A 144,179-nucleotide genomic window follows, 5' to 3' on the forward strand; every position below is an offset into this window, starting at 1 on the left:
CTTGGAGAAGGGCTGTTCATGATTGCAATTTAAACAGCAGAGAAGCTCCATCATTTTCAAAGTGAAAAAGTTTTGACCATGCCTCTCTTCACTTTCTGTGTCTGACAGTGGGATCCACTTGCCACTCTGATGTGAGAAACTGGGTCAGGGCATACTGGCAGCTGGTGAGAGTGCAAGAAACCACAAACCCAGTGTGCTGTGGCTGTTTGCAGTACTGCAGACAGACTCTGCACCTCTGCTTACACACACAGGCATGGATGCTTGTTCTAACAAAAAGTATCTAATAAAAAATGCTGCTTGGCTTGGCAGAGCAGACAGAAGAGGCGGTACAGTGTGGTGAGCAGAGCTCTGTTTGTCAAGCCTGAAGGTCCAGTTCTTCCAGGGCTGGGCAGAGCGACAGGGATTAAGTCAGTGCAGTGCTGTGCACTCCTGGTGCCCCCACATAATTAGATCACCATCACTTCAGAGCAGAGTCTGCTTCTGTACAGCTTTGAACAATGAGGTTTTGATCTTGTTGGGGTTCCTTGGCACCACATTAATACTATTTTATTAAACATAAGATTTACTGCCACATCAGCAGGACAGTTCTTAAGAAAGAACTGTGATCACATCATCACATCATCCCTGTGATGAAGGGACAGAGCTGAGGATGGGAAATTGAACCTTAACCTGGTTTTCTGTTATAATTTTGAGTTGGACATTTATTCCTTCAGCTGGCATAAACCCCTGGCTTGCACAGGTCAACTGCCAGTGAACAAAGATTTTCAGAAATTCTCTTGAGATTGCTCTGGTACTATTGTGATGTATTTTGTCTCTGTGAGAGAGATAATTGAATTAAATTCATATTATCAGGTTCAAAAGGTGGCTCCATAACAAAGGGAATGTAGATGACAGTCCATAACCAAATGGTACTGTCACAAGGGCTTGAAGCTAAGAATGAACTGGCTGTCTGGCTGTGCTGGGGAAGAGGAAGGAGTTGCAGACAGGACCCATCTGGCAGCTTGTGACACATGAGAGCAGAGGTGTCACTGCCCCTGCAGTTTTGGGTTTACACATGCAGCTCAGCTTTGTACTGTCACTTCCTCTGTTATCTACAATGGCACCTGTGCTAAGAGAGCAGGGAGAGCAAACACCCACCACCCTGTGAGTCCTGGCACAGGTGTCTGTGCTTTCCTAGCAGCCCCGAGTATAGCAAGCCCATAAACACTAGTCTGAACAAGCAAGATAGATTAACTGTGGGTGTGTGGTATTTGCAGCAGGCTCAGCCTGTTGGCTGAGGTTCTGGTCTGTAACTCTACAGTATCTGGAGGCAAGCATATTCTTCAGCACAGAGGGAGGGGGAAGGAGAGTTTTGGCCTTGGAGATACAATTCCTGACACATCCTTTTTGGTAGTAGAGGTGATGCTGTTGTGGAGGAGATTCTCCATTAGCCAAGGACTCTGGGTAAAAGCTGAAAAGGAAAATTGATTTTCAGAAGTTACTTACTCAGCTCTGAGTTGGGGTATTGGAAGAACCTTCCCGGGTCATCCTCACTTGCACCTTGTTTGCTTCAGGTATAATTCCTGCAGCAGTTTGAAAAAGCCCATTTGTGAAAGGGAAAGTGAAGAGGAAAGCCATGCAAATAGATGGCTTCTGAGAGCTTGGCTTTGCCTCTGCCTGGAGTCTTGCCTTGTGCTGGCTGCAAAGTGGCACAGAAATGTGAACAGGCAGGTAAAAACTCTGCTTTTTCTTTCCAGATTTGAGTTTGAAAGCACTCTCTTTTTTGCTGTACCCAGCTGTCTCCTCCTTTTCTTGTCCTTCTCTCACACAATTCCTGCATCCTTTTCCTTCTCACATTTCAGCTCAAGCCTCATGTTTGCTGTTCAAGAAATCTGAAATGTGCTTTGTTTCAGTTTCCCAGTAGCGGCAGGGCTTTATCCTGATTATAGCAAAGCTGGACAAGAATGCTGTCAGTGTTTTGACCTCCAGCAAAACACTGACAGCTTCTTCACTTACTGTAATGAGACATGCTGAAAATGAAATATGAAATACATACTGATACCTCTCTCCATTCAAAGTTTTATGGGTAGCACTGTTTCTTAGCAAAACAATAATTACTTTTCTTCAATGACCAGATATAGCACTGACCATTCAATGACCAAAATAGCATTATTTGGTGTATCTTAATTCATGTGCAGACTGATGTCACAAACTAGAGCTGCAGCTTTCTTCCCTTCAATTGGAAACACTGATAATGAGAGTGACAGCTTGCCGTATAGTCCCCCTGCATTATCTCCCATACATAAAGATGATTGAAATTATTTTATCAGTGATTTATGATACTGGTTCTGATGAATTTGTTAATGACAGGATAACAGACTATCCTGTAAACAGAGCACTGCTTTGCAAAGCATATTGTTGGGAACAAAAACCCAGGCACCAAAGTATTGCACTCTGTGCTTTGCCAGATCTGCATGGAGCAAGCATCTTGAAAACACAGGAGTTACCTGCTGAGAGTTCAAGATTCATTAAAACAGAAACAGAAAAATTCTAGCTTTATATGCTGGTGGTGAGAAGAAAGCATCTCCTTCCTAAAAAAGTGTAAATGTGTTTGAAATCCCCAATAAGAGTTCCAGATCTGTCCCAGACCTGTTTTAGGGCACAGGCCCTGTTCTGTCTGTTTCCTTACTGTCTTCATTTTTCTTGTGTCTTTTTCTATATAGGAGATACCCTAAACTCTCAATATGCTCTTCTTTGGATGTTGAGGATTTGGGTTTGAACCCCTTCAGGCAGAGCTGAATGAAGGAATGGCACGTCTGGGATAGGGACTCAGTGTGTGACAAGTTTCAAGCAAGTTTCAAGAGGAGTAAGACAGTACCCCTACAGTTTAGGTACTTCAGGGCCAGGCTGCAGCTGGTTGCAGAATTCCCACCTGTAAATCCAGGATGATACAAGTTAATGTACCTTATGAGGAAATGGAGATTTGTTGTTTGATGGTAGTTTCCAGTCAGAGCTTGAAAGTCTTGTTCTGTGGAAAAAGTCTGACACTTAAAACAACCAAAACTAACTTGCCATTGGAACGTAAAGCCCAAACATTCTGAAATAATTCTTATTTCCACCCTGTGAACAATCTCAGAAAAATCTTTGGCAGGAAAAGATACAAATAGCTTGACCTGCTGATGCTGAGGAGGTAGTCAGAAAGGAGAAACTTGATTAAGTGGATGTACAATCAGTTCAGGGATTCTCTGTTCAAAGATATAAAATGGTTTTAAAATCCTAAATAAATAAATATTTCTCCTAAATAAACTCTGTGTTTGATCTCTTTGTGCTGTTAATATGATCTGAAGATGTTTAGACTCCACCTGATCCCTCTTCTGACACCACCTGTCCTCATGTGAGGAGCAGAACTCAGAATACTTACGTGTGATCTCATTTCCCATAGCTGAATGGAGTGTTTATGAAGAAATGTTATAGTATGATTATTAAATCTCAGTTGGCAATGGCTTATTGGAAAGGTATGCTTAGCAATTCAACCCATTTTGACATTTCAGTGAGTGCACCAACAAAAGGTGTCTTTCATTCAAAGCTGTTCCAGTGTGCAGGCTGACATCTTTGCAGATACTGAGGGACAGAGATTTCACATCCTTATGTGCCTGAGTCCCAGTAAAGGAAAAACACAGAAATTTTCCTTTTATTGCCAATGTGCTTTAGACAGGTTACAGTCTGTCCCTGAAGCATGCAATTGGAAAATCACACATCAAACATGATTAGATTGTCATTCTGCATCTAAGCTCCTGCAGACTATTAAGTTAACCTATGTTGATGTGGCCATACACACTCAGTGTAGAAGGGTAAGTTCTGAGTGTTTAAAAAATGAAGAGTCATGCTTCAAAAATGCAATAAAATCAATCAAAGTCTGGTTTAAAAGCCACCTTCTTCTTGTGATGGATAGCAAAAGGTGTTCTAAGTGTCAGCCCCAAACTGGCATGCAGTGAACATACTTTCTTCTAATTTAGTGATATAAACCTTTCACAGAGTGGGATGTTCTGACTCCAAGTAGCTTAATTATACTTTGCATCTGCATGTCAACAGGGAGAGCACAGAATGTCTTTGTTCCATACTTTCTTGTCTCATTTCTGCCTCTTTCCAGTTTCTCCTTGTCTCTGTGGGGATCTCAGAGAGGCAGTTCTAAAGGCTCTGGGGAAAACAAGGCTGTCTCATGACACATCTCTGTCATGATTAACTGGCATATAGAGATAGATAGATAGACAGACAGACAGATAGATAGTTTTATTGGTGTTTGTTTGTTTGTTTCTGCTTTGGGTTTTTTTGGGGGGTGTTTGTTTTTTAAATTATTTTTTCCTTTTGGAATGCTGAAAATTTTGGGTTTGGTTGGTGGTATTTTTCCTAGTTTTCACAGCTACCCTTTGTGCAACTCAGAGCATTTTTTTGTTTGTGGAAGAGCTTTGTGATCCAGTTTGAAGGCTGTAGTTTTCGAGGTATACAGATACCTGATGTATTGAAACTAAACATGTAGTCCAGATGATTTACTCTCAATGTCTAAGAACACTACAAAATGTCCCTGGCTGCCCCAGTTTATCTGAGCACATGTTCTTGTAGTGATTTATCAGAAGCTGTTAATGCATGCCTTGCTCCAGAGGCTACATGAAAAAAAAAATTAAACAAAAAACTTTTGGTGGAAGTCCAAAAGTGTCTCATTCTGTATGAGCATGCTCAATCACAATGGCTAACAAGGCATCAGCCACATCCAGACAACTTTGAAAGAATATTCCTGTCCAAGACAGACAGAAAACACTAATGTGTAGAAAGGCTGAATGATTTTTTAAATTCTCTTTAAGCACCAATCAGTAAATTCTGTCTTTTTTAAAAATAAGTGTAGCCTTTAGCAATTCTTAATTTCATCACATCACTTCATCATTGTCAGATTTGAGGGCCGGTTGCTTAGATTTTTGCCAGAGATGACTGCAATTCAGAAATGATGGAGAAGGCAGTAATGAAATTACACAGGACAGGAGCTGAAGGCCTCAAATGAGTTTTCAAAGACACTTAATCTTGGTCTAGTCTTACAAGGGAAAAGTCAGACTTAGTGAAACAATTCCCTTTTATCAAGGAGCATGTATGGACTGGGTTTGGATGCAGTGGGAAAAAATGTAGTCAGGCAAAACTGACTGAGTAAAGGTGCCTACAGCAACTAACAGTTTATCTCACAGCTGGGTTCTCCCCAAAGGTGATGTTGCACTGCTTCTAGAGGAATTGACACGTGACTGAATCTAAATACTGCAACTGCATCAGACTGACCCAGTGGTGCAATGGAGTAAGTGTTATCATCCCAAGATATGACAGGGAGCACCTTAGGGGAATTACCCTTCATAGTAGCAGCATCCAGGGAAATGGAGCATCCTGCTCCAGAGGAAACTTTTTGCAGGGAAGTTTGCAGTACTGAGGAGCTACACAGAACACTGAATCCTGGCACAGTGATTCCTGACAGATACAGAAATTACTGCCGTACATTATTTGTATATAGTTGGATGATCTATCAATAAGGTATCTTCCTTCCCTGTCATTCCATGTGCCTTCTCACATTTTGCATTTCGGCACAGCTTTTGATACTGTCTCTCACAGGATCCATCTGGACAAAATGTCCAGCCCACAGCTGGATAAACACATCCTGTGAGGTGTGAGCAGCTGGCTCATGGGTGGGGCACAAAGGGTTACAGTGACTGGGGTGACATCAGGCTGGTGACTTGTCACTAGTGGGGTTCCACAGGGCTCCATCCTTGGCCCTGTGTTTTTCAACATCTTCACAAACTTGGATGCAGGACTGGAACGGATGCTAAGCTATCATAGCAGGGCGTTCCTGTGGCAGTAATAATTAGCATTGACTCCATGATTCCAGAAGGCTGATCAATTGCTTTATTATACTATATACTATACTATACTATACTATACTATACTATACTATACTATACTATACTATACTATACTATACTATACTATACTATACTATACTATACTATACTAAAGAAAAACCCATCACCCTTGCCAACAGTCCCATACAGCTTTTACCAGATTGGTCAATTGAATCCAAACACCATCACCACTGGCCAATTAAGAAATCACCCTTTGGTAAACAAATCTCCATAACACATTCCACATGTGCACAACAACAGGTGCAGCAAGTGAAGATAAGAATTGTTTCTCATTCTTTTCTCTGATCTTCTCACAGCCTTCTCCAGGACAATGCCTGGGAAAGTTGGTTGTGCCTGCTGCTCTCTGCAGCCACACTAAGCAAGTTCACAGATGATACAAAACTGGGAGGAGCTGTTGGCACCCTTGAGGGCAGGGAGGCCCTGGACAAATGAGAGGACTGGGCAATCACCAACTGCATGAAGCTCAACAAGGGGAAGTGCTGGACCCTGCAGCTGAGCCAGGACAACTCTGGATGAAAATAGAGACTGGGGAAGGAAATGCTGGGAAAGCAGTGCCATGGAAAGGGACCTGGGGCTCCTGGTCAATGGTGAGTTGAACACGAGTCAGCAGTGCCCTGGCAGCCAGGAGGGCCAACCCTGTCCTGGGGGCATCAGGCACAGCATCAACAGCCAGGCAAGGGAGGGGATTGTCCTGCTCTGGTCTGCACTGGGGCGACCTCATCTCGAATGCTGGGGGCAGTTTTGGGTGCCACAGTGTAAGAAAGACATGAAACTATTTGAGTGTCCAAAGGAGAGCAACGAGGATGGTGAAGGGTCTGGATAGAAAGCCACACAAGAAGCGGTCAAGGTCACTTGCTTTGCTCAGCCTGGACAAGAGGAGACGGAGGGGAGACCTCACTGCAGTTACAATTCCCTCATGAGGGAAAGAGGGACATGAAAGACATGTAAGAAAGACATGAAACTATTTGAGTGTCCAAAGGAGAGCAACGAGGATGGTGAAGGGTCTGGATAGAAAGCCACACAAGAAGCGGTCAAGGTCACTTGCTTTGTTCAGCCTGGACAAGAGGAGACGGAGGGGAGACCTCACTGCAGTTACAATTCCCTCATGAGGGAAAGAGGGGCAGGCACTGACCTCTGCTCTGTGGTGACAGTGACAGGATGAAGTTGTGTCAGGGGAGGTTTAGGCTGGGTATTAGGGTCTTCATCCAAAGGGTGGCTGGGCACTGCAACAGGCTCCCCAGAGAAATGGTCACAGCAGCATGCCTGACAGAGGTCAAGAAGCATTTAGCAATGCTCTCAGGTGTGCTTTTAGGGAATGGTCCTGTGCAGGGCCAGGAGTTGGGACTTCTTGGATTTTTGTGGGTCCCTTTCAATTCAGCATATTCAGTGATTCTGTGAAACTAAAATTGCTGTGAAGTAAAGCTAAGTTGGAGACATACCTTACCAAATACTCCACAGGAAATCCCCATGAAAACTTTCCTAGGGATACACAGAGTGAAAAGCAAATTGCAAACTACTTGAATTTCTCTTACCTAATGCTAGTAAACAGAGCAGGCTCTGCCAAACTGGAGAGATGGGTTTCAGCCTTCTCCATCCCCAAAATGAATTACGCAAGAGCTTCTTTCCTGCTTGACAAGTGGTCCCACCGTAAACCTATGACAGCCAAGCTGCATCATCCTGCCTTAGGAGACACACAGTACTTTGCTGGGAGCTTATGCTATGAAGGATGGTAAGCAATGACCAAAGCCACTGTTCAGAGGAATTCTTGTTGAACCAAGGGAGAATGTGCTACTTGTGCAGCACAGTGCTAGTGCTATAGATAAAGTACTGCACTTCACTTGTAACCAAGAAATAGCAATATGTTTATCAATGTAAAATGGTGATTTAATGAAGTTTATCATAAATGCAACAGTGTTTTAACAAGATTCAGGGACAACGTACACTTGATTTTCACTGCATAGAGAATAGGATCAGGCAAAGTTGTTGTCGGGAAACCCTATTGTCGTTGAGTCATGAAGTTCAGGGAGGAGTCCCAGGCATTCAACATTCCTTTCTGAGGGGAGTCTAGGCAGCTGGATTCAGGCTTAGTGCCAGACTCAGTCAACAGCTTCTGCCTGAAGGATTACATGTGCACAATCCATCTTTTTTTACCATGTAGCCAATATTTCAAAGTTTAGCATGCTGTTAATCACTTGCTGAGAATCAGTTGTGGCAAGGATTCTCCCAGCCTCAAGGATTAACCTTGAGCAGAGTCCTTACTCAAGGGAACATGCTGGCACACAGCCCACTGCTATAAAGGAGAGCCCATCAGGCCCTCAGCTCTCAACTATTTATGGAGTAAGACAATTGACTCACAGTAATATTTGTATACTAGATGTATCTCGGGTTGGTACATGCTCAACTAGCCCTTAGCTGCTGAGGAAGATTTACAGCCCTTAACTTCTGTGGTGCTGTCTGTAAGCCACCTGCAGCCATCAAGAGCACTACTGAAGGCTGCTGCTCCAGCAGGGAAAGGGCTGGGGGAGCACAACCTCAGAGCCAGCTTTATTTCTGTGCACATCCACAGCTGAACTGCACTGACCTGATTTGGAGCCAGACACCTCAGTCCTGTCACCACCCTGCAGGGGCTCTGTGCTGTGCTAAGCCGTACCTTGACCAGTGTTTCTAGAAATGTAGGCACACAGTACGTATCCATTGTTCTACTGGTATTTAAGAGCACAATCTCAGCAAATGAGGTTGCTGTAGAGGGACAGCCTCTCCAAAACTGGCACCAGCTGTGCCATAAAAAGCTGCTTTACAGTACCAGCTTTTCATTACACCACCTGGTCAGTTTCTGGGCAGTTTAATGCTGGTGTGTCCAGGGATCCCCACAAAAGGAAAGGAGAGCTCTCTGCAAATCAACAAATATACCAGTGGAAAGGCAATATGAAGCACAATTTCTAGAGAGAAACAGAGCTAGTGGCTCCATTACCCTGGGCCACTGGTATCTACAGTGGGTTTGTTTCACCAGTTGATCAAGTCTTGCTGCCCCAGGGGCAGCTGATGTCTGCTTCCACCACAGTGACTGCATGGGCAACAGTCACTTCTCAGCAAAGAAGAGCAGGTGCTAAATACAGAAAATAACCCTCGCAAAAGTAACTCTGGAAGCAGCAAGACAGGGAAAAATAAATTTCCCCCTCTTCTCCCTACAGCAGTTAGATGGAACCTTTAATCTCCATGAATGAAAGCAGGATGAAATAGATTTTGCAGAAAATTGCTGGGGTTAGAGTCTGCTGAGTCTGAATTCACTAAGGGTTCAAATGCTGATTAGATGTGACCATCACCCCTGAGTGAAACAGGTGAGAAAAGGCAGGATGAAATACTTCTGCCCAGACAATGATGGAAATAGCAAGACATGGAGGCTTTCAAAAGGTGAGCGAGCTCAAACCTGTCCTCAGACTTGTCTGATCTTAGCTTAGGCTGTAGCAATAGCTTTTTTTTCCCTTTTTGAATGAACTGTTATCAACCACCTTTTGAAACTGTTCAAGTTAGTTAAGATTAATGAAATAAAAAAGCTGCAAAAAAAACCTCATACCAAGATTTTATTTTTTGTTAGTGACAGACATTTGCCTCTTGTTAGCCAGATGTAGAGAAAAACCCCAAACCAAACCCAGAATCAATAGATGAGAGCCCTCAGCAGTAAGATAGGAAGGGCTGCTAATTAAGTGATACCTTGGACTAGAGGGTTGGGAAGGAAGCCTGGATGGGACTGTACCTATTAAAGTGAAAAGTAGCATTTGTCTTAAAAGAAATAATCACTACCTTAGTACATTCTTGTTTCTGTGTGACAGATGCCCTTACTGTAATGACAGCTCACAGACATGAACAGAAACTGTATTTAGCACCTTTGCTCCTAATACTACTGGTTTCCTCAGTAAACTTTGGCCCTACTTTGCCCTGCTTTTTCCAGCTAGTGTTATCCCCTTTCTACAGCTCTGAGGACCTTACCTGCAGAGCCAGCACATTTCAGAGCTGCCTTTGGAAAGGGGCACAGTAGGCTTTGGTTAGCAGCCCTGTGCTCTGTGGCACAGGGCCCCACTGTGGAGTCAGGAATGCCTCACTTTGGGTGCTGAGACACTGCCAGAGGTAACAACCACTATGGAAGCAGGAGGCCTCTGTTCAGATCCCTGTTTGTGTGACTGGGAGTTCTGGAGAGAAACTGACAGTTGGTAAGAGACCATGAGACGGGATGGCAAGGTATCACCTTCTTTACTCATGGAGACACTCCAGAAGCTGATGCTGCAGCACATGGTTACTATGTGGGTTCTTAAGCCTGAGGTCTATTGTTAAACTGGCATGAAAAATATGTTATCAAAATGTATGTTATTCTTAATAGGGCAGGTAGAATGCCAGATACCCCTGATTAACGTTTCAATCTTCCCTTGCAGTCACAGAAAGTCATTTCATCTTGCTTCGTATGTCACTGGTTAAAAGCCAGGAAACTTCAACATTTTTTGAAAAACCTGATTTTTTTTTATACAAAAAGAGGCATTTTTGACTAAAGAAAGATCCCCGTAAAAATGAGCAAGAAGTCCAAATGTGAAATGTACTTCAAATCTGGCTCAGAACAAAAACTCTGGTTAACTAAATTAGGAAAACTACAAATACTTTATATAACAGGTAGAGCAGGTGTTGTTAAAATTCTTCTTCAGCTTGTCTGGAACGAGAGCATTTCAGCTGCAGCAGCCTCTCCACAGTGTCTGCAATGGTTTTCTCCCCATGGACCTTGTTGTCTCGGGTGCGGATGTTCACTGTTCCACTTGCCTTCTCCTTTTCACCAACAACTAGAAAAACCAAGAGGTAAAGGAATCAACTGCTTCTTCACAATTCTGTCAGTTACTTGGAGGGTAGAGTTTCTCTGTCAAAGGCTCCTTCTAATCTTAATGGATCCCAGATAGTTTTAAGGCCAATGCTAGATCCCAAATTCACGTAACAGGACTAACAGGCTCCTTCAAATCGTGTACTTTAGGATGAGTTTCTGGTATTCCCTGCATCACTCTCTCTGAAAGAGACTCCTCTTATGCATGCATGCCTAGTTCAGAAGTGTACCACAGCTGTATGCAATGGAAACATACTTCTTTTGCTGAAGTAGAAGCACGAGCATGAATTTTTGGGAGGATGGAAAATCACTTAAAATCTGACTGATAAAGGACAAGAGACTTCATATATCTATCCCCACACTGCTGACCAGAAGACAGCAAAAAGTATCAATAATTCCTTGGGTCACAGTGATCTCCCTTCAGGGACAGCTATCCAGTCCAGGAATGCTTATGATGTCAGCAGGAGAGGTTCTCTGTAGGGGAGACTCTCAAGAACAAATTGACCTAAAATACTGATTACAACTCTCTGCCCTGCTCACAGAACGATCAAATCCTGTAACAAAAGGGTCAGCCAGTACAAGGTAACTAATACATTACCCAGAATGAAGTTATACTGTGCAAGCTGAGCATTTCTGATCTTCTTGTTCAGTGTGCACCCAGGATCTACATCAACATCTGCCATAAATCCAGCATCATGAAAGTGCTGCCTAACCTAAAGAAAAAATATCAGAATTGTCACTACTGGATATTCATGGCCATGACTATTAATGACTTGTAGATTTAAACCGTTTCAGATTATCTGAATCCTAAAAAAAAGGCACTGTCATGTGTGAAGGCTTCGGAGATAAGCCCAGTTCAAGAAATTAAAATACACCAGCTATCATGCAACTATATACACAATAAATAATTAAGCAGTGATGTGAACCTCTAATGTTTGTGCTGAGTACTCCATTGAGTAAATGTTTGTGTTGTGTTGATTTGAGTTTGATATTGTAAAAGGCAACAGGATAATGGAGCTTACTGATTAGAGGATTTTTTTTTAATTTTGCGAACTATTGTATTTACATATAATGTGATTAAAAGAACTACAGGCAAAGGTGTGCTGGATGCTAAATAGGCAAAGACTCATTTTCATCTTTCTTACTGCTCTGCAAGAGGCACATGGCCACAGGGGACTAGAACCTGAAGGGTAAGACAGATTTGAGCAAGAGAAAAACGACGTTTTCCAAAAATAAAAGTCTCACAAAGATCAACATTTGTTATTCATATACCCAAACTCTAACTCATGTTATCTTTAAGAGATCTACAACTTCAGCAGCTAATTGTCACTGTGATATACAAAATCACAGCAATGTAATATGCAAAGACTTGGAATGCATCTCTGAAATAAATACTATTAATCATTAATAACTGAGTATTTCAGATCAATACAATATACTGAAATCAAAGCCCTGAAACCATATACGTCACCTTTTGAGCGTACTCATCACATGCTGGTCCCACTGGTACCACCATTATTTGCTGTGGGGACAGCCAGAGTGGCCTTCAATAAACAAACAAAACAAGTTTATATAGCTTTCATTGTTTTTTTCAGTACAAAAAATACTATTTACAGAGAGGAATAAAATCTTCACAAGAGACTTTTAAAGCCAGCTGCACAGATTGGGTTCAGAGGTGATGAGAGCCCTATATTCATTACAATTATTTCCCCAAGAGAATTGAGTGTCTAAAAGGATTGAAGCGTGGGCACGAGCACTTGCTGATTGGAAGTTGCTGTTGTGTTTTATGGCAGATAATAAAGCCTGACTGATTGAGCTCATTACTAACTAAGCAAAGGAAAGCCTTTACTTTTGAGTCTTGTCATAATCAGAGGGGTCACTCCTACTGGGTATTAACACAGGTAAAGCAGATCACCTACATAAATGACTCTTTACAAATTGGTCCTGCTGCAAAAGCAGCTGGAATGCAAATGCTGTGGGCAGACTAGCTCTATGCTGAACCAGCATTGTCAGTATCATGTAAAATCTACCATATCTTGAATAATTTCATGTCTAAGGAAGGTGGTTCAGAAGAAACTACCCTGTGGTATTCCTAGGAATGTTGCCCTAGCAAGTAAGTGGAACAAACAGACCCTCTTGAATCTCCAATACTTGGGGCTAATTTCTCTCCTACATGAAGAGTTTGCTTGAACTGGAATAATATTTTTTTCAACGTTACCATTTGCCTCCATAGTTCTCAGTTAGAATGGCAATCATTCTCTCCACTGATCCCAAGATAGCCCGGTGAATGATAACTGGTCTTGTCTTGTCATTGCCATCATGGCTGTAAAGAAATGCTTTTGTAAGGTTTTTTTCCTTGATGCAACCTTATGTCTGTAAGTGTCACTGAAGTTAGATTACACAGAAACTAAAACCACCTGCCCCTGTGCTTACCTGACAAAGGTGAGGTTAAATCTGACTGGCAACTGGAAGTCAAGCTGAATTGTAGCACATTGGTGGTAGCGGCCAATGGCATCCTTAATCTGAATGTCGATCTGAAGAACAAAAAGAAATAAACTTTTACAGTTAAGAGACAAGCATTCCCCTCTGAAAGCAAATCCATTGTTTTGAGATGGAAAATTTCACTCAATGCAGAGAAATTCTATGCAGTTTTAAACAGCATAGTTTTACTTCAGCCTTCATTAGGCTTTAAGTGATTTGCAGGTTCTGATGCAAAAAATGTTAAGAGCTAAAAAACAGGGTGAGTAATTAGAGAGATAATGTATCAGGTGGAAACTATATTTAATGTCTCAGACATTTTATGAGTTTCAGTCTGGAACTTTCATGGGCCTTTTCACTGAGTGAGCACAGCAGAACATAAATGCAGAACTGAACATGTCTCCCTACAAATGAGATTTCTTCAGCCTCTAAGTGGCAAATTTGCACTTCTTTATAATACAGTACTTGAAGACTTTGTAGCTTGTGTTACAAATTCAGGGCATGAACAAGGGACAAGAATTTGTTAAATAGGCCACTTACCAGCAGGAGGTCCTATCAATCAGTAACATTTGTTCTGACCTACAAGTCAAGCCCGTTCTTTCTTTTGTATCTAACACTTAAATTCTGAGTACACTTATGATACAACTTAGACAGAGAAAAGAGTAGGCTTATAGTGTCCTGACCTTATTTATTTATTACATTGCTCACTTAGTCATAATTTTACCAGTATATATCAGACTATATATTAAGGCAGTATGCCTTTTTTTAATTTGTGTAATAAATGAACACATCAGTATTTTAACAACTCAAGATCTAAATGTCTTTCAATTTTACATCTAGAATTCAGTTTATCAGAATTCAGCTAGTCACCGGAGAGCTTCTAATCAAAATAAATTATTTACAACCTAATTTAATTTCAAATCCAGACTGTACGAAGAGCAAGTGTAAGATTAATTATTGTTAACAAAGGTTCCTGTATATTTGTCTTCCTTCAAATACAGAAATTACTGAATATGAGCTGCTATAACACATTTTACCTAAAAAAAAGACATGAACCAAAACTGATTCAACTGGCATACAAATACAAAAATCAGAACCAGCTTACTAGGTGAGAACACAAATATAAATGTAGTGTAGGCATATTAGGGAAAGATTTAAAAGCCATTTCATAATACTCTGTGTCCTTATGTGCAAGGATAATAAGGAAGTTTCTAAAAAGCCCTATTTAATCTGTCTAAGCTGAGGAGACTGTTCTTAAGAAACCAAATTCACATGATCATGCGTGGGGATTTTTAAACTAACAAAACCCACCAGTAACTCAACGCAACTTCAAAACTGTGAAGTTAAAGGAAAAAAAAAAAATTAACCAGTAAGTTTACTTTTGATTTTCTCCTGACTTAGGATTCAGTTACTGCTGAAAGGATTATTTCCAGTGCAGAAGTTGCTCTGCTAAAACAGATCATACAGTGCCACCTTGTGTTTGTGTCACCCACCAGTCAGCTGTTTAAGCAGGAGACAAATAGTTTATTCACATTAAATTAATTAATTGAGTGTTAAAGCAGTTAAAATTATGCGAAAACCAGGATCACAGAAGACTATTTCTCTCTCAAGTATGTTAAGAGTTTATTTATCTGGAAAAACAGCAAATTTCTATCAGACAGCATCTTAAAATGGGATAACATAAAAAAAACTCCATTCCTCCTCATCCCAGCTTTTTGCCTTACCCAAACAGAACTAAAAACCAAATCCCCAAATAGGGGTTAGCAACACACTAACCTTAGGTCCATAAAAAGCTCCATCACCAGGGTTTAACTCCCATTTCTCACCAAAGGCATTGAGGCTGTTTTCAAGTTGCTGGAGATAAAGCACACACACTCAGTGTTTCCTTACACATCACAGTTTCAGGTCAGCCTGCTCCTACAAATAGGTGACCCTATCAAACTCTTACTACTTCTCAGTAACAGCTGAAACACATTTATTTTCTGAAAAAGGGAAGTTTTGGAAGAGCACCAGCTAAAAAAAAAAAAAATCTGAATTTAAACACAAAATAATGCAGTCATTTTGGAAGAGGCCAAACAAGCATTAGCTAAGATACAAGAACTTTTTATACTAAATTCAAAGTTTGTAGTTAATTTGAGATGAAATCTGCCCTGCTACACCAAATATCTATTCCTGCAGTATCTTCTCCCCAGTACTGCACCTGCAGTAGCCAACCCCATCCCTTTCAGCCTCACTTTTGGGAGATGGCTTTAAGTCTTATTACAGGGGCTGCCAGAACTGATTCTCTTCCTCCTTTTTAATTCTCAAAAAAAGACAAGGAGATGCTTACATTCATTTGATGCTTGCATGGAGACTGCCTCTGTACTGAGAGCAAACAGCAGGCAGACTGAACTGAAGGCAGTTATCGAAGTTATATTGCTCATGCCCAGCCCAGCTTCACTGTACCTCCCAGAAGGCAGTAAGCTCTTACAGACGAGGCAGCTTTACATCACAGGAAAGAGTAAGACTACTGTTTCACCTTTTCAGCTTGATTCCACACTTCAATATCTCCCAGGTACTTTTCAGGACGAGTGGAGAGATTCAGTTTAAATGAAAATCCAAAGACATCATACACGGTACGCAAGAACTCCAGACAGCTCTTTATCTCCTCTTCAATCTGAGGATAATAGAAAACATGTATCAAATACGGAAATTTCAGTTTACCTGATTTTATTACCCAGTTTAATTTAGCAGGAGCTCCCACCTGCTCCATAGTACAGAAGATATGAGCATCATCCTGCTGGAACCGGCGTACTCGGGTGAGTCCTGTGAGAGCTCCTGACAGCTCATTGCGATGCAGGACACCAAAATCTGCCAACCGCAATGGCAGCTCACGCCACGACCTCGGGCGATGGTCAAACATAAGGCTGAAGGAAAAGTTTATTACTTGAAGCTCATTCAGAACCAAAATTCTGCAAGGAACAGTCAGGGAGAAGCAGCCAGTGATGAAGCACATGCCCATAAAGCCATTGGTGTAATGTGGATACAGCTATCAGTCTTATCTAGATTTGTCAGGGAAACAATCTCCTTCAACAGCTGGTAGGCCTTCCCCTCTTCAAAGAAAGGAGATAAAACAGCTCCTAAAACTGAGCATAAAAAGCTGAATGCCTGAACTGACACAAAACTGACAATCCCCTGGTAATGATGGGGCCACTCTAATAATGGTAAATGACATGACATTTCTCAGTGTCTCAAGTGAAGAGAGCATGTACACAGCAAGACATATAATTACATCATTCCTGACAGAATAAATAACTGAAGGTAGCCATCTTTATAATTACACAGGCAAAGGAAGGAGACTGGGCTTTTTTAGTTTTTTTTTTCAATCAGCACAATCTCTGGTAAACTGATTTTGCTATGTACTTACCAGTGCCCTGGACAGTTCATAGGCTTCAGAGCAAAGATTTCTTTCTCCACTTCAAAGGAAAACATATTGTCACTGTAATGCTGCCAGTGCCCTGAAGTCATCCACAGTTTGCTGTTGAAAACATTTGGAGTGACAACCTCCTGGAATCCACGTTTTCGATACTCACTCTAGAACAGGCACAGTATATAACATAAGTAATAAAGAAAATAAAGGTAAGTACAGGCTTCAATCTGCAGCCAAAAAATATAAAAGTGATGCCACACGAAAATCCCATGACTTCTCATCAGAAGGCGACAGGGAGGAAGGAAATTGGACATGCCAGGATACATCTCTAGCACCACTCTTGCCCCAAACAAATTCTCTAGTAGAAAGTAAGCAAGAAGAACAAGTTTCCTGCCTGCAAGCAATGCAGCAGTCTCTAATTACTCAATAACCCTTGATATATTACACTGCAGCCCAAATATACAGGAATAAAACATACTTCAAATCTTAAAGCAGGAAGATCAGCATTCTTTTGCTACATATATTTTCAAAACAAATAGGTCTACAAGACCAAATTAAGTATGTTTATTAAAACAAATCAGTATGCATCAATGGAACAGCAGTAGTGTGAGCTTAGCTCTACTATTAGATGTCTAAGAATTCCTATGACAAAGCACCTTTATCACAGCTTTAACTGCAGGTATAAAGTACTGATAAAACACAACTTCACAGAGATCGTGACAAGACCAGTTCAAAGAAACAAGGTTACTTTAGTCCCATGGCTTACACAACTAAAAGATAACTTGAAATGAAAGGCTATTAATACTCTTAAACATAGCATGCTGTTATGTATTTTTTTTTAAATAATGCAATTTCTTCTACAAGATTTCCAGAAGATATTACTTACCCGTATAAATTCAATTAATGTGTTATAAATGTAAGCTCCTTTTGGCAAGAAAAAACAGCTACCAGGGCTGAGCTCATGGAAGAAAAACAGTTCTTGGTCCTGCAGGAAAATAATACCTTAAGAACTTAGTATTTGCACCCTACCTTTTCCACTTAACATTAACAAATGAATTGCTGCTGATTGGTCATCACTAACAAGAATTTCAAGAAGAAAAACATGGGGAAAAAAAAATATCCAATACACCAGATGCATTTTCACTAGTATTTTTATGTCTGTCAGCAGTTACAGGGGAAGGAAAATTTTTAGTTTCCTGTTTCACTCATTACTGATGTGCCAAAACTTTACACTTGACTCCCAACTGTGCCCTCACAGTTCCCTCTGCACATTTACTTGTCAATATTTAGTTCTGCTTCTGCAGCTCTCTAATTATCTGCATATAAACTAAATGTGTGAACTACAGCTGGTTAATGTTCTTACAAACTGGGCACACACCTTAGGTCTGCATATGGGGAATCCTTCAGAATTTTGTCATAATGTACTAGCAGCAGACATTTTAACCCTGTTCAGAACTATCAGTTAACTGACAGGGGTTTCCATCTGAAAAAATGAACCCAAAACACGGCTGTATACTGCAGATTTTGAAATCATGCAGAAGGAAAGAAGTGCATGAACAGGCAGCAGCAAACTCTGTAGGAATAAGCATTGGCTGCGGACTGGAGCATTCATGGGTTGCAGACTGAAGTCTTTATATTCTGCTCTGATCAATGTGTGCAATAAGGATGTCATTGTGTTGAAAGCATAAAAAAGTTATTTATTTTAGGACTTTGATGCTCCTGAGAAAAGCAGCTGACTTCACAACCCAACTGAAAATAAAATTGTGTCACACTTTGGTTATGGCAGCAAGTATAGGCTATCTTCAAGATGCTTTCAACTAAGGGCTTATATCCACACAGTGCTTTTGGAATACATTACTAGAAAAGCTGTCTCACCCGCCCAATTTTTCTGTGATCTCTGCTTTTAGCCTCCTCCTGGAATTTCTCCCACTCCTTCAGCATTTTTGTATCTGGGAATGAAATTCCGTAGATCCTCTGGAGGGATTCCATATCGGCCTTGCCTTCCCAATAGGTAGAAGAATTCTGAATGCAAAAGAAATGAAACACTGACGAAAAGGACAAGCCTCCACATTTTACTACTTCTGCCTGCTATGAAAAGGCATACAATTATTAATAAAGCATTACTGTGGAACAACTAAATCATAAGGAGATTTTTAATGTGAAATTCAGAGCACTGATCAGAAAAATCCTTAAACGTAAATGCAGTAAATAAAAATGGTTTCAGGCTCTTGTCTTTTTTAAAAGCCTATCTGCTTTGCAGCTATCCTATTCCAACTGTTTATTCACAAACAGCTATAATCATCAGCTAAGCAAAAACTATAAATTCTAATTGAAATAGTTCAGCCAAACCTTAAACCAAACTCAACACTCCTGTGCTGGAAGTGTCAAGTCCTGGACATGTTGTTGGGCTTCATACTACGTGAATATCATTCTAGCACACAACCCTTTCACAATCCGTAACACCAAGTTTTTGGCCAGATTACTCATTTCACAGTACATTCCTGGCTAAGCCTAAAGGCAGCAACACATCTGAAGTGATGCAGTGGAAACATCTGTCTAAGGCAGTTCCAGCACCTACCTTATGAATTTTTATGGTCTTTATCTTGCCAGTATGTCTGACATGAGGCCCTCTGCATAAATCTATCAGGGGACCACACCTAAGAAAAGGAAAGCATTCATTTAGTATATTTAATCCTAGAACCATAAATCCAATAATATTATGATCCATGTATAATTAATTACCTGTATACTGTAGTAGTTGGGGTATTGACCTTCTCATTCAGGATGCGACACTTGAATTTATTATACTGAGAAGAAAAGCAGCACACATACTTGTTAATTCCTTGTTAAAAAAAGATAAGTGGCCGACAGTTTAAATTATTTGCAAACCTGAAGCTATGTTGCATCAGAACAGGCCTGTAAAAGAGACAGACAGGAGGACAGACAGTAGTGGAGCAAGGCGCTCAGAGAATAGGCTGTGCAATCTCTGTCCTTGGAGGTTTTGAAGACCCAACTGGACATGCCCAGGAAACCTGACCTCAGTGTCCTCATGTCTGACCACATGTCCTGTGCATGAGACTGGACACCAACCTGAAAAATGCTGTAATTCTCCTGATGTCCTAACAGTGAAAACTCATTAATGTCTATTTGCAGCTAGACACTAGAGAGAAACAGTCAGGTTTTAGTGTTGCTTGCACTCTTTTAGAAGTCCTTATTCTAAAAAATGTCTTATGAAGTTTTCTGAATGCAGCAGCAACATATGCAGTCACAGTATCACCACAGACAAGATAACACAACATAACTGCATACATAATATGTCGTAAAATTGCATTTCTGGAAAGTAAATAAAGAATGTGGCTTCACAGGATTTAGTTAGATCCCCCTGGGGAAGAATGAGAATTTTCAGTTTCAGAAAATCAGAATGCCTATTTCCAAGAACCTAAAAATTACTTCCTTTTTCTTTTCTTGTTTTTGTTTTTTTTTTTTTTTTTTTTTTTTTTTGGTTAAATATCACAAATGAGTGATATCACTTTTCTTCTACCACTAGTAACACATACCCTGAAGTTACAAACAGTTGCACAAAGCTGGAAACAACCTTCTATAACAGCCCACCTTAAACATTTCAAGCAGTGTTTCCTTCTTAACTTCCAGTCTTTCAAAGGCTTGTTTTTCCTTCATTATCTTTTTGCATAATGTTTCCAAAGCAGAGAAGTCATTACTTGATACACCCCTAAAATAAACACACACAGAGAAGTGAGCAATTTTTGCTTTCATATGCAATTTGTGATCCTGGTGCAATGCACCAACCTATGGTTGGACGTCCTGCAAAAAACCAAAGCCATCTGCAGCAGTACACATGACTTTGTTCTAGGAACAAGCACACAGCAGAAATTTTGCTGAGTGACTGCCACCCACCCCCAGCTCCTAAATAAAGAAAAATACAAAACCTACCCTTCCTCAAGAAACATGTCATAATAAAATCCATTTTCTATTGGTGGACCATAGCACAAACAGCCACCATAGATTCGTTCCATAGCTTCACCCATTATGTGAGCACTTGAGTGCCAGTAGACCTAACAGAAGCAAAAAAAGAAGGAATCAGTATGAATACACATGATGCACTTCCAATTGTTTCATTTAAAACCTTTTCTGAAATGCCTGCTTTCAAGGACACTTGAGGCACATCCCACATCAGAGCAGTGTGCAGAACAGAAGTGACCTGCCCAGCAGCACTCACATCCTCAGCATCAATATTTCCAAAAAGCAGCATTTCCACCGGAAAACTGTGGAAATGGAAAAAACTTACATTCTGGTAGCAAACTGTTGCTGACATGATTTAATTACTCTCAAGAAGTCAAGATACAAATTCAGAAACCTTTTTTTCTATGAACTTTAATCAATCACATCTGCATAATGACCAAAAGATGTGCTTTTAACATAAGGCTGTGGTTCTAATCCAGCAATCTTATGCATAGGAAATCCTGCACCCTCCATCTTGTAGAACACCTGAGGTTTTGACAGAACTGAATCTTTTAAGAGTCAGTTTGCCTTGGTCAGCACAAACTGAAATCATAAATTGGGAGCTGTCATTTAGCCACTATGAAATCCCTGGGTTTGAATGTAAGACTTCTGTGAGGAGTTTGACTGACAGTTTCTTTTAGCAACTGATTTTTTTTCTAAAGAACCTAATCCCAAATTTACTGGCTGGGCATTTATCTGATTGAGTAGCCAAAATAAAAAAGTAGATACTTTTGCATACACAAAGAAAAAGAGCAGTCTACTCAATACTTTTATGATTCTACGTAGAAAGTATTTTTGTACTCAGTTTTGTTCCCAAAATCAGCGCTGAAGACGTCAGTTAAAAATACCTACTTTACATTAACATGAAGGCTGAAAATACAAATTTTTAACAAGAACTACAGCAACTGCAAGCAGACTTGGCTACAAGTATACAGCAGAATATACATTATCTGTAGTACCACAACTCTTCCAGTAAGGAGCTGTGAGGAAATGCAGAAGTACCTAAACCACAAACCTGTTTTCTTCATCTTCTGAACATAGTAAATATTTAAATAACTGCAAGAGGCTGAGTCAAATGTAAACTTGAAACAAAAGACGTTTTGGCAAAAGATACTCACTGCTTGAGCCTCTTCATCTTCAAACTTCAGTAGCTCCAAGGAACAATCCTCCTCCAAAGCACGGTCTAGATCCCAAACCACCTTGTTCACTTTGGCAACAACCGTGTTGTCAGCTAATCCCTGACTACAGAACAAACACAGAAGTACAAATATAAGAAAGTACTTGTATTTTGAAATCAGCAAGGAGAAGTTCCCCAAATTTGCCCTCCAGTTTGAATGAGACTTTAGAGCGCTCAGAGTGGATATAATAAATTCTAAATAAATGACCAGTTTAGCCAGTCCTGAACATTCATGAAAAATCCTACTTATATTTTAGGGATATAGGAAGAAAACTGCTATTTACTTAACCGTCACACATATTTGACTCAGAGGCTGCATCCTCCAAGTACAAACCTAACTTCCCAATCCTATTGCAATGTAAGAGAGAACCACTCTCTTAAAAGCTATCAAATACCATTTTTGACATAGTAGATTTACTGTTTATATCCACTAGGCAAAATACTCTTTTCATGATCCCAAATCACAGAAGCAAAGGAAGTTCCAAGGACATGGCACCTTATTATGGACAGGGAAAGGAAAAGAAAAAAAAAAAAAAAAAAAAAAGAGGGAGGCATTTCACTTTAGGAATCACCCAATCTTTGTAATGTTAACTGTCAGGGTGTTCACTGTGTATGGTTCAAAAATACCTCCCATGCAAATTAAAGTGAAGAATACTCATATTGTTAAACCTCTCTGTAATCAATTGAAACATGACCCAGCAGTCATCTTCCTCAGGTCAATACAAACTGGTTTGCAGTGCTAACATTCCATCTGGTAATTTATTAGCAAATCAGTTCTCAATGCAACAGCAGTACTTGGATGGAAAAATATGCTATTAGAATGTTTTATTCTTATTTAATGTTAGAAACTGCATAAGGCAAAAGAAAACTGCACTCCAAAACTAAAACCCTGCTGGTTACCTTCAGTTCATTGCATCCCAGATGCTTTGAGAAGACTTGAGATAAATAACAAAGAAACTATACATTACCCAGCCCCTTAAACTCAACTGTCTGAAAATGATTGTGTAGCATCACATAACGGAAACATACCTAATTCCACATGCAATTTGATAAGGCGTAGTCTTCCAAGATTCGGCATCAACCTGCTTGCCATTGGGTAATGTAACTTTAATGAGCTTACTGTCATTTGCAGCTCTTTCTGCAAGGAGTGCATCGTGTTCAGCCTTTAGTTTATTGTACATCTCCAAGCGCTCATTGATAAATGCAGGCCAGGGATTTAGCTGTATATAATAAAGACAAAGAAAAAATATTAATCTGATTATTAATCTGACAGCGCATCATATCAAGAATGCCAACACAACAGATATACTTTTCATAAGCAACTATGTGATGATATCTGTGTACTATATGCAACAAATAATCACCATTATTTCAGATTATATAGTATTAATTATGTCATAATACCACACAGCTTCAGCTTAATGAAATCTGTACCACCATACACCTGTTTAATAAACCACATGTTACCAAACAACTACACCATCTAATAAACTACACATGGACAAAAGTCAACTAGAAAAAATTGTGTCAGTTCAACGTAAAACAAAACTTTTCTTATTAAGCCAAAAAGCTGAGGGAACATTCTAGTCTGAGCCACTCAGACAGGAACTGACTCCAGTTTAAACACGTGTAATGACGTCAGGACTATCCGCCCGGGCACAGCCATGCACTTGGCTCAGGACCGCTGCTGACTAGCAGCTGGCCCTCCGTGGACTCAGAGGGATCTGTGTTTACCCACCGCGAAGACGAAAAAGACGAGAGCACCTTAAGAAGGCTTTCTTCACCTCGGCGATATGTTGCCTGCTTTCCGCTGCAGAGAGGCACAGGGAAAAGCATAACCTAACCCAGCTGTAGGAATCTGAGCTGTTCTCCTATTACACCAACGCAAATTAATGTAGAAAACCAGCAACGGCACTACTAAGCACGCTGTCGGAGGTGTAACTGTAACGCCCGATACAATACTTCAGAAGGACAAACTATAGCAATGCCAGAAGCGCACAGGGCAGCAACGAGGACTCCGCATCCTCCCACCCCCGCGGCCCAGGGGCTGCTCACCTCCGACCGCCCTCCATCGCCAGCCCCTTCCTTCATCTTCTTCTTCCCGCAGTCAGCTTTCTTCTCTTCCCCAGCGTCCACCTGCGGAAGGCGAGCACCCTTTAGTCATGCCCCGGCAGTCCCTCACACCTAAGGCGCTTTAACTCCCCCCTGCCCCACACACTGCGGAAAAGACCCGACCTCCTCGCCCCCCCAGCTCCCTGCTCCTTTTCCTTGGGGCACATCCCACCGCCCCCAGGCGCTGGGGAAGTGCTGGGGAAGAGGCCCAGCTCCCCTCGCCGGCCCCCTGGCGCCTGCCCGTCCTGCCGAGCCGAGGCGCGGAGCCCACCTGGCTGTCAGCGCCCGCCATGGCCGCGGAGCCGCCCGGGAAGGGGCGGGCGCGGCCCGACGCAGGCGCCGCTCGGCCCTCGGCTGATGCAACTGGGGGCGGCCGCTCCGGCCCGGCCCCAGCCAGGGCTGGTCAGTGGAGCCCAGCGAGGCGGTGGGGCTGTCCGAGGCCGCCCTGCGGTGGTGCGAAGGAAGGCGGCCCGTGATGGGGTGCGGCGGCTGGATGTGGCCCATGCTCTGTCCGCTCCCGTGAGGGCGACGAGCACGGTCCGGCGCTCACACAACTGCGCTCTTCTCGCTGTCGCGAGAAGAATCACAGAATCAATTAAGTTGGGAGAGATCAGCGAGTCAGACCTGTGACCGAACGCCGCGTTGTCAGATTTCATTAGACCATGGCGCTAAGTGCCGTGTCCAGTCTTTGCTTGAACACCTCCAGGGATGGTGACTCCACCACCCCGCTGTGCAGCCTGTTCCAGTGTCGAATCACCCTTTCTGTGGAGAAATTCCTTCTAAAGTCCAGGCTAAACCTCCCATGACACAGCTGAAGACGGTCCTCTTCTGACAGTTGTTGCCTGGGTCAAGAGGTGAATTCCCACCTGGAAACACCCTCCAGTCAGGAAGTTGTACAGAGGGATAAGGTCCCCCCTGAACCTCCTTTTCTCTAAACACCCCCAGTTCCCTCAGCTGCTCCTCATCACACTTGTGCTCCAGACCCTTCCCGAGCTCCATTGCCCTTCTCCGGACTCACTCCAGAACCCAGGGATACCTCGCTACAATTCCCCCTGACACAGATGTTCAATCAAGGATGGATCAGTGATTGGGAGTACTCTTTGTGAAATAGACTAAAATAAAATAAAAATTGGGTTGACCACTGTCTGATTTTCCATGGGAGGAGAAAAAAAAAGATGTAGAAGAGATTTTGAGATGGTTGTGTCAGACTTCAACTGCAGGAGCTGTCCCAAGGGAACCTGCAGCTGTCCCAAGGGAAGCCTCAGCTCAGTGCTTGGAAGCTACATATGCCTCTAAGGAAAAGATGTGATATTCAGGCATGGTTTTTGCTCTGCAATCATCTTTCTCTTCTCTCCTGCTGTTCTCAGCTAATAATAATAATAATTATTATATTTTCATTTAGGAAGGTTACTATCTTGCAGCACAATCTCATGGTGGCTCTGTACTTCCAGAGTGGCCAGTCTCAAGGCCTTATGTGTGTTTGGTAACCTTAGGCATACTACCAGTGAACTCATTCAGTTTAAGCAAGATGTTCATTGCCAGATTTCGTGTTTTCAGGAAATCCTGGCATAACATCCTTACTTAGAAGAGAGTAAATCACGGGTCAGGTCTTGCCATGGAGGTCTGCTGCCTGCAGGCCTGCAGGGGACCCAACACCCCTTCTGCCTCCTGGAATAGCTGCCTTCTCTTCATCTGCAGCAGTGATTGGGGAGTTCAGAGTGTCTAAAATGTGCCCAGATGGATATCGGGGCACCTCATCCTCCACGGACTTAAGCGTTATAAGCCAAAATGTCAGGAAAAAAAAGGATGTTTTATGTAGCTTTCAAATATGTGGTTATGTAGTGGTGAAGGATGGTTGAGAGAACATCACTGGGCTATTTCTCCACAAATGTAGGAGACATTTAAAATAATGCAAATATTTTAAATAATATAAAAAATAATGCAAATAAAATAATGCAAATATTTTAATCTATTTGTTAAAACATGAAAATGAGAAGGTGTAGTAAATAAGAACTTAAAGACAGAATCAGGACTAGATCTGGATAGTTCATTTGTTGTCTGAAAGTAAAGTATGAACAGCATAAATATTGGCAAAAACATTTATTAAACAGTTAAATTTAATAATATATGTAGGATCTTTTCTAGAAATACAATGTTAAGTAATACAAAGGGCATCTGTTTTATAATACTAATCTTTATATTTGCAAATCTCCTAAAATCTTTTTCGGGTGGAAAAATTACAAGTGCCTAAGAGACAGAACATTGGAAAACTTATAGCTAAATTATGTTAGGCCAAAATGGAACAAAAATGTATACTGATGGTCAAGAGAAAAAGCTATTCTAAAGCAGTTGAGAAACTGTAGAACTGTCTCTTGTGCCAGAAGATGGCAGCAGAGAAACACGCTGATCTGCTGAGACACAAATTCTGCTCAGCTCTTGGCTTTAGGAAGTAGGTTTTATGGCAAAAAGCACAAAACTAAATGAACGTTTTACTGACTTCGCTCTTAAGCAGTGTAATTAATGATGTGCGGATAAATTCAGCCATGGTCTAAGAGTGTAAATTGATTTCAGTGTGCTTTAATGATTATCAGCAATGAATAGATGTTTCTGGTTCATGAGAAGTTTGTTGGGAAAAATGTGGTCAGAAATTTCTAGTGGAATTGCAGGGTTACTTGGCTTATATTTCATTTAGGAAAACTAAAGATCACAATGAAGTCAAAGTGCAAATAAAAATTTAGAGCAATTAATGTAACACATTTACACCATTTACTTGCACCAGCTGCTCGAGGGAAACTATCTGACTTGTAATACAGCACTAGGCTTTCTGTAAAATGTCTGCATTTGTTTATATTTGTGTACATTAAATCAACCCTATTCACTGTAGAGTATTTGCTAATTTCACAAACTCTGAATTAATTTGAAAATAAAATTTTATGAATGCCACCCATTTATGTTGAGGGTTTAAAATATATCATTTAAATTCCAGGTCCAGTGGATTTCCATAAGCCCACTTCAAGCAAAGAGTTATCTCAAAATTAAGAAAACATACAAATATGAGAATCTCATGTTTAAGAACTGAAATACTTTTGTGCAGTTTTCTCTTGTATTAATTTCCCCTGGGCTAATGCAACAAAGGAGTAAACTTTTTAGAAGTCTAGTATAACAGTCTTAGAAATATATAGTTAGAAATTGAAAAATGTGTGAAGATGAATAAAAAAATAAATTTTATATTAAATGTAAATATTTTGAAAATAACTGAAGCCCTGATTAAAACTGGAACGTGTGAAGAAAGTTAAATCTAAGCCTTGACTTTTGATATTACTTCAGTTTCTGGTGACTTCTTATTAAAATACTTCTCTTTTCAGGAGGTCAATCAAAATAACTGGTATTTCACACAAAAAAAGAGACAATTTTGGTTTGGTACTATATCCTTGATAGCTTTGTGTACAGCCACTATCATTTGTAGTCTGGTGGTCTTCATGCACCTAAAGTTTTGCCCAAATACTGGGCTTGTTTCTGCTTTTTCCAGGAGAGATACACGCTTGTGCATGCTAGGGAGAAAATCCTCGCTAACAGCAGAAAACCAGACCTTTTGCAAACTGAAAACACACATCACAGAGAGAGCCTCATCCCACCTCTGTCCCCCAGGATGCAGGTCCTCTCCACTTTCCCCTCTTACCCACTTCATACCTGCAGCAGTGCAGATAATGCATTCAAATTACTCATGGCCAGGCAGGTTTTTTGAGTAAAGAAAAATAAGGGTGTATTTGGTAAAATGTAGGAGACAACCAGTTTCATTGCTCATAGTTACAGGTGCTGAGATCAGAGGTTACACATTCCAGGTGAAACTTCAAACTAGGGTTCACTCCGTGACATCAGATGAGCATCAGACTTCTACTAGGAATCCTTAAGCCTTTTAAAGGAGGGAGATGCTGGGTGATTTTCCCTTCCCCTCCTCCCTGGCTTTTTCTCCCTTCAATAAAACAAGATTTGGCTTTCTGCTTCTTCATAACAAACATACCAATTATAACTCATGTCTCATTTCCCCTGCATCTCAATTTTACCCCTAGTTCACTTGGTTAAATGTTTTAGCATTTAGCATGTGTAGCTGAGCCAGCAATATCTTGTCTCACATCAAAAAAAAGTAGTAGATGTGCATGCATCCAAACAAACTCAGCTCTTTCCTGTGTTCTTTTTGTAGAGCTCAGACATGCCATTTGTTAATCCATTATTAATTGATGTATCTAGGATTAAGATACTTTTCCAAACTCCTACCTTTAGGATGAACTGCCCCTGCTTCACAGTATAATAGCAGATTATTCTATAATCCTATTTTCCAGTAGGATTTGCACTTAAAACTCTTGTTTTTCATTTAAAGCTTTTATTTTGGATACTGATCACAGAAAAAGATGTGCTGTCTGCAGATGTGACTCCCATTCTGGTCTCCATTCTGTCTTACGATTCGGCTGTGAGATGTGGATCCCAAGCCCCTGCCTTCCATTTCCTGTTTGTAGGTTATCAAACAGTGAGGCATCAGTCATTTTACAAGGAAAATAAAATGCTAGCTATTTTGTGTAGTGAGGAGGAGGGATGATAAATTTTGAAAAAAGTTAAAATCCTGTGTCCTTGACTGTCCTTAAATACCATGTTAAAAATCACATGGGTATACTTTTTTTTGCCAAACTTCTGGATCTTGGATGCATCCTTTTTGTAACCAAATTAAAACTAGATTTTACTTTAACTGAGCATCAACAAATTATTGCACTACATAAAACTTTTTTTGTAATATATGTAATTTTCCAGAATACAAACTACTTTATTGTTAACCTTTTGCTCTTACCCCCTGAATTATTATATAATATATAATACATAATATTATATATAACATATAACATAAACATATATCATATATAAGATAGTATATAGTATCTAGTATATAGTATCTAGTATATAGTGTATATATATAATATATATTATATTATTATATTATAATAATATTATTCATTTTAGTGTGCATTTCAGAATTCGAAGTCTGAGAATGTGGGGTTTTACAGATATGTTTGTAATAATGGAATTCCCTTTTTTCTTATAGCTATCACTGATAATTTTTCCTTCAGAATAACATTATCTTTTTCTGTAATGGCAGATCATGGATATATTTATGTAATACCTATACAATTAGAAGATAAATTTTATAATTTCTAAAATTTAAGAAATAACTAGCACAAAAAAAAAACCCAAACCAAACCAACCAACCAACCAAAAACACCAAAAAAAACCCTTTCTGGTACTCTTACCAGAAAATGGACTGATTTTCACATGATTGAGATCGAAGTGTTCCTCCATCTTTGTGGGTGCAGTCCTCCACACCATGGCATGACATGGGACATGGAATAATTTTCTACATAATGCCATTAGAAGCAGGAAATGCTTTATCCAGTAATTTCTCAGGTGCAGTCCATAACCTTTGAATTTCCAGACTCAATTTCTTATTCCAGGCAATATCTGTCATAATCCATAGCACTAGAAATTATCTCCAGATACCAAATGAAAAATGCTTGCTTTATCTTCTCCTAATGCTCCATCTGACAATTTTGGGAGGAAATTGCAGACAACACAGGGAAGTCAGATATTGCATTCTAGGATTTTTTTTTTCTCTTCGACTGTATTTTTCATTGCAGTAATGACCTAATTTTACACATTTCCAGTGAAACTTATTTTATTTGAGAAGTGTGTTCTTGGTTTCTCTTTTTAGTCATGACTCAAATGTTCTGGTGATGTTCTCATTAACATCCCTTTTTAGTGATGTTTCATGAACACAATCCAGTAATTTTGCTTCAATAAAAGAACACATGAAAGCTGATGAAAAGAGGTACATTATAACTATGAATTTTGTCACACTTCTTGTGGCAAGTTATATAAAAGCTTTTTTCTTTGTGTTCTTTTCACTTGAAAGTATTTGGAACATTACTAAAAATAATACTAAACTGGAAAATTATTTCAAAGTTTTATAACTACAGGGATAGAGGACAGAAGGGACTCCATTCTTAGGTGCTGGTCAGAGGAAAAAGATATTCCAAGGGGACATACAAAGTTTAAATTATTCACAATTCACCTAGAAGAATGGGATGGGATGTCTTGGCAATAGCATGGAACAGAAAAACCAACTCATCACTGTCTTTGAAACATTTGCTCCATATGGAAGGACCACAACATATCTTTTCAGTATTTTCTTTCCTAAGCAATCTTAATATTTTAATCTGTCCTAGGAAACATGCTTCCAGATGGTTCTTCCCTTCTCAGCTCTCCAGTCTGTGATTTTCTCAAAGCAATGGCGCTCAAAACAAGCACATATTCCTGTAGAGCAGAGAGGATTATTGCTCAGACCTGACACAGAGCACTTCATTTGATATGACAGCACAGTATTGCTCAGTTGCCTTCAGCTGGTGGCTTTTTAGGAAGAGCAGCTCCATTCCATACTGTGTCTTGTTTTTCTGTACATTTACCTGAACACAAAAGCACTGGGCAGTAGCAAATTGTTCCTTTAATTTCAAACTACCTCTTCAGTTCATTGGTCATAGGTTTTAACATGTACTCTTTCCTCCCTCATTAACAGCTAATGACTTTTTGGGCAAGAACCAAACACAGGGTAAAATCAGGGTAGAACCAGCTTGAAATATCCTTTTAGTTTAACACAGTTTCATTTAATCATGGAAGTGGTCAGTAATTAATGCAGCCTGTATTAATTCAGAGCTTTTTGTTTTAATAAATTCAACTAGCACTTCTCATTGCTCTCATTTGATGTGTCTCCCTGATGTGTCTCCATTAGTTTGGCATGATTCTGGCTCCGTCTTCTTGTGATTCTCCCTCACAAGGAAAGCACTGCATCATTCATTGTACACAGCCCATGCTGCTACTTAAAGCTTTCCTTTCACAAACATCATAGGTTCAATCACTCCTTTAAACAATGGCACAGTTAATATTGACACCAAGGGTTAACCACAAGAGGAGGAAATATAGTAAAATATACAAATTTTCTACATTTATTTGTGTATTTTATCATCTGTATCACCTGAGCTTAATATGCCATCTCAAGCGCAGCTGCCTTGGGATAAGAAAATTGTTATTGCAGTTCACCTGGAGCTGTTTTCTCCACCAGAGATTATCACCCCCTCCAGCCTCTTGGCATTTCTTCATGTGGATCCGCTCCTTAGGCCAGTTTTAGTGACCTAGTTTAGCAGAAACACCTTTTACACTCAAATCAGGCTGACAGAATGAGAGTAAATAGCAATTACACAAGCACTTGTCCTGACATATCTGGAAGGGCAGTAAAGTCTGGCAGCCAAAACCAGCCAGAAAGCCCCATTTGTCACATCAGCTATTGCCAGAATGGGCATGACCTTAAGTCTTTTTTCTTTTTTGCCTTTATTTTTTACTCATGGCAGTCCTATTGATTTTGGCAGTTGTACACAATAACCCAATAGTCCTGCTTCTGCTACAAATTACTTTGGGGTCTTGCACTTCTCTGTCCTGTGTTGGACCTGCTCCCAGCTGCCTTTGAGAAAATTAAATTGGCCAAACACATGTGCCAAAAAAGATCTGTCTGGTGTTAAAAGAAGAACAGTATAACAAGGTTGAAGACAAAAAGAATTAAACCACAATATTTTCTGTCCCTTTTTAATGTGAAAACTGTTGGAAAAATTTAAGAGGAAAAGGAAAGTGAAGAATTGCTTACTTCTTCAGAAAGATGTCTAATTCCTGCTAACATTTCCACCACTGCATGTGTTTGCTCTTTCTGTCTGCTTTGGCAGCAAAAGACATAAGGAATTTTTTTTTTTTTTACAAGGAATGTTTATGTCCTTTTGACCTTAGTCTACAAGTGTACATACAGGAGAATGAGTTAAATATTTTCAAGGAGGTTTTTTTTGTCTGTGTGTGTGTGATAAAAGCACTTATGCTGTCAGAAAGAGCAAAATATAAAACCAATGGAAAGAACAAGCAGGTTCTTAAGAAATACATGACAAACTGCACATAAAGAATATATCACTTTCCAGAGGTCTCTGTTATCAGTGTGCAAATAGAAGCCACACTTCCAAAAGGTCTTTCTCTCTCTGCATAGAGCATGAGGACACCTCAATTTCCTCCTGCTCTTGTGACAGAAATATGCACTGCTGAGTTCCTGCCTTTTAGCAGGAGCTAGAACTTGTGAAGCACTGTTCGTTTTATTTTTTGAGCCCTTATCCATCTTGGTATAATAAATTATATTACCTGATGTGTGAAATGGCCAGTTTGCCATTAATTATAAGGTCTCCTTTTTTTATTTGCTTTGTTGTATCTCTTTATTGACTGTTGGCATCCCACTCTGCTCTGTACTTTGTCTTCCTCCATCAACTCATCTGTTCCTGGAGCTTTTGTCCTCACTCAGTAATCTCATTTGTTCCCATTCCTGTGTGATGACATATGACAACTGTGTATTCCACCAAGTCCATACATTAATTTTTTTTAACCACATTAGTGCTTTAATAAACTGGAAATTGCAGAACTAATGAAGCACAAGTTTATTTAATATAATTTATTTTTATTTAATTAAATATTTAAAATATTTTTGTATCAGCTCAGTGGAATAACATCTGCCAATAGTATTAAAAATGTTTTTTCCATGCATTCCCTGTAATTTAATCATTAACTAACATGCAAGAGAAAAGACATACGGAGATCTCAGTACTAATTTCCACTAAGGAGTTCCTGTCTCATCTCTGGCATCTTGCTGCTGTTGTTTCAGATCTCTTGCTCTGCTGTGCCAACACAACCACAAACCATATCAATGAGCTGATTTAGTTAGAAAAATAATCCACATTTTGCCTTAGAATATTTCTAAAGATCAATCAGTTCCTGGGACGATATTATTGTGTAAACTGACACATCCTGCAGGGCTGAATATCCAGACAAAACATAGATGTCTGGTTTCTTTATGCTGTGAGACTTCTGTTCCTCTTTTATGGGAATACATGTGAAAGTGGACTTTGGAATAGTTCCTGTCTTGAGATTACACATAACAGCAATGCAGCTACTTGGTTGTCCGAGGTCTGGGATGTCTGATCCCAACTCTCTTTTTGAGGGACACTCTGATAGTATTCCTAACTATTTTTTACAAGCAATATGAGTACATATTGTAGGGTTACTAGATCTTAAGCAGAAAAGATCTTTGCTCTCCAAAACCTTTAAAATCCTCTGGACAGAAATGCCATTATATTGGTAAGGTACAGCTGGTGTTTGTATTTCGCCACTCATTCTTTATGTCAAACTATGATACAACTGTTTGATGGAGGCAGATGCACATGAGGAAAAAGGTGGCCACTATCCTGTGCACTCCAGTGACCATCCAGTGCTAACTTAAGACATGGAAATGAAAACAAAAGTGAAAATCACAGGAACAACTTGGATCCAAACCAATTTATTTTAGTTAGACCCTCCTAATTTAGTTTAGTTAGCAAAAAATATCTGTTCTATACCCAAGCATTATTATACCCAGATATTGTCTCTAAATACAGAAATTGGTTGCCTAAACAAAGTGAGTATTTTCTAACATAGTCCCGTCAGAAAAGGAAAGTGAGTTTAGCAGAGACCCAGTATGACTCAAGGTAATGTATAAGGTTACACTGTTAAAAAGAATGCAATAGTTGCATTTTTAATATTTCTATCCTTACTACAAGTACTTGCAAAATAGGTAGTGTAGGTATACTTTTTTAAACTGAAAATAATTGCAAAGACATCTTTCTTAAAAATAAAAGTTACCTGGAAGGTTGTGATGTCAAATTCTCACCATTATGTTCTTTCATACGCTTCAGTGGAAACACAACTCTTCTGTAAAACATTAATGCAACTAGTCTTTGCTGTGTATAAAGCTGCATTTTTCCCATGTTGCATGTTGTCAGGAGTGTCAGGCTGCAGAAAAGAAGTATTGTTCCTCCTTAAACATTCATGACAAGAAGTTTATTATTTATGGAACAGAAAAGAATGGGGGCCAGTGTTTTTCATCCTAGCATCTCATTCATAAAATGAAAATGACATCTACCTGCCTGCCTTTACTTTCTGCTGTAAGTGGACGCTGTTGAGATAGCAACAGCAGCAATGTGTTATTACTATGCATGTGTGTATATATATATCTGTATGTATATACATCTATGTTTTGTGTGCACTTTTGTGACCTTGCAGTTCTTGTATCTCCACAAAAGTTGGTGTCACTTACAAGAAAAAAAAATTCACATTTCCATCTGTTTTTTTTAGCATCAGATTTGCTCAACTTGGGTATTCATGCTGCAGTATTTTCACCTCAAAACCATGTTGATTTTTTACATAACAGAAGTATATGAAGGTAAGGTCACAGAACACAGAAAGAGACACAAGATAGATCATGATACATTCAGAAATCCTTCAGATGTGTTCCAAAAGAGTACAGATTCCTTAAAATAAGAAGATAATTCAAGATTTCTTGGAAAACAGGGAAAGAGTTTGCAAATATGAGTGGCAGGATATATTTGCAGTACAGGCGTTTCATCTTTTCAGCCTGTAGGTGGGACTGTGTTTTCAGCGAACCCATCTATGAAAAAAATTCTGAATTGGCATCAGGCAGCTCAGGCTGCTGCTAATGCTAGCTGGAGCGAGTCAAGTGATTCTTGACTTGTATTTGAGTTATTTCTGGGGAGAAAATAGCCTGTGTCCGAAATTACTTTAGTTCTTAATGGGCTATTCTGAAATCTCTGTTCTCACTGCAGTCTGCGGGCATTCTGCCTGCTACAAATCTGCAGCTGCAGATTTGTTCCTATTAAAAAGCATTTATGTAGCTTAAAAAAATAATGTCTGTGGAGAAATGTTGAATTTATAGCTATGGAAAATACTGTAAGTGAACTGATGATGGTGTAGTAAGTGACATTTTGAATTGGGATTAACAAGTAAATTCTCATACTTAACTTCTTGGCTCAGAAAAAATAAGTCCATCACAGGCTGGGATTCTTCTTTACAAAAACACTTAGGGTAAAGGGGAACAGAAATGTTTATAGCACTCTAGGCCCACAGAGACACTGATTCCCATAACATTGAATGCAGTTTCTCAGGTGAGCAAGAACCACATTCTGTGGGCCAAATGTTTTTATGAAAACATTGAAATTGGACTCTGACACTACTACTGTTACACAGTACTGGCTTGATAACTTTTGTTTCTTGTTTTGCCTCATGCTGGCCCTGCTTCTCCCACTCTTATTCCTTCCCAGCAGTACTTTACCTCACAAGGAGCAGCCCATGTAAAGGGACAGCAGTCCTGTGATTTATGGGGTTACTATCTCTTCTGTTGTGTTTACACAGCTTACGCTGAAATAAGACAGCTAGGAGAGTATGGAGCTCACATGTAAAATGAAAAAGATATTCTGCTAGGGGAAGTAGGAAATCAAGAGAGAACCAACCAGATTTTAGTGCTGTAAACACATCTGTTGGGTCACCATAAAGCAAAGACTACAAAGATCAGCATTTCAAAATGTGTCTTAAGAAAATGTTTTTGCAAGCTTTGTGGTAAAGATGGCTGGCGCATTGTATATTGTACCATTCTGTTTAATCTCCTCTATGTTACACAGAGTCATTTACGACAAAAAATGCCTGACATAACTTACAGCACAAGAACACACAAAACCAGCTTCACCAGGGTGGATGTTTATGTAATCTTCAATATTACTCTGAAGTTTGATTTAGTAATCAAATAAAACTACGAGAGGCACATTTCTCAGAGACACTACCCATCTTTGAATTTCTGAGCTTCTTTATTTTACCGAGCCTTGTTAGATAAATGTTGACGATTATTTTTGTACATCATGTTATCTGCTGTATTCATTCCACTTCTCAGTTGTAATTGCACAAGCACTTTGAGCTTTCTTTTTTTAATTAAGGCATCTTAAAGGTGAGCAGATGGTCACCACAGGAGTGCAGGTTTCCCATTCACAGCCTGCATAGCGAAGGCAGCAACAAAAGTTCAGTTTACACATACTGCCCTGACAACGACCTCTGTGCTGAATTAAACAAACCCCTTCTGTAAAGCCAGGAGCAGTTCTCTCCCCTTTTGAACACAAACCTAGCACTCTCTAGCAACCATAAAACATCAAACTGTGCAGCCCTGCTCTGGCTTTCAGAATGCGTGCTGCTGCAGGGCACACAAAGCTCCATAGAGAGCCATCCTTTAGGATGTTGCAGTCAGAAAGCATCAGGTGTTCCAAAGCCTCTTTCACAAAACATCTTGCACATTTCACATCACTTTATTCCAGAAAAGGCTAACAAAATCTGAAGCATAGTAGTTTTAGGCCAGTGAGTAGAACTGAACAGGGATGCTCTTATGTCTAGGCAGTGTTGTCCCAGTAATTCCAAAAGTTCTTTTTTTTCCCAGTAAAATTATCTCAGACCTCTCCTTCACTGGGGTTAAACTTTGTTGCTTGGGGCATGAAACTCTGTCTCTCAACTCTGTGGGAAATGACAAAGCCCGGCATGCAGACCTTCTTCGCACGGGGTGCTCAGAAAGATTCCAAAGGGACACATGTAGGGGACACAGGTAGGAGCCACAGATCCACTGTCAACTTCCCCGCAGGCTTATGCTGTGCATGGGCACCTTTCCCGGTGAGGAGATGGGAGCAGGGCAGCCCTGCTTGTGTCCTGCCGCAGCGCCCGCCAGGCTGCCGTCTGCATCCCCTGGCGCTGGTGCTGCAAGCCCTCCTTCCCGAAATCCCACAGCCTTGCCGAGCGCCGAATCCCTGAGCCCTCGGGGTGCTTCAAAAGGCTTCCTTATGCAGTAAAAGACAGCTTAAGCAGGCTGGAACAACCCCCAAAAAGTATTTAAGAAAAAAATGGAAGTGCAATGGGATCCTTTACTCCCCGGGCCCTTGTGCGGAGACTCGCTTGGCAAGGGAGGGCAGCAGCCGAGCAGGAAGGTAGGCGAAACACACACATCAATGTTCGATGTATGCGATAAGGACAACCCCCGCTCGCCCGCGGAGGTGTGCGGGGCGGGAAGGCCGCAGGGAGAGGGCGGGCGAGAGGGCCGCAGGGAGGGGGCGGGCGGGAGGGAGCGCCTGAGCCGGCTCCTCCCTGCGCACAAACCCGGCCGCGCCGCGCCGGGCGTGCGGAGGCGCCGCCGCCGTTCCCGCGTTACTTAAGCGGGGAGGGCGCAGCCTGGCAGCCCCGCGGGGATCCGGCGTGGGGGGGGGGGGGGAAAGTGAGCACAGTAGTAGTCGTCCATCTATAAGAGAACGAGAAAAGCAGAGCCAAGATGCTCCGTCCGTGACCCGCCAGCGGGGTGGGGAGGGGCAGGTTGTGAATCCGCCAAACACCTGAGAAATAAAGCACGACCGAACAATTTCGAGGCGGGCGGGGAAGTGGGGGGCGAAAAGTTTGCCGGAGCTCGGGCGCCTCCGGGGGGGCGGGCGCGATGCCGCCCTGGCTGCTCGGCAGCCTCTGCTGCGTGCTGGCGGCGCGGGCGGCGCTGGGCGAGGAGGAGGAGGAGAAGCTGATCCGAGTGCTGGTGCTGCTGCCGCAGGACGACGCCTACCTCTTCTCGCTGAGGCGGGTGCGGCCAGCCATCGAGTACGCGGTGCGGAGCCTGCGGGAGAGCGGCGCGGGTCTGCCGCCCGGCTACGCCTTCCAGCTCACTTACGAGGACTCGGCGTGCGGCAACCGCGCCCTGTTCAGCCTGGTGGACATGGTGGCCCTGCAGCGCCGCCGCCCCGACCTGCTGCTGGGGCCGGTGTGCGAGTACGCGGCGGCGCCGGTGGCGCGGCTGGCCGCGCACTGGAACGTGCCGATGCTGTCGGCGGGCGCGCTGGCCGCCGGCTTCGGCGCCAAGGGCGGCGAGTACTCGCACCTCACCCGCGTCGCGCCCGCCTACGCCAAGATGGGAGAGATGCTGCTGGCCCTTTTCCGCCACCACCAGTGGAACCGCGCCACGCTGCTTTACAGCGACAGCAACCCCGAGCGCAGCTGCTACTTCGCCATGGAGGGCGTCCATGTGGTCTTCCAGGAGGAGGCTTTCCACATGGCCGTGCACAGCTTCGACGAGACCAGCCGGCACCTCGACATCGACGACGTCGTCCGCGCCCTTCAGACAGGAGAGAGGGGTGAGTGGCGGCGGAGTGCCGGGCAGGGCTCCTCCATGGCGTTCGGTGGCGGCTGAGGCGGTGGGAATCCCGCGGAGGGAAGGACCTGCGGGAGGGGAAAAGTCACGGCTCGTCCCCACCCGTGGGGAAACCCACTGCGGTGCTGCCACGGCAGCCCCGGGCCAAGCATACTCCAACGGATGGGAACGGCAGGCCGGGGTGAAAGCTCTGCCCACAGAGCTTGAGTTTTGCCTCCCGACGGCGTAGAGAGCGGTTTGCCCTCTGGGACCACCTTAGGAGGGCTTTGTGGCATGGTAAGAAATCAGTTTTCTGCTGGCGGTCTGGTTTACCCAAAATTATCCACGTCTGCAGGGCAGCAAATCTGTTGCTTACTCTCTGATATTTTTGCAGAGACACTGTTCAGGGACTAAACAAAGATGTTTTCCTCTCACCCCACTGTGCCTTGCAGCGAGAGACTTCTGCCATTGGGAGCTCCGTCGACTACCTCATAAATAACAGATGCTTTTAGGGGAAATGGCAATTTCAGGGGATGTGTGCATGTGAAACACCTGAATGCATGCCATGATATTGTCACCAACAGATAACAAGACACAGTGGGGATAAATGGCTTGTAAAACATCTGGGACAGTCATGTCTGGGCTGGATGAACTGACTTTGCATCATGGAGCAGCAAAGCAAAGTGCTTTGGAACGTGCAGATTTGTAGTTAGATTGCTTTAAAGTGCGATCTAGCAATGTGTGGCTGTATGAGCTTATCAGAAACACTTTTTCTATTAGAGGGTTTTGCATGACTTTCTGGGGAAGCCACAGGCTTCCCCAGTAAGTCATGCAAATGCAAAAAGAAAATATGTAATCCAGAAGTGAACTGTAGGGTGAAGTTAAAGTCCTTAGGTATTTTCCAAGAAAGCCATGGATGTACAAAGCCCTTTGTACAATTCTTACATATCTTGTTGTAGAGTGTTAAAATAACACCAGAATTGGACAGATAAAGATCATGCTGTGTGTGGCAGGCAGAACTGGTATTATGGTGCTATAGGCTGTGGATGGAGCAGCCTTGCACTGCTGATGTTAAGCTGCTGTGAAATCATTAACATGCCGGACTGTGTGAGATAACTGAGGTCTGACAGCATAGGGCTTTTAATTCCCTATTCACTGAGGCAGGTGCTTTAAATAGAGCTTTCCTTTTAAGTATCATTTGGGGAAATATAATGAATGGAGAGAAATAAATGTGTCAGTGCTGGAGGAAACCACAGTGTGGGGAAAGATGCTTGTCAAATGTGTGTGTGTGTGGCTTTCCTGATGCTGAGAGCATTGCAGCATGCTTACAGCAGGAAAAGACAAGTGTTCACCCCAGCCCCACTCTTCACACCATGCTGACAGTCCAGGAAGAGAGCTTGCTTTCAGCCTGGTCTGAAATGCTTTGCTGAGCTGCAACATTTGATCTTTCACAATTCTTACAACTTGCAAATGACTGAACAGAAGCAGTCCTCTTCTTTCTCCCCATTGTACCCTGTGGGGTCCCTCCTTCCATCTCACCTCTTTATTTGTTCTCTGACTCCTGCCACTCAAGTGGGGCCCTCCAGCTTCCACTTGTGCCTTTCCGACCTTAAAGACTGACTGCAGGACTCACCTGGCAGATTCTTTGGCCCTGCTGCTCATGGCATGTTTCAGGTTACCACAATATTTTAAGAGTTCTACACCATGTGGAGGGTGCACCAGATGAGGTCTGAAGATCAGTAAAAGTCTTTATATGTTCTGGGGATTCACTGGAGATCCCCCAGCAGGACTTGTGGGCAGCAGCACACTGTCCAGAGCACTTTCTAGAAATATTTTTGCTTGGTTGGTTTCTGTTTTTTAATGACTCCTGTGTCACACGTGCTGTGACGCTGTCCTTGGATCTAAATCCTCACCTTCTCTAGCTTTCAAAGACTGCTACTGTTTGGTTCCCACCTGACTGGTCAGCCTTCACTGAGCTCCCTGACTGGGAGTGGACTTTCAAGCAGATACAGGATTCTTGCTTGAAACTCTCCCAGACCTGGGACAAAAACTGCCCCGCTAGCTGTCCTGTGGGGACAGCTGTCCTGTCCTGCTAGCAGGACAGAGGCTGGCTTCAGGGGTTAGGTTGCTGCTGACTGGGGGTTTGCACTGACCTCTCAGATGCCTGGGAGGAAGAGGCACACTCAGCCGTTCACCCCTGTGCACCAGGGACTGCATGTTCAGTCCCTGGAGCCATGTGAAATGACTGAAGTCTTGGAGCCACAAAAAATAATGATGAAAATTGATAATTAAAGTTATGTATTTGTCTACAATTAGTTTGATTAGTAGTTCAGGCTTCCTTATAGGCTCAGGTAAGCCTGCTGCAGAGTTCATGTTGAAGGCTCAGGTTTACTGTAAGGTTCACAAATGCAGGCCTGTGCTTAATGTATAAGCATGTAGTTCAGGGGATGTGTGTAGCAAAGGGAACGCTTATTCCTTTAAACTGGAATTAAACTCTAAAGTATTTTCAGGATGAGTCAATAATCCTAGTCAATAAATTCAGTATATTAGTATTAGAATTACTGTGGTCTGTGTGTATTATGGAAGAGGGAGAACATTTTGTATGGGTTTGCACATACACATTTGTACGTACACAATGGTAAGGTACAGATGCAGATTAAATATATAATTTACAGTTTTGGAAGATGGTGAGAAACGTATCTATAGCTTATTCGCTTCAGAATCTTCAAATATGTAATCTTTACTTTCCTGCTGGGTTAGTAACCCCTTCCAAACAGTTAATATTACTTCCCTTACATTCCTTTAGAGGCTTACAAAATATGATTTAATGTATGTTAAAGTAGTTCCCCACACACTCTCTTTTATTCCTTTTGCTCAATGTCTTTTATTAGTATGGTGGGAATCCCTTTGATTCCATCTGCAGATTACAGTTTTATGATAGAAGTGAATTACAAAGGCAGAGTCAAGGAAGAATTGGGAGGGCAGCAAGGAAACATTTCAAAAGGAAATCTCTCACCTATACTGAAATTAAGAACAGTGAGACAAATTCATTCCTGACGTGCATCTGGAAAATATTTGGTCCAAATTTTGTTGTAAGAAAATTTTTTTCTTGTTCATTTTCCTTCATGCTAATATACTTAACAATGGTCATGAAATATGTCTTGCTCTGTTGCGCTGGAAATTATTGTATTACTCTGCCATAATCAGTAGGACAGAGTTATGCATGGTATAATTCTCCTGAAGCATGGGGTTGTACTGAATATGACTCACCCCAGCAGCACATATGGAGGTTTATGCCTGTGATGGCATCCAACCAGAAAGGCTATGGGAGAAGTTTCATTGTGTGCGAAAAGATTTGGCCTGTTTGGCGTTTTCATTTCTTACAATAGAAAACACTTCCACCCAGAAGAGCCAAATGTGGTTTTGATTCATTTTTATTGTTGAGTTGAAAATATTTGTGTACATTATTGTAGCTTTTGAGTCCTGCCATGTGTGGTGGCATTCTTGGAAATGTGCGTGCAGTTAGTTTTGAATCACCGTTCTGACAGGATCTCTTATGCATCTGCTGTAGGATACAGTCCTGAAGCACACACTGATAAAATACTTTGCTCCTCCCTCTGATATCAGGATCTTCATACCTGTAGCCTTGAAAACCGATGTAAAAGCTTACAGTGTAACTTGCTCTGTGTGGGAGTTTTCTCCGCATTGTTGAAGACCTCACATGTTGGGATTCTCCTTTCCTTTTGCAGAAGGAAGGAATAGCAAGGGCAGTAGTCCTCCTGCCCATCATATTTGGGAAGAGACCTAGCAACCACAATCATCACAGTGGGGGCCATGGTGCCCACACAGGGCACACTTGTAGGTCTCATCATAGCAGCAGAGCCTCTGCTTAGCTATTGGCCCATGATGAATGGGGCTCTGTGATGTTTGTACCCACCTTTAATCTTCATGCTTATGAAGTGGTCCTTGGTTTTCCCATTTATTAACATTAGGCATCCCATCACAGGTTGTTGCCTAGGCTTATTGCATGGTCTCTGGAGAGGAAGTCATGTTCTGGAAAGATTCATACCACTGTCCCTGCTGCATAAGGGTTACTCTCCTGTAAGTGCAGAGAGGCAGCAAAATCTAGGACAGGCACCTAAATGTTAGGTAGCTGAGGTGTAGGCAAGTACAGTCTACATCAAACTGTTTAATAGAATGGAAATTGAAATGGTAAGGTCATGGTATCTCCATCTTTGTCTTATGTCTGCTTAGAAATAACAGCAGAAGCTTGTGATTGTGGTCTAGTCTACAAATACATGTAGCTAAAGAAATTTGGAGCCAGAACTTTTACCCCTTTCTGCAGGGGTGAAAACCCAGATTACACAGAGGCTCTATTTAATTATCTTCAGAGGAGACAAGAAAAGAGGAAGCCTTTCTGTGTTCATTACCTGTCTTGTCAGCTCTTTGGGAAATCAGCTTTGTTTGCAATCTGTGTTCTCATGTTTGTTGCAAAACAGTGAGGACAGCTGGGATCATTGGCTCTGGCAGTATTCTTGCTTCACAGCCTGTTCTCTGAAGTTCTTGAGCTATCTTCTTATCTATATTTCTCATTTTCTTCCAGTTGTAATCATGTGTGCCAGTGGTGACACTATCAGGAACATCATGTTGGCTGCTCATCGGCAAGGAATGACCAACGGGGACTATGCTTTCTTCAACATTGAACTCTTCAACAGCTCATCATATGGTAATGTTTTTCTTGCCCAAGTGTGTTGCAAAGTCTTTTGTAAGCTTGGTAGTATTTTTAGATTTGTTAGCCTCAAAACACGCAGCACTGAGTCCCAGAAAACACCACTGTCTCTCCCTGTTGTTGCAGTTATCTTCCACTTGGGCTATGGTGTTGTAGGAAATAAAACAGACCTTGTGGCTATAGTTGCTACTGGGTAACAAGATGCCAAATATGCTACAGCGATTACTTTTTGGGGAAGTAGCTCCAGACAGAGACATTGGTTATGGTGTGGGTGCCCCATTCTGCAGTGTGTGTGCTCAGGTGTAGGTGATTTGCTCCATCCCCAGCCTTGTGACTGCCAGCTCTCAGGGTGGAGGCATTCCTGGCAGCCTGGTGACCTGTGGGCTGAGCAGATGGCTGGAAGGGGTAATTAGCAACCATTGTGGGCAGCTGCAAGGATTGGTTCTTCAGAAATCACCGCTGTGCTGGGACATCTACACATCTAATTTATTTATCTTTTGATCACAGACTCTGTCTGCAAAAATATTCAGCCATGCTATGTTAAAGGGAAAGCACTGGATGGGACACAGGCAGTCCAAATTTTCTAGAGCAGAATGAATAAAAGTGGCTGTTTACACCCATAAGTAAAATGAGTAATTTTTGTCAAATTAAAGCATAACTTCAAAATGTAAATGAAATGTATTTTCTTTTTGAAATATACCTAATATACCTAATATACCAGTATGCCAAAATATAATTGTAACTGCATGTTACATCAGTGCATGGCGGGGACTATACCTGTTGTCAGCTGGTGCAGCTGCCTCACCTAAATTCAAAGTAATATTGGAGCTATGTGTTTGCTGAGATCATACATCAGATGGCTGAAACCAGGGCAGGTTTTGTTGAAGTATAATGTGGCTCTTAAAAGGAGCAGATTCTTTTGCAGATGTAGAGAAAATAATTTTCTCCGTGCAGACTGCTTTAACTAATCCACTACAATAACAAATTAATTTCAAGTTAAAAAACAAGTAGAAGTTGAGAAAAAAGGCAAAGTGTGGCAGTTTACTTTGTTAAAGCTGCAAAGGCTGACCAACAGAAACAACTGAATTTTAAAAAGGTTAATTTTTTAAAAATTAATCTGTTAACTGGAAGTACTTTTGCATAAGCTTTCTGTTACACATCTACTGCCGCTGAAATTATTTCACAGTAAACGGCGCTGTGTGTCACACTGTATAATGAAGGTATGTAACTCTATAAATTCAGAGATCTAGATATGTACAGAAGTACAGATACTGCTACATATATCAAGATTAGCTAAAGAATGCCAAATTTTGGCACATAAGAAGGAAATCACTCAAATATCTAAAACATGAAGTTGTAGATCAAGGTCAAAGCCAATGTGGGAGCCTCATTACCACTCTCCTTTGTGTCACAGGTAGTTCAGTCTTCTTGCAGTTTTTCTGAAGGATTAATGAAAAATATCTGGCTTTTGATGCAGTGTAGTTAGAATGTGGCATTTCCTGACATTTGTTTTAAACCAGTTTTTCTGCTTGTGGATGTGTTTCCCATGTAGTGTGAAATGACTGTGCATCAGAAATTGACTTTTGTGCAGATGATCATTGCTTGTGAAAAGCAAACACAAGTGTAGAGAAATTCCCCCAAAAATCCTTGTTCCTTGTGCCTGCAGATACTAAGTTTTGTATTTCATAAAATCTAAGAGTGGGTGTGATAGGGCAGTTGGCACTGTCTTTGTGTTCAGATGACTTTATTGCAGTTTTTTGTTGCCCTCTGTTCTGAATATTTCTGATTTTTCAGAAGACCAGACTTATTAAATGCCAAGACTGCAATAATTGTACACAAGTATTGTAACAAGATGACCTCCCACAAAATGATCCATGAAGGAATTTAAATATGTAAATTATCCTAGGAACGCTGTTACGCAAGTTAACCTTTCCCAGCCCCTGTGTTGGGATTTAAAGAAGGAATGTATGGTGTCCAGGACAGAAAGTTACTACTAGCACTACCATATTTTTTTAAAATTCTTTTTTAATGTATATAATCTCAATCTTTTTAGCTATTTTCATTTGCAAATGCAAAGCTATAGCAAAGCCCTCCATGCTGTATTCTCTGCTGTACTCCTTGAATCCAGCTCCTCCAAAATACAGGTGCCCAGCTGGGGCAGAAGCTGTTCAGCTTTGAGGCTTCTGCAAGGCTTATACTCTCTTTTGAGGAAGGTAGCAAGATGTGCTTGCTTACAGCTGCCAGATGTACATTTCCTTCTCTTTGAAAGCAGAGAAGAGGTCAGCTGCAGGCACTGCAGGGAAGAATGGCCAAACCAGACAGTGGGATGTTAGCTGCTATCCAGTGTCTCCATTGGGTGTGCTGAATAAGTTTCTGTGTAAGTGATTTTGACCTTGTATTGGGAAATAAATCCCTCAACCAAGGCACATATATCTAGAGCTCCCTCCTAAAAAAAAATCACTTTTAAAAAATAGCAAAGTTCCTGCTGTGTGTAAAGATTATAGTCCTAGGTGGTCTGGGCTGTGGTAAATACGGATTTCCTAGGGTGGACAAGAGATGTGGAAAAGGTGTCTCCTGCCTTGTGTGGGGACTGACAGGAGCTGCCCTGGACCCAAAAACTGCAGGAGAAAGGGCTTATCCCCCAGAGAAGTGCAGGACCTTTACTCCTTCCCTTGTGCTCTCTGAGGAAGCAGAGCAAATCTAGCCAGTTAAGTCCCAGCAGCAGTACTGGGAGGACAAAAAGCAAGCTCTGTTTACCTGCTTCAGGTCCAAGAATTTGTTCTTGCAGCTGTGTGTTGCAGCTGGGGAACACTGTGCAGGGAAAAAATGCCCCATGGATTTTTTACCTGTACTCCATCTCCCTTAACATCTCTGTAACTTGCTTCTCTTTGTCAAATGACATTGTGGTTCTCAATCCAAGCAAAATAACGACATCCTCTCTGATTTCAGGTTTCTGTGTGCCTCCAGGTTACCTTGGGAATTTAGCATTAATTTTGTCTTGGCTCATTTAACCATAATGTGGTTTGTTGTTGTCGTTCAAAAAATAAAGTCTGTCTAGCATTTAATTAATTGTAAACATTTAAAGGCTCACTGCTTAGGGCTACCACTGTTCCCTCTAGCCTTTTTTAGTTATCATTTACATCAGATAGCACAAAACCTGCTCCAGGACAACATGAACCTTTTCACTGACCTCCTGAAGCTTTCGTTCAGGATCTCAGGGCCTGCTAAGGCCAGGGTATGTTTGTAAGAAGAACTTCTTTCCTAATAAACAACCAATCAGCTATCCTGCTTTTTAAAAATGTGGTTTCTTTACTGGTGGTCTTAGTTAAACTGTTCCCTTGCTGTGACACAAAACACATGTAAATACAGTGTAGGCGCAGGATTCCATTTTATTTTTACATATTCCTTTCCCATTAAAAGCAATGCTGGTCTGGCAGCCATGGCACACATGGTTTTTCCTTAACCACAGTGGGAAAGCTGCACCATCTGCCTCCCATTCAGGGTGATGATCATGCTCTTGACTTTACTGGTGCCTTTCTGACTGTCCAAGAGGAGTGACGTGTAACAAAAACTTTGCGCATGAATCCTCCCTCACTTCTTCTAACTTAAATATCTCTGCATTTGAGATATGGCACATATATTTGGCTCCAAGATACCATCTCACACTTAGGATTTATTCCACCCTTTTAAAATAAGCAAACACAGTGTGGAAGTAAAATTGTCCTTTGGTTTGCACGTTTACTTCTTAGTTATTCCTCGCTGCCTGGTTTCCTGCACACCTTGAAGAAGGCCATCTCTCCATTGATCAGAAAAGGGGACTTCTGGGTGGAAAAAGGAATCCCATAATGATACCTAGTTTGGAAATATGCTTGTTTCCCTCTTTAGGAAATGGCTCTTGGCGAAGAGGAGACAAACATGACCTTGAAGCCAAGAAAGCATACTCATACCTCCAAACTGTCACTCTGCTGAGGACTGTGAAGCCTGAGTTTGAGAAGTTTTCCATGGAGGTGAAAAGTTCTGTTCAGAAGCAAGGTCTTCATGAAGATGACTATGTAAGTACTTGATGGCAGTCTTCAGATCATAGCATCTTCAAAAGCATGCTCCTAATTAAAGCAGAAGTGGCAGTGAGACCTTATCAGGACATAATCACCTGGGCTCAGTTGCAAAAGTATGCTGCTGCACATATAATTTTTTTTTTTTGTGGATAATGCAAATTACAAGGATAGGCTTGGTGCACTATATCTGTGCACCACCATCTATGACCAATTCATCATGGATGATTCATCTCCTAGTTCATCAGCAGAAGGTTTGGGCAAAGGCAGGTGTCTCTCAATGTACCAGTGATAAATCTTCTTAACAGGCAAAGAAATACAACCTCCTTTTTTGTTTTCTCCCAATAATTATTAATTTTTAGAATCCAATCTCAGAAAGTTACACTATCTGTATTGCATACTATGAAGTAATCCCTGATGTGAGTGACAAAAGTGGTATTATTTCTCAAAAAAGAATATTTAAGTAGTTGCTGTTTTTATTTTGAACTGTCAGGAATATCAATAGTCCTTGCAAGTTTCTTTAAGCCTTGGGGAACTCCATTGTCTTCCAGAAGTGGACATGGGAAACCATGCCTTTTTTTAACCTCTCAAAATGTAGGGGGAAAATGCCTTTGAAAATTGCTTTTGGGCTAGTGCTGAGCTGTTGCTAAGCTAGTTCATTAGGCATTTTCATAGAAAAATCAGTGGAAGCAAAAATGTATAGTACGTACCTGCAGGGATTTCTGCATGCTGATACAAGTACTTCCCAGACAGCCTTCTCCATGGTCCAGTGTCAACTTTCCAAATATAAAGAAAATAGGCTTGAAGAAAGTTTGGTCAGTCCTTAGCTGCAGGAAATGAGAGCCCGAAACTCAAGAAAGCAACCCAAACCCTTCATTTTCCAGCTTTCACTTAGGCTTCCACCTCATCCCTTTGCTTTAAGCATTGTGTCCATCTTTAATTCATCAGCTTGTGCTTGAATGCTATGCTAAAGAATGAATAACCTTTCCTGGCAGTTTATTGTGTATCTTTCGCTACCTTAAGAAAATCTGTGCTTCTTAGAAGTTGAATGAATTTAATTTAAATATTTTACCTAAAGTGTTACATTTGAATCACAACAGTGGTTTATATTATTCCTGTGATACTTTCAAAATCTAGCCTTTGCCTTTTTTTGGCATGTTTTGTCTTGGGTTAGTGGAGAAAACCCACCTCACAGTTTCAAGGTGCTGCTCTCTGAAGAATCTGCTAAATGAGTTCTGAAGAAGGTCATGGGACTTTAATTTGTACTGGTGCTCCCTTTTCTCTGCATGTGTCCTTTTGCAGATTTCACTTAGCAAGCTATGTCCTTTGAAAACTTGCTATGTGCCTTTGGTTGTGGTTGGTGAGAAATGTGATTTTAAATACTTAAGATCCACTCATCTGCAGTATTGTGGCTTTCTTTTAGTCTGGGCAGTGTGACATCTCCCCAGATAAGAAAAGCTGAGAGCTCAGGCTCCTGTCTGTGGGCAGTTTGGAGGCAAGCAAGAGGATGCATTTCTCTTCTTTAGGGTGGAGACCCACTGCAAACCCTGGGCAGTGCTGACTGGGGCTGTGTAGCCCTGTTCTTGTCAACCATAATTGGATCTAGGGGAGAGCAAATTCCCCTGTGCCAGCATGGGGGAGATTTTGCAGGCTAATATGTTTGCTGGGGAGACTCCCTCACAGCTGCACACCCACTGCCAGAGGTCCTCTGTTGTCATTCCTCACCTCATGGCTGCTGTGTATGCTGTCGGTGCTCCTGGCTGTCCTGGACCAGCAATGGGGGCTGGCTCCCTACTATCTATCTCATCCTTGACCTTCTTCTGCCTGCTTCTGAGGGCTGCCTCTCCCTGTGTCCCATTTCTACCTGTGATCCAAGGTCCTTCACCTTGTTCCAAATATTCCTTCACACAACACCTTGAGCCTTTGCTAGGCCCAGTTGCATAGGCCTCCTTCTGCTGCTGCTTCTCCTACTCGTCTTCCTGTTCTTCCTTTCCTACTTGGCTTTTGTCTTGCTTTACAATCTTTCTTGCTGGGACACAGAGAACATCTTGTGATCTGTGTACACCTACCACAGATTCCTGCCATCTGAAACATGAGCCCTGAGCTCACACGCAGCCTCCAGTGGTGGAGATCATCAGGATCTGGAGCTCTCTGTAGAGGAAATACAGGTCATGGCTATGGGGGAAGGAGATTTGGTTTCAAATGCAGAGTATCCTGGTACTAGATGGATGCTTAACTAAAATAGACCTCAGCAGAGCCTTCCCTACCTGCTTTTTCACAGCCTTCTAACAATGGTAAAATAAAATATCTCTAAGAGAGTTAGTTTCTGGTTGCATATAGCAAAAAAAAAAAAAAAAAAAAAACAAAAAACCATAGCTGTGTTCCTTCATTAACAATGTGTGAACTTTAACTTTCTGGTTTGCTTTGTGTGGTTTATAATGAATTACATATTTCCCCACTTTGGACAGTGGAAAAGAGATGCATCATATTCCCTTAACTGATTGCCCTGCTGCCCTGTTCAGTGGAGAAACATTTTGGGGCAGCCTTCAGGATTAAGGGAAAAAAAAAACATTCTGAAAACTAATGGGGAAAAATAAAAAGGCAGACTGAAGGCCAATTCCTTCCCCTCTGAAAAATTTCTGGGTAGTGGGCACACATTGTGTGCTTTCTTTGGCAACATGGAAAAAAAGTGTCCTGGGTACATATTAGACAAAGCTTTGTCCTCCAAGGGAAGATGGGGAAGGAAAAGTCCGTGAGCTGAGTGGGTGGGAACGCGACAGAGATGGATTTTGCTCTGCTCCTGAAAACAAAAACTATGTAGAGAGATAATCAATAGTACAGCCCATCTCAAGTCATATCCACGGGTGTTGAAATATAGTCCTCATTCTATTCTGCAAGCTGTCCCTAGAGGAGACACATAGGGAGGTTTGGATTTGAAGCATTCAGTGTGTCTGCTTTTCTGTGTGGATTTTTCCAATGTCATGGGAAAATGGGGCCCCAGGGCCATGGTCTAAATTATCTCACAGTGATCCTAACTCAAACAAAAGTCATTAGTGCTGCCATTTTGTCCTGGCTTCTTGCCAGCACGAATCCTAAAGGCATTATTATCTACCAAAAAAGAATATAATAAAAATGGAAAATAAGCAGATGACAGAAGGAAAGATAAGAGTGACAGAAAGGGCAAAGTCCTGAAGCAGCAGCTGTCCCACTGCCAGATGCAGAACACATACGACCCTTGGAGGAGTAAGGTCAAAGAGTGTTGGCTGTATTTATCTCCAGCTGTGAGATCACACAGAAAAGAGAAAAACGTGTTTTGGGTATGTCTTTCCCAGCTCAGAAGTTTCTGCTTTTTCTGCGTGGGTGTTATGCTTTGGAAATGGGGAAGGTAAAAGAACCTTCCTCCCTATGAGGGAGCAAGAAAGTGTGGAAAAGACAATTTCTTCAGGAATCTCTCTTGTGAAGTAAGAAGCTTCCTTAAGCACCTTTTAATTAGACAGCATTGAAAATAAGAGTGGCAGAGCGGTTCTGAGAAAGCATCTTGGAAATCTTTGGGTTGCACAGCATGGGGCAATGGTGATGTTCCCTGACTGCAATGTCAAAATATTTGTTTGTTTGTTCACCAGTCTGAGTGTGAAAGCACTTACTGTCATGTTAATGTAACCCAAAGAACTGTGGGCTGAAGCAATAAATCTGTTCAACCATCATTTCAGCATTCAAGTGTCTCATGGTATTTTTCAAGAAACATCCTGTAGTTTTGTAGAAAGTCTGACCATTTTATTCTGTGCCTACCTGAAGATCAACTTCATTAATAAAATAAGAAAAAGAGGAGGAATGTTTTCAAAAATCTAATAAAATTTGGGGTTTTGGCATGCAGGAGAATTGTTTTAATGCTTTTATACAAATGGTGGCAGTTTTCTTACTTCTGTAATGTTAATGCATTAGCAAGATATTAACAGCAGGGAATCCTGTTCTCTGTAAACCAACTAACATACTTGGTTTAATTGCAAAACACAGGGCAAGCTCTGCTTGTAGACCTATAGCCTAGTTGAGGCAGACAGCAGTGGGAATTGCATGCAATTACTTGAAGGAAGAATTTAAAACTGTCTCTAAAGGGGTGTATGAATAATTCCCAACACATAGTGTAGTTAAAAATGTTTATGAATAAACAGTGTTTCAGTTGAAGTATATGCATAAGCCATTTTTATTAAATAATGCTGAACACTTAATGAATTGGTGGTAGGGTGAAATTTGGAAGTTCTTAATGCACCTTCTGTTCCTGTCTCAGGCCTAGGATTCAATAAATGCTTTTTTTATGTCCAACCCAGTATTCTGAGCTCAGATGATTTTACAGCCAGGAATATTTGCTCTTCTGAGGTTACAGACCACCCATGGCTTGTTTTTTCTTCTCATTTAAAAGCTGAAAAGGTAACTAATTAAACAAATATTTCTGCTGTGTTAAGTACATGACAGCATTGTTCACAAGGTGGATGCATGGGTTTTTTTCCTACCCACAACCTTTTTCACCCTGAAAATGAGCATCTGGAGAAGGGAACTGGAGCCTGATTTGCCAGTAAAGTTATCTCAGTAAAAGAATGAGCTGTGTAGATTAATTAGATCAGCAACTTGCTACTCCCTATTAGAAAGGGGAACTGTGTTTTATTTAACATTTTCAGCCCTCTGAAAGGAGAAACAGTGCACTAAAGAGCAACCTTTTTAGCTCCAACAGTTAACTACAAAAGCTTCATGGGAGGTAGCTGTGCTCGTAAACTTTATCATCTCATCCATAACATCCGTGCCAGACTCTTCCCTGTGTGTATTCCTTACATCAGCCTTTTAATTAGGATTGCACATCAGCTAAGGCTGGGAGAGTGAGCAATTCAGTCTTGTAGCTATGATGCTGAAAATGTAACTTATTCAGCAATATCCTTCTCACTTGTCTTTTTTCAGGCACAGGCAGGTGAGATTAATGTCAGACAGTCCTTTGTGTCTTCTGACTGGCTAAGGATGGGAGAGAGTTTCAAGGAGATTTAAGGGGGAAAAAAAAAAAAAAAGAACCCCCAAGCCCTGCCAGGGAATAATTTGTTCAAATGAATGGTTCTATTCAGCTGCTGGAGTGCTTTGCTAATTGTGTTCGAAAGAATAAAAGCAAACCACAAGCTGCTTTCAGCAACCGGAAAAAATGGTTTCATGTGCCAGCTTATTAACAAGATGAATTCTATTAGTAAAACATATTTAGGATTTTCACAACCAACCCTTCACCCCTTGGAATTAATGAGAGTGTCTTTATTTTCTCTAAGAGGAGTATTGACCTGTGTACTGCTGAATAGAGCAGACACTTTTTTTTTCCCCACGAAGTTAATGCTTTCTCAGTGTATGAAAGACTGGTGTCATCGATGGCAAGGTCTTAGGCAAAACTACAGTGTAATAGAAAGTTATTTGCCAGTAACAGATGTCATAAAAGAAAGAAATTATTCTTCTCTCTTCCAGTGGATTTGTTTCGTTTTTCTAGCCTATCTAAGCATATTTTTGAAGCTGTCTTAAACCATGGAGGGGATAGTGTAAAATTGTGTGTATATCTGGAAATAGTAACATCTGAACTTTTTGGGAATGTAAAAGTTTGGAGTTGATCTTCATGGTTATGTTGTATATTTTCCATAGTCCTATGTTTTAAACTTGGATTTCACAGATATTCACATTCCACTTTTCTAAACAGGCATTCAGAAATCTATGGGTAAGGCACTTTTTGAAGTACTTGCTAGAAATATACCTTTTTTTCCACTAATTTCCACAATATGTCCTCCTGCAAAATTCATAGCCTTTTTCTGGTTTTAGTGCTTCTCCATGCTGTTTGCATTGCAAGTAAACCAAAAGCTAATTTGTCCCATTGAGGTATTGTTTCAATATAAATTCATAGGATTTTTGACATTGGTATAGAATGGTCTTCAGGCTGGGCTCTGAGATGTTTGAATGAAGGAAAAGGTAGACTATCTCATTTTGTATAAAATGTCACTTGAAAAATGAAATACCTTTGCTTAACAGACTTTTTAGCAGTCACCTTCTTTTTCTGTGAGTCTTATTCTCTGAGTATCTCATGAAAATATCACTGAATTGGAAGTTTCCTTATTTACTGAAAGAATATTCAGCTCAATAAGGCCTGAAGAGGAGGTTTAGGTGTGTCTGTTCTATGTCAGGATGGTGTTGCAGCCAGCAGCAGGGTCCTGGGCAGGCAGTTGGAAACTGTTTTGTACTTGCTAGATGGCTGATGTGATGCTCCAGCCTCAGCACCTTGGGTGCTGTGGAGGGTTCACCTTATCTGTGCTGGTACCTTCACACTGTGGTCACACAGACTGGGTTAAGAGTCCATCCAGTGTTTGAATTCTGTCTAAGCCAAGCAGTTTAATCAGAAGGTTTGATTATGAGGGTGGCAGGAGGAGTGGAGAAGGAGCCATGCTTTGTTTTCTTTAGGGATGTAAAGGAAGAACAGTTTTTCAAGGCCAGAAATGTGAATTCCGTGTTTGAGAGCACCAGGGTGGAAGAGTTGTTGTCTCCACACTGAAGTGGTCCAGGAAAGCTTTCTTGCACTCATTTGGGGTATTGGTATGGTGTAGGTGATTCTGAACAACAGCAGGGCAGGGTCTAACTTTGTGATATTCGCAAGTGACAAGTCTTCTGAAAAAACAGTATAAGTGCCAATCATTAACACCTCAAGTCTGAGATCTCCTCTTGTGTCAGCACATTCATTTCTTGTGGCTGAGTGCTCGGAGGCTAAGATGAACCTAGTCTGGGAAAGGCTCATTCTCCAGAGGGGAAAAAATCTTTTAGCAGAAGGGCAGCCCAGTCCAGTGGATGAGTCCGGTCATCCTGGTGTATGAATGCTGGCAGAGCCAAGACAAGCAGCAGGGCTTGGGTGTGCTCCATTCCGTTGGGCTGTAAGAAAAGGTCAGTGTACAATGTGCCAGCTCTGATTTTTTTATTCTTCTTTCAGGGGATATTTAGCAATTTTGCTAATGCAGAGGGGGTAATGTAGTCATCCTGTGAGAATGGACTGTGTGAATAGAGGCAGTGGTGTTCTTGTGCATGCAAGGAGGCATAGGGACCTGCAGGAGGGTACTCAAAACTTTCCTTCCCTCTTTAGCAGATAGTTTTTTTCATTAGGAAGAGTAGTCTGGGACAAAAAGGAGAAGGTCTAGCCCATTCTAAAAAGAACAAATATATCAAAGCGTATTGAAAAGACAAGGAGTGTCTCTGTCCCAGAGCAAATGAATAAGAGGGGCATGAGAAAGGAGCATGGGACAATGGGAGGAGGGTAGGTGAGGACATCCTTTGCTCCGTGACTCAGAACAAGGTGACATTCACTGAGCAGGACATTTGCATTTGATGAATGTAAATGCATGTGTACAATGCATCCATTTGACCTGTCAGCCTGCAAGATACCCGTCAGACTACAAAATACCTTAGAGCACAAGGAGGATCTCAGATGCAAGGAGCTACGGGAGTGAGTCTTTAGTTTCTTGGAGTGGCTGCAAATCCTCAGATTTTGAGGTATTAACTACCATGCTGCTGCTGAAGAGTGGGAGGATGTGTTTCAGGTGTGCAGCTGGAACTTTACTGCCTGCTGACAGATACACACAAATATCTGCTGAGATAGCTGCTGTGCCTCTCCTGTGCTAATGGGATCCTCACAGGGATGCCAGCAAAAGGCTGGTTAATCAGCCAGCTGAACACCTTTCATTAGATAGCCACTATCTGAAAGAAAATAACAAAACCAAATAGTTAATTTTGAAATTATTTGGAATGGAAGCATGACTAATAGCAGCCTGAGGGTTTGCATTAGTTCCATGTCATTAAAATTTACAAGTTCATATGCCCATTTACCCTGGTATTTAATAAAACGATCATTTGTCATGGCAACTACAGCCTTAGGTGGGCTCTCTTAGCAAATTATTTACTCCCAGCCCAGAGGTCCCCCAGGTCTTAGCAGGTCATACCTTTCCCCCAGCACCTGAATTTCAGTTCCAGGAGTACCTCCATCTCAGGATGCCCTGCAGACAGGGCAGGGGAAAGGTGGAATTCAGATTCTCTAAAAGCAGATTGGACCCTGAAGTTCTCTCATGCTAAATCAATAATAGGAGGCCCAGGGCTTTTAGATGAAATGGGGAGGGATTAAAAGAACTGGTGCCCTGTAGGGTTTTGTAAGGGCTTTACTGCAAGTTCATGCAGTGGGGAGTTGTTACCTGCCTGTGTGAGAATAAGAGGGTCACTTCATCCTGCATTCTCTACCTCCTCTGCTGACAAGGGTGAGGTGGGATGCTGTTCTTATGAATCCTGGTTTTGTGTGCCTAATTTTTGCCTGGTACTGAATAAAGATCTTAGATTACTAATCCCAGCTCCAAGCATACTTTTGAGCTACACGCCACTTCTGGCTGTGTCTAAATCATTTGTGTTTATCCAGCCCTAAGATTGTAAAGCAAGTGCTCTGCTGGGTAATCTTTGCTAATCTTCTGCAAAGCAGAAATCAAATGGTCCTTTTCATCAGATGTGTTTTTTACCCCATCTAAGATTTTACCAGCCCACCAGCTACTGTAGCATGGGTAAATTCAGTTTGAACACGAGCTGTCTCCAAAGTGATACAGTGATTTTTCTGAGTTTTGCATGAGAACTGATATGACCTTGAGAATTTTTAATACAAAAAAGAAAATATGTCTGTGATTTTTTGTGGTTTGGTGATAATGTTGGTAATCCAGAACCCAAAACAATTGTACATTGTACAAGGATAAACATTTAACAAAAAAATGTCCTTCCTGTTTGTCCTATCTCAGCATTAATTTAAACCAATTTAACTTATTTTAACAAGTGCAACTGATTTTTTCAGATGAGCAACTGTCATCCTGAAAACTGAGATGTTCCTCTTGTAAAACATTCTTGCCTGCTGACATCAAAAACTTAATATCTAATGAAAGGATAGGGGTGGTGTTTTTTGGTTTTTTTTTTGCTTCTAAGTGTTTATCTGCAATTAAAATGTTCCCATTTAAATGCCAGGGTAAAATGTTAGCATTCATTACAACTGTGTAACAGATTATCAGACTACCAATGGGAATTCTTAGAAAAATCTATTTAAAACAAGCATATTTTAGTTTCTGTATGTCTGTGTGTTTTCAGATGAAAAGAATAATTTCTTTAGTATCTCTTGTGTTTCACCACTATGATGAGATGTATAATTTCTGGACATAGTTTTGGAACTCATCATGTGAATAGCCACATAATTTGTTGGAAGGCAGGGAATCCTAAAAAAGTAGGAAGGTTAATTTTATAAATGAGAGCTGTACCTTCTATGGTTAAGATCAGTATTCAGGCAGTCACAGTACAGTGCTATGTGCCAGAGATCCTTTGCAATAGCTGTTTATCTGATGTTAGAGATGTAATATAAACATGGGATATTTTACCTTAACTGTAGGAGCACAATACTGTATTCTCTGATTCTATCCTTTACCTTTATAGGTCACCTGGAGCTCTTTAGAGCGAAATTAAGGTGAATAGTATATGTGTAAATCATACATAAAGGAGAAATTTCTCCAAAATTATTGTTCTGTAGGTAGTTGAGTTCTGGTACAAAACAGTTCTGCTCCTTAGATACATCTCCTTAGTGCTCCTTAGTTGCACCCCTTTAAGGGCAACATTACAAGGTAATGCAGGAACCAAAACCACAGAGGGGTGAAGTGGCCAGTAGCAGTTTGCAAAAGAAATCGGGGAACACAATGGAGAGAGCCAGAAATAAATACCACACAGGTTTTCAGGGGGAAAATCTGGTCTAGAAGAGCTTCCTTTTCCTGGAGCAGGGCAGTTCTCAGTTCAGCCTGCCCCTGCTTTGGCCATGCCAGTGGAAATCTGGGGAGAGTCTGAGAGCCCAGTGATGTAAGGCTGTGGGTGTAGTGCAGCAGTTAGAGCCCCTTGATATGAACTGACTGTGGGTAAGGTTCTAACTCTGCTCGGTGACAGTTCCTCTTTTTATGTTTAATGGAAGGAGCTCATTTTGACTGTAGCTGGAAATTTCTGCCCAGCCTGTTAGCAGCAGGCACTGGGGGTTTACAGCCATTTTTTAAGATAACCAAGGAGAGTGTTGCAAGCAATAAACAAAGAATGGGCAGCTTTTGCAGACAGTGGGGTGGAAGGTTTTCTCCACACCTTTGTATCTCAGTTGCCACTGTAGCCTGACATATTTTAGCTGATATTTCACAGTGCAGCTGCCCTGTAGTCTGGGACTGAGTAGATTTTTGCTTCAGTTCACCATTGACACAATGGAGCAACTTGTGGCTGCACAGCCAGATGATTGTGAGTAAATCTACTTGTTGTTCAAGAATGGGATATTAAGAAAAACAAGGAAGAAGGCTTGAAGAATGAGATGAGGTACAATAGCAAAGAAGCTGGCTTTGTGGTTAGTTTTCTTTCCATAGCAAGGAAATAACCTTCACTGACAAATACCCTTAACTCCCTGAATTTGGCTGCCTTTTTAAGTAAATCACGGGTACTGCTTTAATTTTTTAATTTACTTTTGTTTTCTTCTCGTTAATTTATTTTATTTCAGCAAACCTTTTCTTGGAACAAAGGACTGGCGTCTGGTCCACAATTGGCTTTAAAATGGATTGGAGTTTGTCGCTAGTGGTACTTCAGTCCTGCTGGAATAAGCATCCTCTTTTCTGAGTGGAACAAAGGTAGCAGTGGTTTGGCATGCCTGGAGAGCACATCACCTCGTGTATCAGCTGAACAGTGCAGGCAGGCAGAGGCATGGTCCCACCCTCAAAGAAATGAATTTAATTGCAGCACAGCATTTTTGTGTCCAAATCAAACAGGAAGTGCAGAAAAAAGCAGGGATCTCACTACATATCTTATCTCTCAAATGGTGCATGCAGGCTCTTTCATGCTGGAGGTGGGTGGCTGCCGAGCTGCAAGCAATGCTTGTGCACAAAACTCTCTAAATGTGGGCTTCAATTGCAAATTTCTCATACCAGGGACACATTGCTTGGTGTGCAAAGTGCTTGGGTGGAGCACACACCTCATCTCCTCTGCTCTCACCATCACTGCTGTTCCAGCGAATGCTGTCAAGGAGATGAACACAAGCAGGCAGCCTTGTTGGAAGAAGCCTCCTTAAAGGAAAGTGAGGTCTTGTTCGAATGTGGTGCTGAATTTTTAAGCTATAAATTTTAGAGTGAAGTGTAAGCCTCAGTCTGCAGAATTCCACTAATGAAGTCACATATAAGAAAACCCTATAAGAAAAATTTCTTATGGGCTTCCACATTAACACTGTCTCCCTGTGAAACATGAAATTTTTGCAACAGTACTTGAATAAATCTCTCTTAGATATGCACAAGGTTTTACTGTTACGCTTTTCCTCTTTTCCTAGGGAGAGATGTGAGTTCAAGCCCCAAATGATAAAGTGAGCTTGGATATATCTTTAGAAAACCAAGTCCTCGTTTTCTCAAGCAGGTGCCCATTTATATATTTATACAGACTAGATATCAGTGAATAGAGTGTGAGGCTCTCCTTGGCTATGGCTCTGTTACCCAGAATTTGGTGTAATGCCATATATTCTTTTTTAGTTTTTAATTAAATATTGTGGAAATTGCCTTCTCAGAAGAAAGCATGTGTTTCTATTATGTTTTCCTTTTTCTTACAGTTTGTTTGAAGCACTATGGTCCAGTAGGGGAGCAGTATGGTTGCCCAAGCAAACAGTCTGTATTTTTAGTCTTAGGCATCTAAACATACAGATTTGATTAACTGTCTTTTAGCTTTATTCTCTTTTCCAGTTCCTGCTTTGTTTCCACAGTGATGCATCCCTGTCTATAGGCACCCCAAGACATGCTGTTTATGACAGCTGGCTATGGGTGTATCCTGTGGCTTTGCATTTTGTGTGCTTGGGAGTCCTTGAAATCCCAGTCCCAGTACATGTTAGCATTATCCAGCTGTTATCCATAGATGATATTCAGGAGCTCCATGAGTTTCTGTTGCATAATCAAATGAAGAAATCCTGTGAGGATCTGAGGAGATGGATGGTGGGTTAGTGAAAACTTTGGTAATCCTGTTAGGGTGGTAGCACGCAGAATGATACGTGGTAGTGTTATGGCAATAGGACTAATATATTACTGCAAAGATGGAGCTACACCTGAGCTGGAGCTACGCATGGTTTGTGGCATTTCGCCTTTTCTCAGGTAATGATCAAGTGTAAGAATATTCTTCCCACAGCTTCACGTTCTCAATCTACATGTCAGTTCCACCCAGAGTTTCTCACTGGGATTACGTAAACTAGAAGTTTAACACAAAATCAATTAGTAATAATGATATTTTATCTTAAAAAAATTAAACATTAATAATTTCTGTATGGGAATCATGAGCACCTTGTTCTAGATTTGTGCTGCTCAGAGCGACATCGTAGCCACTCATCAAAGAACTACTGAGGGCCTCTGACCATCTCAGGACCGTAAATAAGTATTTAAAACAGCATGGGCTGTGGCAGTGTCTGAATGGGAATATGCAGCATCAACAAATAGTATTAAAGAAAGAAATCCCTGCTGTAGAGTTAAGTGAATAGTGCTGGATAGTGAGTCAGCAGAAGACAGTGAAGATATGTGTCAAGAATGCATGTGAGAGAAGTTTGTTATGTCAGGGCTTCTTAGAAAAGCTCATAAAGAAGGGACCATAATTATAATTGGCTTGGTGAAGGAGGATTAAAAGGGGAGAACTGACAGTTAAATTACCACTGCTTAGAAAAATACTTTGATCAAGATACATTGAGATACATTACATTTGATTGTAACAGTGTGAGAAGTAGGAGCATTATATCAGATACATAAATTGTTACGATTTTTGCAAAATGTCTGGGTGCAGCCCTCTGCAGTTCCCGAGGGTCCTCACTGTTTGGGGCTGAACTATGGATGTCGTGGAAAGTAGATGCAGCGACCAAGTGTGGGAGATGTTGTTTGCCTTTTCAATAGAAAAAAAGTGATGATGATGATGCTCCCCACTAAGCATGGAAGTGGTACGAATTGCTGTAATTGCAGTGATTCAGAGCTGGGCAGTTCCAGATGAAGGAGAATAATCTTATTTTACACTCAGTAGGCAGGATATGGAAAATTATGGGCCCTGCGTAGCTGTATCTTGGCTGTCTTCCACATCAGTAGTATTTTGCATTGCTGTGTATGCTGTTAACACCTTGGTATATATGAACAGTGTGGTCACAATATAGCTGCTTGGGGAACTATAACTTTGAACTGGGCAAAATTTATGCATGTGATTTCCACTGAGAGGGGTTGTTGGGTTTTGGTTGTTTTCTTTTTTCTGATAGGAGATGATTAATTAGAGTAGAAAGGCAGGAAGATAAAAGAGGTGTATGTCTTATTCACCTATGCATTTGGCATGCTTGCTTTTTAGGTGCATGGTACTAGAATAGGATGTGAAAGTAATACAGAAGATAGCTGAGAAAGAGGTTTTCACATATTTGTACTGCAGCCTCCAAAGATGGTCAGCAAACCTGGCAGCTTCTTTGCTGCCACGTTGAGGGGGTGGCCCTGGACAGCAACATTTCAGTAGCTCTGACATGCAAAGTGTGATCACAGCATTTGGAGCTCTGCTCACACCTGTAATTAAAAGGCAGCTTAAATGAAAATGGAAAACATTACATAAAAGGCACTGCTTTGTATTAGAGCTCAAGTAAAATAACTTTTAATTACCTATAAGATTAGTGGGCCTTTAATAGATTTTATACTCTGTTCAGTTTTTATCCTGTGGGTGTCTAAGGTTGATCTAACACATTATTATTACCATGGACACCTTCAAGCAGACTGTGAAGACATCTTCACGGTTACTCTCATTCCTATTTGAAGCATTCCTGGAATATAAACTTTATAGTCTAGCCCTTTTTAATGCATTTCCTGCAGCAAAGAGCAAACCCTTCAACAGTTTTTGCAGCCGTTACTTCACATTTTAATATTCCTCTGTCCTATGCATAATGCAACCTGTGGTCTGTATGGAATTGTGGCAACTTACAAATGATTGAACAATATGATATGCAGGAAAACTTTATTTCTTTCATGGGATCCTGTGTCACCTTTCAAGAACTTCTGCTTAAACATGTTCCTGGATTAATGTGAAAAGTCTCAGGTGTGGCCAGCATGTGGTTTGGCTGGGGAGTGCAAGTGCAATCCCATCTGCAAACAGTAGTTACAACTCTTTCAGAAGTTTTTAAATGGCATAAATTATCCATAGTTTCAGCTTCCTTGACAACATGAGATAAAATGCTGGGGTTTGTGTGTGAGCAGCTGAGCAGTGGCATAAATGACTTTCTGACGATCTTTAATGTAATTTTTCACATGTAATGCAAGGGGTTTTGGCCAAGTGGAGCTTTGGCAAGATGCTCTGGCAGTAACCTCCCAAACTGCCAAGTGAGTTTTGACTTACCTGGCAAATCTTCAGTGTCTACAGAAGGGTTTTCAGGCTGGTGGCATGAGTAGATTTCAGGTTGAGCAAATTAGCTGACAAAATGGATTTTGAAGGTTGCTGTGTTACACTGACAGGTCTCTGCCATGGACAAAAGAAGTGACAAATAGCTTTCCTTGAAAATGCCATCCATAAACTGTAAATCAGCCAGCAGGGAAGTATAGCTACTGGAGAGTCTAATTTCTCTCCTGAGAGAAAGAATGTCACATTAAAAAAGCTGAAGTTTGATCTTCCATGGGCCACTTGGACTCTAACCTTGGCACACAAAGCAGCTGTCGACCTTTGTGGTTTCTTGGTTTGGTTGGTTTTTTTTCAATTCTGAAAAGTTAAAGCCCCTGCTGGCAAAGCCTGTCCTAGTATGCACTCTGTCCATTAGCTCTTTTATTCTTCCAAAAGCCTGACTTTCACCTCTTCTTTCAGGTTTTCTCTTTAGTTCAGAATAACTGCAGCTGCCCTTTAGTCAGTGACTGTCAGAGTGAGCTGAGGTGTTCTGCCCCTCCTGTAGCACCATGGGCTCTTCCTTGTGATGAATGTGATGCATTCAACTGCAGCATAGGCTGGAGTTACTGAAAGTCCACTTTTAAATGTCAGAGCAATGTTAACTTTTGTATTATCAGTAAATAATTCCAAAATTCTACTTACTGTTGGCAGCTGCTTTAAGAGTGAAGGAATGTCTTGGATGTAATTACACTATCAGCCTTTGATTAGTTCAGCTAAGCCAATCAACTATGTAATACTTCTTATCTGTGGAACAGTTATTTAGTTAACTGGACACATGTTTTGTCTTATAACTTTTTAAATGTCCAGCTAAACCTGTGAGAGTTAGAGTTAGCACTTCATTTATTGGTATTTTAAATTGTTTAGATACACTGAAGTGGAAGATAAGCTAAATGTTACTTCTGTCCAGGGGAGTATTTGTAGAGGTGAGTTGTTCCCTGGAAGTGGTAGTAAGAGACCCATAATGTGGTTACACTTTTGCTGGGATGTCAGGAGTTTTTTTATTGTAGTGTTACTCTGAGTGTTTGGGAACATCTTTCTTGCAGCTGAAAAGATAATTCATTCTGAATTACTCTGCATTGAGTGAGTACATTGCACTGCTGAAATGTGAATTGCAGCCTACAGAAGAGGAATACCTGTGCTGCTCTGCATTAGCTTCTGCTGATGGGTCTCCATCTGAACTCCACTCCTGAAATAATTATTGCTTTACCACTGAAGCACGCCAGGCTCCTGAGAGCAAACTTGTAGTGTTTCTGCAGCAGTCAGGTGTTAACTGTTTGTGTAACTCACAGACCAAAAACTGTGGGTTGCCTACAAAGGTTCATTGGCAGCAATCTTCTTTTGTGTTAGGGTTATAAAGCAGGGTTAGGGTTATAAGGGTTATTTCATTTGTTGCATGTAACTTACTGAGAAAACTATAAAGGACAGGAAAAGGTTCTCCTGGCAATTCTAGAGAACACATTACTGGAGATGGTAAGTTGTTTTCTCCATTGCTCATTTGCTAGTGCAGAGATGCTTGGCTGAGCAAGGGCCAGAAGTGGAAGTGGTAATCATTAAACAAGCAAATCCACCAATTTTGCTCTCCAAAAAAAAATCATGAGAGAACATACTTCCCAGTCCTGAGAGGTGCTAAGTCCCCTGTGCAGAGGGCTGGGGTTGTACTCACTGCTGTGGCATGAGGGTGCTCAGCACCTGACAGAATCTCACATGGTCAAGTGCAGAATTTGTGCTTCTGGGCATGGGAACTGGGATCTGCAAATTTCGCCCCTATCTGCAGAGCTGACACAACATTATGAATGTCCAGAATAGCAGATAGTGGTTAACTGTTTTTAAAAATGAGTCAGAAGTTCCCATTGTTCCCCTGAGTTTTTTGGGATTTTTTTTGAGATATATTCCTTTCTATTCCAGCAGCTGAGAAAGTAACTCTCCAAATTAGTCACTTTGGTTAGTTTGTAGATTCTCTCTAGTCAATCAATTACCTAGGAAAGAAAAATTTTGTTATGTGTCAATTGCCATTGGTTTTTTTCTTCTTTCTTTTAGGTGAACATGTTTGTGGAAGGATTCCATGATGCTATTCTTCTTTATGCTCTAGCTTTACAGGAAGTCCTGAAGATTGGTTTAAGTAAGAAAGATGGGGAAAAAATTGTTCAACAAACACGGAACAGAACATACGAAGGTAAGAGTTAATATGGAATTCCAGCTTTCAGAGTCAAAAAACTTCAGGCCTTTGCTCTGTGCAAAGTAAGGACCCGTGCCTATTACACTCCTGAGAGAGGAAAGCAAACATAATGAAACCATGTGCATCTTTAAGGCTGGCTCACATAATCTCACCAGAATGTCTTTTTTTTTTGCATCAAGGTCTTGACTCAGTTCAAAAAACTCTTAACAATTTAGTCACCCTCACTGATGTTGTAAAGGAATACCAATAATTTTCTCAGGCTCCTTTTTTTGTTTTTGAAAAGATTACAGCTGCTCGCTTTGCTCATGTTCAGTTATTAGCTCTCAGATTGCCTCATTTTTTCCATTTCACTTTTTTATCTTGAAAGCCTGGGAATGGATAGAAGCAAGCAGGTGCCAGGATTGGGGTTATTTTGTGTTTCTCAATGGGATTCCTTTGGGCCCTAGAAAGATTTCCCCCAGCCTCCTTTCAGGAGCTGTGTGTGTTGTCTCAGAGACAGCAGCTGAGCAGCACTGGGCCTTTCTGTGCTTAATCCTCAAGGCTGCAATTCTGCAGTGTAACTGGCACTTGTGTGTCACCTTGCTGATGCAAAGCAATGCAGACGCTTTTGTCACGTAGGAGTTGTAATAAAGAAATTGAAGATTATTGGTTTAATCTCTTAAAATATTTCCATCCGTCTCATATGATAGTCCAGTCATTTGATGTAGGATTGGCAAGATTTCCTGTGGAAATGCCTCAGAGAAGGAAACATTTCCCTTAGATAAAAAGTGAATGATTCATCTGAATATGTAAGAAAAACCCCAGTGGCCAGGTTCTCAGCTCTAAGAACACATTGGACATAGTGTAGGAAGGCAAGAAGGGCAGCAGCTGCAAACCATTCTTCTGTTCTCAAATTGTGGTGTGAACACAAGGCAAAAGAGCAGTTAAGGGAGCACTTAAGCACTTTAAAGCAAGGGATTGCTTTAAATTATCCTGGTTGCAGTCATCCCATAAGCAGCCCTGTACCATCTGTAGGTTGTGCTTGGCATCCCACTATATCTCTTCATATCTGTGGCTCCCCAAAACACTGTTTTAAAAGGGAGGTAATCTGGTGTCTTAAGGATTTCCTTCTCTGTTTGTTTGTGCTGTGCATGAGCAGGTGCCCCAGCACAGCCTGTGTTTGTTCCTGTTCCTGTGCTCCCGGAAGCCACCAACTGGTGTGCCCATGCATCCTTTATAGTACCATGTGCTCCATGTGGGCTACATGGTTGATTCTCACACCTTGCTTGTAAAACCTGGCAGGAGGAAATAATGTTCTCTTTCACCATTTGTGAAAACCAGATTGTTGCTGGTGGCTGACCTGTTCCACCTATTCTGAAAATGTAGCTGAGTTGGGCTGTGAGGGTGCAGTTGATCAAAATTCTTGTAAGTCATATACCTTTTCCTCTGCGTGGCAGAACTTCGCTGGACATAAAATTGATGTTGAAAGAGGCCTTTAACTCAATGTCTTGCAGTCCCTTAAGAAAGATCATGTCAGTTTATTCTGCCTGTGAGCCCCTCTTTGCAGTGGATGCAGTGTCACAGAGTATGGTTCATGCACACCCATCAGGTTCTGCTGCAGGACTGAAGCTTTGTAATTCCCTTTGACTTTTGCAGGCCTTGATAATGAGAACTCCAGTTTCACTGATGACATTCATTTAACTTCTGACATGTAGATATCTGATTGTCTTGGCACCTCATTTTACAGTCTGCTCTGACTTATCAGGACTCCCAACAGAATGTAGATGCGGCTTCGTGCAGAATTCCATCTGCCTGCCACAGCTGCACAGATACTATGGGCATAGGAAAGGATAAGGCTGAGGTGATCAAAGGATTTCTTAGTGATTGGGTTGTTAAAGACAGCATGGTATTACTTCAGGGCACATCTGGTGGAGAGTATTTGCTACTCATTGGCATTTCCTCTGAAAAAGTAGCAAATTTTTTTGTATGTAGGTATCTCACATAAAAAAAACCAGAAAGTTGAGATAAAATCATTCCACCTTCATGCAAATGCAATTCTTCATTAAGGTTGTTTCAAAATTTCATACCTCTGTTTTTTAAGGGAATCGCAACTTCTAAAATTCATATTTCTGATTCAGATAAAAATTTGAAAAATTAATCTTTTCTGACTGAAAAAAAATTCCATAGGAACTCCAAGTTTCAGTTTTAGTACCTCTTCTCAAAAATGGAGTTATGGTTTTCTTAGGTCACAAACCTATCTTTTCCAATTAGTACCTCCTGTCAGATCCAGAATCCAAATTGATGTGTAAACAGGGACATCACAGTTCTTCAGAGTGGCCTCTTCTTTCAGTGTCTTATAGCCAAGTGCTTGTTACACCCATTCGATTTCCCTGCAGTAATTGAATTGACAACAGCTTGGTTATGGTGTTGTTGTAATGAAATAGGTGCTTGACAATAATCTTTGATTACCACTACATATTTTGAAAACTACAGCAAGGTGAAATATTCCTGACATCACTAAATCTGAACAGATACAGGATAAATGGAACTGTGTTAAGTCTGTTGCACACTCACTATCACTAGGCATGTTGGGGGAAATTTATACTCTGAATATCTGACCTCTCTTTTCTGATTGACTGTCACTGAGAGCCTGACTCTCCATGGCTTTGTGCCTGGTCTAGGCATGTAGTTGGTGTAACATGGATGTGCAATGACGCCTGTTTGCCTTGCACGGGTGTAAATGGCTGTGTTTGATGTCAGGCAGTGGAGGATCACATTTGAGAATTTCTGAGGTGAAAAAGTGTATCAGCAATCTTAAGATGTCTTCACCATAGTTAGTTGGTATTATTTGATGGATTTTAAGAACCTGTTTGACTTAGACATTGAGAATTTGAAGCCAAGCTTTTTGTACACAAGGACATACATTTTAAAAGAGGTTTAGATTGAATACAAGGATGTCTTCATTTCCCATGACAGATCAAACAAGTTGCCTCAATGAGGCTGTGCAGTTTCCATCCTTGGAGATTTTGGAGAGTAGATAAAACCTTGAGCATTCTCCTGGGTGACTGCTCTGAGCTGGAGGTTTGGCTCAAGATCTCCAAAGCTCCTTCAAACTTGACATATCCTGTGAATCAGTGAGTCCCAGTTCCCCCAAAATCTTCCAGAAATTGTAAAACAGGGAAGTGGAATGGGGCTCTAAGAATATAAACCAAACTAAATGTATTATGTAGTTAACCTTTAGTAGATGAATGCAGGGCTTAATGCATATGTAGTGCACATGGTACTCCTTGTCCATGCCATCTCCAGTATCCCATTAGGTGGACTCACCATTTCACTGATTATATGGGTGCAGCAGCCCCTTCAGCCTGTGGGATCTATGTCTTTGCCCCTATGTCCTCTGCACATATGGGCTGGACTCTCTTTATCGAGGCATCATCAGATATTTCAGGATTAGGGTCTCTATAAACAAGTCATGTTAAGTATATTTGTGTTTTAGTCTTACATGCTCATTTTTGGATTAGACTTTTCTCACGTTTTCTCCAGTCTCACATGTTTAATATTTAAAAGGGAGAAATGTTAAGAATTCAGGAATGCAGACACCAAGATGAAATTACAATTTCTTCTGGAATGCCAACAAAAATGCAGGGAGACTGATGAGATTTCCTGTCATATCAGTCTGTAAAAACCTGTCCACTGTTTTCATGTTTTGCTTGGAAAGGCTCAGTATTTTAACTAATTAATCTTCTGATTCCTCACATGCCATTCTTTAGGCATTGCAGGGCAGGTGTCCATTGATGCCAATGGAGACAGATATGGGGATTTCTCTGTGATTGGAATGACAGACCCGGAGGCAGGCACACAGGAGGTAAGGAAGCAAACATGATTGCAATTGGCCACTGATGAATTAGTAATTTAGTGTAAAGTAACATGATATCATCTCTTTACTTGGTGGCTTAATCTTAGCAACTTAAAGACCAAATCCTTTCTGTAAAATACCTCTCTTGAAGTAGTTACTTTAAGTTTTTAAAACTTCCTTTTCTTTAGCAATACAACTTCACATTATGCTAGCCTTTAACTAAAGAGTGAATTCTCACAAGCTGGCTAAGCACCACTCATTTTGAATATGAGAAATTACTGTTTAAAAATGAGCAAGACTTTTTATTTATTGTTGGGAAGAAAGATTAATCTTACAGCAACAGTGATGCACAAGTTGTCTTGATGTATTAACACAACAAGTGCAGGTATTTAAATCTTACGCTGTGCTCAGCCACAGGCAGGAGTGCAGACCTTGCCTGGCTTTGTTTGTCAGGCAGACATTCCTGAGTGCCTTCTCTTCAGCGTTTAAGGAACATTTTTATCAGATGGCTCCATGTATACCAGATAAGTTACTCCACTGGATGCAGAAGGATTGGAAGAGATGGACTGTGAAAAGATCTGTGAGAAACAGTACAAGCTGCACACAGAGAATAGCATGTCTGGGCTGAGTTTATTAATATATGCAGTGCCCTAAGTCCAGCTGCAGTGGATGCTTTTGTTAATTGCAAAATCAGCATCAGCCTCAGCTTTGCTGGTCTCCCCGATTTCAACAAGCTCAAACAAAAAGTAGCAATATCTGAGCGGGACATTTCAATGTGTGGTTTTGAGTCCAGTGAAGTTACATTGTTGGTACTGAAGCAGTGAAAAATTCAAGGAGCCCTTTTAAAAGTGTGAGGATGTCTTGTGTGTTGTAATGTGTAAAAGTGATAAAAAAACTACACCAGTAAACTGCAGACACTCCCAGGGCAGTAGGAGTACAAAATGATTGGGATAACTTTGGTGTGAGCAATCTGTGTTTCTTCTGTTTGTTCAGCCTAGTAGCTTTTTATCCCGTTTATCAATTTAATTTCCCTCTCTTACCATTCCTTCAATTTCACTTGCAATTTAAACTACCTTTTTTTTTAAATGTTACATTTATTCTTTTAACTTATTGTGGAATTTCCCTCTGCTTTATTAGGTACATAAATATACATGCAATTAACATTTTACACATGATTACTTACTACTTTTGTCTGCCACATAATTTCTACCTTCATTTCTCACTCTAAAAACATTGTTTCTTTGATAACTTGTTCTATTCATCTGGATGATGTTTTTCTGTGTATGAGAATGTTTCTCAGCTGAACTGTGCCAGATGGATGGGAGTTTGTGAAGAGCTGTTTTCCCAAGTCTAATCACAGAGTTTAAAGCTAGAAGAAAACCTGGATTTTGTAGTTTGACCTCTGCTATATTAGACAAAGGCAGGTTTCTTAACCTTTATGGAGCCCTGTGGTTTACACATGACTAAAGCTCATACTGTAACAGGCATTTATTTTTGGTTTGGAGACACTGAAAGGACAGGGACTGCCTTGCTGGTGCCCTCAATGTTTGTTCCACAAGTGAACCACTCCTGCTCTTCAAAAATCTATATCCTACTTCTGATCTGAATCCATGTGGCTCCTGCTTATAGCTTTTTGTTCTGAAACCATTCTGCATATTTTCTTATTTATTAAGTTGTGCTATTAGAGGATTCACCCACTCCTGCTTCATAAATTGATCAGTCTCTTAATAAATAATCTGATGCCTGTGAATGGTCTCTATTTTTTCCAGTTTACTGGATTTGCCTTAATTTTTGGACAAATGTTGAACACATTCATTTTTCAAAGGATTTATATCCCAATTTCAACTGCGAGAGAAATTAGTGTCTTTATTTAGTATAAAATATACCTTTGTGTATTTAACCAGAGCAAGCATTCTTTAAAGTCATTGGCTTCAAAATGAAATTCAGGAAAGATTTGAAGAGGCTGTCCATGAATTCTAAATCCAGTGTATTAATATCTGGGTTTTATCTGTGGGAGCACAAATAGATCCATTGATGTGTTTCTGCTATTGCTTCTGACCACTTCAGTGTTACAGTATATGGTTCTGCTGCTGTATGTAGATGTTTTTGGACATATTGCTGCAGTAGATTCAGCATAGGTTATCTTGAATAAAACCTGAAACTGCTGAAGACAGGACTGAAATCCTGACGTGCCTTTATGAATTGGTATGAAAAACTCCAGCCTCTCACCTGCCAGCACCCCAAGTGCTTCTGGGCAGAGCAGCTCTGGATCTGTCCATGCCCAGTCTGGACTCTTGTCTAGCTTAAGCTGGGTGACAATCCTGAGCGTTCAACTCACTATGGAGCAAATTAATAAAAGCCCAGGGAGAGTAGGAGAAATATTCAGAAGGGTAAAAAGCTTGTGTAAACTGGATTTATATAGAAGAGAAGCCTGAGGGCAGAATCAGATAAGAGACTGTGAATATGTAAAGCAGTGTTTCAGAAAGGAAGGGTTTCTATGACCACTGACAATTTAGTAACAAGTGATGGATAATTTACAAAAAAAGAATTTTATGTTACATGCTAGGGAAAACAACTGACAGTAAGGCTGGCTAAGTTCCAGAATAATTGGTGCAGAAATTGTCAAGTCTCCATCTTTGAAGACTTTCATGAATAGATTAGATAAACATCTGTCAGGAATGCTTTTGTTCAGCTGATTCTGCCCTAGGGCAGGGCATGCACTGCATAACCTCCCACAGACCCCTTCAGCCCTCTTCTCTGACATTCAACATCCTGCCACAGCAGTCGAGTGAGTGATGCTTCTCTCTTGTTTGCTTCACTTCTCTAAGTTGATAGGAAAATCTTTTCATCCCTTTCTTGTTTTGCATAGGTGGTCGGGGACTACTATGGAAAGCAGGGGCGGTTTGAAATTCGATCGAATGTGAAATACCCGTGGAACCACGGCAGGCTGCGCCTAGATGAAAGCCACGTTTCAGAGCACACGAACAATACACCGTGTAAATCATGTAAGTTTAGTGACTTAATGCTTCTGCACCAGCTCCAAAGAGGAGAATCCATGAGTTTCTGCAACATTATGGGCCATATTAAATTGTTCAGCACAATTGTCCAACTGAGACATGACAACTGGCTCTTTCTCTCCTGACTGCTTGGGAGGTTAAGGTCTGACAGCTGTGGGTAGTACGCGGTCTGAATCACTTCCCTGAATTTAAACTTAACGGTAATCATGCACAGGACAGAGCCCTGGAGGCTTTAGGTCTTCGCAGGAGCCTTTCAGCCAGAAAGAGGGATGTAACTGAAACCCCAGCAGAGAATAATCATACTGATAATTAGCAGCTGTGCTGGTGGGAGCAGTGTTCTCCCAATGCAGAATGATTTTCAGTGTTATGAGAAGGCACTGTGAGGGGCTCAGTAGGCTGAGGAGGAGTGAAGACAGTTGAATGGGATGACATCTGTGAATTCAGAAGGCTGTGACTACCCTCCATAGGGCAAGTGTCTATTCTTTCCAGCACACTTGACATCACAGACCGTGTTGTAGTGAGTAGGACGTTGCAGGGAGATTGGGGTAGGAGGATGCTGATGCCTCAGTGACAAAAGGTGGTCTTAGCTTTTCACAGGAGACAAATTGCTAGTCTGCACTGAAAAGGTAACTCTAGCCTGATAATTCTTGAGCCCTTGAAAAACTGGTGTGAACACAGACCATCTGCTTCAGTGTGGTGTAGCTATGCGCCTACTTCCTTTTATACAGATAGAATCCCCTCAAAGGGTCAAGGATGAAGGACAAGGAGGGAACTGTTTGATTTCCTTCTCTGTTCCTTTCCACAAACCCAGGTGGGAGTGGAAGTGGGAGTAGACTACGTGCACATAAAATACCATTGTTCTTCAAGAGCCCTGCACTTTCCAGAGACAGTCCCTGTTTGGGCTCCCCTTCAGCCACTGTATCCCTGTTCTGTCTCTGTTGAGATTTGAAGCAAGTTGAAAGTCATATGGCTTTAACTTGAAACAACATATCTTCAGGAAATTAGAAAAAATTGAGGAACTGTTGGATAATCATAGTCATTTTAATAAACCTAGGTGATAGAGGGTTACGATTCTGATCCAGGTAAGATGAGTTTCTTTCTGTTACAGTGACTCAAGGCATATTCAGTGCTGATTTCCATTATGTGCATCACTGTAACCATAGTCAGTGTTATGATTCAGACCAAGCTGTCCAGGCCTGTTACCTAACAACTGTGATTCCCTTGTATCACATCTGCAGAATTGTCCCTTCATCTGACACTGATCTGGGGGCTTTTTCAGCCCCAAGGAAAGCAAGGACAAAAAGTAAACATGCAGACACTGGAACAGGTTCCAATGGAGTCCCAAGCTCTGAAAGGCTTTAGTTATGATCTAATGTAGGTCATTAATTTCCTAATTGTGTGTATTTTCCAATACATGAATGCAGATTGTTCTCAATATAAACCCTGACTGTTTATTTTCCCCCTTTTCAAGCAGGTGGTCTAGGAGAATCAGCAGTTACAGGAATAGTTGTGGGCGCCTTGCTTGGAGCAGGACTGCTAATGGCTTTTTACTTCTTCAGGTTAGTCCAATTCATTGAAAGTTCTATAAACTTTTTATTTGTCATCCAAACTTCTCAGCTCCTGGCAGAACATCCTTAATGGGAGACAGAGAGGCACCATAATAGTGTGTGGTAACATTTTCACCAGAGACAATGAACACAATTTGACTGTTCTTTTGTGTTTATCCAAATAATTTGATTGACTTGGGTCTTCATCCTGTAACTACTTATATCCCTAAGTAAAGTTACTCATGGATGTAACTCCAGTGAGTTCCAGACATTCACAGTTGTTTAGTAAACTGCCCTGGCCTTGAAAAGCTGCCTTTGTTTGCTACTCCTTGCCAGCACAGTTGTGCAGGCTGTGATCTGCAAGAGCTTTATTCATTTGCCTGGTATTGAATAGGATTCTACTGCAGAACAGAAAGAGATTTCTGTTTTGGTGTAAGAGAGTATTTGGATTCCAAAGCTGTGCATTTAACTTAATAAGCTGAGGTCATTGCAGGGTGATCAGTGTTTTATTCATGTTTAAGTTAAATAATTCTTACACTGCTAGTCAGCAAGTGTAAAGTCTTGATAATTGATCCTGTACTGATGGAATAAATTAGTTATACGTGTTCAGCACCTTATGTATGCAGTAATTTATCCTCCTGCTATGGAAAAGCTAGATACGAGAATAGAAATAACCTCTGCATACAAGAATCAAATAATTCTATCCATTAAAAAACAACTGTTTATAAAAAATATTAACAAAATAAAACAAGCAAAACCTGCTTCAATTCACCAGGACACTTTCAGGGTTTCAAAGAACCAAGCTTATTCATCAGGTACTTAAAACTGAAATTCTGCTGGGTGATTTTATTCTTGCATATGTTCAGTGCTTGTATAGTGTGTTTTTTGGGTTTGAGATACAATTAAGTTGGCTTGGACTGATTAAAGACTATCTTTAAAATAAAAAGAAAATAAAAATCTGTCTTTATATTTTATGTCATCAGAAGTTCTTGCATCTTACATAGATTCTCAACCAAAGATGACAGGTGTCAGGTGTTGTAGGTGTGGGTTGTAGCATTGCTGATATTGGGAGGGAATTGGTATGTAAGGACAAGAATGGTCTGGTATAAAGCTATGCAAAGTATCATTGTAAGAACAGACCTTAAACTTCTAGTCATTTGAGATAAAGATTTGGATTGGAAATCCATGTGAGCAAAGGTTTGTGTCTGTAAAAGTAGATGTAATACACTTGAGCTCAACACCCAGTCTTTTTATGTATGGTCAGAGGGGAGAAATGAGCACTTTTCTTCTGATATGCAGTTCATGTCATCTTCATGTAAAAGCTAAACCAGGGCACTTAGAAGTGCCTCTTTCTCTGGTTACTGAAGAAAGCTGTGGGTGCTGTCAGATGGATCTATATGTTGGAGATGTCTAAAGACCTGTGGGTGAATTTCATTCTGGAGATCTGAATGCAATTGCTCAAAGCAGGAGCACGGACAACCTCCTTATTCCACCATTAGAATAAATATTTGAAATCTAACAGATCAGGGTGCCTGGGCCAGATTTTCAGAAAATGTAGGTTTAGCATTTGTGTGCCTGAAGAAATTTGTACTTGCAGCTTCTGTAGCTTTTAAACTGTAAATATAGCCTTCTGATTAGCTTTCATTTAGATCTGTAATTGTCACAGACGAGTATACAAATACAGTTTTGAGTGTGCATGCAAACAGGTCTGGGGAGTAGTTCTAACATGTAACTTTGACCAGATTTTAACTTAAACACCTGTATATCTAAAATCTGGACCTGTCCTTATGCAAGAGCTACTACTGTGCATGCTCTGACCCATGTAAGGGTCTGACTTGAAAATATATAAAGAAATTTAACAACACAGATTTTTCAAGTTGTTTTGGAGCTTACTGATACAGACACAAATATTGAGGGAATATTTTCAGAACTTGTAGGTTGCCACTTTCTATTCAGCTGTGTTGCTTGAATCAAAACCTTGGTGTTGTGGAAATCTTTCTTCCACTGCTGCATACCTAGCTGTGACTCCTGCTACCTGTGCTGGTGGAACAGGGCTTTCCTTGGCATACAAGATTTTTACCATGCATCTCCTCCAGCAGTACAAGCACATGGGGCTGGACTAATGCCCTTCTGAAAAATTTGTCCTGAAACTGAGTAGAAGCCTAAATGCATAAAATGTAAATGTGAATCAGCTGATGATTTTTGAGGGGAGATTTGGGTACTAAAAGGGAAGCTAAAAGGCAGTCAGAGGGTTTCTTTGATGTAGAAAGCATAGCAGAATTCTTCAAAAGCACCAAGAGGAAGACACACAGGAAGAGCTGTGTCTGATACATGAGCATTTGTGTTTATTTCTTGTCTTCTACATCCCTCTTCTTAATTCATCATGTTACCTCTTGTGACATTACAAACATCATAGCTTTCTCAGAGGGAAATGGGATGATTAGTTAGTTAATACCGTGTTTCAGTGAGAAATGCAGCTGAATAGTCAGATCTGTTGTTTGAACTCTGCAGAAAGTTCCCCCATACCCAGCATACTGAAAAGAAAATTGGCTTTGATCAATATAAAGCAGTGAAGTAACACAGTTCACATGACACTTCACAAAAACTCCTAATCACTTAGATCAGAAATTTTCAAAGAAGCAAATGTCCGTGCCTTAGTGCTTTGAGACTGCCATGTAGAAATTAGCAGGCGTCCTTGAGCCTGGGTAAAATGTTCTGAGGCAAACTACTTTAATCTTTGACCAGGGTTTCACATTCTGCCACATTTCATTTTTCACATGGCACCCAGCTGTCCCCTACAGGCATTCTTCATAAGGGAAGTCTGTTAGCCTATAGCTGGAGAAGGATTTCTCATTCTGTTCCTCTCCTTTCATACAGAAAGAAATACAGAATAACTATTGAGAGACGAACTCAACAGGAGGACTGTAACATGGGGAAACATCGGCAGTTACGTGAAGACTCCATTAGATCTCATTTTTCTGCTGCATAAAGAAGAAGATGAAAAAGAATCCCATTCTTCCTAGGAAAAGAAAGAATTAGCAAAAAGGACACAACCAAAGACATCAGTGTAAAAAGAAGAGGCTCTTGAAGAACTCACTCTTTAAGCAGTAATTTTGTCTTAATTTCTTTCAGAAGCTCAGGAATGATTTACTAATCACATTATGCCGCATGGCCTTTCATCTCACGAGAAAAGAAAATTATGCAGTTTGATGTTATATGATGTACTTAATATGTAAAGACAGTATTTCCTAAGGCATATATTAAGGCTGGCAGATCTTGGTTTAGTTGATGGGTTGATGGGTAATGCCTCATTTTGCTCCTTTTTTTTTTTTTTTTTTTTTTTTTTTTAAGCTTCTACCACCTCCTTCCATATTTGCATCTCACCTGTGGGTATCAAATATGGTTTCAGAGGCACAGGTGCTGGTTGCTGTCAAAAGGAAGAAAGGGATTTTTTTGGGGTATGATTCTGCATCACTGAGTCACTGACATTGATAACAGGGGATATGAAAGTTGGGTGTACGGGCCTTAGTTCTGGGAGAGAACTGGCACTTGGTTCTAATTAATTCCTCTGAGAAAGCCAGGCAGGTGGAAACACACGAACCATTCTTTCCTTGTTTGTGTGGCATCACAGTCAAAAACACTTTTTCTCCCTCTTAGCTGGTGGGATTTAGGAAAAACTCCAGGGAAGGATGAGGAGTTTCACACATGTGTAAAAGTGACAGAGAAGACAATCAGGTCTCTGGAAAGGACTGATTAATTGCTCAGTCTTATATGTGCTTTGCCACACTCTTTTCTGTCCACTACCATGACTTTTCAGAGGGGCAGATGTAGTCCATGTCAAGCCTGCTCCTGTTCCCAGTGAAGTCAATGGCGAAATCCCATTAACTTCAGTGAGCACCAGGACTGCATCCATAACTGTAAATATGAAAGTGTTTGTATAGCTGATGCAATTCAAAAGGGGATTTTTTTTTTGTGTGTATAAAAATGACATTCCATGCTACCATTTTATTTTTTGGGATATTTTTAATCTTGTATTTTTCTATTAAAGTATCTATTTTTGCTTTGGTAGGATTAAAAATTAAGGAAGAGGATGTTTTGAAGACATATTTTGTATGATAGGAGTAATATGCAGGGAAAGTCAACAGCTGTAAATATGTTTTAGAACCAGTATTTAGGGGAGGAGAAATGACTTTGTAGATGGTAATAGATTATTTGCCCAACTTTTTTCTCCAGGCATGTGCAACATTCAAATAGTTACTTAAACAAAACAAATACAGTTATTGAATTGTCTATGTGATGATCAGCCTCATGCTGTAAATAATGCATTTTTCACATGTTAAAGAGTCCTATAGAAGTCAGTGGGATTTAACTATCCATGTGTGTACAATTAAGCACCCAAGGAACTACCTTCAGGAATCATGTGTTAAAACACTATTTGAGACTGACTTTAATCCTGCTGCCATCAGTATCCTTGGAAATTTTGCTATTTATTTTACCAGAATGAATCTGGTAAATACTAATACCATTTATTTTACCAAAAATGAATCTGTGTTGAATTAGCTACTGACAGGTTATTTTATACTAGACAAAGGCGAGCTTTGCACTTTCTCATCAACAAATTGAAATGAACTGTACTTACTGCAAATGTGGTGAAGAAGATCCATAAAAGTATTGTCAGTGGGGAAACAGAGCTATGACTATGATTCTGAGAGTCCATTAAATATTTTGCTTTATTTTATTCTGATTCCATAAGCAGAGCTTTCTGGTCTCAGCAGTTCTAGTCAGACTTGAAAGTTAATCTCAAAACTGGCTCTGAAGCCTGATTTCTGCAATACTTCTAGGTCCTGAAAGTCAGTTGGCCAGACTACCAGCTCTGAGAAAACACTTTGGGATACCTGGCAGTGAAGAGGAAAAGCTCGCTGTGTCTGCTTTCTGACGCCTCTTATTTGTTGTTTGGCATGTTTTTTTTCCTTATATTTCAATTTATTCTTAGCATATGGAGGGTTCATCAGCTGCCCTTGTTATATGGTGTCCTATGTCCTAGGCAGCCAGAGGGCGAAGCTTCCTGACTCTCAGGGCAGCTCCAGTACAGGAAATTGATTTCCAGCATCCCATTTCCCAGTCTGGACCTGTGTGACCTCTAGAAAGGTGCTTTAGCCAAAGCAGCATGGATCAGTAGACAGTTTTCTGAAGTATTCTCCTTATTTCATGGGCACCAGAGAAGAATGGTATTTTCTTTATATCATGGGCACCAGAAGCAGGCTAGAGTAGCATTCATACTGCTATGGACTTGGGGAGGAAAACGACTTCCTGATTAATTTCTGGATATTTTTTTTTTTTTCCCCTAAGCAGTTGAGTTTGTCTAGCCCCTGGGCATGCTTGAAGTTTGGATAGATATTTTTTTTAGATAATTTCCAAAGCGGTTTTGATCTACTTCTGGTTTTGCAAATAGGCCTTTCAGTATTTTGACTTTCTTTTACCCATTTGACTACTCTGCCACAGAAAAAAAGGCAAGGAAAAATTTTAAATGTGTAGAGAAGAGGGTATAACTTGAAGCATAAGCTCTTTTGGAAATTATTTTTGTTGTGAATTGCTTTGCAGTATGAACTAGTACTCAGACTCAAAAAGTTGGACTAGGTTGGAATCAAGACAATTGTGTAGATGTGCATTTTTCCTATGCCATGCACAGCTGAGTCACTCCAGAAGTCAGGAGATTTGGCTGGGAATTCTCATGACAGTTTATTATGTCATTTTATGATACCTATAAAAAAGTATAGTGAAAGGTCACTTTTAAAAAGAATATTAATTCTAATGCTTTAAAATCTTTGTGTAGGTTTTTAAATCATGACCTCAGGAAGTGTTTCTATGAGAAGTCTATTGGTGGGGTGCTGACCTAGGCTTAGCCAAAACTGTGCATCCCAGCACTTCCAAGAAAGGTGAACCTTCTTTGCAACTTAAAGCAGTTTAGATCAATGGGCTTTAACGTTTGCAAGTTGATGCACACAAACGTATGCGTTTTTCCCATGGAACTGTGGAGATCATTTAAGACATTAAGAATGTAAATAGATTCCTTCGTAGCATAAATAAACTTGCTCTTCTTAGCTGCCTTTCACAGGCCTCTTGCTAATAGTTCCCAAGTCTTCCATGGAGCATAGATCAGAAGCTGCCTTGAGTTTAGATTATTCAGCAGAGAGATTCTTTATTGGCTAATGCACTTTTCCTTCCTGGTTCATCTGCGTTAGCTCAATGCCACAATGTTTAGGCTCCAAACTCTGTAAGAGAATGTCTAATCAAAATAATAATAATTGATCCTCAAAAGAGGTTTCAAAACCTATGTTTTTGGCTTTAACAAATTGCCTGTATTACAAACATACATCTGTATTGCAGAGATGCACAAGGAGACCCTTGACTCAGCTCAGCACTTCAGAACACACTTAAAATATGCACAACTTCAGCTTCTAAGTGCTTTGCTCACTTGGGACCAAAGGGTATGATCCTGGCTATGGCTGAACCAAAGGGAGATTTGCCATGTGCTTGAATTTAAGAAAGGCTGGCTGTGTAGGCCATATTTATTGCTAGTTGTTTCAGTTGGCCTGTTAAATTGAAATTGAAATAGTGGCTTCATACTCTGTCAAAGTTTGACAAATTCTGCTAATTTAGTATTTATTAAAATTACTAAACAGTGGTCAGCTTAATATCTGATTCACCTTAGAATCCTCTTCCTGAGGGTTCTGTGGACAGTTTTCCTGCTTTTTTACCCTCATAACTTCAACACCCAGGCTTCTACTGCAAGTGGCAAAGATGAAGCAGAACTTTCAAAAGTATCTGTTAATTAGTTTCCTGAAACCCACAGCTTCAGAGTCAGATGTCTAGGTGCTTTGTCCTGGGCCACTGGTAGTTCTGAAACTTTTGTTTATGGACAGTTTGTGTGTTCTGAGTTGTCTGTGACTACCACCATCACCATTTAATTACCAGTTCCTGCTCTAGTGTGCTTCATTGAAGACCACACCTAGGTGAGCTCTGAAAACATTCAGTCTTCGCTAAAACTTGTGATTTTGAGCACTTTGGAAGATTGTGACCAGAATTCAGTTTATTAAAGAGTTATATTAATTAATTTCTGAAAATAAACCATGTTGATCTATTTTTCAATTTGTTCTTAAGCAATGTGCCATTGCATTATTTGAAGTATTTTGTTGGGGTTTTTCAGTGGAGAGTTATTAAGGTGTAGTTAATGCTTTGAAAACATTTGTGCTGGACAAAATAGAGAGTTCTCCCTGACAACATGTTTTACTGGGAGGTTGATCTCTGATTCATTTTTTGGCTTAGAAACGCAATCACACATTAAACTGAGAAAAAACCCCTCTTACTGATTGAGTGGAAGTAAATTTGGGCCCTCAATTAGTGTCTGCAGGGGTTCAATTTCTCAGCTTTGCAGTAGAACAGGCTGCATCAGCCTTAGCTAACCTTGGCTCCAGTGATGTTTTCACCTCATGAATGCCATAATGCTCCTGGAAAGCCAAGAATAGACATCAAAGACAGGAAGCTAATAGTCCTGGTCGTAAATTTCTTTGGCAATTCAGTCCACCTTTTCCGGAGCTCAAGACAGTTCCACATCCTTCACTGCCCTCCTCTGTGCTTCCGAGTATAGCCATGCAGGCATTCTGGTTCTTTCAGTAAACCAGTTAAAGTTATTTTTCCTCATTTTCTCCAAGAGTCAAGTGAACAGTCTTTAATTACCCTTTTTTTTTTCATGGTCTTTTGTCTAGGTTCAGAAGTACTTATAAAAGTTAGAAGAGCCATTTTCTACCATTTAGTCAGAAATGCTCCTTCTTCAGTGAAAGTGTTGGCCTTTATGTAATTTCAGACATGGTTCATTGCTGAGCACTGCTCAGCTGTCAACACACCTTGTGGCGTCAACACACCATGGCCAAGCCAGCTACTATCAGAGTTATAGACCTAGAATTACCTGTTGGGTTTTTTCATCCTTATTGTTACTGTTATAAAATGATATCTAGCAACCACCTTCCCCACGGCAGGGCACATGGGAACAGAAATACCAGTTTCTAATGGTACATTACCTTTTCTGCTGGTTAGCAACATGCCCTAGTAACTCATCTCACAACAGTGAGCTGTAAAGGGACAAATTTCAAAGTGCATGTTTTCTAGGAGTCAATTTTAGCCCTTTTTAGAAGCAAACACAGGCATTGCTCTTGGAATGTATTTTTAAGGACATGCTGGGAAAAGTTCTGTTTTCAGATATGTTGTGTGTGTGTCACTTCTCCTCCCCCCCTTTCCTTCTCGCTGTTGAAAGTGAAAAAGATTTGTGTGTGTGTGAAAACTTTCAAGTGGAAGAAATGGAAGAGTTTGCACTGTGCATATCCCTGCTTAGAGGCAGAAATTAATTCAGATGGCTTGAGAGCTGAATTGTTTTCCATTCTCAGATACCTTTTAACATCTGATCTCTGAGACTGATGAAAAATGATTGTTGAAATTAAAACAAATAGCTGTTTGTGAGAGACGTCAGACCTGGCTGTCTGCAGGGTTAGCAAGCTGTGCAGCAGACATTAATAGTGTCTGTTCTCTTCTAAAGAATAACAACAGCCTGAGCACTGTGGTTTGCCCCAATGAAGCTTGAAGTCTGTTATAAATGCAGTTCCCCCTTTGTCTCACACATAGAGGAAGAAAGGAAAAAGGTTAATATTGGACTTTTTATTGAGTTACTGGTGGTTTTGATCAAGAACATAAGGCTGCCACAGTTTTGAGGCTTTCTTGGGTTAATGTTTAACTCTGTCCAGTGTATCACTATAGAGACTTCTATTATGCCACTACTTCTCCCATAATTTACCTTTTAGAACTGACAAACAACAAATTTACAGCATAAAAAACTAGCAAAAAGGAGAGTCTAACAGTTCCCTCAAAATCTCTCACTAGCCACTAAAATAAATATTCTGCATCAAAGATGAATTACTCTGAATAATCGGACGCTGTTACAGTTGTATGTTAAGCTATATTCAGAAATTTTAAGTGCATTCATTAAATGAAAAATCTTTGAAAGATTAAAATCCACTCTGTGTGAACTGTTCCTTGGTATTTCTGTGACGTGAATGTTTCTAGAGCAAATGTACCAAAATTGGTATTTAAAAAAAAAAATCTTATTTTAGGGATTTCTTTTGTAATGTCAACTGGTACGCACAGGAAACACACGCTTATGCCTCCTGTGCCCTATCTGGGGCAACAAACAGAGGTTTTGCTGGTGTTGTGCATTAGCAGCAGGCACAAGGAGCACGGCTGCATTGCTTTCTGCTTGGAGATGGTCTGGACTTCTCCTTCTCTCAGAAAAGGGAGTCTTTACCAGGCAGGTCTGAAAGTGCTGAGAACACTTGGAGAGGCAGGATGAAGGCAGTGGGTAGAATTTGCTGTGTTTCTTGTGCATAGGGTGTAACAATCAAAAACTAACAGGACTCAGGATAGACACTGTGGACAGGAACTTTGTCTCCTTTTTTACGCTGTTCCTTATTAATGGAAAAATACTGGACAAAAGAGAAACCTAGTGCCAACTGAGCAGAAAACAAATGGAAAGCTGCACAGTGTATTGTACTGATGTAAGTAGAACTATCTGCATATAATGTGATTTTATTTATTGTTTTTGTGTAGAGAAGAGTGTGTATTCATGACTGTCGATATAACCTTTGTTTATTTGTGTAATGTATTTTATTTCTTCTATGACTTGGTCGTTTAAAATATATGCATTCACTGGTGTCCTTTGACTTTTTATTCTGTGCATTTTCTTTCACACTTTTTAAAAATGCAAGAATATCACATAACCTAAATTATAACAAAATGTTGCCATTAAAGACATAGGAATATGTTATCACCTATTTCTATGGTGTCTCTTGTCATCTATTTACTACATCCTTGGTCTGTTCCACATAAGAGGGTACTGTCAGATGGTACAGAGTTAATAACAGGAGGGTTATTCTTGGTCTAAGAAATGGTATAAACCACTGATTTTAATAATGCTTAGCAACTGATTAAATCAGGTATCAATCTAACCTTTCCTCAGGAAAAAATCTCCCCCATTGCATTTTAAGATCTGGGAAAGGTTTTAGTCAGTGAACTACAAATGAACTTTGAGTATTTTTGTATTTATTCTCAATTGTCTAGAAATGCAAGTAATTATGAACTGAACTATTGAAATGCATTGAAACCTTAACTAGCAATCATTAATTTTTATAGCCTGCAGAGGGGTAAAACTAATATATTTCATTAAGCTACAAGTTCATTTCTTAGCAGCAATCATCAAATTTGGGGAATTTTGATTTCCTGTGTTATTAAATACAGTCTTTGTATTATCCTGTTTTGTCTAGCCTTCTGCTTTCTGTATGCATGTGTCTGTTGCCAGATTCAAGATCTGTGCTTGAGAGTATGCCAGGCCTTTATAATCTGAAATACCTGGAAATGAGTGTGAGGAAGAAGTATCTGGTCACACTTGTGTCAAAACTTCAAGTATTAAGAATTCACTGGAGAGTTGATGGAGTGATAAAAACATCCTCTAGGTTAACTATGGACCTTTCTAAAGTGCAGAAAAAAAAAAGATTAAAAATACAGATTTGGAGAGGCCCATTCAGTTAGGGGAGGGTTGAACTAATATCCTAGCAGCAGTGCCTTTCACTGGTAAATCTCTAAATATGTCACTACATTTAATTAACTCAATACTGTAAAAAATATGCCAGTTTGTATAGCTGATTAAAAGTCTAATGATACTAATTTTCTGAAATTGTAGAAGATATTCCCAATATTTGTTAGAATCTAGCTTATTTTAAATCTGCCTCCTTATAGATAACACTTATATGCATGTTTTACAAATAAAAATTATTATTTCTTCTGCTTTTGCTTGATGGTTATGTTTTTATATTTTCATCCCATTACAGACAGGAATTCTCTTGAAGTACCTAGAAGTTTTCCAGTATTTCTGTATAAAGCATCATAGAAAATTAGTACAAATAGCCTTTTGTGTTCTAGATAACTGCAGTAACCATTATAGGTGTTTTGGGAACAAAAGTGGATATTTTACATGACACATCTCCAGTCTCTTCTAGCGATTTAGCAATTCAGGTCAGGTAAGCTAAAGATTAGTTTACTAATATTTGCTAATTTTCGAAATTTTCTAGAACTGAGAGTAGTAATGGTTAATGCTTTAACCCTGCTATATCATCTGGACACATCTTCAGGGAAGACAGCAGGAAGACAGACTTTTGACATCTTGCCTTCATTGACAGCAGTTGAAAAAAGTCTCATCAGCTTTTCTAAAATGAAGTTTTCACTCAGGCTTGGGAATATTTTCACTTAGGCATGAGTGATGACTGACTGAATTTATGTTCAGTATATGACCCTCAGGCCAACATGTCACAGTGACAGGACTGTCTTCCACTGTTACTAGATTGGTAACTTTTTTTAATAGCTTATCCATCAAAATAAATGCTTGAGGTGGGTGTGATGAATTGTGTAGAGATATACATACATCAAAGTTTATGAAACTGTTCATCCAAATGTGTCAGAGATCCCTTTGTCAGAGAGCACCAGCCAGTCTGACAGGTAAAAACGTAATTTGGTGAAATTACTTAAGGCAATTGATCTTCAGTGGTAGCGACTTCTGGATATCATTTTAGATATCCTGAAACCTAGCTGGACACATTTTTGTGGCTTCCTTAGGAAACTATTTCTTGAGGAACATTCATCACATTTCTGAAAAATTGTGGTGGCATTTGAGCCAAATCTTGGTCTTGAACTTCAGCCAGTGTTTTCTGGAGTTGAAAGAGCACTGCCAATAAAAAGTAATTGTACAACTGACAGAACCTCTTTTCTTTCCTCCTAGGAATAACTATAATTTACAGTCTGTAAAGCCTGTATGAGCCAAAAAGGGTCTCCCTGTGTACATATGCTACTCTTGGTAAGTGTTCCTGTGTCATTTTAGGGTTGGTTTGATGGCCTTTAGTCCTCTGCCTCAGAAAAAAATAATTGTATTCCCCTTTCTCTAAATAAGTACTCTTCACAGTTAATTGTTCTGGCAGCGTGGCAGTTCATTATCAGTGTCAGTGACTTCTTGATACTGCCATTTAATTTAGACAATAAATCCCTGCTTTCAGGTTTTTGATACCTGTGTATATAGTTCAAAAACAAGCTGATGGCAAAAATTGTAACAATGTATTTATAATTGTCCAGGACAGGGACATAAGAACATAGGACATAGGAAGCTGATGTCTGGTTTTCTCCCACCTCTATTTCTGTGGTATGAAAACAGACCAGGTCCCCAGCTGCTCACTGCATGAGCACCTCCAAAGTCCAACAACCACCACTATGCTGCCTGTAAGCCAGCAAGCTTCTCCTTTTGGGGTCTAGCAGGCTAAAAGCACACTTACACCATATAAAGCACATAGGAGAAGTAGTGCTTGTGCCTCTTCCTCCTGTCCTGCCTGGTGTTAGAGCAGTAGTGGCGTGACTGGAGGAAATCCAGCATCCTGCATTTGGATGAGGTGTAGAAGTGCAGTCTTCCTGTGTTCTAAGAGACAAAAACATGCTATTTGTAGAACAGTGTGTACTCAATTTACTGTTGCATAAAAAATGAGAGTGCCTCAGGTTAAGGCATCTAAAAATAATTTTCCCATATTCTGAATGCCTAGACTACCAGACTACAGCAGGCATTTCTCACTTTTTATTTCTCTTGCTGCAGAACAATTTTTTATTGTTATTTAACCTTCACAGGGGAAGAGTGAGCAGACAGAATTCACTGTAGTACAGGGGCCATTTTGACAGCAACATGGATTTGAATCTCTCTTCAACCCTTACAGAAGAAAGACATGATCTGGCACTTGCTACAGCCCTGGTAACTGGTATTTGTTAAAATGACAGTATTAGGAGCAGTCCCTGACTGAAGGGAGGGAGGAGGATCTGAAGATGGAGGAGCCTACTCCCATAATGCAGAATTTCAGATAGTGAGAACGTCCTGGCAGCACTGTCTGTCATTGCCTTGCACACATGTATAATGTGCCCCTGCTAAACTGGATTGCCAGGAACCACTAAGTCAGACTTTTGCTTGGGCATGCTTAAAGCATGGAACACCCTGAAACTCTTCTGCAGTATTTGGCTCCAACGTGCAGGATGGAGGGTCCAGAGGAAGAATTCACAGACCCTGACTAAATCCTGCTGTGCAAGGTTTCCTCAGAACAAATGAAGGATCCTGCTTGCTCTTGTTTGATTAGTGCAGAGTTTCATGGGGTATCAACTGAAATAGCAGCTTAAGAAATACCTTTCTTTCTTAAGAAAAAATACTTGAAGAAGTATCTCTTGTGCTCAGACATCAAAAGAAGCAGTGCAATAAAAACAGATTGATAAACCCCTCAATTAGGTAAGGGAGTACAAAAAGCACAGCAACAGTCAGTACAGGAAATTAAACTGGAGGACATAGGATACTGGGTAATGATGAGAAAAAGGCATATTGTAGATTGAGAAGATGAGGGCTTTAATCTCTGTTCTTAAGGATAGATCTACCAGAGCAGGGGACTGGCCAGTATCCAACCTTCTGCCCTTCTGGGATAGACAGAAATGGGGCTTTCTACTCGATCCTGGGCAGTTTCAGGGAAGAAATTACAGAGCCTGTCAGGAAGGCACCAGAAGGTTTAAAGAATGTGGAGTAGTCTCTGGCTTTTTGCATGCCTTCTTAAATAGAAATAAACCTTAGAACCACCTGGGATTCACCCAGCACCAGTTATAAATGTGAATAATGGAGTGAAGACATTGAACAAAGGAAAATGCAGGCTATGTATCAGGAAAAATTGCATAAGAGTGTGATCTATTAGCCCTCATGCACTCCTCCCAAAGGGGGTGGAGGTAGAATTTCTGTTGCTCAAAGCATTAAAACCCCAGGCCCTGGGGAGTGTGCTGCAGGAACAATCCCACACTGGCTGGAGGGATGAGGTGATTTTAATGGGCGGTCATTTCCACCTTCAAATCCCTTTTATGTACATGCCAAGGTGCATGTAGTGACAAGCTGCAGTTGAACATCAGAGCTGAAAGCAGCCTGGACATAGCTCGAGAGAGTGATTCAGAAGAACTAGACAGGAAAGGAGGTATAGAAAGAGGGGTGGGGGTGTTAATTTAACTGAGACAAGCCAAAGTGCCTAAAAAATTTTCCAGTTCAGTTTGGGATGGGAACTGAGGCTGAAATGAAGAAAGAGTTGTTAAGTGATCCCATCATTCCTTAAATATTTATAGACACATGTCACATGCCAGTGGCAAGTATGTTAAAGTCTCATTGATATTGCTTTCCTTAGTCAAGGCCTGACAAACTAATACAGATATTAAGGGTTTCTGCGTTGGACACAGATACCACTGCTCTGTAACCCCTAACCTGGGTCTGACCAGGAAAAATTCTTTCTCTGCCTGAGCTGAAGCTGAAACAAAATTTTCCATCGGCACCAGTACCAAACACTTAATTTCCTCCTCCCTACAGCTCCCCCTTCTCTGCCAAGAAAATAAAAATGAAAGAGAAATAACCTTTCCTAATCGTGAATGTCTGCATAAGAGTTTGTATTTTATTTCGCTCCTTTACATTGTCAGTTGTTTCTATAGTCACTCCTTTCATTACTTGTTTTCACTTTGTTATTTTTTCCCTTTGTTTCCTCCATCATCCTCTGCAATCCCTCTACTCCACACCTAACCTATGTCCTTCCTTCTGCCTGCCAGTTTTCCTAAGTGCTTTCTTTCTCTTCCTTTAATGCCATTTTAAAAAGTTTTGTCAACTTACTTTAAAGAGCCCCCCTGGATTGTATACTCCTGGAAGAAAAGTACCAGCCAAGCTGGAAGCCTGACACAACAAATCTCAGTCACAGGGGTCTTTCCACTGTGTCCCCCAAGCTGTGCTGAGGGGTGCTACATCCTGCTCCTTTCTCACTGGCTTGCTCTGAATGTTGCTCCACCCCCATAACTGCAGCAGGGGCGGATACTGAGGGACTCTACTTCTATGGGACTTTGATTTTATTTCTGGCCCACAGCAGAAGTAAAACTAACTACAAAGAACTCCATTCCTTCAGGATCCATTCATGGATACCAGATAGTGTCATGAGTTTTTTCTTTCTCCTATAAAAAACAACACAACTTTCTGTAGAATATTTTGATTTTTAATTCCTTTTAACTAGAAATAAGTGGCTTTGCTCTATTTCTCAGGCTATAAGAATGACCAAAATCCAATTGCAATATAGCAGCCTTCAATCCCATACAGACCACCTGTTGGAAATAAAGTTTGTTGTTTGTCAAACAAACATCATTAGGAGGCTGTGCCCTGCTAGAACATGATGTACCTAACTTGGCAGACTAATGTTAACAGGATAGTGCCATCACAGAGGGAGGAGGCAAAGACACACCCCTACACAGCCCATGGTGCCAGCGCAATCCTTCCTATCCCTCGAGGCCTGTAAAATTTGAAGCTGAGTTTGTTATCTGTAGATCTACAGCCCTGTGTTTGGGCAGCAACGATAACTGCACTGCAGGAGAAGCTCCTCAGACCCAGGTAGCAACATTTCTTACACAAGGCTTTACAAGGTTAGGAAAATCCTATGGAAACCAACCAGCACACACCACATGGCCTTGACAATCAGCAGTGCTGCCTTCCCAAAGAATGTTTTAAACTTCTGGCTGAATGCCAGAAATTGTTTTCCTTGTGGAATAAGTTATTCAGCTGAAACTCTGCATAAGTTAATCCGCTCCATGACAGATCAGGCATCTGATGCAGCCCTTGCATTTCTGTTGTTGATTTGGCTAAATATTGAAACTAACTATGGGGAAAATGCCACAATTTACTTGCATCAGAATAGGGTGGTTGGGTTAAAATGCTTCCAAATGTAGCAGCCAAGGCTTTGAAAAAGAGCTGGTGGTTTTAAATCTCTCAGTGCAGAGCATGCTTACTTTGAGATACTTTGATGTAACTTGACTTTCTCAAAGCCTGAGAAAATCACATCTACTTTAGATGACTCAAGCAGGCCCATGTATAAACAATGTATTCAAAATCACCTAATCACTTGGAAAACAGAAGTATTAAAAAAAAAAAAAGTCAGTTGTCACATCTTCTTAAACCCCCAAATCCTTAGTTACTACATAAAAAAAATTATTATGGCCTTTTTCGGTGACATGCTTCTTCTCAGTAGTAGTTTCACAAATGCACATATTGGAGAAAACACTGAAATAGCAAGAAAAGTGTGTAGGAAAATTCAAAACATTGGAAAATAAAGAGGAACTACCAGTCATGTGGATGTAACAAACCCTGAGTCATTCCTTGACAAACACCTGCATTAGAAATGCAATCTGAAGCAGGGTTTTTGATCAAAACCATCACCTTTCAGGTCTGCAGCTGTTTGCTTTAAATGCCCACATATTTACATTACATTTACACTGCTCCAGTGCTCTGTGTTTCGTGTGTTGCTTAGGCTCCCTTGTGGCTGCAAGGGTAACTGGATTACTTCATGATTTTCAAGAACGTTAGTATCCTAGGTGGGAGGAAGGAAGCTGGGCAGTGTTGCAAAAAAATTGTTTCCTATTGTAGTTCCACTTTAAAAATCAAGGTGGCCATGTTATACTACACTGTTAGTTAAAACCTAATGTTTTTAACTGCAACTTATTAAATGTAGGCAAATTATATTGATGCATTCTCATGCACAACACATTGTCTTCTGTCTGACTGTGCCACATAAATATTGGAAACACTACAAGCACACATTAAGTACATAGTGGAAACAGAGCCAGGTTGTGTAGCTATGTGTTTTTTTCAAAATATCAAGCCTAAATGCTTCACATGCCAGAAAAATCATTCCTCCTCCATATATACATAGATTTTTCTCCAATAGTTGGGGAGAAAACTAATAGTTGAGAAACAACAGTTTTTATATGGAAATGAGGGCTTTTTTCTCTTCCTCGAACATCCTTCTTTGCACAAGTCTCTTCAGAGTTCGAAGTGTTCAGAAAAAGAAAACACAGCTTTTAAAAATAAAAGACAAGCTTTAGAAATTGTTCAAGGCATGATCTACCAAAAAACATAAATTCTGATAGAATTATTTCCACTGTCCCACCCTTAAAACATGTGTGCAAGATTTCTCACAAATACTTGTATGTAACTCTATCAAAGTGAAATACAATAAAAAGGTTTTCAATGCCTATTTCAACTTATGAGACTTCTTGTTTTATTTTCTATTTATTGCCATTCTTACTAATGATTTGGTGATCATATCTAAAAAGCTTTATATGTGAGCTTGAATGAAAAATGTGAATACACTCAGTGAAAAAAGGAAACACTACTGAGCCCTGTTCTTAATGCTCTTTCCTTCAAAATCTTGGAAAGGCTTTTACTTCTTGAACTAAAAAAAAATAAAATTCTGCTAGCCCATTGAAAAAAAATCAGTATTTTCTGCAAGAGAAAGAGTCCTTTTACTTTTTCCTTTAAACAGCTGTTTTCAAGCATGGAACATATAGGAGTTAAAAGGTAAGGTAAATGTTACCTTCAACATTATTTGCTGAAAAAGAATCAGAGGTTGAAGCAAGAGTTTTATAGCAAAGCTTTTCTGTTATTTAAGGGCATCATTATGCTTTCCCCTGTGCCTACCTGGTTTACTGAAGGAATGGGTTTATGCCCTCCAGTAGTTTGTCCATCAGTGGGAAATTTTGAAACAGTTCTTTACTTTCAACTGTGTTTGATAGAGGGGTGGATGCGTCTTAAAGATCCTTTGGATTCAGAGATTTCATGTAAATGCTAAGTACAGGGAGGTGGTAAGAGTGAGAGGGAGAAAGAAACAGCTAAAGGTCTCTGTTAATGGAGGGAATCAAAGCTGGGTTCAGCATTTATTATCTCTCTTGTGCTGCTGCTAGCCAGGCCAAATCCAAGCACTGAGCTGATGGTCAAGCAGCCATCCCAGGCTCATTTCACAATAACAGTTTTGAATGGTAGTGTAAGTTGGAGTAATTATTTTTCATTTGGCATTGAAATAAACAGAGGAAAAAGACAAGGAAGGGGAAGGATAAACATTTTTGCAAAACACATCTAAAGCACTAATGAACATGAAATCATTTCTACAGGAGTTTGCAAATCAAAGGAAACAAGGAAGAAACCCTCCTAAGTTTGTTAGATTGGGAACAACTACTCTTATTTTTGTTTTTCTGCTATTATCTGGAATTTTCCTTCTTCCTAGCTTTATCATTTTTACCTTATGTTTAAGTCTGTGCAAAGTGTGATTTAACACAGGAGACATGGAAAGTTGTCAGCTCCCAAACATTGTCTACATTGCATATATCTGTGTACTTTGGCAGGTTTATAGCTCAGAATCTAGCTCCCTGGAGAATTGCTGCAACTTGTAAACCCATAAGGAATTTTTCAGGCCAGTTCTAAACCTAATTCATTAACTTATGAGACTAGTTTTATTATAAGATTTTTAATAGGGATTTTCAAATAATTGTTTTTCTTTGTCATTCTTGCAGTTTGAAACATGGAAAAAGATGTCAGATTAGATTTCTGAACCAGATCTGGATATCAAGGTGGAATTCCTTAAAGTTTGGGGTTGTTATCTGAGATGCAGAAAAACAGACAGGACAAAAAATATTGCAGCATTTGTTCTTGGCTTTTTACTTGGATTTATTTCTAAGTGCACTTCTTGCCCTCTAGGTCAAATGCCTGTATAAGCTGTGCAGCTGGACAAAACACTTCTAGCTGTAAAGGACAAAAGAACTGAACCAAGTACTCATCAGAAAAAACCTTTATTTTATGTTTAGCAGCAGACTTCAGGTAACCTGAAATATTTTGGTGGTTTTATTTGCTCTCAGCTGGGAAAACAACCTGGTTTCATTTAATTTTGGTCTGAATCTGTCTCTCTGTCTTCAGATATTTTCAGGTCACTTAATTAATCACTAATGAAGAAAATACATTAACTGGGCTGTATATTACGAGATCATTTAATCCTGCTCTTTCATTAAATGTTAACATATTCTGAATTTTTCAGAGGAAAAAGAATCTGCTTCTTTTTTGACTAGAGATTGTGCATGGAGCCCCAGTAGTATGAAAACTTAGCTCAGTAAATTACTTTACACTTTTCCCCAAGATTATAGCTTCTTTATAAGCTTGGGTTGCTTTGCTGGATCTTGTATCTGTTCTTCATATCAGTGGCTTCCAATCTTCCTCTCTTACTCTTTCATGTTTTCTTCTCTCCATCCTGTGTTACCTTTTCTTTGTACTACTAAAGCCACAGATACAAATTGTTTTTCTGAAAGACTCATCAAGTCACGATTGATTCCTGAACACCAAGAGTAAATCGCAAATTATTTCCCCCATCATTCCAGCAGGGTCCTTCAGCACAGCGATGGGGCTTGCATTCAGTGTAACATGTATTTCATGGCAGAAAGAGGACCCTTTGGAAAAGTTTAGAGACATGGTTAGTGTACAGGTTTTCTGTACTCTAACAACCCCTTGGGCTATTGCAATGAGAAGGCAAATCCCTGCAGTGCACCTCTGTCCCTGCCCAAGATGAGAGGAGATGGTGATTTACTGATGCAGCTGATCCTTCTGCTGCCCTGCAGAGCTCCAGCACACCTGGAGCTCTCTCACTGGGACCACAGGCAACTGTGGAATCTGCCTCTGGAGGACTGGCTGCCAAATGATTCAAACAGCATTGTACAAAGCACATTTCTGATAAAGTATTTACATACTAGTTTAAAATGTTTTCATGTAACCCATACTTCCTCCTATTCAGTTCTGGTTAATTTACTATGTCCACATCCACGGTGAGTAAGAATGTCCAGAGACAGTGTGATTACATCTGTTTTATCAATATGCACCATTCTGTGGAAATGGGGGTGGCAATTAAAATTAAATTATGCTGCTTTTCCCCTTTGAAATCATTGATAAAAAAATAATCTACAAATATTATCTTAACATTTTGCTAGTATCGCTGTAAACCCTTGGTTTAAGATCTCTTTATTTAACTGTTTAAAAGAGGAAATGATAACAAATGTTTCAAGGAACATTGTTCCCAAAGACGTAGGAACTCTGTCTCCAGGCAAAATACTTCACCACTTCTTGTTTACAAGAGTTATTTTCTGATCTTCTTTTCTGGTCTGAAAAGTTTCAAAACCTATGTTAAAGTAAAGGAGAAGGAGAGAAGCACCTCTATGGAACTCACAAATAAAATCCTTCATTTGCATTGTAGCTGGGCTGATACAGTGATGCAAGAGAAGATTTGAAAAGTACCCAACAGGGAATTTTCTCATAGGACTACACTCTGGAGTACATAAGCACAAGGGAAGTTAGTAACTTCCCTTAGTAACCTAGTTAGTAACCTAGCCAAGTTGTTATGTTAGAGCCTTCTCTTATTGAGAAATGCTAGCTGATGTTTCTAATAGAGATTTTTGAAATTGAATTGAAATAAGTAATTTAATGGTGCAAAATGTTTGGGATATTGTTAACTAAATTAACTTCTTCAATTAGGTGGGAAACCCTTACACATATTATGAACTGATTTTTGCACAGTGCTGGATGTTATTTTTATCCACATTCTCTCCATGAAATTGACGGAGCTAAGTGCGAGTAACATGGCATGTGAGAGGATTCATCACTTTAATTTGATTTACTTACCAAGGCACACTAGGAACTTGCAGATTTGAGAGATTTTGATAACAAATCTTTAGTATTAGAAATAGTACTACTGCAGTCACAGGAGAAACAAGTGCTCCATGGGCTTTCCTGTCCTAAGAGTGCATGCTAAAAGAACTCAGTACTTCTAGAAGGGATAGAGCTTTTGAAACCTCTAAGTATTACCAGTGGAAACAGCTTTTAGGATTTATATTGCTGATGTGGAGAATGTAACCTGGCCTGCAAAATTCAGTTGCTTCCTCAGTTTTCTGCAGCTGTCCTGGACAGTTACTGAATCTGGTCTCTTATGGGATTTCTCTGTTGAATAATTACTGACCATTGGACAGAAAAACTCTGGTTTGGTTGTTTTCTTCTTTGCAATGATAAGAGAATTCACTCTAGCAGTTTGAAGAAATCTTGAGATGGAGGCAGGAGGAAAACTTTTAAAGAGGGTGATATTTAGCATTTTTAAAGGTAAAGAGAACATGCCAGAAAAACTTCTGACCACTCATAGTCAGCATTAAACACAAAACTAAGGAATATGAATTTGTTTGGGGTTTCACTTATTCCCTTTTAAAATACTGTAGAATAATTAAGGTCTCAATTGACTTGTAACAACAAGATTACATTTTTATGCCTGGATGTGGATATTGGGTTAATATAAAATAAGTTCTATTGCTGTAACTGGAAAAAGAAACCAGGGAGGCTGATTCTTCCTGATGAGGGACATTATGACTTTTTTGATAGTGAGAAATATATTAACTACTCAGGAGAATCATAATAATGCGAAAGAACTCAGCTTTTCTAAGGGAACTTTAATTTCATTGCATTTACCCTATGTTTTGCCATGGTTAGATGGTTTAAAGAAAGCTGAGGAACATCTCATCACGTAAAGCCTTCCCAGAGGAGGAATTTCTCCCAGTATGTATAAGTTAGTGATTATTTTTTGTCCTGAAGTGAAGGGTTCATACATAAACATAAGCTACAATTCCTATTTGAATTCATGCAGTTATCTGTCTGTGAAAAGACGGCATTTTCTATGATGGGTTTCCAGAATATTTCTGTCAGATATTCCTGTGCCTTGGGTATTTTTAAAAAGAAAATTAAACCCCGTTATATAGTGAATCTGTGAAAATGGGATGTGATGCAACTCAAAAAATGGGCTCTCTGGACATTTTTTTCTGTGCTAAAACATCACAGTGCGTCTAGGTGAAAGTTGCATGGTGCAGTGCACACCTAACATGAAGAGTAACTAAAAAAAAAGTTGCATACTGTGCAAACCTTTTACAGCTTTCCTGAGAGAGGCACTTGAACACTGCAACAACCACAGCAAGAAGCCACAACAGTAACTCTCTCCCAGGGCAGCTCTTCAGCAAGATTTGGAGCTTTCACAAGAGTACATGGACATGAGGAAATGCATGTTGATTTTTCCCAGTGCCTTGTGTCATAAAAAAAAAAAACCTGTCTAGCCATTCCAGGAGGACTTTTGGAGGTGATTGTTTCTCACATAATTTTACAGTTTTAAAAGATTTCTCAATTTCATGCAAGTAGAAGGAAAATGATAGTCAGGACAGCAAGCCATGCAACAGGAAGCTGACCTGATGGTGCTGCCCTTAATCAAGCTGAAGTGCAAATCATTTCTCATGGAAATTATTTCCTGTCTGCTGGATGTATTCCCACAGCACTAATAGAGAGCTGGTATATTGATGTAATTGAAAAACCTTATGTTGTCTAGAAGGCTAGATTTGTATAAATGCAACACAGAATATTTGCTATCAGATAGCAGAAAATCAGAAGTTAATCCAAACATGTCTGTGTGGCTTTTAGCTTAAAAAAAAAAAAAAAAAAGCTGCATAAATGGAAAAAATAACACATGCTGGTTGCCCTGTGCATTATGCTATGCTACCCTTTTAATAACCCTGACTCCCTGACCCTTTCACAAAATCACTTTTTGCTGTCTCATATTTACCTTGAAGCATTTTGTCATTCATTCTAATCTCACCTCATTTATTTTCCTCAGTATTTCCTCTCTTTCTCATCTTCTTTAATTCCTGCTCATGCTGAGTTTAATGCTAGTTTAACTCCACAGATAAATACCCAAGTATATGTCATATGCATAGAGTTCATATGAGTTGCTTTCATATTTAGTGGAACTATACACAAATCATACAGGCACCAGTTATGGTTCACAGACTTCAATGTATAGCTGTTTATCAGACTTGCTGTGTATTCATCCACGAATTCTTAAAGTGCAATCTATAGCAATTAAGCAGACCTGTCTGTCTATTGGCATACCGATCTAAATGAACTCTAAACCAAATTGTTAAAAAAAAAAATCCTACCTCTTTCTCATGCAGGGATTTACAGAGTACTGATCAAAAGCTATTACTCTATTGTGAACCAATAACTCCATGTCTTAGGTAATGCAAACCTGTCAACACATTTGCATATTTGCAAGCATCCTTTTTCATTAAAAGATCTGAAGAGAAAAATTGAAGGGGTTTATGCTGTATCAAAAGGGGACTTCTGCAAAGTGTCTGTGCTCAAGAAAATCATCAAGCCACCACTTTTGCACATTCCTGAGGTTGCTGAGACTAGTAAAATGCTTATTCTGTTCTTCCCTCTTATTTTGGTACTCAATAACCCATTTCTGAGAGCTGGAAGGCCATGGTCCCTGAGTTTAGACACTGTGATTAGTACAGCAGCCATGGGCTCCCCTGTGCCTGAGCATAACCTTTCACTGAGTTCTATTTCATGGGCAATCTGACTTAGTCTTCATGTATTCACGGATGCACAATGGTGGAAGCAGACAGACACAGTCTTTGAAAAAGATCCAAATCTATTAATCTTTACTTCTGATAGCAGAAGTGATCTCCAAACCCAGACACACAATAAGCTGTCTGTATACATTTGCCTGTTTCTGTTTCCTCATGCTTAAGCATTCCTTTGGGTGAAGTTACTCTTCTAAGGAGTTCAGCATGTTCTTCTTCCTACTGTACTTTGACTTTTCCTTCAAAGCACAGAGTTGAAACAAGGTCTTCCCTAAATTTTTCTGAAATGTCCACTAGTGAAAAAGAGGGTTTTTAAATGACTTACTTTACTGTGACAAGATAACTAACTTTGTTTAATTTCTCTGTCTTGAGGCTCTCAGACATGAAGCACTTTGTCCTCAGCAACAGTTCTCTGCAATGGTATTTGGATGCACTATCATCAAAAACTTTAACATATTATCATTATCTTCTATTCTTACCCCTGTAATGAGTGCAACATTCTTTCTTGGCATTACTGCTGAGGTTTAACCTAGTAGGAAGGCAAAGGACAGCAGCAAAAGAAGTCAAGCCCCACCCCTAAAATAGATGTGGCGAGCTGACCAAGTCATGTGCATATGAAAATCTCATTTCACATGGACATTTTCAGTAACCTTTCTTGCTACCCTATTGCAGAAGTGATATTCTCCAATAACTGTGTCCACATGGCCAGTTGTTTCCTACTGACTTTCTATAACAATGGCATAAAGACAGTAGGGGCCTATTCTGGGCAGGAATCCTGTGCTGTGTTTTCCAGATGGTGAGTTAGGTGTTTGTGTTCTGGATCCTCTCTTGCAACGTGTTGTGACTGCACTGCAGAGCCAGCTGGAATCAGCCAGAACTGCAGGACTTGTGGTCAAACTACACATTTGCACTGATTCATCTTATTTTGGTGAACCAAAGCCATGAGGGAACTCTTCATTCTGCTATGGCCCTAGGAGCCTCTCAAACAAAAGAGCTGAGATCTCCAGTCTGAATGGATTTGTGTGTGGACAACAATAGGATTCTGACAGGTCATTTAGCAGCTCATATGAGGTGATGACTCCAGGAGGAAGATGGTAATACTAAGCAGAAATAAACAGTTTCTGAAATAAATTCATTTTGTGAGCACAGGTAAAAGATTGGACACGCACTACACTGTACTGCAGATCTGTAATGCTTAGTGGGGACAATAACACTACAAGAACAGTGATCATTTCTGTTCTTTGGATCTCTGCCATACCAATATTACAGAAATGGCAACAGAACAGCAGCATGGACCATAAAACATAAAAGGCATGGGAGATTCCTGGTGGTATTACTACTTGTTCCATGTGATTTTAATGTCTCAATAGCACCTGTGTGCCCGTACTTTGCCTGCTGCACCAATAAGAAACACTCTAAAGAAATGTGGTTAAACAGAAATTTCTCTATAGGTTTTGATGGACTGCTTGGTCAGTACGATGTCTTCTCCAACACCACTGTCACAAACCCATGAACAGAAAAGAGACATTGCTCCAAAATTCACTGGGGATACTCATGGTGTTTAAATTGTTGCTACTGTTTTGGAAAAAAAGACCTACCATTCCCCTTGCCCTTAAGCAGGGGTCCTGCACAGAAAGATGTATTAGTTTTTCCTGGGAAACTATAGATTGACAGTGGAGACAGTGTATTTAAGAGTTGGAGGAGGAAAAGAGAGTGCTTAAGTGACTGATTGTGAACACTACCTTCCTCATAAATGCCTACTTGCTTGCTCCAGATTGATGAGAAAAAAGGAGACTCTATCTCATGGAGTCAAAGAACAAGAGGTGTTCCCAGATGGCAACTGGCAATGACAACAAATTCAGAGAGCATTTGGGTTCCTACATGGAACATCAAAATAAAGTGACTTTATTCATCAGATGGATCATATGCATGGGAATTATGCTTTTATGGAAAACAGAATGACTTTTCACAGAACAACAAAGGTTAAATGTATTGCTTTGGCAGTGGAGACCACTGTAATTCACAATACTTTACTGATGTGTATGAGGATCAATGGTTTTATCAGCCACTGACTGTGCATTCAGCCTCATGTGCTCTGCCTTGCAAGAATCAAATCAGAAGTTAACAACGTTCTTACCAATCAAATATTGCATCAGTGGGCATAACCACTGAAAAAGAATAAAGATCTGGGGAGGGTCCAACTTTCTACCAGTTTCTTGATGAGTTCAGCAGCATACTGAAAACTTAACTTTCAGGCAGCTCATGTACCATCTCTAGAAGCTGTCTGCCATTAAGGGAGCTGGAGATACTCAGAGGAAGGCACTGCATAGAAAACGTCCCCTCTGAGCAGGCAGCATTCTCAACAGCTCATGTTTCTGGCTGGATAGTTTCATTGCCTGAGATTGCTGTGGTCTCTCAGAAACCAGCAGTAATAAGTGCACTTGTGCAAAATCATTTGCCTTTTCATCAGCTTCAAGAGCTTCCTCTGGTTGCTTCTGCCCTGTGGGCACTAATGTAGTGCAGCTAAATGCTTTCTCATGTAAGAGTTCTGCTGCCCAAAGCCGTGACATAGATTCTTAACTTTCATTCTTTTCTCCTGAATAAGATATCTTCTGTTTTCACTTTCTGCTGTGATTTTGATAGATTTCTGGCCTATGTTCTTTTTTCCATCTCACTAGGCCAGTAGGTAGCAGATAATAACTAAGCTCACCTTGGGTGTTTTGGCATTTTGTTTGTATTGGTTGTAGAAAATGGTTAGAAGAAGGAAAGGCCCTGTCTCTGGGTGTTCACATTTCCTTGCTTAGGCTGAATTTTCTCCAACCAAATTATGAATCTTCCTACCATGAACCACATATTGTTACTGGCTGTGTGAAGTAATGGTCTGGACCAATGGGTAACAGCATCTGGCTTTACAGTGTGAAGTGGGACACATTTAGCTTTCAATCCATGAGGCATTCTTGAGTGTGAGGCAAGGGGAGAATGTATTGGGTGGGAACAGGTCTGTAATTACATCTGCATGTCTGCAGCCAGCTCTTACAATTTTGGGTATTAATATTTGGATTTAATGTTAGTACAAGAGACTCTTCACAATACAAGGAAGATTGAAGAAATGTGCAAGAAGGATGAACCATGTAAACTTCTCCAAAATTGTGCTGAAAGGGAAATGCCTGTTTATGTACAGTTTTTTATGTTTTCTGTACAGTTCTGCCATGCTGTCTGTCTTGTGCACTGAAAGATAGCATCCCTCTGGTCCTTCAGAAGACTGAAGATATACTCATCCTTCTCAGATTTCTACACAGATGTCCTAAACATTTGGGGGAGTCACTGTGTCAAGATGATGTCCTAGCTTTCAAGAGGAGCTGCTTATCGTTAATAACTAGGCCATACCTCGTTAGTCTCTTTATCATTGTCCTCCACAATCCTGGATGATGGAACAGCACGCATAGAAGTGTAGAAGAATCATTGGGATGCACAGAGTACCAACCAGGAAGACAGCAGAGAATGGAAAAGCTCTGGATACACACATGCAAAGGTTAGTCAGCAAATAATAGTCAGCAAAACACAAGGAACTGGAACCTTCCTCAGTGTGATCAGAAAAAGTCACACCAACTGGCAAGTAAATTCTCAAAGAAAAACTGCAGGAAGAGTAAATGTGGCAAATAGTCTGATGCAGGCATACCCATGGATACTGATGGAAATTTCCCACTGCCAAACTGTGAACCAAGCAAAAATTTCTCTTAACATTTAATATGAAGTTACTTGTCCAATTTATGTGTGTAAACACTGCACAAACTGGAGCTCAGGTTCATAGGCTTTTGAAAATTCACGCAATTATGCTCACCAATCAGGTGTGAAAAATTCAGTTCTAGATATTTGCATATAGCCCTGTGTAAGTAATTGATTTTTCAGTTGGCTAGGCCAGGCTATCTCTTTGATTTCACTTGAGCGCCCAGAGGAGATACAGACTCCTCATTAACATGGAAAGAAGAAATATTTCTTAGTCTTTGTATTTCAAAGATTCCTATAAATAATACAGACTATATCTTGATACAGCTGGAGTAGGAAATAAGGTTTAGTTAGTCATCTAAGATTCTGTTTCTCTCTATTTTTAGATTTACAAATATGCTTTTAATTTTTGAAAACTGTTGTGTTGTTGATGTTCAATGTGAGTTATCTGTGGAGAGATGTAAAAGACAGCAAATGTAGGTAGTCTTAGCTTTGGTATGTCCAGATGAGGTCCATTTTTGAAGAAAATTGTTCAAGAAACAGTTCATTCATGTTTAGGTTAATATGTCCACATCATTTTCTTCATAAGCAAAAACAACTACAGAAATAAAATGATAAATGAGCTTATACACAGATTCCACATTACTGATGCCTCTTGCAATAATAACCCACAACCTCTATTATGGAGATTTGTTACAACATAATGAAAGTATGACAAAGCCCCAAAAATCACACTTATATTTTTATTAAAACAGCACTGCCCAGGCTGGCAAATGTAAATGTCCAGATGTGCATCAGGAAACAAAGTGAAAAAGTGTGCACTGTTCCTCTTTAGCTATGAGGAAAACATTTTCATGCATAAGGTGGCAACAGTTTCCAGATATGATCTCAATATCAAGGTCACGCTGGCTTTTGAGGGAAGGATCATGCTTGACTTCAGAGTAGATAAATCTTGGTAATTTGGGAAAAGATTTCACATGACCATTTCTTCCATTATACAAAATAAAGCAGAAGGGTTTCACAGAAGAGTTTTGAATTGAGACTTGTAGGTAGTTGACATGCGTGTGAATTTTACAGCCTGAAATTTCTTTAAGAATCATGTTGAGCAGACTTTTGGAAGGTGCACCATGGGAATCCAATTCTCATGCTGAATGCAAGACAGAAGGGATTAAGGACTTTCCAGTCCCAGCGCTGTGCACATGACTCAGCTCAGCTGCAGTTTCTAGGTATGTCTGGGCATGGAGCTCTCATACACATCAAAACTCTGTTGTATCTAGAGATTTTACCTGAGATTAAGTCAAATCCACACTTGCATTGCATTTAAATATAACAAATTATGAACTGAATTGTAGATTCATAGGTGTCAAGGAAATGATTCCTTTGAGCCTCAACTTTTACACTTGGATAACATAGGATAGTGAGGTTGCGATCATCTGATTTATAGGAACATTAAAGCAAAAGTACCACTGAGTTCAGTGAGCTGATATAATTTTAGCAACTATGATAAAAAGTTTATTGCTTTTTATAGCAAAATTTTCATAGAAAATATGCTCATTGATGAAGAGAGCTTGATTTTCAAGTATCATTTGCTGAATTTGGACCAGGACAGCCCTAGTGTCATCTGCAGTTAATCAAGACAGTGGATTGCTGGTGTGAACAAATGACCATAACCCCACAGGTTATATTTCCATGCTGTAGGAACCTTTAAGCATCCCTGCTGCCAGAGGTGAGTACCATAGCTCATGGGACAGCAGCTCTGGCTGGGGGAACCACTGCACCTCTAAGCAACGACAGCTACTCTGTACCCTCTCGTCTTCATGTCAAGAGCCTCAAACCTTGCGTCTTCCTTGTTCTTCCACAATGTGAACAGCTTGATCCAAGTCAGGAATGTGTCACTCCCACACTCTGCAGACAAAAGCAACGCTATGCTGCTATGAAACCTGCATTTAACCCCAAGTCAGGAATATTACTCTAGGATCTTTGAAATTAATAAAGTATGCCTTTAGATTGCTGACAGGAACCCTGGACCTTGTATTATTATTTATTAGTAATACCAAACTAAAATCTATAGGAACAAAAATTCATTTTGGAAGTAATGCGAGGCAGTCAGATTTCCAGTGGACTTGGAATTTTGTTTCCTGTTGCCCTCAGGTGAAGCATGGGATCACTCGTGCCACCAACCAAAGGACCCAGAGGACCTGTTAGCTCATTTTTACTGCACATAGTAAAGTAAAGATTTATAATGCTATATGTATAAGGCCTTTGAATTTATAGTGTGCTGAAAGCAAAATTAGATATTAATTTAAATACATAAAGATTCAACTGTGCAATTTGGTGAAATATATCCCTCATGGAGATACCTATCTGTTGAAAAACAAGTGCACCCTTGGATTTTTTTGTTGGCTTCACTCCACATTGTGGATCCACTCCACAAAGTGGCCTGTGGATCTTAGTGCCTGCTATTTCTCTGTTTTCTTTTAAATGAATGTATGTTCTGATACACATAGCATAAAAGTCAAATTTTTACTCAAGGCATGTGTTTCTAGGCATAGTCTGGGGTTTGGAAATACTTTGGGCTGCATGCTGGAAGGGAGGCTGTTCCATGGCATGCTGCCACGTCTCTTTTGATTAGGAAGCTCACAGCTTAGGAAGATAACTTCTGAAAACAGGAAGGTATGACAGCAAAACTTTATTTATTAAATAGATCCTATGTAAACACAGGAATTCCACTGTCATCCCCGCTCCTTATCCTCAGCAGGTTTTGCAAGGACAGACTGGCTGGGTGACAGGTCCAACGGCCCTGTGTTGGCCGCAGGTCACTGAGTGTGGGTTTCTGACCTAGCTCAGCTGGCAGCTGAAAGAAATTCTCTTAAAAGTCACAACACAGCCAGTCTTAGCAAAATTTACTGTTCCTCTGCAGATCTCTGTGATTTTTTTAGATTTTCATGGCGACCTAGAGGAAAGCTTTCAACACCTGAATCATCTTACGCACAAAATGTCTGTCACCTCCCCTTACTGCTAGTGGTTTGGGAGACAACAAAATGACTGCCCTGTCCCCCCATAGCATGTGAGAAGAGCAAGTGGAGTGCAGCACAGGAGAACAAGGGAGAAGACAGCAGAGTGAGAGCTGAAAGATGTTAGGGATGGGAGTGGGGCGCTGAGGCTGGGCTGGCAGTGTGTGAGGGAAAGCTGCCCCTTCAGGAGCTGTGTGGGTGTTCAAGGCTAAATTTTAACCTTAGAAGCCAGTGGGCACTTTGGAAGTACCATCCCCCTTCAGTTCAACTGAACAGCCCTAAAAGTAAATTAATTTAGTATATCAACAGTGATTTGTTTGATGCGTGCTTCTGTTTGTTAGGGGTCTGGCTAAGGTCAATGAGCGGTGCCATTTTAAATGCTGGAAGCTGCTGACTAGTGAAGTGTGACTCTTCTGAATTACTTTTGGTATATTTCAAACATTATGAAAAAATTTCAATTACGTCTTTGGAATTGAAAAGAGGTATGTTCTTTCCTAGTTTCTGGTGGAAGAAATCATCTGTCTCAGACATATTTCCTCTGTTCCCACAGGGCAGTGACAGTTGTTTTGGTGAAGGAATTTAGAAGGCTGAGGACCCAGGGAGCTGCTGCAGGGAAGTCAGGTAAAAGGAGGTGGAATGTGATTTGAAGACAACTGAAGTGGGAAGCTGCAACTGATAGTAGTGTTCCCACCAAACCCAAAGAAGCATTAAGGAGAGGTGAGCTCAGCTCCTGATCTGCAGGCAATGAGGGGGAAAGGGATCACTCCCAGGTAGCTTAGGCTGAGGGGGTGCAGTGGGGCATGGAGGGAGAAGTTTATACAGGACAGAGGGTGAAAGACACATCTGGTTTTTAATTATTAGATGGAAAAGATTTCTGCTTGTAAAACAGCATGCAAGGCAGTAGAGAACAACCAGATATCCTTCCCACACCATAGTTCTCCATCGTATACAGACTTTAGTTCTGTATTCAGTAGCATCATGAACACTACAGTTAAACTCAAATTGACCTAGATACTACTAATTACCCAGTGCACATGTAAAAATCACTGATCTGCATGTATTGACAGAAAGCAAGCTAAAGAAAAGATGCAGTGATTATTTGATGAAATACAGGAGGGGGAAAAAAATGCAATGGTAATGGTATTAGCTGGTATCAGTTTGCTCTATTTATAGCTCAATTTCCCCTAAACTTCTCAATGAAGTTTAAAGAGAAGTATGAAGGATTACTAAACATATTTGTTAAATAAACAAAACAAAACTTTGACATGCAATTTCTTATAAGGCTGGTTAATTTTAACTTAAATACTCTGCTCCCAAATCACCATAAAACTCAATCCCACAGAGAAAAAAAGTGGATTTTGAACACTTGATGTTCATAAAGCAGTGTTACCTCATTTAATTCCCATATTTAACTCACATTTTAACCATAGGGATGCTTTCAGTGTTTCTATACATACAGTGTATTGCAGTTTCAACAAATCCCTTTAGAAGCTGCAAATTTTCAGGTGAAAATCAGGTAGAAGAAAATGACAACCATATTTCAGAATTATTATTTAGGTTCTACTGTCTCTACACAAAATTTTGTAATATTAATGGAAATCTAGTTTCTTAATAATTTTCATCCTGGTGCCTGCTATGTAGTTCATGAATTATTGGTGTTAGACAAGGTTTGTCATTCCTTCCACAAACTCACCTGGGCTTTAATTACAGACAAGTCTGAAAATTTTCTGTATCTCCACCATTGTGGACCTCACACTTCTGATAAACTCTGAAAAGTACCTTGTACTGATGAATTAAAAGTGCATCCTCAAAGTTGCCCTTAATGGTCATATGTTGTTTAAACATAGTGTGCAAACTGTGACTCCTTAGAACAATTACACAGACCAGTTGCCTATATTTCTTTATAAACATTACTGAGATTAATTAGTTGAAATGGCTTCCTTTGCTTCGCCTCTGATGTCATGAAAATGCTATTGCTAGCTCTTCCTTGGACAGAATAAACAAGCGTATCTGATATGCAAGCTAATATAATGTCCTTTATTTACATGACTGTAAATCCTGTTAGCTTTAAAACAATTTTGAATTTAGGAGAGAGCCTAAAAGGGGAATAACAAAGGAGAGAAGTGACCTCAGCGATTCCACGCTGACGTATCTTCAGCCTTAGAACTGCCATGGGAAGGTTGTGTTATCAGTTGGCTTGAGAAATGTGAGTGCTGTCTCTGCCATTCTGCCCACAGCAGGACATAAACAACTACTAATTGTTTCAGAAGTTCATATCTTTTACCTGTATCTCAGTTAAGCTTTCTGTATAGCGTGCATAGGGTTTCAGACATGCTGAACAGAGTTAATCCTTTAAAAAGAGCCAAACTGGGATTTTAAAGCTTCATCTACTAAAGAACTTTGTATTTAATACTCAAGTGCTTTAGGCTTCTACTATAACATCCCTGAGTATGACTGGCTGAAACTCATATTGGACAAGTTAATTTAAGCATGCAAAAGAGAAATCTAACCTCTTTCAAAAATGGTGATCATATTCCCAATAAAAATATTGCTGTATGATACAAAAATGCCATGAAAGATCAGCCAATTAGTGCTGTATTTGTGAAGGAGTGCTGCCCAAGTTTAACCAGCTCAGGCTGGTTAACTAAGCACTCTTACTTGTTTATTCTGAAAAGTGTAGGTGTTCATGTTTCCTCATGACATCTACTCAAGAACATATATTGTAAAAGATGAGCATTTAGAACAGTTTTTCTATTTAAATATATCTTTTCAGCTACATCCGCATGTTTTCAGCTACAGCCACACTTCATTGTGGGATTTTTTAAATGCCAACTCTTAAAGATTACCAGTTAAGAACCAGGGTGGAAGCCAGATCCACCCTGGCTCAAGAAAATGAATGGCCAAACCTTGGCCATTTTTCAATGGAACTGAGCTCTCAGCCCAACCTTTGTCAAGGAAGAATTCACAGAGAAGTGGCTAGGACTTCTTCTTGTAAGATGCTGGGTTTGCCTCAAGAATAATTGGTCGAGATCAGGGCTTTGCATACACCCAAACATTTTAATTTTCTCGAATTGCAGTACTTACATTTAAGTTTACAAAATAACCCAAATTTTATAAGGCTAGCAAATTGAAATTTTGTTCAAAGATACCCATACAGTTAATATTTGTTTAGAGCTGATGTACTGTAGCTTAACTCAGAGTGGTCTTTCAGTCTTTCATTTTCAGCTGTCCAAGAGTATGGAATAGCCAACTTGCCCAAGGTCTACCCAAACCTCCTGTCATCTTAACAGTGGACAGGGGAGAGAAGCAGTATGGCAAACATTTTACAAGTACACCACATATTTTTTATTTCAGGAACTTCATAAAACATCCTGTCCCCAAAGGTAATTATTCCCTAATGCAGTGTATAATCTATGAATGGATACTGAGCCAATACCCCCCATACTGAATGCAACCCATTAGAGAGAATCTTCTGGCCTAAACCCCATGCCTCAGGTGTAATAATCTGATTTTTTCAGCCCCCTCAGGAAGTTTGTCTGTGTGCATGCATTCTGTAGCACACATATGGTTAGCGATGTTGGGCCTTTTACACAGGGATCTGTTCTTATTCAGAAGGTCTGGTCGTTTCTCAGGGAAAGGATAGTGACACTCAGACTCTGCCTGCGTCACTTACAGGGAATGGAAACTACTGTTTTTGTTAATGCATTCCCTTTCTTTAGTGAACATGTGATTTATGACATCAGTCTTGGTATATGCAGGATTAACTTTGCTGAAATTAGTGACATTCGTTCCATGATCTGGCACTCTTCCTTTCTGAGAAAGGCACAGGAAAATAACAATAGAAAAAAGTAAGTGGTTGTTTAATCTTAAAAAAACTTAGCCTGATTTTTGTTTTTTCTCTCTTCCCCTTCATTTTTTCATGACAGAAATAGATAGAGTAACCATGGACCATGTATTACCAAGAAATCAGAAATTATTTGGAGACTTAAGCTCTTCCCAAAAACGTGGAACAATGTTTACATATTAGAGAGCTTCTAATATTTAGATCTGTGTGATAAATATTCCTCAATTACAAAAAAAAAGAAACAAAAACCCACAAAAACCAAAACAAGAACAACAACAGCAACAACAACAACAACAAAACCAAACACACACACACACACACACACACACACACACACAAAAAAAAAAAAAAAAAAAAAAAAAAAAAAAAAAAACACAAAAAAAACCAAAAAAAAAACAACCAAAAAAACCCACCAAAAACACAAGTATAAAGCTGAGCTTGATTTGGGACATATTAGACTTGTGAGTAATCAGAAGGTTCAGATTTAGCAGAGTGAAAAAATCAAAGTTTGAGTCAGTCTTTATAACTTTGCTGTGAATTTGCATTTTCCTTCTGGACTCCATGTCTCTTGAGTGTACCTTAATATTGTATAACTTTTGATACATGACATAATTTTAATGGGCTTGCCAAAACCTATGCCATCTATAAGAATTAATACAAGCATATGTAATTGTATTTAAAATTATAAATGTGCTTAATGTACACTAAACCATTGAGGATTCTGCTATAGTTAGCTGTACTGTGCAAACTGGTTTTAAAAAAGGCAGCTCATAAGAAATCTAAATGCACTTATTCCCATTTTTGTTGTGGCTTTTCTAGAGGAATGTCTAGAAGAATTTCTAAAGTCGTTATGTTAATGCTTTACTATTTTGCCTAGGCTAGGCCCTGTGGGCAAGTCTGTGCAACACCAGGCTTAGCAGCCATGGAAGAGGAGCTGCTGGGCAGGTCACGAGTAAAAAAGTGCCTGCTCTGCAGTTCTTCATCACAATTAACATTAAAACCATGGGCTCATTTTCCTCCCCTCCTGCCTCAGCCCATTTGCACAAAAATAATTTTATCTTTCTGCTTTGTTTTCTGCTTTCTGCCTCAAATATTTAGCAGAGTCCTGTAAGCTCTTCCAGCTACAAGGAAAATTGGACAACAGATTCAAGTGTTTTTATTTGCAAACAGTGTTTTCCTGAATGAGAGATGAGATGGTATTTTCTTACTGTAGTAAGCCCCATGCCAGCCACGTCTAAGTCCCCAAACCTGATTGTACAGCTTCTTGTTACATTTGGCGTTGTTCTCTTGAGGGAATTTTTTTTATTTGGTTCGTAGTCAATTCCACTGAGTTGCTGTTTTTTTTGCTGTGTTTGTGTGTTCTCTTGGTGTCTTTTACTGTTATAGTATTCATTCAACAGAAAAGCACAGTTCATCCTGACAGATTTGCTGAAGGAGGCCTGTGCACTGCAGTCATTATCTTTACAAGGTTTAGCTCAATACATGGCCACTTACTCTGGGATGTGAAGGACAACAAAGAACAGGCAGAAAGCAGTTGTGAGGGTTACTAGAAAGTCTCAAAATTTAAAGGAATACTGACATTCAAAATGGTGTTCACTTTCATGTGCAAAACAGATCCTTTGACAGGATTTGGTTATCTAAGAATTTCAGAAAGCATTTACAGTAAGAAATTGAAAGGTTTGTCTGGTTTTTTTTTTTACATACGTAATATTTGCTGGTTTTCACTCTAATTTTTTTAGACTAATTTTTTTTATCTGTTTGTTTTAGTATTTGCCTTTAATATTGTGTATTCTTTTATGAGATGATGAATTTCACTCTGTAACCATCTGAGTTACCTGTGCTGTTCACTATCCTGACCCAGCAGCAGCTCTGGAGATGACATGATGTAGCAGCCAGGTGCGATGTCCTAAGGGCTCATAGTTAGTGCAGGACATTAGTAATTGCCACAGATTCACTGGTCTCTATGTGATCTAGGAAAACATTTTATCCTCTACCCTTCAGTCATGGAGCTCAGAAGATGCAATACCACACCTATTAATTTCCATGTGGAAAAACCCCACCAATTTCTGAGTTTCTTGTGGCACTTCAAAGACAAGAACATTAACAAAGACAAGGGAATAGAATGTTGTTCATTCAATTCTGTTGGCTGGAATCCAGGGTTTAGTTTGTTGTGTAAGATCCTTAATCTCCCTAATCTTATAAATGTGAAGTAGAGATAATGTAATTTTCCTTTTCCCATCTTCTTTTTGTTGATGGTTATTTATACAATACTCTTTTTTTCTGTCACTTGTTCTACATGCATGTGTAATTTCATACCCCCCACACTAAATGAAGTGACTTTCCAAACACTGCTTGAGGTCTTGAAGTTTGGGGGTATTTTTACTCCACAGACTCCACAGTAAAATCCATCTTTACATGGTTGCTAGCTTTTCCAGGACCATCTTCTGCTGTTCTATCCAGTGAGTCACTTTAAGATCTGATAACTTCTAGTGAAAATAAACGTTCTGCCATTCCAGATGTTTCAAAGTGCAAATAAATCACTATTTGCACCCAACACATGACCTCTTTGCACTGCCAATATTAAATCCATGATTTTCATTATTTTAAGCTACTGCTATTGCAAGTACTGTCTAACTGTGAAACATTTGGTCTCAACATCTAAATGGCACCACAGAGGTATGAAATATTACTTCATTGCTATTTTGTTTTATTTTAGGATAAATATAGCAGTGATGTCAAGGGAGATGCATGTCTCACAGCAGTTCTTGGAAAGTAGGTTGTGGTCTGATAGAGTGTAAATGCCTTTTTCTCAATTTTTTTTCTATTAAGGCTGGCAAAAGCAGAGGACAAATCCTAGGGCATGGTGAATTATGACTTTTTCGTTGACACTCATTGTCACTGAAAGATGAAGAGTAGGATTTTTAGTTCTAAAACAGGAGGGTGTAAGGTTGGGACGAATAAAAAAAATGCCAAGGGATTTACATATCATTCTGCATCTTTGAACTGTATTTTTCTAAGATGTGTTTTAAACATATTTCTGTACACCACAAACTATTTAGAATGATACTTGGATTGTAATATGTCACATTCCTGTAAAGATGCTGATATCTGAGTTATTCATTAGTATTTAAGGAATATTATTTGACTCCTTTCTGTTTCTTCATGCATCTTAACATCTTCTTTCTTCTGAAATCCACTTATGCCTGACATTTTTCATTGCACAATTTTAGCCAGAGTTGCTATAATTTCAGAAAACTCAGTGTAAGACAATAATGTCTTCTGCTCAAGACTTGACCTTAAAGATGCAAATCATCTGAAGAGCAGTGAAGATGAAGATGAAGATGATTGTACTGCATCTCAAATCTGGGCCTTGAGGGGATTGAGGAACAGGCTGTGTGCAGTCACAAATGACAGCAAAGCGCTTGTGGATGGCTTAAGTCTGCTTTGATCTACCCCAATCTGAAGGCCGATTTGCAAATGGTTGTGAAGGCAGCAGAAATGTCCTGTATTTGCCATGACATTCACGTTTAGATCATCTTTAGGTGAGCAGTGAAAAAGGATGACAAGGATATCACTGCTTACAAGTGTTCAGGGATGAGGTTACAAGCTGACACTAAAGAGAGCTGCAAATGCATAGAGGTTATCAGGGCTGATACTGGAAGTAACTTGCTCTGGTTTTGGAAATCATCCTTAGCATGCACTTGAGATACTCAGAATCACCACATGGTAACCTTATTTGTAGGCATTCTGCCTAATTTGTTACATTTAGGACATACTTATATATGTATGTTTATAAACTCTGTAAATAGACATCTGCATTTTCTATGCTGAGGTAAAAGTTGATTCTCCTTTATTAATGAATTCTTTAGTCATTACCAATAAAGCCTCTGAGCCATTTCACAAACTTCTTCAAGGAACAGCTGGTGCCTAGTGGTACTTCTGAGCACATCATCAAGCTGTGAAGAGCAGACTTGCCAGCTTTCACCTGCAAGAATAACCTGGCCTACAGTCTTGATCTTCCTCCCTGGTAAAAGGCTGTAGATTTAGGGTGGTTCCTTGGTCAAGTTAACACCAAAGATGATGGATCCCTGCAAGCAATATTTCATTAACTGGTGGGTTCCTTTTGTGAAGGAAAGGGCTAGACCACAGGAATCTCATTTTCTTTTCCTCCCTACCATTTCTGCTTTTCCTCTGTGTCCATTTTTGCCTAATCTTGCTTTTACCAGGTGAAATCTAAAGGCAATTGAAGGAAAAGAAAGGATAAATATATCTCTTGAAACTGTTGGTGTGAGTGAGGATTGATTTAGGACTATCCAGCTCCAAAGCAAAAAAAAGAGGATGCTGTCAGTGGGTGAATATAATGGAAGAATCTCTTTTAACTCCCACATTATGGAAAACCATTACCCTGACTTCTAGAAATGCTGAATCAGATGCCAGATAAAACCTTGATAACCCTGAAAAGAGTCTCAATTAGTAACTGTTGATTTTGCATTCAATGTCATCTTGGTGCTCACTAGCTTAGAAAAAAAAAGTAGTATTTTTTCTAAACTCATTCTCAGAGGTCACTTCAGGCTTTAGGAAATATTGAACTTCCAAGTACTTGCATTGTTTCTACAAAGGGGCATTCTTCCTCACAGAATTTGTGCCTAGAATTGGAACAGGAAGACAGCTGCAATTCTTCCAGCATTTCCATCATTGTTTTAGCAGCTTTGATAGCTCAAAGAAACTCAGAAACAGATCTTTTTTATACCTCTCTATATGATGTTCTACATCTTGTTCTCTGGATGTCTACTTGGTGTTTAAAACATTTTCTGCACAGCTTTACAGGCATGTGGGAGTTCATTTATTAGAATAGTAGTAAATCTGAGTCAAATATTCTTTTAAAAAGTAAGGACTATACATGTTTGCCTAAAGACTGGCACAATTTCTTCATTAACTAACTTTTATGCTTTACCACTGAAGATCTTCTAATGTGTTTGATCACTGGCATGCTGCCACAGACCACCCACCCTTCACAATGACATCAAGGAAGTCCCCAAGTTTGCATTATTCAACAGCAAGGAAGCCTTTGCTATCTTTTACTACACAGATAGTGAGCAAAGAGATGGGAACCTTTGGTTTGGACTGCATCCCTTGACTCTGATTTGTTTTCTCTTCTCAACAGAGCCCCTCTGTAACAAAGAAATCTTCTGTTTCCTATACTTGCAATAAGAAAAAAAATTGCTCCTATTGACAACAGGTGCTTTTCAAAGTGCGTCACACCACAAGGAAAAAACCCAGCTGAAAAATGCATGGAACTTTAGAGAGCCTTTCGCAAGTCCTGCTGTGTGAGCCCCAGGAATGTGCTTTACTCAGCTGAGCTCAGGGCAAGGCTCTTTGCTTTCACCTTTTTCCTCTGCTTCTCTTTCCTAGTGTCACAGTCTGTGCTGGTGCAAGCAGGTTCACAAGGGCACAGAATCACAGAACAGATTGGGTTGGAAGGGACCTACAGGGTCATCTAGTCCAGCACCCCTGCAACAAGCAGTGACATCTTTAGCTGGATCAGATTACTGAGAACCCTGTCCAGTCTGACCCTGAATGTTACCATCTGTAGTGTGCACTAGAATTCTGACTTCTTCTTCGTGCTCCACATCCTCTGCCATCTGCTCTTGGACTCTTCCTGATGTTTTTATGTTGCAAAACTCCTTGAGACAGGATGTTTTCCTTTTTATTTGTTACGGATCTAGTGTAGAGTAATGATAAACAGGAATCTGGGGTTATGATGGATATCATAACAAAATACAGCAAGTTGCTGTATTTTCCTGGCATTGTGGAATGTGTCAGTTTCTCAGGTGTGTGGGACTGGTGCGGACAAGGAGGAGAGCTCCAAATATCAGCTAATATTTAAGAGTGGAAATGATACTAAAACTACTAACTTTTTATGATTTTGCATCCAGATGTGACCCTATTTTCAATTAAGAAAAGTCAAGATCTGTAAATTTGGATTAAATGACTCCTGGAAAATTAAATCTTTTGAATATTTATGTAGGGGAGAACCAAAGGGTGAAAAGAGTTTGGTTTCCATCTATTAAGCCAGGGTGAAAGACTGGGGTTGCATAAAAATTTGCCTTCATTCAAACCTGGTAAGCACTTTAAGGTGTACTTCTGCCTTTGTCTTCCTCCCCACCTCAGATTCAGAAGATGTGGGAAGCCAAATGACCAGGCATGGGTCAGGCTGCCCTACAAAACTCTTCTAAACTAGGCAGGCTCTACTTCACTCCAAGCATTAGAAGAGTTCTAGGGTAAAATAGAACTTTGCTTAGTATCATATTTCAGCTTTCTGTGTAGAGAAGAATCCCCTTTTGTTTAGAGAGCTGCTTGGTGACTGTACAGTCCTGTTCAAAGGCACCCAGAGCTGCAGATTAGATTTACAGAACCATGAGTAGCTGGTGCTCAGTGCAAAAGGCATAGCCCAAGAAGAAGAAAAGGACAAATTTTACCTTAAAATCAGCTGAAATATTAAGCTAGAATTGTGGAAATTCGTGGGGAGAGAGCAGCTTAGGTCCTCAGAACACCAGAATGGGGTGGTTTGTTTGAAGAATTATAGCTCAAGATCTCCACTGACCAATGTGCAATGACATCTCTTTCTTGGCCCCTTTTTATGAAAATTGTAAAAGCTTAATTTATGGAGTTCACCTTTATAAATCTAACACATTTTGAAGTAATTTGCTTCAGATGATAGAAATTTTATGAGACACTAGAGAATAGGATGGAGTATCATGATTTACATTTTATGTTCCACCCATTAACACATGCTTTATCATCCTGGACAAACAGGAAGAATTATTGAACCTGTTACATTAATTAGACATGCATCCATAAAAAAATAGTTCTAGGGCTATCAAGTGGACAAGATAATCTGCTTAAAAATTTCTTTTACAGCTTTTTTTTGGCAACAAATATTTTTTTAAACAAGTAACATGGCTTATAAGGGGACCTCAGATTTACATATGTACCTTGGACAGATCTAAGTTTCAATAGATTGTTACATGAGGAAATTTGGTTACATGAGGAAATATGATTTGCATGTATAAGTTTTGTTTATAAAATGTGTGTACAAATTTTGAGCATCCCGCTGAAAATGTGCATTTTCAGTTTAAGTGTCACTGCCTGAAGGAACATTGAGAAAACCAAAAGCAATGCTTGAATAAATTGTCAGTGAAATTTAAGGCTGGCAGTCCTAAGACATGTATCTTTACCAAGTTTAGTTTAAAACAGAAGCTATATACAGAAAAGAAGTGTGGGGGAGATAGATTCAGTGGTAAAACAAAACCCTGTAGGCCTGGATTGATTCCATTTAACTGTAAGTGCTTGTATGAGTGGCCCACTACTAAAGACACCTTTTTCCCTCTGTTTGTTTTCTGATCAGTGGAGGGAAAGGCACTGTAAATTAGTCAGCCACCTTTAAGTCAAAATCACCTTTGAAAATTCCCAGTCATCTACCTTTCTATTAAATGTAGACAGAATCTGGAGCAAATGAGCTGGTAACTTAGGCACCTTATGGATACTCCAAAATCAGAGGAATTAACCCAACTTACATGGGTGTCATTACAAACTTGGAGAAGAAATTTGCTTTTCTGTTTCCTAGATTCAAAAGCAATAGAAAGCACAAATTCAGTTGATTTCCACTTTCTAAAAATCTTTCAGCTTCTCTTTTTAAGCCTCAACCCTTTGTTCATCTCTGTAATATGCAAGTTTACATTATAGTCTGTGATGAAACAAGTGGGAGTCATATTAGGCACTGTCCTTCTACTTTGATTTCTAGTCAAATACCTGCTAATTAAAAAAAGGTCTGGGAAAGAGCCAAGTGAGAGAAAAATTCTGAAAAATGTCATAAGTGTATTTTTACACTCTTTTTAAAAGGTATTTCAAGTTCTGGTGAAACACAGATATTTCCATTAACATTAAATTGTTTTTCTCAAAAAATAAAATCTTTCAAGGAATCTCTATTTTAATAAAATATGTGGAAGGAGATCCAATACCAATATTTTGGAATTTATTTATTTCCACTGGATTGAACTAAAAATCAGATATGACATACATCATATGCTTCTTCCAAAGAATTAGCCATTTCTTCCAAACTGAGAACTAAAGCAATTATTGTGCTTTGCCTAAAAACAGGAAGAAATATTTCTGAATCCTGTCTGAACAGTACCTTCTGTCACTTTAAACAATAGATCAGCTTGTCCATTGAGCTACTTTCAGGCAACCGTTTCTGTTCTTAAAGCTCAAGAGCTGCATTTCAAATCTTGTCATGTTTCTATCCTCTTGCCTTCATGCCTGCAGTGGCAGTGCTCTCACCTCCTTGATAAGCAATTACAAGTTTCTTTCCCTGCACGTGTCTGCCAGCCAGGTAAATTCAGCATAGAGCACATGAGCTGGCAGTAGTTCAGCAGTTTTTCTTGATATATCCACAGCAACCATTTTGGTTTAAAGCCAGCATTGATTCCAGATTGCTTAATTTCTAATGTGCTATCATCAGCTTGTGGAAGTGTATTTGCTGATTAGAAGCACATGAAGTGTGGGAGCTGGTAGATCTAACTGAAAGAATTCCTCAGGCCCTCTCCAGGCCCTTTTTGCTTCTTCCTTTGTGTTTCTGCCTTGGGACCACAGAGAGGAGAGGTCCAGCGTGTGCAAGGGTGCAGTCCAGTGTTTATCCCAGTTGCTCTTTCAGAGCAGAACCTATTTCCCAGTTAAAGGAATTCCATGACCAGTGAATAGGCATCAAGGCTGCTCTTTGGCTCCAACAGAAGAGTAGAATATCTCAAGAAACTGTGTTGCATCCCGGGTTTGGGTTTAGATTAGGGGTTCTCATCTTCTCATAGATGAGAAGTCCTGTGTACCCCCGTGTACCCCCTGTGTTTCCCTCCCCGCGGTGGCTCGCTCCAGGCTGCCTGCTATTGTAGCATCCCCCCGCCACTCCTGTAACCACTCCCCTGTCCAGTCCCAGGAGTTCTGTGTCTGTCACCCCGATCCTGCAATCCCACTCACCCCGAAGCCCCGTGTCCGCCCCTGCCATGTTCCAGTTGGTCGCCATCTCCACGTCATCGCCGCGGCAGCTGCACCGATCGGGCAGGAGGGCGTCTGCCCTCCCTGTCACACCCCCTATATCATCCCGCTCCCCCCCGGTCCCGGCCGCCATTTCCCCCATGTGGGCGCTGGAAGCGCAGGTCACGGCCCCCCACTGCAGCTCTCCATGACCATTAAAACCTTCCTGCCTCCCTTGTGGGTGATTTGGACTTTCCTTCCCTCTTCACCTCGGGCCCTCGCACAGGTGACAGAACCCGGCAAGCCCCAGCATGGCAGCGGCACGTGGGAGAGAAGTGGCGAGCCTGAGCTCCGGAGGGAGGTGGTGCCGAAAGGCGCTGGAGCTGCCCGGAGCAGGGAGAAACAACGCACCGCCGCAAAACTGGAACTTGAATTTCCAGTATTAAGAGCCAGATGAATGACTGCTGTAGCAAAGAAAGGAAATGCATAATGTAGCAAGATGTCCCTTTTACAGCTACTGTTTTCACATGGAAAACAGTCCTCAGCTGCTACAAAATGGGGAGCAAATTACATTCCTTTTTGTTTTGGAATTCAAAAACAGACAGAGATATCCTCTTGCTCCAAAATGTGTGACTGGTTCATTTCTTCTTGAGTCATCTCTTGCATCTGTGCCGGCTAAGGATAAATTGCTGCTGTTCTGATTCAGTTGAAATTACATTTAGACTGCCAGAGGCTGTAGCAAACCAAATGGATCAGGTTTGTATTTCACTTATCCCCAGGCAACCCTAGTGGGTTCAGCAGGTTCACAGGGAAGTGATTAAAAAGCAAATTCAATCTGTGTTTTTTTACAGGGTTATGTGCAATCTGTCACACATGCTTCTCTATTTTCACGCAGTTACTCTTTGTATTACACTTCTGCATTGCATTCCTTTCAGTTTAGCCACAAACACCAGCTGAGAAGGATAATTCTCTAAGGAATTTGTTGCTCACTCTCTCCTGATATGATCTATACCATGCTCAGGTTGAATGTTTCTTTAGATATGTCCACCTTGCCTCTAAGAAGTGTAAACAAGTTTTTACTCAGATACTCGTGGAACTGGTTAAGAGAAAAGCCTGTAAACCAGCTACCCTGGGATGTGTTTAATAATTCATTAAAAATGCTTGTATTTCTTTTCCAGCCATGTTGGAACAGCCATGTTCTTTGCTTTGTTGGTCTAACAGGGGGAGTTTATCACCTTTGTTTTCAAAAGACATAAATTTGGGCTGTATAGCTTGGAGAGATATTTTCTTAACCTTAAATAGGAGGAGAACATAAGTCAGAAAAGTCAGAACCTCAAATGGCAAAAATAGATGAATTTTACAAGAATGATTTATAATAGCCAAGGATTTGATGCAGTATCAGACAGTGTAGCACCATTTCATGCAAAGGATTGTTAGGTAACATATGAAGAAAGGAAATTTCTGTTATTCTTCTCTAAGGAGTTAGCATGCAGAGTTTCTTCTAAATCAAACAATCCCTATCACCAGGCTGAAAAATTAAGGCTCAACCTTGAGGGCAAGGCTGACAGCCTTGTTTGTTGAAATGCACCCTCAGCTTTGAAAATGTCCTCCCCTCATAAGATGGATTTGATTCTTCACTGAAAAGTCATCTGCCAGAAAGATTGCTTAGGATTCCATGGAAGTTCATCTGAAACACATCCAAGATGGAGCTCTGTACACACACACAGTGAGCTAAACTGTGCTACCTAGAGTGAGCTTAGAGGGCAAAATGAGCAGGCACCTTTGTCCTGAAGGTGACTGTGCCAAATCCTTCATGTGCCATTTTCCTGTGTGTGAAGACAGGAATTTCAGGTGGTTTAAAGAAAAATGCTGCTTGTAGAAATGGTACATGGTACAAGCATATTTGAAAGGGTTTTGAGGCAAAATATTCTTCTAAGAACAATTTGAGGTGGTTGGAATTCCCATTTATAATCTAACAGAGACAAGCAGGTAGAATGAGTTGCTGAGAGATCTAAATCCAAATCTTCTACATCTTCCAGGGAGAACATGGCATTTTCACAGGATTTTCACAGGATTTGACAGGATATTCTGAGGTGGAAGGGACCCAAAAGGATCATTGAATCCTAACTCTTAAGTGAATGGCCCATGTGCGGATTAAACCTGCAACCTTGGTATTATTAGTACCATGCTCTAAAAAACTGAGCTAATATTCTATATCTACAAGTGAATTACTGGGAATAAACTCCCCTTTAATCTGAACAAATTAATATTGAGATAAAAAACATAAACAACATTAGGATTTTTCTAGCTGTTTATTTAATAAGCTTTCTATAACTGTGACCCAGAGAAAATATCCTTTATATGACATAATATCAAGTGCTACATGTATAGATTTTTGCCCATTCTAATGATCTGAATACACAGAGAACATCCTGAAAGTGGCCAGTTTGTTTAGATAATTTTAATATTTGTCATAAGATATGCTTGAATAAACACTACTATGAAACTACAATTAACAGATAATAAGTGAAGGGCTGCAATTTACCTGTTTTCAAAGTTGTTCCTGCAGATGTCCTTTCTAGGCAAGACACACATCTCTGGTCCATCATATTCTTTATTTTATACTATTCTTCTTAAATTCCATCACCTGATCCTGATACAAAGAAGGATATACACTGATTGTAACTCAGTGTGTGAAAAGCAGTGGAGATTCTTCACTGCAACAGCATGCATGAGGTATTACTTAAGTATTGTGTTAAATTTATAGTAAGATTTAGTTGGTTTAATCAGGACTTTAAGTGACAGGATTAGATGCCTAAATGTCAAACCACAAAATTCCAATTTACTACAACATGTGGAAGATTGTGAAGTCTGTAGGAAGTTTAGACTTTCAGAAGAAATTTCTGGAAGTACCTTTGTCCTCTTGTGCATGGCAGTTGTGAAAAGTTCTTGTTTCACTTACAACTTCAACCTGCTGAGATTTACCAGCAAGGTGTTCTTCAATCTCCTTGCTGGAGATCCAGTCTGAGGGTGTTCTGAGGGTGAGCCTGTCAAGACTGGCCTCATCTAAAATCTATCCTAAAAAGCTAAATGTTTTCTAAATATACATGAAGGTGATGTTTTCCCAACCCAGTTATACCTAAGCTTAGTGAATGGACTGCTTGGGGGTATGAGAGACCTGTTGGCAGCCCTTAATCTGATGGCCTAGGCTAAAACTTTTTTCTTCATACTTTGCAGGAGAAGACTCCTATGGCTGAGGTGCAGAGTAGCAGCTGTGGGTGCAGCAGGGTGGTCTTAGGTGGCTGCCAGGAAGGGGTGAGGAGCTGGCTGTCACACCACGATGCTGCATTACACTGTGCATACATACTCCAGTTTCCACTTATCACTCCCTTCCTAGGCCAAGCCACCTCAGCCAGAAAGGCAACAAATCCTTCTACCCTCCCTTTAGATTCATAAGGATCTGTTTCTCAGTGTAGATTCTTCCAAGGTCCCCTACACAAACAACTCCCAGACACAGACTCACAGACCATGTTCCAAATAAATGCTAAATATTTTCTGCAATACTAATGCTGCATGTAGCCATTCTAGTCAAACTTCTTTTGCTAAATATCCTATTGTAAATTTCCAAATTTGCATCTGATTTGGTAGTCACTCATTTACATGTTCCTCACAGCCTCCCTTCAAGGTTTAGTGAGGCTCTTCAGTGAATAGTCAAGAATATTTTTCAGCATTATGTTCAATGCATTTGCATAAAACAGCTAAATTGCCTTTGATACTTTGGGAACAACATAATAATTTACTGGAAATATAATCTAAACAATATATCTCCAATATGATAATAATACCAGATTAATACTGACTATAAGTTATTTTAGAGCCACCTCCCAGAAGAAAATATTGATTAATAAATCAGTTCAATAATTATTGCCTATCTCATCTGACCTTTTTTTTTTTTTAAACTGAGTATTCCAAAGCAATGGAAACGCTATTAAGAAATACAAAATGAAAATTGTTATATATAAAATTGTTATATATACACACATTTAAAATTAAATTTTGTAACAAAAATGCAGGTGTTAATAGCATGAATAAATGCCAAGATAGTTCTTATAAGCTTTTATAAACAGAAGCAAAATATTATCCAGTTCTTATCTTACATTCTATAGGAACTGTATTCCCAGGTGGAATCTGTTCCATCCCAGAAGCCTAGAGTCATAAGAAAATTGTTTGAGAGACATGTCCTTCACCAGGAGTTGTGCTCAGTCAGTAAAAACACACTGAAGATACAGAAGAAGTCACAATGAACCAACCCTTAGACAAACTCCAGCAGGTTAGAGAGCTAAATATTTTACAACAACAGTACACTAGGGGGACAAGTTTTACCCTTTCTTCAATCCTGGACATGTGTCACAGTCAAAGACAGAGCAGCTTCAAGGAATAAGTACTTTTGGCACTGTGTGTAGTGGATCCTGTATGTAGCAGGCCAAATATCATTAGTCTTTGTCTTCTAAAATCAGAAACTAATTTAATACCTCAAAGTTATCTGATGTATAATTTTTTCCCTTCAGCTCAGACAGGTGTTTCTCTGGCAGAGAACTGCCAGAGAAATTGTTTAAATGTAACAAATTAAATATTAATTTAATTCATATTTAGGAAAGAAGAAATGAATGCTCATAATACTGCAATTGATAATTTCAGATATCATTAAGTAGAACAGAATGAACACTTTTCTGCTAGCATAAATCTGCAGCATTTTCAGCACATAAAATGGACTTGCTTCGGAACAAGTGGTATCCAGCCCCCAACTTATTGTATATGGTACAACTAGGAAAATTGAGTTTCATGCAACAGAGCATATTTAAATTCTGGTTTAAAAGGAAACTTGATTATTTTGTTAAATAAACTTCCCTTACTTCTTTGAATAGGTAATTGAATTAAGTACCAAAGTGAATTAAACTTCTTCTCACTTAGATGTTTTTTTGCAGAGAATTAGAAAGAGTCAAGTGAGAATTCCTGGCTTGTCCAGTACTGCCTCTTGTCTTTTTCAAAAAATCACAGAAAGTGTCACTTTAATCTCCCCCTATACTTTTGTTTAATCTTCGGTGTGCTGGCAGTTTTAAAGGCCAATGTATCCTTAGGGCACTCTGGAGGGGCTGTACTGCATGGGTGATATTTTCAATAATCCAGCACCTGAATGTTCCTCTTCAATTGTAAACATAACGAATAAAAAACTGAATCTGGAATTTTTTCATTGAGCTGTCATTTTCAATAGGATCTGTGCTGCAGTGGATATGCCTCTTAAGTATGTCAGGTTTTAAAATTTGCTTCAAATTTAAATCTCCTTTGTGTCGCTAATAAAATTATAGATAAGGAATCATAAAGAAAGAAAGATTATATTAAAAGGTGATGATTGTCTAGTATTCAACTTTCACCAGATTGTGTTCTTTATAAAGTATTTCTACAGAGTGTCTCACCTGCACAGTTAATGGAAATCTTCCATGATGCTGCCTCAAAAAACTTCTTTTGGAGTCTAAACTTTCCCTTCCTTAGTTCCAGGCCATTGTTCCATTGCAATTGTAAATATTTCCCTTCCTTCATTTAAGATAAACTTTCAAGGAAAACATCAAGCAAACACCAAAAAAAAAAAAAAAAAAAAAAAAAAAAAAAAATCTTCTTTGCTTCTTTAGAAGCACTGAAATACCTCAGTGTATTTCAAATGTGTACAGCTTTTAATATTTGTGCAAGAAAGCAGTCCATGTGGAAAGTCATAACTGGAGAATAATTGTACATGTCATTTTAAAGGTTTCTATCCTGAGCAACTGAAAAAATCTCAGGGACAAAACTCTCTTCTAATCAGGTTTTCAAAGGAAAGTTCACATGGTAGTTTGTGGAGAGACAGTTCTGTCACATGTATAGCTCCAACTCTGACATTTACATGTGGCCACCAAATTAATATGAGTGCAATACAGTTCAGAGTTTTTAAAATATTTCATCTGGTACCTGCTGGCATTTTGATTAAGGTAAGATAAAAATTAAAATACCAATATTGCACATACTAAATAAAATAACAGCAAATATTAGTTCTTGAAATATAGATGCAATTTGAGACTCATCAATGGTCTGCTGTTTAGTGATACTCCAAAAGCCCTTTTCTGATGCTGAGATAATTATCAAATTTTATAGATGGTCTGAGAAAAACATGAAATCTCTGCTGACCAGTTTTGCAGATGCCACAAAAAATACTTAAATAATGTAATGAATGAACTGCTTAGTATAATTGAATAATTTCACAAGGAAGTCACAAACAAATCCATGGAATCACTGGATCAATATTTCTAAATGGGCAGTCTTATGCCTAGAAATGTTCTTGTAGCATGTGGATGGCCTGCCTAGGGAAGAGTAAATTTTGGTTCATGGCAGGCAGGTAACTTGGATATGAACTACCATTATGATGCCATTTCCAAAACTGCTATTGAAACCCTTGGATAAATACAAAGGGGAACACTTACCCTAGATAGAAAAGGCATACATTAGCTCTGCATTTGGTGCTGCAACTGTGAAAATTCTGTCCAGCTTTCTTGCCCAAGACTGGACAGTTGATCTTGTTATCTGGACAGTTCTTTTTGTAATCCATGTGTTGATAAATTAGAGAAAGCTCAGAGCAGGGTTGCACAAGCAATTAGAACATGAAAAACATAATACACTAACAAATTCATGAAGCTCAGTCTGATTCAAAGGGTTATGTGATGACAGCCTCTGCCAGGCATTATCAAAACAAGAAATCAGAGTTAAAAGAGAGGGTGAGAAAGCTAGATAAATAAAGGCTAAAAATGAGTCTTTGGGAAAAAAAAAACAAACCAAACTAAAACCAACAACAAAAACATCTTTGGTGGCAGCTGGATACAGAAAGATTTGTAGATTCATAGTGGATTCTCAATTCCCAGAATTTGTTAAAGTCAATTAATTTCCACTGACATGGAAATTTATTCTTGAGGACCTGTGCAACTTAATCTAGACTGGTCCTACTTTGAACAGGAGGTTGCACAAGATGACCTCCTGAGGTTTCTTCCAGCCTTAGAGCTGAAATTACTCTATTCTATGGTTTCTGCTTTCTGGGAGATCTGACTGGATAACCCTTTCTGGCTTTTGGGTAAGTTTCTACTTGTTTGCAGTAGAAATAAGGGCAGAGATAACAGCAGCACTGTAGCTGCAGGGAGCACAGCTCAGCAGAGCTAATTTATCTAGAGATCAGTGTACCTCGTCCTCCAGTAACCTGAGGCAGAACTGATTTGCAGTATTGCAGAACCAAGGTGTGCACATGTGCCAGTGGAATGCAGATGCTTCACTTGCTTGGGGTTAGCCTTTAGTTTTGATATTTGTTTGCCAATAACTAACTATGACTGATTCAAAGTCAAGCTAGCACTGGCATAGAGCTGGGTACAGGAAATATTTTCACGCCTTCAGTTCCCATTAGAAAGGGAGGGATGAAACGGGGCACAGAAACAACATACCATTACCAGTACAGGGGAAGGTATGTTCCCTGCCCCATAAGAGAACTTACAGAGTTTATTAAAATAGGATGTGAAAGGGCTGTAACAAATAATAGGAGTGGAGAGGAACGGCAGTCAAACCCACACATCCAGCCAGTGATGAGCCGCTCAGCGAGATATTTCTGATTCTCCTAACATCCACTTGAAGCAGTCATGGTTTGTTTTATCAGTGTTTACTTAGTTATCAGCATTCTGTTGATTTCTGCAGTTCCTAATGCTACAGGGGAGGGAGGAGGAGGACTTAAGAATGAATGTAATACTCTTATACATTTTCTGTGGTAGTTTGTAAGGGACTATCCTGAATCAATGCAGACTTGAAAGCACTGTGTGGAAGAAAGCCAAGCACAGATTCACTAGTGGAGTAGAACAGGAAAGAAACACCTAAAGAAGATAAAGGGGAGCTGTAGTTTCTTACTTGCTACACTATTTACTGTGCTTGCCTTTTTTATTTTCCTGTGTTGTTGTATAGTTTGTAATTTTTATTTTTCATAAATTCTAGCTTTAATATTCTTGTATGGTTATTACATTGCACCCCGATGCTGTATTAATTTTAGTTTTGCATTTCAAATATTCATATTCAGCAAATATTTAGCTACCTGTTTGATGGATGATGGCTAATCTCAGTGCTTTTACTTTGAAATTTTCTTTTATTAAACCCATAATATTATAATCAGTGAGTTCAAACAGCTCAGCTGAAGAAGTCAAATATATTAGCTGATGGAGCCCAAATACTCAAAAAGGCACAGATGATTATTAAAATATTTACTGCTTACATATTGCTTGGCCCAAAAGTCTGCTCTTTGCACACTTGAAAATCAGTCTGCTAAAAGAAGTTAAAAGCAAGTGAGGAAAACGAAACATTCAGCACCAAAGAGGATTCTCTCTTACAAGATAACAATGTGCATGCAAGGACCTAAATATGTGTCTCTGTGTCTTAGCCCCAGCTTTACATATGGACAGAAGCGCAGGAGGAGAAGCAAATCAGATATCTGTTTCACTTGGATCACTTGGCATTCATTTTTAGAATACAGCAGAAAAAATTGGAATCACTTTACGCAGGTCTGACAAATATTTTTTAATTTATGTTTTAGCTCTAGAAAAGCTAGAAGATATTTACTGGTCCAGTGAGTCAGTGCTGCCTGAGAAGAATGATGGGGCCAGCAGCTAGAAGAGCAAGGAAACAGGTTCCCAATGTGCCACACTGAGGTAAGACTACTTTTAATTTGCTTTCTGGCTGTTGTTGTTTTTGCTGCTGTAGCAACTGCTGAAAAGCGCTGACCTGAACTGATGTTTCTGCAAGAAATCCAGGAAAATCATGTATATAATGTGCTTTCTATTGTTAAGGCTGGCTTTACATGTCAGGGCTGTAAATGAGGTTCCTGAACTTACTTTGTGTGAAGCAAATCAGTAAAAAATTATTTTTATTGAGAAGGGCATTAATAAAGTTACCAAAGAAAAGCCAAAAAGATACTAAATTTTGTGCGTGTGTGGGAATGAGTAGTGTTAATGGAAGAAAACAAAAGGAAAATATAAGAACGGTGTGGTTCTGTGAGCGTAAGGATAGAGAACCTGTCCATTTCAGTTTTCCAGGCTGACTGTAGTGTAGGAGCTCCCGAACCTGTTTCTGCAGCTCATACGGGGCAAACCAACTGGAAGACAGAGCAAGCTTTAAGTAGGACTCTGTAATAGAAAGACAGCAAGAGTTTTGCCTTTACTAGGGAGTAGGGGATCTTAATTACAGGAAGGGAAGAGCTGCATGGGGATGAAGTGAAAAGACACAAGTCCAACCAATGCTCTGTGCCTCAGTTTCTTTTTTTTTTGTAGTGGGTCATTATTGCTGTTCTTTCTCCCAAGAGTAGTGGTAGATAAGTGGTCACAGTAATGCACTATTTGGAGACTCTAAAAAGAGAAATTTGGTAAGAATGAAGGATATGCCAGGGGACGACTGAATTTCCAAATTCAGATTTAATGAAAATCTCCTAGTAAACATATTAATCAAGACTTTAATGTTATGGAGGAATCCGTGACTATGGACTGAAACTGGGTGCTCAGAGGGGAACATAAACATTTGTATTGTGGAAAGGACAACGTTCAGGGTACACTGTGTACTTATTTCTAAATGCAGTCACTCTGTATCCCAAAAGAGTACAAAAAGCATGTGAGAATACGCATGTTTCTTTGGCATACAAGCTATAACCCGCAGCCTCAACACAAGTTGATCCAAGCAGTTATTTTTTTGATCTCTGCTGGCACAAACACAGTTTTGCCCTCACCTCTTTGTCTCTCCTTTATGTTTGTCAAATTTATGGAGCTGTATCTCGCTGGACACTGGCTGTTCCAGCAGCATCCACAGCAGGCCCTGCCTCACCTCCCTTCTTGCCCTCGCCTTGGAGTCCCTGGCAGAAACGCAGGCAAAAGCACTCGTTTTGTCCCCCTCCTTGGCCAGGCAGCCCGTTTATTTTAGATAATGCTGCTGCTTCAGATGAAGGAAACTGAGAGTGCCAAAGTGTTTCATGGTGCTTATGTCTTCATAAACACAGGATTTGCAGACTAGATACAAAGTAAATGGAAGGTAAAATCCTGAGTCATAGAAATAAGTGTTAAAATAATTACAGGTACAGGCTGTTATCTTTCTCCCCAAAACCTTAAGAATGACTGCTGTGCCCATGAGCTTGGCTACTTTTTTCTATCTACCTCAGGTACTCTAATGAGAGATACTACATTAATTTGTAAATCATCTCTTTTCCTTTGTCCAAGACAGGGTTTTTCTTCATAGACATGTACAGATAACAGTATTTGGATAAATATCCATTAAGATTTTGTAAACAAGTTTTTGCCCATATATCAAAGGACACTTGCCCATTTCATTTTTTGAATTAAAGAAATTGACAAAATATTTGCCATCCCATACAAAAAGATGTATGGGAAGCTGTGATACTGAGTGCAGCTGGGGAGGTACCAACACTGCAGCAGGAGCCCAAGAAGAAGGATTAAGGTTCGTAAAACCTTTCTCCAGCAGTCAGTATGTGTTCAGTGGGATCAAATTACTGCAGTGTCACAGTGTTAGAAAAAATAATCCTTGTGAGGATGCTTTTAATCGTCTCATGAGAACTGTCAGCTCTGAAGAGCCAAGTCTGGGGAATTTTACATTGTGAAATATAGACTGTGCAGTCTGGATTGCTTAATTTTAATGCAATTTGGGAATCTCTGTAGTCTATAGAAGTATAGCTGTGATATCACACATCAGTGAAATAAGTGGTCTTCTATATTTAAAAATACAATTTTTTTCTCAAGTTTTTCAAGAAAGCTATTCTGGTATTGTAGGCCTTTTTAGAAGACACTCTAATATTAAACCTGCATTTTGTTATCTATAATTTATCATTAATTTGTGAATTACAATCTATACCGTGATACAAGAACAGAAAAGCTCTTCATCCTCCCTTTTGTGGACATTCTATGAATATCTAATACATTTGTAGAGATTTTGATTTATTTGGGAGTGACTTGTGATCAAAAGAAAGAGAAATGTTAACCCAAATGCCTTATGAATGTGTAGTCTAAATAATTTTATAAATAATATTTCCAGCCTATTTATCAATGCTCCCTATAGAAAATTTCTAGTATATGTACATCTGACAGTAGAACTGTTGAAACAAAAATAGTTTCCAAATGCAACTCTGCACTAAACAGTGGGAGTTGATGTATATTGTTCAGTGTATCAGAAGCAATGAGTTTCTGTGGTCAGGGAAAACTCTGTGAGGATTAGAGAAAGATTTCAGCAGTGACGTGGCCGAAACAAACAAATTCATATATTTGTTACTTTTTCTAGTTCAACCTGACAGTTACTGTTATCTGTAACTGCAGTGTGACATATCTTCTCACTGGAAGGGCAATGAGGACAATGTGAAATGTTTAGTAGCCTGAGTTTAGTCTTTAAAAAAGATATTAATATTTCTAATGGCAGAGAGAGCACAGATAAAATAAAACACTGTATATATTCTGTGGGATCACTGTGTATCTAGATAGAGTACAAACATCCAGGTAGAAGGATGCAAACTCCTTAGCTGCAGTGTAGTCATAGACTAAAAAACCCAGGCTGCCAATGTGTTTCAGAAAATAGTAAGCTGTGAGGCAGAGCAGAAGGCTGTTTTATTGAATGTTAAAGAAGTTTGCAGCCATTCATGCTGCATTTGTATAGCATCCCACTAGCAACAACAGACACTGTCTCCTGAATTAGAAGGCTAAAAGAGAAGAAAATATCCTAAAATGCTATGCACATGAGTGCTTAGGATAATTACCATAGGAACAGTGACTACATGTAATAGAAGTTCATCCCTTTCATCCTTCAGCAACTAATAGAAAAGGTGAATGGTATAGAGCAAAAGTGTGCAGCTCCCTAAACTCAGGGGGGTTGCACTACCAGGTCGTAGACAGCCCAGCATGTCAGAGAAGACAGAAACATGGGGTGCTCATAAATTTTTTAGTGACAGTGTCTTTTATTTCCTCTTTCTAGAAAATTTAAGACATTACTAGACATTTGAGAAGAATTAAATATAATTATTCCTTCAGAAAAGCCATTTAATTTCTCTCATTTCCTCAGTCTGGACTGTTCTGCATTTGTTCCCTCGCATACAGGGACAGACACTGGAGCACTGCCACTGCCTCCCACGCTATGACCACAACATACCCTGGACATCATTTGTAGTCCTTTTGAAACACCAGCCCAGCTTTATCAGATGCGAAGTAAAATTTCACCACATCCAGTTTTAGGAGTCTCCAGTGAAAGCTCTGTGATCTGAGCTGGCTGGCTGTGTTTCCTTCTTATCCAACACACAGAAACTGGCACTCAGGAGAGCTGGTTGTCCAGCTTACTTGGACACCAGTAAACTGCCCTTTTCTCTCCACCATCTCCCAAGGAAACCTGGATTACTGCCTGATGTGTACCTTGCTCAGTAGAATGCTCAGAGTTTTTATGTTTGGACAGATATCCTACCTGAGATATCAGGACAGGATGCTCCAGTCTTTTTAATGGATATCCATGCCACGCTTTGCTTTGCATGGCTTCTCAGCTCTTCCATGTAATCATCCCTTCTGGAGCATCCTCCAGTGCCTGGCTCTGGGTATGGGCTCATTGCCAAAAGTTCTGCTCAGATACTGCTGTTCCTAAATCTGCCTCTGCCTTTCTGCCAGCTCTCATAATGTCCACTGCCCATCATCAAATGTAATTTTTAAAATGCTTGTGCTGAACAGGCTTGACTCCAACTCCAACTTCATGGCTCTGGAAGTGTCTCAGTCTCATGAGGTGAAATTCTCCATCTTGACACTCCTTCAAATTCTCAGCAACCTGGAAGAAAAACTGAAAAAATCAGGCTATACTGTTACATATAGCAATCCTTCAGGAAGTCTGTGCTGAACTGATAATGTGTCATAAAAATCAAAACCAGCATTCCTCATGTTTTAAAACTGTTGAGAGTCAGTAAATCTGTGCTAAGGGACAATTCAAACTTGCTAGTGAGCACATAATTGTCCTTATGGAATGAATTCAGCAGTACTCAGAGGGATTAGATTCGTCTAAATCAGAAGAATCTTGCCCCCCCCCCCCACCCCCGCTCATGCTTGTAATTATTGTTTGCTCACAGTATTTACCCTAATAAACAGATAGATCAACTCTATACTTTTGTTCATAGAAAACAAAATGTACTGATTTCCTAGCTGGCCTAGGGATAATATAGCTTAATTCTTTCCTTTCCTTTCCTTTTTTAAAAGTTATTTTAATCTTTTTATTCTTAATCAGTTCATTTGTGATTCAAATCTATTGAAGAACTAAGAAACCTAATGCATTAATTAATATACAATTGAAAAGAGAGTAACTCTGTATTAAGCATACCTTTGTTCAATGTGACTGAGCACCTTGAAGATACAAAATGTAAATCCAAAGGCCTTCCTGACAAAATATATCACATCCAAGTCAATTTTTGCCATATTTTTCAAAGCTCTTTGTACTTTTGATGCACATTTTCGGACATCAGAAAATGTCTTATTATTGTTTTCTCTTTAGCTCTAGCTATGTTCAGTCTAAGTTATGACAGCAGAATTATTCAGAAGCTCATGTTGTAAAAGGTGTCATTTTATTTTCAAAGGATGCCAGTAAGACTTAAATATGCAAGCCTGAATTATGTCAAGCAGCAGACACAGAGCAGAAGGCAGGCCAGCATTTTGCCACCTTCACGGACGAATAAACAGCACAGCATGACTACCAGTACTATAGTTATTGCTTGCCATGCCAGAAAATGCATTTTTTTTAGGCTCCATTATTTATCTGGGGAAGTTGGAGGCCACTTAATTCTCAGTAGAAAACTTGTTTTAAATCACATTCTGATGCTGCCTTTATAACAATACAAACTAACCCTCTACATTCCTACCTACCTTACCCATACTGTCTTAAACTTTAAAGAAACTCTGTTAGCTCAGTCTCTTATGATCACTTGCAGAGTGCTTGCATCTTCCATAACAGCAACCCCACTGCTTTTTCTGCATGGAATACAGCCACTGAAATTGCTTCTACATAGGATTGGATTTGAATATAGAAAGAATTCTTTACAATAATCTGTTGGTAGTTGGATGTCTAAACACAGGCATTTATGTGCAAGATGGGTATCTAAGCTCTTATTACTATAAATATGCCTATTCCCTAAGTTCCTAGTTTTTGGAAGGAGACTTGAAGTACAGAGGGATATGATAGCTTTCTCAAACTCACAAAGTAGAAGAAAGAAGAAATGAACCAACATCTCAAAAATGTCTTGTCGGTCGCTTGTCTGCCATGACTTAAGTGGCATGATCTTCCTTTTGTATATGTATAGGAATAAGCTCTCAATTTATTCCTTTTTTTCACAGACACAGAAAAAAATAAATAGACAGAGCTTCACTTGCATAATGCAGAATCATATATGGACAAGAAGACCTTCACAACAAACATGAAAAAAATCCATTCTGGTTTATCCATTAATGTAATCTTATACTACAGCTATTCTTAAGCACATGGATCAGTCATTAGGTTTGAGGTAGTTTAGAAGCTTTTAGGTGTGTTTAAAAAGTTACAGTGCAAACTCCTTCTGCTTATTTCAGTGAGGACTCAGTCCTATCAAGTTTGTGTGTGCAACTGAATATGATAAACTATAATTTTTAAAGGGTTTTTGGGAGAAGTATGGGCTCATAACTAGTAAAAATACAGACAAGAGCATAGTGAAGATGGAGTCCCAAGGTCTGCAGTACTAGTTTTATTGCTTTTAATAGGCACGCCAATATCAGGGTAATTGAGTAAGTGGATAAAAGAAGCTTTGTAACTTTAGCTATAAACTGTAGCTTTTAAACTATAAAAGAGCTTAGAGTTAGGAGAGTCATATGAAAATAACTAAAAAAACCAAATAACTTACACTGTTACTGGCTAAAATTACTGTGTTTTCTGGAAGTTTAAAAGCCCAGTGATAAATGGAAAATTATTAAATAATCTGAGATGGTAAAACAGATTATGAAGACAAATTCAGATGGTCTCCCGCTAGGAATATAGCAAGCAAATACAATATTTTTTTTCCAAAATACTAAGTTTAATTTAGATCACATCAAGCTTGATCCAGTTTTCAATCATTAATTTGGCTTAAAACAGTGTCCTTCAACTTCATTGGACTTTGGATCAAATCCTTAATGGACATAACAACTCTTGTAGTCAGTCAAATCTGAACTGCATGCCCAAAGCATTGAATGCTTCTTCTGCTCATAGAATTTACTCTTAAAAAATATACTGTCTTCATCTAAAAGTGTGGCTTAGGTCTGTCACCCACCACAGCATAGTGGATAAAGAAAGATAAAAAAATCCAAGCAGATCTTCTTCCTAGATCAGATAATTATTCTGGGATATTGCAAAATGTTCTGATTAGTAAAGGCTTTATGTTATTTGCATTGTCAAAATCAGCTGTTAAAATTCAAAGCTATTGTTTTGTTATGTAGGTGAGAGTACTGCAACTCTTTATAAAATGCAAGGTAGGGCAGCAGAGCAGTATCCACAATAGATATAAAATTGTATAGAGACCCTTGAAGAAAACATGTATTTATTTTGTAGTTCCTATTTATTCAAACAAAGCAGCTTCCCATCTAAATGGATACCACTGTGGCTATTAATTACATCTTGCTGTTCATAAATAATGAAGATTATACCCAAGTGTATAATGAACTTCAATTTGAAAGAATGTTATAAAAGGATGAGAAGCTTTTGTTGGTTTATTTGGCATTTCAAGTAACAACTCTTCATGTCCTTCTGAAAATCATGTTTAGTGCACTTTGTGAAGTGCCTGGTATGTTTTAAGAAAGCTATTTAATCTTTTCATTGGCTCCTGTAGCAGTTTTTTCTCTCTGACAAGAAAAGTTTTGCTTTCTGTAAAGAGAGCTCTAAAATCTGTCATGTAAAGTGGCATACTCAGGGCATAAAATAACACCAGTCTCATGTAATTTTCTTCCTATGACATCCACACCTGGCAAAGACAAAAAGGGTAAACATTCTAATTGTAATCATTCCCATTTAGGCAGAATTAAGGATATAAATTCTTGCTAGCATTCTGAAAAAGGTATAAACATTTCTATTTACATATCTAACATGACTCCTTTACCTTTAAATAGTTGAAAGAAATGGCTGTCACAACTTCCAGAAAACTAATTTCTTTCCTGTTTTTAAGATTTATAGAGTTTATAGAGTTTGAGTGAGATGGAATGAATGAGTTCAGGAAGGTGGATATCTGTAGCCTGAAATTTCTTCTAATTTAAATTGCAAAGTCAAAACAAATATTTAAGTTTTTGGATTTTTCTACTATTTTTCTAATTTAAACAAGGAAAAGGCTGAGACACCCATTTTCTTGCAGAGTTCACTAAAGATAAAGAAATACAGATATTGTGGTTTTTCATGGAAACTTTATTCTTTATTTTGTTGTTTTAATCTAAAATTTAAAAAATGTTAATTGAAAGCATATGGCAGTTCTTTATGCACAAATATAACCATCTAGGAACAATTATTGGACATCTTGGAGATTAAAAAAAGCTTTCTTACAAGATTTATGGCTGTTTTACAGGTTTACGATGCCTTGGAAAAGCAGATTAAATTTTTTTATCAGCTCCAGAGCTGAATTTGACCGTGATACTTTGAGTTGCATCCCCAACAGCTGAACTCAGTCACAGAATACTGGGCTGGCCACATTTGTAATGCAGAATCTGTCCTTCCTCACACGGTGCCACTGAAATCAGGGAGTAGAATAGAGCACATGTTAGCATCCACACAGCAGAAGAAAATCTCTAAGACAGTTGGTAATTTTTGTAATTTAAAGTGGGAAATTTACACTGGCTAACCATTGGCATTTGCATATAGTCCACTTTGGAAAAGGAGAAGGCAGATACTTGTGCTTAATCCTGCTCAGGAAAAGACAGAAACAGCTCTTATGGAAGATTACTGTACCTCAAAATGCAAACAGGACACTTACATATTAAAAAACAAATCTGCCCTAGTCTTTCCATGTCATGTGTATCTACCATATTTAAGTTGATATATTCATATTGAACCCCCTTTGTGAAGGAAAGATGAACAGAGATGGGAAATCTTTTCCCTTTCCTCTGTGAAAGCCTGCTGACCAAGAGGAGCATCAGTCGTAGGCCTGCTCATGCTTACAACTTGATGGCTAAGAGGCAGCAATGGGTGGAAAAGATTAATCAATCTATTAAAAATTAATAAAGAAGTACTTTCCATGATCTTTAGAACTATACCAGGAGCTGCTACTCTGAAATAAAAGCCGTACTAGATACTCTCTCTGTCTCTTTTCTTACTCTACAGGACTTAAGAAATACTTCATGCCTTGTCACCAAGGCCTAACAACACAAATTCAGTCGTGGTTCCTTTATGTCAAGTTTTGCAAACACAAAAAATAAGATTCTAGATCAAACAATACAATGCAAAGGTAATACTAAGATTTATGTATTTGTTGATCCTGTAAAATACTATTGATAAAATACTTTTTAAAATAAAACATTTACAAGAATATTTTTTTTCTGAAAGCTTATTGAGCTAAGAGGTTGACCTCATTCTCAGTGAAGTCAGGACCTTTTCCCCTGAAGTCATGACTTTGTATGGGCCTCGATTTGCCTTAAAACTTTTGTCAATTTATTTAATTGCTAAGTAGGTTGTTTTATTAACCAAAAGTGAGTCAATGACATATCCATCAACATCAAGTTATCTGGTATACTACAAAATTTTCCATAGTATGTTACTACTAGCTACTACAAGCATATGGAAAGCCGTTTAGTCTTTAAGGGATGATTTTTAAAACAACAAAGTCAAAGAAGTAAGGTTCCTAATGGCTTCTTCAGTTTGAGTGAAAGTTGCATTGTATTTGACCTGTGGATGAATAAAAAAAAGGAAGAGTTTTTAAAGGATAACTGATGGTATTATATTTCTGATATACATTAAAAGAAAACCAATGTACTGTAAACTTAATGTATCATCTAAACTTCAAAGTTTTGCTGGTGTATTGAGCTGACTGCAAAGTAAAACTATCTGCTGGGGAAAATTCAACCTGATGTCTGAATGCCTCAGTTTGGAATGCCATATCAACTGGAAACAGAAAAATAAGCCAGCAAAGACCCAAGCAGAGATGCAACCAGAGCCACACAAGCAAATTTTAACAGCTTCCACTACAGTGTTTCCCAGGACCAGTAAATCTGCCATGACAGAAACCTGTCAGTATAGTCCACACCCCTGCTACAGGACCTTCACCAAGTCTGGAGAAAACCTAGACCCAGCAGGGCACACATGCATGCTCCTGAAATTAAATCCAGGATGAGCTAGGCATTTTCTGTTTCACATGAGGTGTTAATTTAAGAGGGCCTAGAAGAGGTGAGACTGGAAGAGCCTTCAGTCAGCTCACTGTCACCAGAGCCCCCATGGCCAACCCCTAGGAAATGAGGATCTGTCAGAATATTCTGTCAGATGTTCAGAAAGGAGGATAGATGTTTGTTTTCACTCACTGTTGAAAATTTCCTTACAAAGACATGTCCAAATTCCCATTCTCATAAGGGAAAGACACAGCATGTTTGAAAAGGATAGGCATCAGGGGAGCACTGCCTTTTAGTGCTGGCCCACCAACACACCCTGTGTACTACCAAACAGCACGGAGGATAATGGAGCTGCCTTAACACTTGCATGTCAGAAGAGGATGCAGGTAAAGCCACTTTCTTTCTGTTGTAGCACTAAGGATAGAAAGATGCTGGCATCACTGAAAGAAGAAATGTTCAAGATATACACAGTAAGAAAAGTCATCCATCTGTCATGTGAAATGGTGGGATCTTAAACCCAAGAGTTTTAAATGTCACAACTGATTCTTTATCTAGAGGGAATAAACAGGGGGAAACAAAGACATGAAAGTTGTCTGAAGCTTAAGGAATCAATTCCCTGGAAGCCATCTTGCCCAAACACAACAGCAGGAAATAATCTGCTGGGGAGAATTCAAACTGAGTTTTGAAAACCTCATCATCTGGTTGGGGGCCCATTTGATAATCACAGCTGGCAAGAGTGAGACAAACAGTACTTTGTGAATTCTCTTGAATACTAGACAAGGGACTGAACATTGCCAGAACTGTGCCAGAAACATTCATAGTCTTTTTTGTGTTTTGTTTTTTTTTCACAGTACTTCCTTGCATGAAGAGATGCTATTAATCAATTATTGTGATATATTTCATTCAGGTGGCTGAGATTGTAATTTTGAATTTTTTACCCATTACTCAAATATTACTCAAATATTACTCAAATATCACTGTTATTTGCTTTCTTCCCTTCAAATTCTTTTAATCTTTTCATCCAGAGAGAAAGAACAGCCTCTTCAAGGACATTAATTAGATATGCCTAACACAAACTCTGCTCAACACTGCTCAAACAGCACATTTACAGTAGCCATGAATGTGGAAAAATAACAGCCTCTAACAAGGCTTGAAAAACCATGATGGTCATGAATTTGTGCCAACAAAAGGGGTTAGCTTATGCTAATAATGGAAGAGATGCAGCCTGGCCTCTGAAAGAGTATTTTAGAGAAAATGGTACTGCATGTCACTACCAGCAGCATTGTATAAACCTGAGTCTGTGATTCTGTGGTCCTGTGATTACTCAAGTGAAGTGGCACCCAAATCCTCAGTTAGAGTGGAGAAGAAATTCTACTTATCATGACCAAAAGGAGAAGGATTCAACTCCTTGGGTTTAATTTCTTTGGAGTAGTAGCTACAGTGTCTTCTAAGCTTTATACAACAACGACTACTTCTGAGCTTTATACAACCATGACATGCTTGAGGATGGCACAACTATTAATTTTGGACATTGTTGTAAGTGGATTATTTGAGTTTGTATATTGTTGCCAAATCCAGGTTTGTCAACCCAGGAGTGCAAATGGAGGTTGATAATGTTAACAGAGTAGCATTCCAAAGCATAAAAGTTTGACATGAGTATCAGTGGAGTGATTCAGATCAAAGCACCCTCTATCCAGTAGTTAATCTCTGACAGTAACAAGTAACAAGAAACCAAGGGAAAGAGTATTGAAGGAGGTGAAGTGTTAACAAGATTCTTCTATAGTACACTTTGTCTGCTGGCATTCTGTAAATGGCTTTCTGAGCCAGGATTTGCATTTGAACCAGCTAATTCATCCAATGTCTGGTTGGCTGGAAGAACTAGTAATGTATTTTTGGGTACTGCTTGTACATTAATATAGTATCACCATGTAAATAAGGAGAGTTGAAAAGTAATTAGAGCAATTTAGGCAATTCTTAGAACCAGGTACTCCTTCATAGCAGAACTGCAAAAGAGAGAGAGAATTGTAATCCAAATCTTGAGAGAAGCTCATCTGCTAAAGAGGAAGCAGTAATTTACAGGTGCAAGTATGATTCTGTTAGATATTGATTAGTGAGTGTTGACATATCAGGCAATTTTCTTTTTTTTCATGCTTTCCTTCATGCAAAACCAAAATATATGGAATTTGAAAACTGCACTCTCTTAAAAATGTTTATATATATATATATATATATATATATATATATATATATATATATATATATAGTGTATATATATATATGTACATATATATATATATATATGGATTGCACATTTGTTTGATATAATATTAATCTCTGAGTGCAAGTAAGCAAAGGATAAGAATGCATACCAGGAAAATACGTAGTGTTTAATTTATTTTTCCCTAGTGTTTTCAGGGTGACTGTTTGTTATCAGTATGATTGCAAAGGCTATCCCAGGTTTTCTTGTCCTTTCTTTGCTCCCTATGGAGACTTGGATGGATTCACTCCACCCAAAACAAACTTGTTTCTCCACCCATCAGAGATAACTTTTGTAGCTGTACCAACATCGGTGTATAAATCCTGTTCTGATAAATTTAAAATGTCAATTCTGTGAATGAAGCTTCACAATATGTTCTTTTGAACAGTTATAAACAAGATATGAGTATTGTATCTGACATAACAAAATCTGTACCTCATTCACAGCTTTCACAAGGAAAATAAAACCTTCACATCATTACACAGGGGACTTCTTGGAATTGCAGTTGGACACAATGATTATACGGAAACTGAGACTTATAAATGCTTTATTGTTTTGCTGGAAATCAGCCAAGAAGGCAGATAAAAGACTTAAGAAGAGCTAGCTAGGAAAAAAAATCAAGAAACCTAAATGACCCTACTGGAAAAATAAATTCTAGAACTTAACATCTGCTTCTTGCAGTTGTCAAGTCACTCAGCAAATGGTCAGACTGATTAGCAGCTTGCATGCAGAATACAGGGACTGGAGCAAAGACCACATCCTATCAACAGTAGCAGGCAGTGCCAAGTGAGTGTTCATAACCTGCAGTGTTACTGACATTGGTAGCAGATAGCAGTGTCCAGATAAATAAAGTTTGTGTTTGTGCTTTAGTACGTCTTCGCTGGTACAACCACGCAAAAATAAATAGTGATTACTTGGTTGTTAAGGAAGAGGATATGGAATCTTAAGCCTCATACAAAACATTTGGTAGCAAATTTCCTTGGGTTTCATTGCAAACTTTTAACTGAGGCCAAGTTTACTCAGATCAGGAACTGCACTTCCAAAAGTTTCAAGTCAGCTTGGAATGGTTTACAGTCAGTGACTTACTGACTTAGCTCAAAACAGCATTTTGATGCAAAATCACAATCAAGTCAATGAGCTTGAAGATTTTTCCTTGAAAAAAGACCTAAAAATTAAGGATGTGGGAAGCCCTCTTGGAGGAGAAATGCCTTCTCCTGAATGCAGCAAACATGCAAGACTAGCATTCTACCTAGGCTGCACTTACACCACACAACAAAAAGGAGCCTTAGGAAATTATTGTATATTTGGAACGTGAGACAAAAAACCCACTCAGTGCAGCTTAACACAGTACAAATCCAGACTTACCAATCAGCTTGGTTCTTGTCAATCCTTGCAAGGTGTGAAGCAGGTGTGGTGCCCAGGCCACACTGTTTGCCTGCTTTCAGATGCCAGCTGTCCTTCCCCTGGATCAGTGTAGTTGTCTGTCCTGGCCCCGAGGGCTGTGGGGGCCAGAGGCACAAAGCTTCCCTCTGAGCCATGAGTTACATGTGCCAGCAGTAGTGGTGACCCAGAAATTGGTCTTTTACTTTTACTCAGCATTGGTCTTTTATTCAATACTAATCAAACAGAACACAAAAACATTTTCTTTATTAAGGGATAGTAAGTGGAGCGCAAATGTGCTTGCTTTGCTACATGAAGTACAGCAATGAGTTTGAAGCCCGCTTCTGTGTTCCTTCTAGTCTGGCCCTTGTCCAGGATGGAAAATCCAAAAGCAAGCCCTGGGAAATATCATTCCCCAAAGTCTAATGGAATCACAGTCTTCTTTCATGATTAGTTATTCTCACAGTTAAGCATTTCAGCATATTTTGCTTGCAGATAAGTGCTATTCCAGTATAGAAACAGCACACTGGTGGGGATCTTTCATAACTCTCTCATTTGTGAAAATCAGTCTTCTTGCCTAAATACTCAGCAGCAAATAAAGGACCACTTTTTGATGATGCAGTGATTAAAGTGATCAGTGTGCTGAACAAAAAACCCTCACCTTTCCCTCACTCTCCAAACCCACAGAAAAACACAGAAATTTGACTGTTATTCTCTCAAGTTTCTTGGTAGTGAACCATCTTGAAAGGTTACTGGTGTATCTCCAGACAGCCTCTATTATAGCCTGGGGATCCAAGACTAGAAATGCAGGGTTTCCTTAGACCAGCAGTAATAGAGGACTCTCTTTTTCTGCCCTGCTTACTTTCTGTGAGCCATGCTGAGCGTCACTCAGGTGTTTCCACTGGAGTTACACTTATTTCCAGCAGATCTGAATGTGGTGGTAGACTTACAGAGCTGATTTGTTTGTAACATTCCTTTTTACAAACACATCTGTATTTCATTCCTTGCATGTTTAAATTTCTAATCATGTGGGTCCAAGTAGTTCCATCAGCTTAAGGTGCCTAAATGTAAACTAGACAGAAGTCTATAGGCTAATCTTGATTTATACAATCCAGTAGAATTTTATAGTCTAACTAAGGTGAAATATGGCTCCAGAGTTTTTTTTAGAGGCTGAGAGATGTATTATCTTGTCACTTCCTACAATCCCTAAAACAAACCTCTTTTCCTCAATAGAAAAATACTCTGCTGCGCATTTTAACCATCAAGGTGACTGGACCATGCTCAGAAACCCAATATTTGTAGCTTCTAGATTACAGAAGTAGCAATTAATGATCAGGAAGAATTTTTGACTGGAATTTAACTGTCTTGCATTTTTAAGGCCAGCCCAGAGCACATTAAAGAGCATTTCAGGATATTCAAGCTTGAATATCAAGTTTTCAAACACAATTCTACTTAGCTCTGGTAAGGCTGCATTCTGTGTCCAGTTTTGAGCCCCTTACTATGAGAAAGGCATTGAGGTGCTGGAGTGTGTCTAGAGAAGGGCAGTGGAGCTGGAGAAAAGTCTGGAGCACAAGTCTGATGAGGAGTGAGTGAGGGAGCTGGGGTGTTTAACCTGGAGAAAAGGAACTCAGAGGGGACTTTATCACTCTCTACAATGAACTGACAGGAGGGTGTAGCCAGGTGAGGGTCAGTCTCTTCTCTCAAGCAACAAGTGACAGGACAAGAGAAACAGCCTCAGACTGTGTCAGGAGAGGTTTAGGTTGGATATTTGGAAAAATTTCTTCACTGAAAGGGTGGTCAGACATTGGAACAGGCTGCCCATGGAAGTGGTGGAGTCACCATCCCTGGAGATTTTTAAAAGACATGTGCATGTGGCAATCAGGACATGGTTTAGGGATGGGCTTGGCAGTGCTGGGTTAGTGGTTGGATTCAGTGAACCAAAAAGTCTTTACCAACCTTTCTATGATTCTGTAACTTCATGTTCATTCATTGTGATTACTGAATTGATAAATCTTAGGTTTCGATGGAACACATGGTACCTTTACATTTTCTCAGTCCATGTCACAGCTTGAGCTGGGCAGTGGAAATGCAAAAAAAAAAAAAATAGATTTAATGAAACACAGTAATGTTTCAGGGTCTTGCACTCTCCCCATCAAAATTCTTTTGTAAAACAAAAGCATAGAATTTCATTTAAAAAACAACTACATATTCTACCCCATATGTTCTTTTCTTTCAAGGTTGATGCATGTAAAAAATCTGTATTGCATTAAATAGGAAGTGAGTGTAAATATGACCTATGGAAATTCTCCAGAAGATTGAACTGTAAAAAATTATTTCATGCTGCAAAATATTTCTCTTCTCTCATAGCTAGCAGCATGCATTTCTTTATAAAGACAATACAAAACTTTTCATGTGCTTATTAAAAAAAAAAATTAACCAGTATTTTAAGGAGAAAAAAAATCTCATCTTATTGCTGTATTGCTATTTTGGGACTTTTACTAAAGTCAAAAGAAAAACAATTACTTTAACATGAGATCTTTAATACGAGGCTCATTCAATCAGTGCATATCAAAATCAACTGTGTTGAAGTAAGTGAAATTCAATGGTACAGAAGTTACAAGGCTGGGGTCTGTTCCACTGACTGCAGTACAGTTACCTCTGACCTGCCCCAGTGTGAGATCATGTTCAGTCTAATATGGATAGACTTGCACATTCCATTTAACTCCAGGAACCGGCTTGAGACACACAGTTCCCCACTTCCCTAAAGACAGGGTGTCGAGTACATTCATCTGGGGTTTGACAGTGAGAAACACAGGAGCAAGTTCAGAATACTTGGATTTTAAAATCAAATGTCTGCAAATCAACACCCTTGCTTATATTGTCAGAAACTAGCAACATGTCTCTGAATTTCTACTGTATGAAAAACTAATATTTAAAATAGAAAATATGCTTGAAGTGGGAATAAAATTATCTGCTGTTGGAGAAGAAATTCAGAACTCTGGACTCATTTCTTGGCAGATAAATACCTTTTAATTCATCTGAACCTAATGTTGACATTAAAAAAGGACAAGATGAATAAAACTTGGTTTTCAAACTCTTCTGAGTGTTCTGCATGAAGAAAGATAACAAAGCTGGCTAAAGTGGTGAAAAGGTGGCTAAAGTTTTGTGTTCAGAGGTTTGAACTGGAGGGCAAATGCAGAAATGTTTTTATATTTACTATAATCTGTGAACCTTCCCCATTCCTACAACTACCTCCAAAGTGCATTATTTTTTTAAGTTTAAAACTATTTCAATAAGTCTTCTCCACTTTTGGTTTCTAATTGCATATAAAGTGCCAAATGTCTTAAGAAAGGCTGCTCTCTCAATTTATTCAAGATGTTTGAATATGTTTTAAATCCATATGGAAACTCAACCTAAGTATAAAACCTTTGGGTATGTCACCTCATTACACCCCTGCAGGTTCCAAAAGAACAGTGCCAACCCACCTACCAAAGTTGTGAACACCTCTACCTCTCATTGCATGCTTGTTATGTTAAACCAGGCAGCAAGCTGTTAATAAATATCACACTGTCAGTAGAGCATTATAGACACCTACTTAAGAGTGTATATTCTTTTGTTCTGTTTCTTATTTTTAAAGCATATCAGCAAAATCAGGAGGGAGCCAAGATTTCCTCACAGTGTTGGCATCAAGGAGTCTTACTAGGATCCCATGGAAGGAAAAGGAAAAGAACTAAACATAGCACATGTGCCTTTTTAACCTGACCCAGGAATAGCCAGACACTAAAGTGAATTCAGACCTTTCTCTTTTCTCACTCTCATATGGAGTGAATTTCCAAACAGAGGAAATGAATAACAAAGTGGAGGTTAGGTGATGGTCTGGTCATAACCACATAATCATAGTAAGAGAGGATAGGGAAGTCTTCAAGAGGTAGTACAGTACAACACAAACACAGCATTTTCCCTAGAGACACTTCCTTAATGTATTGGAATGGCAGGAAAGTCCTGAAATCCAACAAGACTTAGACTGGTGAGTATTTAAATTCCTGGAAATCCATATAGTTTGAGAGATTAAAGACCTAAATCCAGACAAAAAAGCTGCTTACAGGATAGGAGTTGAGTGATAGAGCAGCAACCTACCCTTTAAAAAAATGGTAATATGATAAGACTGCTGTTCTGACAAACAGCGTGACAAATACAGATGGTACAGTTGTGTTCAAAGTCTCTGTGCCATATCTGATGATGAAAAAAATGTAAGTGTATACAGAAACTATAGTCTTAGCTTGGTGTGGTTTTGTAAGTTTGCTTACTTTTTGTATTGTAGCAGTAGGATATATAATTTGAAATAAAATAAAAGGTGATTAAGATGTCATATTAGCTTTACTTGGTTGTTGGTTGTTCTTCTTCTTTAAAGATTCTCTATGAAAGATTTATGGATAGAACAAATTTCAAAAAGCAAATATTATTCCAAATGAGTTCTTCAGTGCATGTAGATTGATTGCATCTGTTGTGCTGCCTGATACTTCACAGAATGGTAGATCACTGAGAAGATCAAGAGGCAGCAACTGATCCCAACAGGAACTCCAGAGGGGTAATAGAAGGGCCCTCTGAGACCATCCCACCCTGGCACAATTACCTCCTGTTACTAGACAAATGCCAAAGTGCATTCGAGTCACTATAAAAACAAAATGTCAAGAAAAAGCTGAGATGTTTATTTTCAAAGCTGGAGGCTCTGCCCCAGGAAAGCAACCCTCTGAATGACCCTGTTCTTCCTGGCTGCATCAAATGACAGATGCTGGTGTAGGGTCATGTCATCTGATAGGCACCAGAGCAAGGGAGTGACATTTCTCCACCATGAAATAGGATTCACAGAAGTTAACTATTTAAAAATAGTCTGTATTTCCTGGCATTCTGATTATGATTTAAAAAAGGTTCCTGGGAGTTCAGTGAATGTGAAACCATGTTAGTGAGAAGGCCCGTAAAGAGTCCCATTGCTCATGAGACAGAACCACATCAGTGTGGTCAATCCATATGGGACAGGACAGACTTTGGAAAGGTGGCAGTCAGAAGTTAGGAGTGTCATCCCTGCACATCCCTGCATGCACTGCTGAAATCTCCCAGCACCTTGCATCTCAGGAGGGTTTTTCCCTTTACCTTGGCCTTTCCTGGGTCTGCTTCGCTTCAGGATCTATGGGGAGAGAGCTGATTCTCTCTGGTCACATGGGTCAGTGACAGGTAACTTCTAACTTCTATTTATTGATCTGTTTTGCTTTATACTATAAAATTAGGGCAACACAGTACTTCTCATGAGAAAGGATTTGAGTTGCGGGGGTTTTTCTTATGGTTTTATTTTAATGAAATTTAATTGAATTTTTAAGTTTTGTATTACCCTAAATTTAAATTAAGCACAAAACTGAAAAAAGTCCTTGAGAGTTTAATTTTTTTTTTTTTTTTTTTTTTTTTTTTTTTTTTTTTTTTTTTTTTTTTTTTTTTTTTTGTTATTGGAACTTCTTAGTTCTAGGTCCAGGAGATGACATTCCAATTGTATTAAAATAGAAGAGAGCATTAGGATGTAGGGAGAGTGTGAGGGGAACAGTTGGAGTGTGTAACCTGCAAAAGCACCAAGGAAAGGAGCTCAGGATCCAGACAAGCATTTATGATCCATTCAGCCTAGGCAGCTGCTGGTCAATAGAAATCCATGAAATTTCCAGAGCAAGCATACAGAACTGAGAAGCTGGTTAAAAAGTTATAATGTCAGATTTTGGTTTAACTCTTTCAAAGTACTCATTTTAAATTGAAAGGAAAGGAAAAAAATCCCCATATTTTCTTGCTTGTTCATTCTGTTTTATAATTTCTCAGTAAAACAGCTGGATAAAACTACTTTTCCTGGGATGATGGAATTAGTATTGAGAAACATAACTGGCTTTAGATCACTGAGTTGAACTGGAAGGGACAAAGCCTGTCAAAATTCAGTGACTGTTCCAGGCTGCATATAGAACTAATTAGTAGCTTCAGTTTTATTCTCAGTTGCACAAAGATAAAAAATACCACTACCATGATTTAGGCCTTTTATTGGCAATCCCAACAGAACAAGATAGGTCAAGCTTGAAAGCAAATGAGTGGGCTGGGCCGGAATGGGGGAAATTCCCTTTCAGTCCTACAGGTGCACTATCTAAGCCAGTGTTGCAGTACATGGAGGAGGCAATAATAGCAGATTTGTGCTGCCAGAACACCAGATGGATCTCCTCTGAGCTTAACCAAAAGACAGAAGTTCATGTTCTGTCTTTGAATGACAGGGCATTCATGTTGGAATGCCCTGGAAACTCTTCATTTAAAGATAACAGACCTCCAGCGTCTGTCACCAGAATTCTTGAGCCCTCCCAGGCCTCCAGTGGTCCCAGGAAGTTAAAATAGAACAAACTGTCAGTGGAGTAATCCTGTCCAGCCCCAGACTGAAGCAGAGCGTGAGGCACAGTACACCTTCGTTGGGTTTGACAAAAGGAACACTTTCAGCACATTTTTATCCATGTCTGGGTTTTATTTCCTCATTTGTAAGGTTCCTAATATTAAGTTCATCTTAAGGCAAACATTCACTTTGCACTGATAGCAAACTGGAGACACTTTGCTTTTGATAGTGATAAAGTAACCCCTTTCTTCCATAAAGTACAAAAACATATTTATTTAGCTAAGTTTGCCTAGGAATTAATCTTATTTGTCTTACAGTGTACAAGGAACAAAACCCTTCATTAAGGTACAATTAAGAAAATTCAATATAAAATTTTTGTGTGTGACATTGGGAAATTTCTGAATCACTTCCAACACTGCTATCAAGACAGAAAGGCAAATAATGAATGTTCTTCACGTGAAAGGTCCCCAACTTTACTCTTTACATCTCAATAAATTGCTGTGTCATTTTAAAACAAGTGGTCATTTAATACTTAGAGTAAAATGTTTGAATTTTAGTTATTAGAATGAAAGAGAGAGAATTGCAGTGATCAAATCACTAGCTGAATTTTATAATTTTATTTTCTATTTCACAGTTTGTTGTTCACAGGTTGCTATTTCCAGGAATGCGTCCATTGAAAATCATTCCAAAATTGTGAAACTATTCTAATTCA

At 39.7% G+C, this 144,179-nt stretch overlaps 2 protein-coding genes across 2 annotated transcripts; one reads left to right on the forward strand and one right to left on the reverse strand.

The window, feature by feature from the left end:
* Positions 1-9,494: 9,494 nt before the first annotated feature.
* On the reverse strand, positions 9,495-24,344 carry TARS1 (threonyl-tRNA synthetase 1). Its single transcript, XM_054003091.1, has 19 exons — positions 24,256-24,344; positions 23,928-24,008; positions 22,902-23,092; positions 21,814-21,937; positions 20,627-20,748; positions 20,288-20,405; positions 19,418-19,482; positions 19,254-19,332; positions 18,551-18,697; positions 17,562-17,660; positions 16,673-16,839; positions 16,010-16,172; positions 15,785-15,922; positions 15,043-15,120; positions 13,222-13,322; positions 13,007-13,111; positions 12,260-12,332; positions 11,387-11,501; positions 9,495-10,753 (listed from the first exon to the last, which is right to left on the reverse strand). The coding sequence occupies exons 1-19, from the start codon at positions 24,274-24,276 to the stop codon at positions 10,605-10,607; spliced, it is 2,136 nt and encodes a 711-aa protein (XP_053859066.1). The 5' UTR covers positions 24,277-24,344; the 3' UTR covers positions 9,495-10,604.
* Positions 24,345-37,446: 13,102 nt separating this feature from the next.
* Positions 37,447-75,228, forward strand: NPR3 (natriuretic peptide receptor 3). The gene is made up of 8 exons (XM_054003092.1): positions 37,447-38,131; positions 42,731-42,853; positions 46,742-46,908; positions 63,433-63,568; positions 67,321-67,415; positions 70,276-70,411; positions 71,895-71,982; positions 74,848-75,228. The coding sequence occupies exons 1-8, from the start codon at positions 37,447-37,449 to the stop codon at positions 74,957-74,959; spliced, it is 1,542 nt and encodes a 513-aa protein (XP_053859067.1). The 3' UTR covers positions 74,960-75,228.
* Positions 75,229-144,179: the final 68,951 nt, after the last annotated feature.

The sequence above is a fragment of the Vidua macroura genome, chromosome Z, assembly GCF_024509145.1.
Source record: "Vidua macroura isolate BioBank_ID:100142 chromosome Z, ASM2450914v1, whole genome shotgun sequence".
In the NCBI taxonomy this organism is placed as follows: domain Eukaryota; kingdom Metazoa; phylum Chordata; class Aves; order Passeriformes; family Viduidae; genus Vidua; species Vidua macroura.

What these genes read in the sequence shown, in the direction of transcription:
- TARS1 (XM_054003091.1), bottom strand. Translation starts at nt 24,276, where the DNA reads ATGGCGGGCGCTGACAGCCAG. An exon ending in CAAATTGCATGTGGAATTAG is followed by an intron (nt 21,938 to 22,901) that starts GTATGTTTCCGT and finishes TTTGTTCTGTAG; the next exon opens with TCAGGGATTAGCTGACAACA. An exon ending in ACAGTATAACTTCATTCTGG is followed by an intron (nt 10,754 to 11,386) that starts GTAATGTATTAG and finishes TGGTTTTTCTAG; the next exon opens with TTGTTGGTGAAAAGGAGAAG.
- NPR3 (XM_054003092.1), top strand. Translation starts at nt 37,447, where the DNA reads ATGCCGCCCTGGCTGCTCGGCAGCCTCTGCTGCGTGCTGGCGGCGCGG. An exon ending in ACGGAACAGAACATACGAAG is followed by an intron (nt 63,569 to 67,320) that starts GTAAGAGTTAAT and finishes GCCATTCTTTAG; the next exon opens with GCATTGCAGGGCAGGTGTCC. An exon ending in CAATACACCGTGTAAATCAT is followed by an intron (nt 70,412 to 71,894) that starts GTAAGTTTAGTG and finishes CCCCTTTTCAAG; the next exon opens with CAGGTGGTCTAGGAGAATCA.